A 144,179-nucleotide genomic window follows, 5' to 3' on the forward strand; every position below is an offset into this window, starting at 1 on the left:
CAGTCGTTGCATGGTCAGTGCAGCGTCATAAGCGCTGTGGTCCTTAAAATGATCTACGTGCACCTTTTCTAGTAAAATATGCACATGCAGAATATATACGTGTTGTTGAGGGGCCCCAGACCGGCACAATAATTGCTTTTCAATTGGCAATTACACAAGTATAAAGGCTTAGTCTTGAGCAACATTGGTGCTCACTGCGGATTGGGTCGGTCGTTTCAAGTACCCGATGCCGTTAAGAGTGGAAAAACACACAAACTTACTGACAGACAGACAGACAGACAGACAGACAGACAGACAGACAGACCAAATTTTTGTGTCGAAGGTCCCCAAGAAATTACTAGCGTGTCCTATTTACAGAGATCGGACGTGAACTTCATCCGCCGTGTTAAATAAACAGCTTCGTCGAACTCGTCTTCAATCTGTTACAACCATTGTAAAACTTTATTTCTTTACATTTAAACTATTTATTGTACATTGTTGCATGGTGGCATTCATGTCTTGAAACAGCAGTACTTTCTGCATGGCCTCTTTACTCCCAAAAGCTCACTGTAAGCACCGATCATCGTCCGCCTTCCCAAGTTTCTACTTTCTTTTTAGCTGTAACTGCCCGCTTCTCCTTCGTTTTCAAGCGAGCAGAACTTAAAGCACTTTTTTGTGTTAAACAAGAGCCGAAGCAGCTTTTGTATAATTCCAAAAAGCAGTAACAAACCTAGCAGATAATAATGTTGACCCGAAAAACACCTCTAGGCATCCCGCCCCACGGTGTTTAGACCCCCATGGCCCATGTGCGCTCCCTCCTATCCTACTCTCTCCCTAAGAAATGCCGCGTAACGCCGACGCTGCAGCGTCCCCTTGCAAGTTTCTTGATTTAAAAATTACAGCGTGTCCATGAAGTGAATGATGACAAGTTGGTGAAGCTCCGTGTAATCAATAACCCCCGTGCATCAGCCACTCGACCATGGAAAGACGGGACAAGGCGTGGGTTCAGTATATACGAAGCTGTTTACGAATCACAATGCGGACCTAGTTTTGACATGCGGGTGGCGTTTTGCTTTCAGTATGACCTCGTTTTGATCAGTGAAATGCAAACCTAAGGTTTATATGGAATGCAACCAGAAATTTTAGAAGACGATGTTCCTGTGACACTGCAGCTTCGCGAGCCCTCAGCTCTGGGACGGCTTGCCGGCGCAGCTGTTTCGCTACAGCTTCGCAAGCCCGCTTGTCTGCACTGCCGAGCTGCAGCCGCTCTGCGAGCCCGAAAGTCTGGACTGCATTGCCGCGCAGCCACACTGTCAGCCATTGTGTCTTCCTTCATAACGAAGCTCATTCCATGACTATAAGGAAGAGAGAAAGAGCCGGGAGCGAGTGCGTTTCATAGCTCTTGCGGAGCCGCAGCGGAAGAAACGGCGTGCCACGAGTGCACCGGCGATCATCGTTCTTCTCTACCACTTATGATCGGTGTGCTCGCGGCCAGCGCTCCCAGTGAGTGCAAGCCAGGACAAGAGACATCGGAGGGACAAGGCTTGAACCTTAGGGAATCCGCCCCTAAAGCACCGATTGCTCGCGCTGCACAACTGTTCGCGGGTGAAACTGTATATATTGGCTTTGAATCTTGTCCCTCAAGGTAGTGCTTGTTGTGAGATTTTTTCTGTGCATTGTTAAACAATAAAAATTCTATCGTTTGCATTAACTAAACCTTGACTGTGGGTCTCTGTGCCCAATCGGAGTCCTCTTTCACTCAGTATCTATCGGCAATGATTGGCATGTTCCAGTTTAACATGCCAATCATGATTGGCCAGTTCCAGTTGTGCCTCCCTAGTTTTCTCTCCTCTGTAACGCTGCAGTGAGGGCCAGGGTCAACGCCGCCGCCAGTGTAAGCGTTAGCACCGCCTTCTTCGGATCTACCCTTTTGGTGGGAGATAGTGTAATTTCTTTCTGGAGAATATATTTTTGACGTTTGTGCCGAAATTTATACCTCAGCCTATAAATGTCTATTTTCAAGATTAGTGCCGATAATAATGCTACTTAACCTCAAACTTTGCTTTCGACTGCAGTTTGAGACAACCATGTAACCGGTGAAAGTGACTTCCACTACTCTATGTAGTGCAACCTTCACTCCATATCAGAATTTTTTTTCAGCCCTCTAAAGGAACAAGGCCCGGTAGCCAATAGAGAGGCCTATTAGCCTTTGCACATGTATTCATACGCGTAGCTGCATCTGCTTGCTATCTCCTCGGCGTCTCTTCGCACGTGTAGAAAACAAAAAGTTCTTTTGTACAGCGGCAGGGCAATGGGGAATGATTGCGAAACCGTAGAGTCTCACCAGGTGAGGAAACAGTATACCGTAGGTAAACGAAATCTGATGTCCACGTCGTTTCTGTTTCCTTTGTCGTTTACTTATTAAAGGGCGCTTCACCTAGTCACATATAAAATTTTCGTTAGACACTGGAAGTAGGTGCGTGCCCAATGACACTCACCATGCTGGACAATAAAAAGACACCGTGTTCTGAAAACTCCATGTGAAAAAAACTGCATCGCTATGTTAGACCATTGGTGCATGTGTACCAGTATAAGCTAAAACATTTCTTTCTGCTTTAGTTTTGTAGACACAGGTTCTGCACGTTTTCATTCAAAATTTTATTTTCTTGCTAAATTTACGGTACAACTTTGAGGGCATAAAATTGTGTTTACATTCTATTTTCGGCACCTAATACAAAAGTTTTTAGTACTTATAAATCCGGCCTGTAATCATCCCTCATCACTATCAGCACGATAAGAGAAATATGAAAACACAAGGAGAGTGCACGACACTAGCACTGACACTTTAGGTTTGAATGACTGGAATAGATCATTCGCATGAATGCAGTTCCCTTGGCTCTGTGAACTTGTGGCATATGGGTGTTTCATTACACTCGTTATGTGTAAAGTACCGAAATATTTGGGTTGTTCTGTACAAGAAAAATTCTAGACATATGAACGTGCCCAAGCATTGAGGGTGTTGAGTGCATAGTGTCAAATACAATAAACTAGCTCACCCACCAATATAGCCAGTAGAAAGAATGCAAGCATTGCGCCAATTAGAAATCTTGTTCTTTATGAAATATTTACGTCAAAGGGTTTGTGACAGCGTGCAGACTTTGTCAAGACCGTACACTCATAATTTTGAACGTTTTTCTATATGTGCGTACGCCTGCGCGTGCGTCTTCGTGTGGGGCTAGGAGAGAAGGTTCGTAAGTCGGAGGTAGTCAAGGCGAGCTGAAACACAACCGCCGTCATTATTCCTGGTCAATATGTCACCCACTGAGACGACGCATACAATCGCGTCGCTCTCATGGAGGAACGTAGTAAGTTACGGCTGTCTGCGTCACACGATCGGGTTTAGATGGCAGTAGGTAGCATATACAACATTTGTGAACCTGTTTGAAGCCGTATATTAAGAAGTGTGCGCCCGCAGAAATGCCAATGCTGAACTTTTGTGAAATGAAGTTGCAGTGCGACTGCACTCTGAACCTTTATCTAGCTGAGTGCTTGCGGTTATTGCATTGTCGTGGAAGGAAGTACGGCGGGAAAACACGAACTGCACAGGAGGGACTCTGTAATTTCAGAGCCCTACTATCAACTGAGGGTTTGTACTTAGCCGATGAAGAAAAAATTGTCAATTGTATTAGACACAAAATCAGGCTCATATGTTTAATGGGCTAATTTAAAAAAACGTTTAAAACATACCATTATATTTTGTAGAAGGTAATTGGGGCCTGAATGCTGTGTGTCTTTTTGCTTGTCGTGTTATATCAAAAGGTGAAGCCCAAATGCACTTCATCATTCCTGCGTCATTAACACATTAGAGATAATAAGAATAATGCCTATAGTATTGCGCGCGAAATGCACGATACCATTTCGAAGCTCGTGGTATAGTGACTGGTATAGCTCGTGGTATATTGCATTACTGAGTAACTAAGGAGACGAATTGAAACTCATGATTACGGAGGTAAACAAGGTGAGCAGAAAAGTAGGTCTTAGAATTAATCTGCAGAAAACGAAAGTAATGTACAACAACCTCGGAAGATGGAGAGAACAGCGCTTCGAGATAGGTAATATTACACTTGAAGTTGTAAAACACTATGTCTACTTAGGACACGTAATAACCGCGGAACCAAACCACGAGACTGAAAACCTAGAAGAACAAGAATGGGGCACTTTTGACAAGCACTCTCAAATCATTGCAGGTAGATTGCCACTTTCCCTCAAGAGGAAGGTATATAACAGCTGCATCTTGCTGGTACTCAGCTACGGAGCAGATACCTGTACACTTACAAAAAGGGTTCAGCCTAAATTGAGGAGGACGCAGCGAGAAATGAAAAGAAAAATGGTAGCTGTAACTGGTGACGCGAAGATAGGGGGTTCCGAACCTTACCGAGGCAGCCGATTTGCAAAGAAGGTGAAAAAATGGTTGAAGTCTGGGTAGTTAGATTTCCGTGCGCATAAAAGAACACCAGAAGATCGAAATTTCCGTATCCCTTCTTTACGACAACCTTTGCAATATTATTGGGGCATAATTTTCAGAGACGTTACATCTCATAGTGAGAATGTGAGATATACCATAAAGTGTATTGGAAGAATTCAAATTTTAAACACATGGTAGTGTAGAATTGTTGAAGACTACAATCAAGATGCTCATTGCTCACCATACTACCCATGCTGTCGGGCGCTCAACAAGCACTGACTCTATCGACTGTGTATTTTCTCTTTCCCAGCTACTTGACTTCAGCGACGAGCATCATTTGAATTCGCACATAAGTGAAATAATGCAGTGGATACAACGTTGTCCACACGACGGCTCCATAACCATTTTCGCTATAAAAAAAGAGCACCTTATATCAGTGTAATTCGTTACCCGCTGGCTCTGATGCGGTGCTTGTTGTATCAACACACCTGCGCTCCACAGTCCTTCGCAAACTTCATGACACCCTACTGGTCACGTTGACGTATGTTTCTCTCACGTATACTACCACGTCCGCCTCTGGTTTTGCTGGCGTGGCCTCGGATGCTCTGCGCGACGTCCTGTTATTGCCTGCAAAGTTTGTCAGCGCTGCAAGAAGACAACGGGATATCTTGATGAAGCCATTCTTCCAAGTCGGTCCCTCTCCAGTCTTTCGAACAGCCATGTCAGGCAACAAGAGGGTTGCCGTAGCTACCAAATACGTCAGCCACTACACAATCACACAAGTCCTGTCAACCTCTAGCTCTAGACACATCGCTCATTTCTGAAGACGATAGTCTTTTTTGGGGACCTTCGGCGCAAAAATTTAGGACTGTCTGTCTGTCAGTCTGTCTGTCTGTACAGCTATCTGTTTATCCACTCTTAAAGGCATTGGGTACTTGAAACGGCCGACCTCGTCCGCATCGCCCACCTATGTCGCTCAAGATCGAGCGTTCTTCCTTGCGCGATTGTCAATTAAAAAGCAATTATTTAGCATGTCTGGGACACCATAAAAGCACGTATATAATCTGTATGTGAGCCTTTTACTAGAAAAAGCATACACAAGTAATTTTCAGGACCTTAGCGCTTATCATGGTGCGCTGACCACGCAACGCTTGCACGGAACAGGGAGTGTTTCCAATGTTTTGCTAAGACGAGATGGTGGTGGCCCCTACCCGTCGTCTTGCGTTCTACACCTTATCACCTCTGAGATGGGCCCACACACCCGTCTCAAATCCACGTGCTTTGATTTCTAAAAAAAACTGTCAGATGGCGCTTATGTCTCACGTGTGACGTGACTCGATGCTCTCATTCGCCTCCGCTGCCCGCTTGAGGCACTCTAGCGCAGCGCCTCCAGAATACCATTCACTGGTTTTCTTGCACAGAACATCTTATAAATCTCTTGTTCACTCTCTTCACACACAAGACTATTGTCTTTCGACGACGTTTGCACGTTACATGCAGATACAGGGCCAATTTTTTGCTTGAACATATTACTTTACTGCACAGTGCCCCACGACAACTGCTGAAAGACCTTGCCTCTTTTGCTAAAGTGACTGACGATATTCTGCATTTATGGTCCACCGAGCATAAGCGGACAAACACGTTTCATCCTCTTGCAAACGGGTTTACAGAGCGTTTATCTAGTCACTGTCAGTTTTTCAGAATACGCGTTGGCTGGGAGTTAACCATCGTGACTGTGAGTTAGCACTGTTATAACGTGACGTTCGCGTACAACTTCCCCTAGCACGACAGTGTTGAATACTAACTATTTCTCCTTTTGTTTGTATGTGAACCAGTTGGTCACTGTCACAGGTCCCGTTAATTGCAAGAGCTGAAAAATCGCCCCCCCCCCCCCTGAAATGCACCACGAAAGCGCGGACAATTTAGAAGTGGCCCTATTTGGCGCTCCAGCGGATGCCGGCTGACGTCCGAAGAACGAGTCAGAGCAGTGACTTGATAAACGAAACAAAATTATATTCTCAATTATGGCAGATCAAACGATACAAAAATATGCACACTCGACTGTAGTTGAATACGATATGTTACCAACCAACGTACTACACAGTACAATACACCACACTCGAAACAACAGAGGCAACAAAAGGCGCTACAATGCACTCACATGCATTGAACAATCAAGACCCTTAAAGACTAAAGAGTTCGAAAACTTATTCAGTCCAAAGCACTTAGAACAAAAGTCTGAGTGATACTCTTCCGAGAATCGCGCACTCAAAGTACAGCGCGGTTGTCGTTTCGCTGCCCCCGAAGTTTCTCTTCCAAGAAACCTCACGTCTTCAATAGGCCGCTTTCGAAGCACCAAACTTTGCCGGTAACACGTCGGCTTCCCACGCGTTGCGATTGCAGGACACCTCAGGAGGAAATCCTCTTAATCTCCTTTTTGTCACTGTGGACAAAAGGCTTTGACGACACAGCGGAAAGACGCTACGCACACTGGCGCGAAATTCCTTCTCCTGATCTGCCTTCTCCTCTGCTCACTTAAATACCTTCCGCGCTAGATTCTAGAAAATTCTAATCGTTTCTCCGGCGCGATGCACAGCCATAGCTGGGGAAAGAGCGAGACGTTTCGAGGGCCGTCCGCGACGCCTGACGCGACTCTGCATCACCCCACCCCTTTCCTTCGAGAACCTTCCAGGGCTTGCTCGGCCGTCGATTTGAGGAGGTTGGTCGCTGAAACTCAACGCCGACTAAATTTCAAGGCCGAAAGGCTGCCGCAGTGAAGTCAGAGAGTGGGGGCCCAGTTACGCCGCGAACGCGGCGGAGAGCCTGTGTTTCGTTCACGTTTTAGGAGAACCAACGCTCCCGCTGTCGCAGCTGCTGCGGCTTGATTGGGCCGAATAAAAGATCTGGAAAAAAAGTCTTACTGAGCATGCTCAGTTGGGTAACTGGGCCCCCAACCTCTGACGTCACTGCGGCAGCCTTTCGGTCTTGAAATTTAGTTATCGTTGCGAAACTACGCTTCCCAGGGGGCAGAGACGGCGCACTCGGGAAGTGTTTAGATGCTTGTTTTTACCTTTATTGTTGACCTTGAGGTGCCTCTCGGGGGCTTGGTCGAAAAAATTCGGCGGCGCGCCCTTTTTTCGAGCACTCATTTGTGACAGACACGTTGCTTCCAGCTACACCAGAGTCGACCACCGAATATTTTCCCTATGCTATTTATTGCCCGAAGACGAAGAAAGTGCTTAACACCGCAAACGACAGGAGGGGATATAAGAGACGACAACAGAGCGCTGAACTAGAAACCAAAGTTTATTGTAAACCAACTGCAATATATAGGAAAACAGTATCTGCGCATAACCAAGCAACATCCACAATATCGCACATACATGCGCCAAGCGGCCTACCTTATCAAGAGCAAGTTATATCAGTGGGCTCCAGATAAATATTTTCAGCGCCGTGAAGAAAACTCGAGGGTACGCCAACACGGAAAGCACCAAGTTCTTTTATGTGCAAGGCTTCGCTAATCTCATGCTCACGCTGATTTTTATATTGCCCCATGATGACACACTTGTCAAGAATTGGCTGACAACAATGGTACACCAAGTGACCATGGGAACGGAGCCTTTTAGAGAGTAAGCGTGCTCCCTCAACCGATCAATTATGCATCGGCCTGTTTGGCCAATGTAACAGAGCCCACAAGTAAACAATACCTTGTTTACAATCGCTAAAACACATTCAACAAAGCGCTTAGCATGTTTCTCAGTGCATGCTTCTTTCTTAGGTCCTTCGCTGTTGACCCTGCGACATAGTCCAGCGAGCTTGTCGCGTGCGCAAAACACAACTCTTACACCTATTTTGCCAGCGACCATCTTCAACCTATGGGAGACCTCGTCTGCGTAGGCAATAACAGCCGTGCTGGAATAAGGCATGTTGAGTTCGCTGTTGCTTTGTCCTTTAGCAGGCACTCTTAGTGATGTAAGGAGAATTTCGGCCACGTAAGTTAGTTGAGATTAAGAAAACCTGATTTTTGAAGGCGGTGAACTTGGTGCAAAAGACTGCATTCTATCTTGTGGTGACAAGAGCGAGTTAGAGCTGCCTTTAGGCAGAAAAAAGCGATGCTTCGCTTGACTAGCTTAGAGTGGGCGGACCTAGAAGGAAGACAAATTTTCTTTGGGCATGGCTCGTATCAACAACAGACATGGTCCACCAAAAAAAACTTTTCTAAGCCTAGAAATTGTAGCTTGTCATCAAAAATAAGCTCCAACTTTAATTCTAGTTGCTTCATTTCTTCTCTATCGCCTCCGGTCGTTTGCGTTGTTAAGCACTTTCTTCGTCTGCCGTGCAGTACCGAACAGCCCAATCAAGCACTTTATTAAAGCTATTGCCCGCGCTTACCATGCAGGCTCGCCAGCTTGCTGGCAACAGATTGGCGGCTTCTTAGCAAACACAGAAGCACTATTACGACGAGTAACATTGCAGCGAATGAATTGCAGTGGGTTTCTTTTTTTTCCTGGTTTCTGACGTGGCGTGCCTGCAGTCTGAGAAACTACTTGCTCGTTTCACGGATCAGTACTGCGTGTTTAGGCGAGAGACAGAGGTTAGGTACGGCATTGTCCCTGATAATTCCACAACCTCGCCGGCTGTGCTATGCTGTGACGCCATCATCGCATCAAGGATAAAGTGTTACCACGTTCGTTCTGCCGTATCCCCAGAGACTTGCCGCATCGACTCTTTTGCCAGCGGGATTTGTACTGCTAGCTTTTCACCAACCTTAACAGCGCTTAGTGACATAGGCTCCAAAACCCATTGAAAAGGAAGGTGTACGAGTCGACGTTCATTTTTGAGGTGTGTTGTTGCTTGCTATTGGCTTAGTATTATTTCTACGTAAAAATATTTTTACGGGTCAGGAAGCGTTTAATGTTGGCGATACCATTTTTTTGGGAATGTTCAATGCCCGCACTTATCAATTGCAATGCGCCGTTAGACGGTAGTGTTTTGTCTATAAACAAGTAATGACGTACGAATTGTTCGAATTAGTTGGAGTTTGTGGAATTATCGCCTATAAAAGAACAAAGAATAGATAGTATTCGCCTGGTTTTATTTTCTTTTCGCAATGATGGCTATGTGAGTGGCAAAAAATTGCAAACATGCCAAATGTTTAGACACCCGGTCTGAAATTTACCAGATGTACGCTTGATTTCCGTCGAAGTACTATAAGATTATAACAAAAACATGACATATTCCATGACATATTTTCATTTCGATTCCAAGGTGTATACTGAGTAGCATGCCAGTGGTTGTTATATACGAGCAGGCAAAAATGTAGGCCTTTCCAATGAAGAGTATCTTTGCCACCAATATCGATCAAGTGCGAATGCCACCACTACCACCACATTATTTTACTCCATTATTTTGATAAGTGCCACAAGTTAGTATCATGAAAAACCTACCAACAATGAATGTTGTTCGTTCTTCAGAAAAAATATACTGGCAAATTATTTTAGACAAAAACACTGGCGAAATCATGGCACAAGCGACCGCTATTTCAAGCTGCGCATGTATTGTTTTAAAGCCCTTCAGAAATTTAGCCAAACGCTTACGAGTTTATTATTAGTACAGCCTTACCGGAACAAGCAATCACTTCTCGAATTGCCTCAAAAATGTTTCTTTTCAACAAACTTTACACATCAACTTACTTGATCGCTGTTAAAAATGGCGGTATTGATTTAGCCCAGCAGTCGTTTTCACGCGCAGTGCCCTGAAATAGCACTGCCATTTCATTCCCCTGGAACAAGCGTTGCTCTCGAATCGGCTTTCGTAATCAGCGAATGTACGGCCGCAACATTTCAAATTCGATTCGCAGACGCCGACACAACGACGAGAGTTGCTGACGCCTACTGATTTTCTGACTCGATGCGTGTGCCTAGAACGCCTCTAAACAGTTTTAACAGAAGACGGCTGCACTGTTGAAGAAAAGTGCCCTCACAGTAATTAAGAGCGTGCGACTCTAGCTTGACCATATATAATAATAAAACGGTGTTTTTGAATAAAGCTTGTTAAGCACTATCAATGGTGATGTGATGTATTTGCACTGAAGTCAGACAAATAGTAAATGAATTGTCAATTTCAAATTGTTCTTGGAAACGATACCCTCAATGATAATCTTTTTTCTGCAAAACAATCTCCATGGCTTTCCATGTGCAAACCTCGCAGCTTTTAATTTCTTTCACATCTGGAGCATTCAAAGAAATTTAAATTGTTCTGCAATTTATTTTTCAGGCAATACACTGAGATCTTAGAGCACGTGTGCTTGAAAACAAAGAAACGCAGCAATGGGAAAGTGACCATTGTGGCTCGTGTATAAAAATATTTCCATTACTCTAAAACCAGCACAGAGTTGTGCGTATTCCTGTTCGTAAAGAAGTGTATTTTGATTGCTGCTTGAATAATTTTCACAGATAAATAACAAAAATAGAAATAAATGAGACTTCTCTGCTGTATCAAAGGACCACAGGAAAGATCTAGCACGAAAATTTGGTATTTATCGGATAGAAACGTTACCAACACTGCAATTACGACAAGTTAAGCGATTGAGAGGCTAATGTACGCGGATGAAGACTGTGGGCTCTGACATTGAACCACCGTTCTTGCAAAAGCGTGGTTCAGGTACAACAGGTGGTCAAAACTTCCGGAGCCCTCCACTACGGCGTCTCTCATAATCAAATGGTGGTTTCGGGACGTTAAACCCCAGAAATCAATCAATCAATCAATCAGTGGTTCAGGTACACAGCTTTACAACAGAAAGTACAGCCCTGCATACTATTCCAATCATAGAAACTACGGAACGCGTAGAAATGGAGACTACCCGTTCAGCGGTTAATCTGGTAATGTCGTCACTTTCATTGAAAAGTATACTAAAAATACATCTACCTAAAAGAAACTACAGAAAAATATGCAATCGTGCCAAAGCACCAGTTCACGGCCCTCATTGCTTCCAATTTTCATGGTGAGAACAAGGTCACTACTGCGACATGACGTGCACAAAACACTTCAATCTACCGAACGAATTAGAAGAAAGTATGAGGTGTTCCGGTTAACTTCACAATGTATATTCAAAGACGTGCATAGTCTGTGTGCCTGTTTAGCAACATATTTTTTACTCCCCGGTGTCCCTTGTGCGACCAGTCACGTCACATTTCTTCACTGAAGACAGTTTCGAAGAAAACAGTGCCCTGGGCAACGACCGTGGTGTGTGTCCGCAAACAACCGATAAAACATAAAGCACAAGGACGATTAGCCTAATGTGACCATTACTTTTCGTTGACAGATCATTATGTGCTTTGCGGAAGTTGACCTGCATTCGCCGTTAGCAAGCACCGTTTGCGCAGTGTAATCGCGACGCCTTTTATACTACGTCGTTTCATTATTATCTAAACAATGCGAGTTCTAGCTATGCACAAAACATGCAGCTCCCTATGAAACGTAAGGGCTTGAACACACTCGGGATGTGACATGGTTCTTATTTTATTTTTTTCAGCCAACACTAAAGCACCGCAATAAGCTTAAAGAATGTGCGAAACGTGCCTCAAATGTAAGGAGTAAGTTTTCTCTACGTGACCTTCCTCCACGGAAGGCTGACAAGAAAGCTTTAGTAAAAGGCGACTCCTGGATATGTCCTAAACTGTTTGGTGGCGCCAAATGCAGATCATAAATCACCGCCTAGAAAAGGTTTTACAAATTTATTATGGCGTTCAGCCGAATTTCGTTCTACCAAATCTTCTCCAGCGAGGACTAAACGGACAACATGATGTTAAAATAAAGTGTTCCATATGTACTTCTTCATCATGTCTCCACGAGCCATTTGATGAGGAAGTACATATGGAACACTTTATGTCCAAGCACCCATAGCAAAGTTAAGAAACGTGTCTGGAATATTATCGCTTGTGTTTATAATTGTAAAGCATAATGTATGACGAGCAAATACCTCGCCATAACTTCAAACTTCCACCTTCAGATTCCCCTGTACAGCAAGCGTAGCTTACAATTACACTTTGTGGATTCAAGGACGCCTCTCAGACACTCAGACATCGTATTTCTGAGGTAAATAGAAATTTTTGGAAATCTGAATTTCCGTAGGTGGGCTATATATAATCAAATCATGACTTTGTACTTGAGTGCCTACAAACGTCAACATTTTAATGCTAGATTCTGTACAGTGCTTAAATGCTGTGAAGGTAACTGGCGTAACATCTATTTGCCATATTACGAGTGCAGAGAAGTTCCTTACTTCAGTAATGTGAGTCATACGCAGTTTCAGGCGCTAAGTTCCATATGGCGTCACGCAATCGTCCCGTTATCCTAACCACCACTTGTATGCGGGTATTTGCCACAGGAGATATGCCACAGAGCTTGTATATGCTCCAGAGGATAGACTTTTAGGAGCGAAGCTCCTTAAGCCATGGGTCCTCGATGTATGTAGTAGGTAGCCACCTCTCGTTTAGTTCTTCGAATGTCCGCTAGAGAGCGGTACTTCTATATAATCAATATTTGATGAAAAGATGTGAGATGGTAGTACTTGGAGTGTTCTCTAGCGAGACAGGCGTACAGACAAACGAACACTTCGATGCACGGTAGGACAAATGCATAAATGAACGCTTCACCCCCCTCACCATCATTCAGTTCGTGGAAAAGCCGCAATTTTTTATTGTGATAGCAATTATATGGACATTCTAGGCTGGATTTAGCCTTTAGAGTCGACGTCGCCGCCACTCCTCGTATATATATATATATATATATATATATATATATATATATATATATATATATATATATATATATATATGAGATCTTACAGACAGTAATGCCAAGGAATGTACACGTTATTAGAACCAATGGAATGTAAATAAGAAGAAAGAAAAGTGGATGAAAAAATAACCCGCCGTGAGCAGGAATCGAACCTACGACCTTCGAATAACGCGTTTCATGCTCGAACGTGTTATTCGAAGGTCGTAGGTTCGATTCCTGCTCACGGCTGGTTATTTTTTTATCCACTTTTCTTTCTTCTTATTTACATTCCATTGGTTCTAATAACTTCCCCTGTACATTCCTTGGCATTACTGTTTGTTAGATCTCATTAATATTGTGTCAAAACACGGAGAAACGAGCCATTAGGTATACACTTCTTTCCCTTATATATATATATATATGTGTGTGTGTGTGTATGTATATATATGTATATATATACATATATAGTGGGAGTAATAATTCATTGGGCCAGTTAGTCAGTCTTCATGAAGGTATGGGATATGACACAACGGGAGCGTTGTAACAAGGATAAATATTTTTATTTCTCAACAGTTTCGGGAGGGGTCCTGACTTCATCAGGGGATGAGTTATACTAACATGAACTTCCAAACTTCGTTGCTGCCGCGTCCCTCTCCCCTTGAAAGAAGTTTGCGAGAGTGAGAGAAAACTAAAGAAAGAAAGAAAAACATGAAAGAAAGAGAAGAAAAAAAAAGAAAATAAAGAAGAAAAAGAAAAAAATAAGAAAAGCCGCTGTAAACACTGTAAATATATATATATATATATATATATATATATATATATATATATATATATATATATATATATATATATATATATATATATATTTACAGTGTTTACAGCGGCTTTTCTTATTTTTTTCTTTTTCTTCTTTATTTTCTTTTTTTTCTTCTCTTTCTTTCTTTTTTTCTTTCTTTCTTTAGTTTTCTCTCACTCTCGCAAACTTCTCTCAAGGGGAGAGGGACATATATATATATATATATATATATATATATATATATATATATATATATATATATATATATATATATATATATTTATATATATATATATATAAATATATATATATATATATATATATATATATATATATTGATAAGAAGTATCACTACCAGGAAGAAATACAAGGGAAGCGCGGGTAGAGAATGAAGACAACGTTGCCTCCACTGCGATCCCTCGGAGTGGGTACGAGCCATGGCGGTGGAGATGATCATCATTATACGGTGATCGCGGACTCAGGGTCCATTAAAACCCCCCATTAATTTACCTTGCCTTGTGTAACAATATATATGATTACGTTGTTGCCTTACGGGCAAATTACTTACGTTCCGCACGGGAAGGCTGGCGTCGAAAGTAACCCACGGTGTAGGATCAGAGTTAAGAATTGTATTTGTTTTCTGTCATATGTGCGTTATATATATATATATATATATATATATATATATATATATATATATATATATATATATATATATATATATATATATATATATATATATATATATATATATATATATATGAATACGGAAGAAAGAAAAACACTCCGGCGCACGGAACTGAATGTGGGACTTCTGCGTCGTGAAAACAGGGCGTTAATCACTCACCCACCCTGGAGCACCCTTTTCACCGTTCAAACGGCAAGGTATTTATATCTACCACTTAACGCTGCTGACGGACTTCTCGGGGAATTGTGTTTGCAGCATTACCAGCAGGATGGCGCAGTGAGCACGCGTCACCACATCACGTGGTGGCGCCCGCTCTAAGCTCCTACGCGTACTTTGCCCAGATTAGCGAAGGGGAGCGACGCTCTCTCGAGCGTCCTTATCTCGCGGTAGCGAGGAGGGGAGAATCGTAGGTCTTTGCTGCCCTCATATTTTACCTGGAACGATTCTGCTGTAGTTGCCGGGCGCTCGAAGATTACTGCAATCATCGCAGTCTTCGTTTGGGAAAAGCGTGTGCTTTTAAGACACAGCGAAGGAACAAATGAGGCACTTATTCGCGTGTTTCCGCACCTGTGAGTACGTTTTGTGCGTCATTTGTACGTGAGAGAGACAGACAGAAAACTTTTATTGGCAAGTGTGCTTGAACCCACCGGGGTCCCTGACCACCGCGTGGGCCCACACTACGTCTACATGGTTATGCCTCTCGCCGCGATGACATCGGTGGCCCTAGTCACCGCAGCAGGCTGCAACGCCGGATCCCCAGACAAGAGCAAGACCCTCGCAGTCCTCCCAGCTTGAGATGTCATGCGGTCCCTGCGGGGGAAAATCAGCAGGGCAGCCAAATAGAATGTGGGAAAGGGTGGCGTGAGGACCGCCACACAGAGATAATTCCGGGAAAGTGCCCCAGTAGTGGGAAAGCAGCTGAGGGGATTAAAGACAGCGAGTCTGGACACAACCCCATAGAATTTGTAGGGAGTGTATAAGAGAAGGATTTGGAGGAGGGTAGATCCGATGATGGCGGGGCGCGTTTCGATCTGTTTTTTATTCTGCACGTGACCTTTCAATATGTTGCTATCGCGTTCATTGCTTCGCCTTTGCTGCAAAGCTGTGGCTTTTAGGGGCGAAGCTCCTTATAGCGGCACCCGTTTGTCCCTAGTAGCTGTTGTAGTATGTAACAAGTATACTATTTTGACTTTCTATGTGGTGCCAGTGAGAGATTTCTTCTGTGCATTGTTGAACAATAAAAAATGTGCTCTATGTACATGCCAATGGCTGCTATTGGGGAATGAGAGACAGGAGCATTCGGCTTTCAGTTAACGCGCACCCTGCAATCCCCATTAGCAGCCATTGGCATGTACATTGAGCACTATCTGACAAGAAAGGGTTGCTACGTTTTACTAGCTGGGTGTAACCTCCTTAGCTTTAGAAAGGTTTAGCGAGCGTTGAGCCGCAGTGCCATGAATACAATGAACTAGTATATACAATGAATGAACGTGAGGTGCTTAAAGGTGGGAAGTAGATACGAAGCGCAAGCCGTAAGAAAGTAAAAGCCGAATTCTCCTGTCTCTCGTTTCCCATTAGCAGCCATTGGCATGTACATTGAGCACTATCTGACAGGAAAAGGTTGCTACGTTATACTCGCTGGGCGTAACCTCCTTGATTTTAGAAAGGTTTAGCGAGCGTTGGGCCGCAGTGCCATGAATACAGTGAACTAGTATATACCATGAACTTGAGGTGGTTAATAGTGGGAAGTAGACCCGAAGCGCAAGCCGTAAGAAAGTGTGCGTGTGCCACTTCTCGTTTAGTCTTTAAAATGTCCGCTGGATGGCGGTGCTTCTATATGGGGAATATATGATGAAAAGGTGCGAGATAGTGGTACTTGGAGTGTTGAATAGATGGACGAACGCACACACAGACAGATGCATGGATGGACGCAGGAACGGACGCAGGGGCGGATGCATGGACGAACGCAGGGACGGACGCACGAACACACGCACGCACGGACGGGCGGATGGACGCATGGACGGTCACACAGACCGACGCATGGACGGACGGAAGCAAGAACGAATGGACGGTCGTATGCTTCACCCCACTCTCCATCATTCAGTCCGTGGACATGGTCCCAATCTTTTTCATTTACGTTTAAACAAGACAGGTTGCCAAAGAAGCATTTTATTTTTCTGTGACGACACCAGCGTGATAGCGGTTAGACAGTATCTCTTTTTATAGCTGTAAAAATGAAACTAAGAATGTGCAATGGGGGTGTGGATGTCCCTGCCAACGCCGCAGTGTGACATCGTGCGACGAAGAAATGCCCCGCATATAAAAAACGGTCCATGAAAGGCACCAGGAAAATCTCGCACTTAAAATGCGTACAAATACCATCTTTCAAGTGAGGCCCGGGTATGTCACACACTGCCTCTTGTGTTTGGAAAAAATGACACCAACTCCCACCGAAAAAACCATGAGTAGCATGCGAAGCGGCAAATGGGTCGACTTAAATTTACGTGCATTAGGGGCACATTGACCGATGGTAACGCGTCCTTGTAAGTGCAGCACGCCATGAATTTCAAGTAGTTGCTGTTACTCGTCCCGAAATCTTCTTGGAGCACACCACGCGGATTCATCGCCATGCCACACGGAAGCACATGGCTTCAGCGAGCATCAGCAGTATTTCATTATTCGATGCCATCACAAGATTGCTGAAAGAGCGTAAGAGGGAAAGGCCACAGCGTATTACCTAGCCTTTCACTCAGAATGGAACGCGCTTGAGCGCCAGCGTGTTCTGGCAGTGGGTGAACGAGCTGTTGCACATGCTCAGCAAGGGTGGTAATGCAGCATACTGGATTGGACTCCGCTACAAGCTGCTTTGCTTTAAAAAAGTAAAGGAATCTTAGCAAATTCCATAGTGTATTCTGTGAATACGTGTACCCATTGGTGACGTCTTAGTCAGCCGCATGCTCATTCTTGTTCTGGGGTTAGGTGCCAGGGGAATCTACATTCTTTGGGCGCTTCTGTGAACATCTTTTCGTGGAATCACTTGCCGGAGCACCTGCCCTCCCATGTGAAAGATAGCCGCACTAGTCTTTTTCACTCCAACCACATGTGCTGTTTCTGTGCACTTCGCATACTACTTAAATATTCCTCGCAATTGTTTATAATACTACGTTTGGCCAAGGAATCGTGTTAGAATACGAAAAAAACTTTACTAGGAAGTTCAAGTTTCTGAAATAAAACCAGTGACATATTTGTGGCTCTGTATTGAATCTAGCCAGATGAGTGCAAGGAAGCGCGTTTCATGTCATTAAGAGGTTAACTTCGACAGTAATGACGCTATCGAAAACTAACTTTCAAAGTAGTACCGCATTGCGGCCCACGGGACGGCTTTAAGCTCTCCCATAGTAGAGTACCGTGTACTCTAAATCGTTACCCACTTTTTTCTAACACATGACCGTTTACTATGTTACTCTATGGTATGACATGCTCATGCATGATCGGTAGGAATGGCCTTCTGCCTTCCATTAGTAGAGTGCGAAGTACTCTAAATTGTGAAATACGCTTTTTAAACACTTTTGTTCTGATTAGTTTTCGGGGCTATACATTGCTCTCCCATAGTCAAGTACAAAGTACTCGAAAATGTTAAATGCATTTTCTAAATACACATTTACCTGCGTTGAACACTTTTGACTGGGAGAGCTTTCTGCTCTCCCGTAATAGAGCACCAAGTACTTTAAATTGATGAACACCTTTTCTAAACAGAGTAGGGCTTGTGGTGAGTCATGCATGACCGGAAGAGGTTATTGTTCTCCCATAGTACAGTGCGTACAGCGTTCTAAAGCGTTCACCACTTATACTAAACACATCGCCCTTACCTGTCTTTTGAAAAGATATCACTAACCGTCATTCCGCTCTCTAATGGGCAGCCACACTTCCAATGCAGTGCGAATAACCTTTTGTAAAAAGAACCTAATGTAGTGTATTTTTCCAAATAGTACGCGCATTCAATGAGTACACCACTATCCAGCGAAATTTTACAGTTAATTAGTACAGCACGCCTAATCTAATACACGTTCTTCTCAAGCAAAACACAAATACTTTTACCAAAATGACTCTTTCAATGGCTGAATTGTTTCAGTGTAAACTACTCAGAGCGTTCACACTGCAGTCTTATGGTCCTAGCAAAAAAGCCTTTGTTTTCACAACGATTACTGGAAGAGAATCATCAGCACTTCACAGTGATAGTATCAGTATTGTTGCATTGGCATCATTTATTGCATCAGCAGCATCACATGCGGGGTAAAGTAGTGTGGTGTAATATGCGCATATGATGAAATATTGTGAGCTACTCATTTCGACAATGTCAGTTATGTACAAACTGCAAAACAGGGCCATTATTTATTTTATTTATTTATTTAGGAATACTGCAGGCCTTAATAGGCCCAGGCAGGAGGGGAAAAGTACGAACAAAAGTACAAAGTCTGCAAATATCAAGAATATATAGAAGTAGGATCTATACAAAGCAACAACAAAGTGAATCTACTAACAAGTAAATGAGCACTAAAAGAAATGTGATACAAAGAAAAATAATATACAATATGAGAAGATAAACAATACAGAACTATCTAATCAATGTACAAAGGAGTTAGTAAAATACTGGATCACTGTATTGAAAGAGGAAGGGCTAGATCTAAGATGAAATGGATGCGATAGAGTCGGTGTTGCTGAGTGTACTAAGAGGTAGGCTGTTCCAGTCGGCTACTGTTCGAGGAAAAAAGGAATACTTAAAGATGTTGGTTCTGGTATTGTAAGGCGTTAATGTGGCAGAGTGGCGATGTCTTGTTCGGCGAGCAGTGAGAGGCTTTATGTAAGGTTCAGGAGAAAGAGACAATTTATTTTTATACAGTAAGAATAGAAATTTAAGCCTGTGAATTTTTCTTTTTAGTTGCAAGGACTGAATGTTGTGTTGGGCCATTAGGTCACTTGGAGAGTCACTGGTGCGATATTTGGAGAAGATTAATCTTACTGCTTTACGTTGGATCCTTTCTAGCGCATCGATGTTAGTTTTAGTGTAAGGATCCCATACGATAGCTGCATATTCAAGTTTAGGACGGACAAGAGAGGTATAAGCGGTTAGACGGGTCTCGGGAGGAGCATGTTTTAATTTGTGTCTGAGGTAGCAGAGTTTTTTGAAGGCTGAGTCGCAAAGGTGAGAGATGTGGGAGTTCCAACTGAGATTATTAGTTATGATGACACCCAGGTACTTATATTCATCAACCTCTGTAAGAGGCATGGATGCAAGATTATACGTAAACGAAAGTTTATTAATTTTTTTGGTGATTTTCATAAATACTGTTTTATCAATATTAAGCTGCATGTCCCAGCGTTCGCACCATGTTAAAATTTTTTGAAGGTTAGAGTTTAGGGTGATTTGGTCTTGCTGGCAGGTAATTTCATTAAAGAGTAAGCAGTCATCAGCGAATAATTTTATCTGTACAGGTTCAGTAATAGAGTCAACTATGTCATTAATGTATATATTAAACAATAAAGGTCCAAGAACACTTCCTTGGGGAACTCCAGAAGTAACAGCAAGGTCACTCGAACAGCAATTATCAATTGCAACAAATTGCCTACGGTTAGTGAGGTAAGCAGAAATCCAATTTACTAGGTATGAGGGAACGTCCAGATGAACAAGTTTTTCGATTAGTTTCGCGTGTGACACGAGATCAAACGCCTTCCTAAAATCCAGAAATATGATGTCAGTTTGTCCTGATTTGTCGACAACGCTAGCGAGACTGTGAATTACAGTAGTTAATTGGGTTACAGTGGAGAGGCCCTTCCTAAATCCATGCTGCATAGGAGTTAAAATAGCTCGATCATCAAGAAACCTAGTGATTTCGTTAGCAATAATGTGTTCTAAAAGTTTACAACAAGAGGAGGTTAGTGATATGGGGCGGTAGTTTTGAACTAATGATGGATCGCCTTTCTTTAGGATAGGAATGACACGAGCAGATAGCCAGTCGTTCGGAAGCACTGCTGAAGATAGTGATGCACGAAAGATGATAACAAGAAAACGCGATAGCATTTCGGCGTATCTGTGAAGAAACACGTTTGGTAAGTTGTCAGGCCCAGGTGAAGATTTTGTTTTTATATTCAACAGCATAGAAAAGACGCCAGGCAAAGAAACAAAACTAAAGTCATCCTTCACCAATGTGTGATTCAGGCAACGGGGAACAGGCGAGTTTGAAAATATACTATTAAAGTAAGCAATGAAGTGAACAGCGATCTCTTGTTTAGCGACGACAGGATTGCCCTCGTGCATAATATGGTCAACTGGTTTACTTTTTTTGCTGAGAAAACTCCAAAACTTGCTGGGAGCAGTTCGGATGAAGTTAGGCAGGGTAAATTGAAAATAACGAAGTTTAGCTGCCCTAACGGCCTCGTTTAATTTAGCTTGGCATGGTACGATTTCGTCACGAGAAATACCCCGTCGTCTCAGACGTTTGACTTTTCTCTTCGCATGCACTATCTCACGCGTCATCCAGGGAGTAGGTTTGGATGTTTTTTTAGTTCTGCTTGGAATAAAGTTGTCGATACAGTGCATACAAATATTCTTAAATTCGTCCCAAAGTTTAGCAGCGTCATGTCCCCCAAAAGCACTCAGACTATCATCAAGGTAATCTAGTACGCTCTCATCATTGGAACGTGAATAATCCTTTACAGAAACAGTTTTACAACTAGTAGACTTGGGAAGATCGATGGTACAGGAAAAAGCCACAAGTTCGTGATCAGAAATGCCCTGTTCAACAGAAACAGAAAACTCTTGAAAAGTCTGGCTAATAAATATGAGGTCAAGTATTGAAGCAGAAGCAGCGCTAATTCGTGTAGGCTCAGTAACCACTTGCTGTAAGTTGTGCATCAAAATAATGTCACGCAAATGTTCATTGTTTACGCTCACATCAGCGCTATATGTACCGCGAATCCAGTCAATGCCCGGTAGATTGAAATCACCTATTAAAAAAATTTTATTGTGTACAAAAGATGCCATGTGTTCATGCAGATCTTGAAGAAATAGCGGAGGGGAATCAGGGGCTCGATAAACAGCAAATAATAGAAAAGATGTATTACGGCATAAAATTTTTAAAGAAAGCGTTTCAAGATTAGCTGTCTGACGTAGGAGAACTGCGGTGATATCTTGCCTCACCAGGACAGCAACACCACCACTCCTTGTATGCCTATCGCGACGGAAAGCACGGTAATCAGAGGGAAAAACGTCCGTATCATCTATTTCGTCATGCAACCAAGTTTCCGTGATGACGACCACGTGTGGGTTATGCCCAAGAATAACCGCTTCAAGCTTATCAGTTTTATTAAGAACACTTCGTGCATTAATGTTCAAAATTAGGAAATCACGAGGTGGAGGAAGTCAGTCCTTTTTTGAAGTGCTACGATAGTTATGAATTTTAACCCTGCTGTTGGTGGGATCGCTCCATATAAAGTAATCGTTATCGACTCGCAGTTTCTCGTCTATCAAAGCGACTTTCTTGCCATCTTTTTTTTCTGCTTTCGCACTGTCCCATAGCAATTTACGTTTTCTGAGTGTTTCACGCGAGTAATCGTTTTGTACGGAAAAGCTTGTCCCTTTTAGCTTGTAGGCGTTTTTTAGAACATCACGTTTTTCATTAAAGTTTTGAAAAAAAATGATAACTGGTCTTTGTTTACCCGGCTTCCCTAGACGATGGATTCTTCCAATCGAACTACAATTTACATTTAATTTCTCGGAAAATATATCGGTAACAACTTTTTGCTTAAGCTCAGTTTCCGTTTCACCGGCTTCCTCTTGAAGACCGAAGATCAACAGATTAGAACGCCTACTCCTGTCTTCTAAGTCCACAATTTTGGATTCTAGAGATTTTACGGTCCGTTCAAGATCATCTACACGAGCAGCACGTTTTTCTAATTCAGTGAACCGACGGCCCCAATCAGCGAAAATCTTTTCCATGTTATTTTGCTGTGTTCTAAGAGCCGCCACATCTTTAACCAATTTGGTTTGTCCTACCAGTAGTTCTTGCAGCATTTTTTCTATGTCGGGACCTGGATTTGTCTCAACATCACCGCACAATAGAAGCAAGCATGCACAGTACATTTCGTAAGCGATACTAGCACAGCGCCGTGGGCACGGCAAGACCAAAAGGCAGCGGTAATCGCTCTTGAACGAAGCAGAGTAATAACTAACCTGCATTAAGCAGAGAATTGGCTTGTGAGGCCACATGCCCGCAGCTGGTCCGCCGTGCCCACTGAAGGTGTGCAGTTTCAGTCGTCCTTTTATAGAGTTGTCGACCGATGTCACATGACGTGCAGGTGGCGCTGGGGTTGACGTGGGTGTGACCAAGGCTGGCATGAGAAGAAAGGTTCCTTGATAAGCCTCCGTCGGTGATCCCGTGTTAAGAAACCACGTGGGAGGAACAGGCACGTTTTCTGCCACGCGGCAAATCGGCAGGCACTGCCTTGAAATCTCGGAATCCATGATTAACTTATACCTGTTGGCGATATCAAAACACTAGGAGCACCCTACAAAAACCATACTGGCTTAACTTTTAAGCAAAACAGAATCTTGTCGAATACCCCGCAACGGTAGTCTAGGGGCTAATGTACTCGGCTGCTCAACCGCAGGTCGCGAGATGAACTCTCGGCGGCGGTGGGTGAATTTCTGTTGGAGGCGAAATTTCTGTAGGTTCGTGTGCTCAAATTGTGGTGCACGTTATTGAAGAAACTAAGGAGGTCGAAATTTCCGAAGCCCTCCACTATGGTATCTCTCATAATCATATGGTAGTTTTGGGACGTTAAACTCCACACATAAATCAATCAGAGATTTGTGTCCGCTCGATAAATGTCATTTCTGTAGCGTTCATCATGACGGTTTGACTTGCAGCCAAAAAATTCTAAGTCTCAATTTTTAGTAGCCCAAATATAGCCAAATTGCCAACTAGCCTGAGGCAACGCCAAACTTTTTGGCGATTTTTTTATATCTTTTGGCGACTACTTATCACTCTTTCATGGTAGAGAGCATAAAAACTTATCAACAATTTTTCTGAGCAAACAAGAACTGGTGATTATCAACGTACCGGTTTTAAAAGGCGACACACTATTATATCGTACTTGAGTACTCCTATTGTTAGTAATTTGGTTGACCTTCTGGGTAAGCCATGGTACGGTTCAGTTAAAAGCAGTACGTATTGAGATCTTAGCGTCGAACCTTTCTTTTGGCTTTGTGTAACACACCTGTGCTCGCTAACACCGACGCGAAAAGGCCAAAAGTTGGCCCCTAGGTCAAGGAATATGTAGGCTCACCTTCAGAGTTATCTTTTAGCGGGCACATAAATGAGAAGCGGCATGACACAAGATATCTTCTCGTCTTAATTACCATCATTCTGAATGCATGTTTATCATTCCACATATTCCTTTCGTAATTTGCCATTGAAGTGATTCGACATTGAACTGCTTCTACAATACAAGAGTCTCCGATAGGACACCAAGAGGAGGAGGAGTATTGAAAGAGGGACAGGGAGGTTAGCCAGTTCTCAGACCGGCTGGCTACCCTGTACTGGGGAAGGGGGTAAGGGGGATAAAAGATGAGGGGGAAGAGACGTTGGAAAAAAAGGGGGAGAAGGTCATCAGACGATCCACGACGCTGCTTACAGTCTGTTTTTAAGGTCAGTTGACCGCAGAAAGTGCAACAACGCTCTTAATGCCTTGCGTGCAGAGGACGGTCTCGGCCAGTGTCCTAATACCCTTTCTTTTGACAACTCGCCGATTGTCTAGTCTATCTAAAACTTTCCATAGTTCTTCTCTTGGCGCACTGAAGCGAGGACACTCGCATAGAAGTTGGGAGAAAGTCTCTGCGCAACCACAGTTGTCACATGTCGGGCTGCTGGCCATTCCGATTCGAAACGAATAAGCATTCGTAAAGGCCACCCCAATCCACAGACGGCACAAAAGTGTCTCCTCAGTTTAGGTTATTCCTGATGGAAGATGGAGCTGTATGTTTGGGTCCAAATTATGAAGGTGGACGTTGGTAAATGCCGGTGAATTCCACTGAGCGAGTGTCAGTTCTTGTGCAAGTGATCGAAGCCTTCCAGCGGAGTCCGTTCTGGATAATGGTATAGCTGCGACAGGGGCATCATCATGAGCGATCGGGCTGCTTGATCTGCACGGTCGTTTCCATCAATGCTGCAGTGGCCTGGTATCCATTGATACGCTATGTAATGTTGTTTCTCATAGCCCAGTGATGAAGCAGTCATATTTCAGCAATTAGCTGTTCGTTTGGTCCATGACGATATGGCGAGGCAATGCCCTGGAGGGCTGCTTTGGAGTCGGAAAAGATTGACCATGTTTGCTGCGGTTCTTCAACTAGGAACTCGAAAGCGGCACGAATGGCGGCGAGGTTCTGCCGCCGTGGATGAAGTCGGATGCGAGGTCCTGAACTTTATCGTGATTGATTTCTCCGGAATTACCACTGCGCCTGTTGAACTTGTTGAAGTGACCGACCCATCCGTGTGAATGTGAATGCGTCCACTGTGTTTCTATGCAGATACAGTAATGTTGTTTGTTTTAGGGCCAAATTTGACAATTTTTTTTCTTTCGCATTAAGAGACAGTTATCAGGGCTTCCAGTGTAAGTAGACACGACAATGGTGACGACGGTCTTGCTGCGTGCGTGAAGTTCGTGGGAATCACCGTGCGATGTGGGGCAATAATAGAGCAGAACGCAGAGCGTGGTCTGGAAGTTGGAAGGGAGGCGACGTGATGCAATTAAATCCATGTGGCATGTCTTATGTGCGTTCTTAAAGCATCGACACGAATGTAGGTTGTGATATAGTGTTCGTGAGCGATTGCGACAGTCGCTGCTGAGGATGCGCATCTCGGAAGCCCGAAGCATATTCTCAGTGCTTGGGCTTGTAATGACTGAAGGACGCGTACGTTTGTTATGCGGGCCTTGCCAAGCACAAGTAGGCTGTAGTGCATGAAGCCAAAAGAAAGTGCAGCATAGAGTTGAAGCATGGCTCGTACCGATGCACCCCATGATTTTCCCGCAAGAAACCTTAGGACGTGGGTGATCATGGTCAGTTTCTTCTTCATGTGAGCGATATGAGGGCTCCAAGACAAGTCACGATCTATTATAACTCCCGAGAAACGGTGGGTCTTTTGATAGTTGATCGTGTGTTCATTAATTCTGCTGTAGTTTGGCTTCATTGTCTTGCGTGCAAACGCAACCAGGGAGCATTTCTCAGATGACAGTTCCAGTCCTCATCCTTGAAGGTAGTTTGACGTCAGTGTAGCCGCTGTCTGAAGCCTGGCTCGTACATGTAGACGCGTGAACCCTAATGACGAGATGCAGATGTTGTCCGCGTATATCGACAGATGTACGGAGTGTGGCAGGACGTCAACGAGGCCGATGAACGCAAGGTTGAAAAGTATGGGGCTTAGGACCCCACCTTGAGGTACGCCGCGATAAGTATGATGATGCCTTGTTGCACCATCTTCTGTCTGAACAAAAAAGGCTCTGTCCTTCAAATAGCTGTAGATCTATTAGTAAACGCGGCCTTCCAATCCTATGCTGCCCAAGGCGTTCAGGATGGTTTCATGTAGTATATTGTCATATGCAGCCTTAATATCCAAGTAAAGTGCCGCTGATAGTCTCTTCAGGCTTTTCTGCTGTTGTACAGACGTGACAAGATCAACATTGTTTATGGAAAACCGTCCACGTCGAAAGCCAGTCAAAGCATCGGGGTATATATGGTTATGTTCCAGGCACCACTCCAGGCGAGTCAGCACCATTCTCTCCATCACCTTTCCAAAACTGCTGGCAAGCGCGATGGGGCGATAGGAGGCATGTCCAGAAGCAATTTGCCTGGTTTGAGCAGGGGCACAAGGCAGCTGCACTTCTACGAAGGAGGAACCAAACAGTTGCTCCACGAGTCATTGTATACAGCTAGAAGGGCACGCCGAGCTGTTTGTCCTAGGTTAGCAAGGGCCATGTAAGTGATTCCATCGGGTCCAAGAGAAGACGAGCGCTTGCATGCTGCTAATGCTACCTGAAGCTCCTCTAGAGAAAACATATTGTCCATCCGAGAGTCTCTGGACGCCGGCGCGTTTCGTAGGTTGCTCATGTTGATCCCGGACACCTTGTTTGCAACCCTGGCACAGAAGTCTTCTGCTAAATCGATTTCACGTCGGCTTTGGTGGAGAGCAAGGCATTGGAACGGGTGGTGCTGTTGTGGCAATGTTCGTAGGCCGCGGATTATTCTCCATATTTGCGAAAGAGGTTTGTGTGGATCAAGTGACTCGCATGGTGACTTCCATCGTAGCGGCTGTAGTGCATTGATTCGATGTTGAATATTCTTTTGTAGACGTCTCACTTCCCTCAAGTCGTAGATGAATTTCTTGTGCCTATAACGTCGTTAGGTGCGACGACGGATTGCTCGAAGTCGCTCCAACTCATATTGGACACCAACTCGCTATTACAATGCTAGATCCTGGCTATAACCTAATGTCTTTTGCTATATATTTATCACTACCACTGTTATTTGGCAAGGTAGCTCAATGCGCAACGCGCCACACTGCCACGCTCTAAAATCCCAGAACAATTCCCGCATATGACGATCGCATTAGGATGCCGCCGAAATTTTCACACGTGTAGCTAAGTTAAATTTTACATTGAATAACTTAGCTCCCTTCATCCTAACACACATCGGGGCCAGTCACTTATTTTTGCATATCACTTACTCCAGGTGCACAAGTTTTTCATTTGGAAGAAAGTTCGGAGGAGTTTGAACAAGCTGAAACACAGTCGCTATGTGTACATATACAGTTATGGAGACAGACCAACGGGTGCTCTTCGATGCAGTACGGGGAAACAAAAGCACTGTAAATAGTAAAAGAAAAGAAAAATAGATAAAACTAAATATGACATTCTTAGGTTTTCTAATCAAGTTTCTAACGTGACCACAATCAAACAGCCCTGGTCATTTTATATATTTTAGGGAGCTTCCCAACATAGAAGATGAACAACTATTAAAGAAAGTATCTATCGTTGCTTGCAAGAATAACCAACGCCATTTAGAACAGCCTTCGACTGTGGAGGACCTCTGCCTCCAATTTCTATTGAATCGCTTATTACGAGAGTGAGGTTCATATGCATCTCCAGAGAGAATCCACCAAGGTGAAGCACAATGCGCGGTAACAAAATGCACTGTGCTACAGAGCGCACCACTTCACCCACTTATGGTCTCCCGTTCCCTGAACGCATAAACAAGAACCCTCATATAAAGCACCGCCCACTGCGTGACTTAACCTCATTAGCACGGCGGCTATTTACAGCTGGAATTCCGCGCTGCGCTTGGCGACGGCCGCGCCCCTCTGCCTGCAGCATACGTAAGCAGAAAGTCACAAAGCACGTTTACTTATATGTGTGAATGGAAGGCTAGTGAAAAGACACAAAATATCGAGAAAACCTTGTCGTGCGGAACTTCATTTAGCCATGCCTTTTTTGCCATTTATTTATATGGCAAGGAGCACTAAATGCAGTCTTCATTCTCTTTTTTTTCCTTTTCCGATACATTAGCGATGCTAACTGGAATTCGGGCAGTGGCGATGCTGCCTCGGCAACCGTGAATAAGAAGTCCCTAAATGTAATGTACACTGAATCGCTTGAAACTAAGCGTCTTATGCTTCACGTTCCCGAAGCTATGGATGAGCAGGAATGCCTTGCTTACAAGCAAAAAAGCCGCCTTTGGACGCAACGGCGAAGAAATAAAGGCTACAGTTACAAACTGCAATGGAACGTGAAGAACATCCGGCAGTTTGGGACATACAGTGATTTGCTCAATACAAAGCACGCATGAAAAGAACAGTCAAAAGACGATCGCGACCTATGAACTTCCTAAAGCTCACCAATTAAAGCGTGTTAGCGTTTCCAGCGTCCTTCTTTCTTGGTATATATGAAGCTATAGCGAAACGGCCGAGATCCCACCATAATAGTAGCATGTAGTCATGTTTTACATGACACGCATGTCATGATTACCATCTTTGGACGCGTCATTTATCTTCGTTGTCCGTTTTTTTTTTCACGTAACATCAAATTCAGTATATGTGAAACTTTCGAAACGGCCACGAGCCCATCACAAGCGTGGTGTGTTGTCGTGTTTTCACATGACCTGCAAGTCGTGATTATCGTGTTTGCATTAGTAATATACTTTCGTCATTCATGACGTCACGTAACACCAAATGTATTATATTTTAAGCTAGCGAAACGACTGTGAACGCACTATAAGCGTAGTTTGTACTCATGTTTTACATGACACGCATGGCATGATTATCATGTTTGGGCGTGTCATTTACCTTTGTCTATCATTCGCGGCACATTATACCAAATTTGGTATATGTGAAGATAGCGAAACGGCCACGAGCGCATCATTAGCATGACATATAGTCATGTTTTTACATAACAAGCATCTCATGATTGTGATGTTTAGTCTCGTCGCGGTGGTCTAGTGGCTAAGGTACTCGGCTGCTGACCGGCAGGTCGCAGGATCTAATCCCGCCTGGAGTGGCTGCAGTTTCGATGGAGGTGAAATTCTGTGCGCCCACGTTCTCCGATTTTGGCGCACGTTAAAGAACCCCAGGTGGTCGAAATTTCCGAAGTGTTCCACTTTGGAATCGCGCATATTCATATGGTGGTTCTGGGACGTTAAGCCCCATAAATCAATGAAAAGATTATCAATTTTTAAATGATTATCCTTCTTCAAATAATTATTATGTTTTATCTTGTTTCTTTGTCCATATATCACCCATATTTTTATTTGTCGTTGGCGAGCGCTATCTTCCCTAGAAGGATGCCGATTGCAATAGGTTCCGCCAATCATAAGAAAGGTGACGTAAATGATACCAAAAAAAAGAGACATATTTCAATATTCTCTTCATTATCCGAAGGTCTGGAGAGGCCTATACTTGTTAAAATGTCTAAGTTTGGTAAGCCTAATCCTATTTGTACAGCCAAATCGGGATTTAGAAAACGCTTGCCCACTGCATTACCTCTACTTGAGCAAAATAAACTCATTTTATCACAATTCGAAAGCAAAAGTTTTGTGCTCAGCCTTTACATTGATTTCACTAATGCACTTTATTGCAACAATCATTCGATATTACTTAAAAAGCTTCAAACTTACGGCATCTGTGGGCACAGTCTAGACCTTGTGAAGTGTTACCTTGGTCATAGTTATTAATACGTAGAAATTGAAAAACGTCGCAAGAATCGAAAACTTATCATGAGGGACCTTCCTCAAGGCAGTATTCGCGGCCGATTTTTCTTTATCGCTTACATCAATTTTGCTTCACCGTTCATATATACGGTGATGCAAAATACGTTATGTACGCTGACGACACTCGCCTATTCTTATCTTCCGCTGAACCCGATAGCCTGCGAAACAAAGTCAACGCTGCTCTAAAAACCCTTTAAGAATGGTCAGCAGCAAACTTTCTTCAAATTTATACAAAGAAGACAAACGCTGTGATTTTCAGGCCAAAATCTAAGCAGAACGGAGAGGTGAGTCAGTTGGAACTGATCTATAACACCGTAAATGTAGCGCGAAAAAACACGGACAAGAAAGGGTACACCACAAACGCTTACTCACAACTGAAAGCTTTAATGCTTGAACCGAAAATATAAAACACGCTAGGTGCCAAGCAAAATCCCATGCACGCACATCGCGGGCGAAACAAAAGGCACTATTACAAATCAAGAACAGACCTCCTGCAACCGCCTCCCCACCGGGCTACCCCACCGGTCGTGGTACTCATGGAAAAGGGGTAGGCCAGTGGGGAGGGGGTTATGGTGGTCTGTTCTTGGTTTGTATTAGTGCCTTTTGTTTCGGCCACGATGTGCATGTGTGGGATTTTGTTGGGCACCTAGTGTAAGTTTTACGACGTACAGTAGCGATGTTAGGTTCTGTTACTGTTGGGACGGCTTTCTGCTCTCCCATAGTGGAGTACCAAGTACTCCGAATCAATGAAACACTTTTTCCGCACGCACACAAGTTTGATATATTTTTGGAACTTTTAGAGAGAAAAAGAGGGAACTTTTAGAGAAGAACTACACACAGCGCTGTGTGTGTGTTTCTTCGTTAAAAGTTCTGTCGTTTAAGATGCGGAGCATCTAATACTCGAGGCTTGTAGTGCGGCGCCGTCCGCAAGCTTTCTCCTCCTTCTTCCACCATCTGTGCATCCCTTCCTCCTCTACACACCACGCGCGCTTCACTCCTCCACCATCTGTGCACCCTTCCTCCTATACACACCGCGTGCGCTTCTCCTCTTCACGAACATTCGCTAGCTGTATAATGTAGCGCGCATGCGCCGTCACGCTTCGAGAACATCGGCAGCTGACGCGCGCGCATGCGCCGTCGCGCTTCGAGAACATCGGCAGCTGACGCGCGCGCATGCGCCGTTGCGCTTCTCCCCCTTCTCGAACATTCGACAGCTGACAGTGCATGCGCCGTCGCGCTGTATATATACTCAAGGTCGGCGCTCGCTCGCTCAGTTGCCGCTCGTCGGTTGGTTTGTACGGCGCGTCGACGTCCAAGGTCGCGGTGAAATGAATTCCAACGAATCCACAAACACAATGATCGACGTCCCTTCGACCAGCGCCGCCCTTTCGCATACGTGTGTACGTGTTCACTCATTTAACACCCCCTCCGACAACCACGTTAACCAATTTAGCCATCGACCCAAGTAAGTCGCAATTTAACACCCCATTTCACAACCACGTTAACCAATTTAGCCATCGACCCAAGTAAGTCGCACTTTAACACCCCGTTAACCAATTATATGCTCCGCATCCTCCTCAGTGTTCCCCCGAGGGAAGCTGCGGGCAATTTTTTTTTCGCTAATGAATCTGCCTAAGTATTCATGAACCAAGTCGACCATGCAGCAGATTTAGCAAACATGATAATCATGAGATGCGTGTCATGTAAAAAACATGACTACATGCTGCCTGATACCGTGCTCGTGGTCGTTTTGCTATCTCCTCATATACCAAACTTGGTATTACGTGCGTGAATGGCCGGCGAAAGTAAAGGACACATCAAAACATGATAATCTTGACATGCATGCCATGCAAAGCATCACTACATGCTATGCACTAGCCTGCTCACGACCGTTTAGCTAGCTGCACTTATACCCAACTTGGTATTACATGGCGTGAATAGACGATGAAGGTGAACTACTTATCAAAACATGACAATCATGATATTGAAGTCATGTAGGTCATAATTGACGTTTGCCTCGATACCTTGTGCTGAATTTAAAGGGACATATCAAGCTCCATCATTCGTGCTTCGCATTTGAACGATTCCCATTGTACATGGGATTTGCTGATTTTTATTTTCACAGATTTCTTTGCCTGCAGCAGAAGTTATCGCCGATGTGCATTTCGAGAACCAAAACTTACCGCGTAGCTTTCTCCTTGGTAGATCAATTGATTGTTTTCTCTTCACTTATCTGACTGCGGTCTAGATTGAATATTTCCCAAATTTATTTTTTATGTTTTTGTTAATGTGATCACCAGGTCAGACAATTTATTTTTTTTATTGCCGCTGAGCACGCAACCTTGTCCGGAACGCAGGCTTCTACGCATTTCTTACAGTGTTTCAATTTCACGCTTAGCTTCTCCTTCATTCGCCTAAGTGTTTCTTTGCTGGAAAGAAGTCTGCTGCTTCCTGCATATGAGTTTGGGAATCGATTAGAATCTGGGTCAATGACTACACTTTCGTTCGCAGAATCGAGCCGTTTTCTTTGGATAAACAAAACATAGCCAGCCTAGAATTTCTTTTCTCGTTCAATCGCACTATGCACTTCAAGGTTGGCTTATTTCTGCATGCAACTGTTTAAATCGCAGTGCCACTTCAACCAAAAAGGAACAATTTTTTCTTTATCCAGCAATACATGATGCCTGTTTTGGTGCTTTTAAAATAGACATTGTATCACGTACTCGCAACGACGGTGACATTAATTTCAAAAAAAGAAGATGTTCACTTCAGATGTGTACAGCATAACGAACAGTGACGCTGGTTAATCCTCGATGCCTAAAACGGCTGTCTTGTCTGTTTCTCGGTGTTTCCATGGTCCAGACAGACTGTTGTGGTGCAGACAGCCTGTCAAAAGCAATGCGCAAATGTCAAAACTCCAGCACCAAGAAGTAACGCGCAAATATTGCTGTCGCAATTACGACAGGAGCGGGGACCTTTCTTCGCTCGTACTCGTCTTGTGCCAAGTCGGGCAAACTCGTCGTGGTGACCGGGCGGATCACCTCGGTCTCTGGGCGTGGTGCTGGCTACTCCTCGGCACACGCTCGGCTAGGTGAGGCCAAGTCGAGGTGGCGAGCGGCTTTGGCTTGGTTTTCGATAAGCAGTTGCATGGAGTTTTTTGCAGACACTAGAGCTCGAGCTTTAGGAGGCTCATCCTTAAACTGAAATCTTAGTTGTTTCTTTTTCAGGAACAATATTGTTACAAATGGAAAATATTTTTTTTACAATTAAATCAGCATATAATATTACGATCATTCTAGCGAAGCAGCGGAGCTTAGCATCAAAACTATTTGTTATAAATCATTGGGCGTTCTCTTTTAACATCGTCTTTCACCTTAAAACAAAAAGATCAAGTAAAATATGCGTTTTCAATACGCTCTTATCGTACGCTCAATACAAAAAACGGAAGCTACGCACCAAGGTTACCGCATTGCGCGCCTTGGCGAATCTAGCCCTAACCCACTTTATACTGTCAATTTAATATGTTTAGTGAAGCTTTTACGCCCTCACTCGGTTTCTGGAAGTTGTTATATTACATGCATTGATGCCATACGTTTTCCGTGACCATCACCATGAAGTCCATAAGGGGCACATTCCGGTATCATCCTTCAAAAAAGTATGTCTGCTTCAAGTTTTTGATCCAAATTCAATTTCGCTTATAAGTGACTCACACTTTCCCGTTCTTTTTGCGACATTATTTTGTTGTGCACTTTAAGGCCCTACAGAAATTTCCAACGAGCGCCGTTACCATGATAGAGTTCCATTACCTTTAGATATATTGTAACAGAATAGAAAGTTGGGCGAGTTGGTGTATATTCATATTCAAAGAAAAGCGGCGCACAAAAAAGACGGAGACAAAGAAGAGAACCGCACACAGCGCTGCACTCACAACTGAAAGTTCAATCCGAGCAACAAGAATTTAAAAAGTAATAGCCGCACATGACAAGTAAAGAAAAGCAGTGCACAAAAAAGACTTTAGATATATATCTACACTTTTTATAAACTAACAACGCCTGCCTATTGAAGTCACCTGCCAGCTTACATCTTTTCAAGCACCCTGCCTAAATGTACGACACAGACAGCAGCTCCAGAATGTGTTGTTATTTTACAGTATCCTCCTATATCTGAGCGCATGTCTGCTTCTCCTATTTTATTTAATGATGCAACTAGCATGTTCTCCTAGCTTTAGAGCTCTTCGTTTGCCTAATCCCTTCAACCTTGAAGCCCTGATAAAGTTTACTTCTTTTGTTTTTCTGATGTCTACCACTCTTGTTTATGCATTCTTTTACGTTGTTGCTTTCTTTATTTACCCGCATTAACATTTTATAGTTTTGACAGACGTTGTCAATTTAAGCCTTGCTTCCCTTCCTTGTCTGTAGTTAATGTTCATGCAAGTGGTTATATTGTTTTTTACAGTACCATGTGATAGCTGTATGCCTAAATATTAAGAAGCTAGCCTTCTTGTCAAAGGCCGTTATGAATAAAGAAAGTTTTAAACTTAACAATCTCGAACCTTCGTGCCCAACATTGATGAAGGGCTTCCGGGTTTGGAAAGATGACTTACGCTGTTGCTGCAACATAGCATGGGAGAAGGCGAAGTTTAGGAAAGCAGGTAAAATTTCTTGTTGCCGTCACTGCCACATCGAATGCAAGTCACTTTGCGCTTTGCCAAAGCTTATCTGTTCAGTTTTTAGTATATAAGCCAAGCTGTTACGACAAGCTCCTGCTTTCTTGAAGTCGCAAGATGTTACGCACTACTCCGTACCCAAATACTCCTTGTTTCTATCATCCGCAATTTTTGCGCACCAAGGCATGTGACTATCGTATTCTGAGCCTATAGGGTTTCAAAAAAGAGTTATTAAGAAAAAGTGTCCGAAATTGTGAACGTCGAATTTTTCATTGTCAGCCTTGAAAAAGACTAGTCATAAATAGACCTAGGGACGGCGTTACTAAGCAGTAAAATAAGACAGCTGTGCATGACATATATTACGAATCGTATGAGTGGACTATCGAAAACGGAAAGCCACCATGACATGCAACAGTAAGTAAAGACAGCGCAGTATCTCCACCGGCAACGGTAAGATCGTTATGTCGTTCGGCTTAAAATGTTAGTTTGTGGTTGTAGAGTAGTGAGTAAGTAATAGTAACACAATCTAGTCATCTGCATTTGCGGGCCTGTCAGTATTTTTTCATCCACGCCAGTGTATCGAAAGCTTCTCGCTTACTCGTGACTTGGTTCATGTTTCGTGGACTGGGCTCCGTGCACTGTGCCATAAGAAAGTGCCCCGACATATTCCGACTGACAGGTGCCGGAAAGAGCTCTCTGCGAGACCCTCTGTTGAAGTGATCAGGGTCTCCTTGTGTACATTGCTTTTCAATTCGTGCTGATGGTTCACTTAAGCCATATTTGGTGCATACACTGACGACCAATCATCCAGCCGACACCCTTTTTTGTGCTGCTCAGTACATCAGTCTAGGTAGTGTTATTTTCAACACCTTTCAATTCCCCATCTTCGTCTTTTTTGTTGTTGTTGTAAGATCCATCGACTCATCATGCTCTTATATTGCTGTGTCTGGGAGTCGTAAAACATTAAATCAAGGAGGAGGAGGATTAAACTTTATTATAAAAACTAGCAGGTTTAGGTGGCCGGGCCTACGCCTCTCACGAGGGGACGCCAAGGGCTTGCCTCAATGCCACCTCACGGGTGGGCTGATCCCAGCTTTTTTTTTTTGTCTATACACTTCAAGGGCTTACGTAGCTTTACTCAATTTTTTCGAGGCACCTTAGGTGACTTCTATTCTGTCTCGATCCAAGTGCATATAGTATAGAGTTTTATATACTGCCAAAACTCAATGCCACAGTTCACGCTGACAAAGCAAGACAACCTTGTCACATGTCGGATGTGTTTCGAGAACCCACCACCAGGGGAGAAGTACTGCGGGTGTGTGTGCGCTTGTGAGTGCGGGCGTGCGCGTGTCCATGTATATGTATGCGCACACGCGTGTGTGTCTGGCTGTGATGTTTTATGGGCCGATGTGCTCTGGAGCTACGAAAAGGCAGCTCAACGCTTACACAACGATGACCAGAAGAAGGCATGTTTAATATGTTGCAGCTTCGTAGACTAGTGTCAATGTGAACGTGTTTATTTCTCTGCGTCGAATGCACAGATGACTCTTATTTCCATTTACCGTCTTTCTCTGCGCCTGCACTCAACTTCATACAAAAAAACAAATCTCTCAGGACGGTATTAATGGAGGCCGTAGGTCGAACGGTTGCAAGCAGGTTTCATTAATCACGAAACCCCACGAAGAAAACTTTTCCTGTGGACTATTGAATGAGCGCTGGGTGCTCGATGGGGGTATTTGTTTGCTCTAGGTATATAACAAAAATAGCTTCAAATCTTGCTCACGTCTGGACTAGCCATCCTAATCTCAGGCTTGTTCAGAGAGGAACAGAATTTCTCCAAGAAGACATAATTTTTATACCCTCTCAGGCCTTTGCCGTTAGGATAAGTTTTCGCTTTTGTCTAACGCGAAAAGAGAAGATTGACTGGGAGCAAGCTTACGTACCTGTCAATGATGGATTGCCTGATTCTAGTGGTAACGCCCACCATACGTTTATATATTTTGTGCCAGTGTAATGAGACTCTGTTCCAGTCGAAAGCGTCGTAATGTTTTCTACCAGAAAATAAGAGTAGTTGAAACCTGACATAACTACTGATTGGTCAGAGAGTGATTGAAATAATAATATTAGCATGGGGTTTTTACGTCCCTAAACTACGGTATGATAGTCAGGGGTACCGTATGTGAAGGACCCCGGAAATTTTCACCATCGAATGTTCTTTCACGTGCACTGACATCGTACAGTACACGGGTCACTACCATGTCGTATCCATTGAAAGACGACCGCCACCGTCGGGATTGAACGAGCAACGTTGGGGTCAGCAGCCGAGCACATTAACTAATGACCCACCGAGAAGGAGACGTCGTTAAACTGCACACGAAACCAGTGGAAGTATGGGAATATGTGTAAAAAAAGTATTATGCTTTGGAAAAAATAGAACGCAAAGGGATCACTTGCATGACCCAATTGAATTGTACTGGCTTTATGCTTGCATTTGTATTTTGATTGCAGTGTTCGTCTTTCTTAGATGCAAAACATAGCTGCATTGAAGGACCTACGTAATAGCTGATCATGTATTTTTCCACTGCAGGCTACGACTACTGTTACATGCTACTCTACAATAGAGTATATTCATACTATCAAACAGGTAATAAAGGAATGCGGGGATTGCAGCCAACCGCTATACATAAACTTCATAGATTACGAGAAGGCACTTGAGTCAGTCAATAAATGAGCATTATTGTTGGCACTTCTGAATGAGGGCATCAAAGGGCCAAACATAAATATGCTGGAATAAATTTATGGTAGACCCAGAGCCACCCAATTTCTCTATAAAGAAAGTGGCAGAAAGGAAGGTGTAAGGCAGGGAGACACGATCTCTCTAATGGCATTTACCGCGGGCTAACAGAACAATTGCAGGAGTGTAAATTGGAAGAGTTAGGCTTAAGAGTTAATGGAGAGTATACCTTAGTAACCTGTGATTCGCTCATGACATTTCCTTGATAAGTAACTCAGGGGATGACTTGCAGCTCATGATTACTGAACTAGACTCAGAAAGCAAGATAGTAGCTTTGAAATTATTATGTACAAAAATGAAGTATTGGGTAACAGTCCCGGCAGAAAACAGCACCTTTCAATAGATAGAGACACTCGAAGTTGTAAAGAAATAAGCATGATGTGGATCCCACACTGCAAGCATTTTCAAATAATGACTGGCAGATAGCCACTAACCCTGAAAAGGAAGCTGCATCTCTCCAGTACTTTACTACGGAGCAGAAACCTGGAGGCTTACAAAGAGCGTTCAGCATAAATTGAAGGTAACTCAACCAGCGATGACAATGAAAATGATAGGGGTAGCCTTAATAGACAAGAAGAGAGCAGGGTGGGTCAGAAAAGAAAGCGGGGTTAAGGATGTCTTAGTTGAAATCAAGAAGAGAAAATGCACATGGGCCGGGAATGTAGCGCGTAGGCAAAAAAACCGCTGGTCATTAACGGTAACTGACTGGATTCCCAGAGAAGGCAAACACGCGAAAGCCAGACAGAAAGTTAGGTTATCCGAAGAGATCCAAAATTTCGGAGATGTAAAGTGGCAACGGAAAGTACAAGAGCGGACTGATTGGCGAATCAAGCGATTCAGGGTATTTGCCCTGCAGTGGGCGTAGTTAGGCTGAAGATGAGGAGGAGTTTTTCACTGCAAATTTCGAAGGTGAGGGTTCAATTCTCTGCCATGGCAGCCGCATTTGGATGCCCGCGAACACAAAACATACCCATGTGCTTAACTTTAGGTCTATATTAGGGAACTCCAGATGGTCTAAATTGTTCTACAGCCTCAAACAACGGCGTTCCTTGTCATGATATGATGGTTTTCGTATGTGCAATCCAAGCAATTATTATGTTATTTACATATATTAGTTTTGAGTTTGTCTGATTCATTCCTGAATTGAGTGGTTTTGAATGGAACACATTTCAATTGGCTTCCGCAGAATAAGATCGTTTTATGATGTCAAACTTTTACTGGGCGTCCAGTGTGACACAATTGACAGCCACCCTTGGCGTTTGTCTGCTTCCTGTCTATTGAAAGGAATAACAAATGGTAGGTTTCCGTAAAACGTACAATAATACGCAGCTCTTCACTCTATCAAGGTTGAATCTTTGACATGCTTTTAACCGCCTGTCTTGAAATTTCCTACAAGACACACATATTAAGCCATGAAAGTAACCCATGCTCACGATCATTCATTTGAAAAGCGCGTAGAAATCAGGGTAAGCCGCTCACAAAATTTATAACGTTGGGACCTCCGCCTCATTAAAATTGCATCACGCAACTTTCATTAGTATAATAAACTTCACCTACCTTCTTTGTCCTCTGTGTCCTGCTTACTAAAAGTAGGTGGTCAAAGGTATTGTCTATGGTGCACTGTCATTATCGTGTTCTCCGGAATATGTATATGAATACATTTGCGTTTTATTATGCTTGCGAACTCTTTTCGCTTATATACTGATAGCTACCTTCAGTGCGCCTTGAATCGCTCAGTAAATAAGCTGCAACAAAGGCTACCGACCACATCAGTGCTGAAGATATCAAAAGTATTCTAAATATAGCAATCGGTTCTTCAGGCTCAAGTTAAGAGTTATGTTGGTATAGTACTATATCATACCACAATTTTACTTACTGTAAATGTCAGTTAACTGTCAGGATAATGAAATAACTGAGTTTATTGAGAATGCACACGCTGGTTTTGTGAACGGCTGCGATTATTGGACACATTGTGGAGCACAACTGAACCACGCGCTTCTTCGTACCTGGCCTAAGGATCTACTTAGGCGGTGCGACCGAGTAGAAAGTGAACCCAGGGATACCTCAGAACACGCAAAAAGCGAGGTCCAAGTGTGACTACCAGACAACTAATTAAAAACCTAAAGTCTTTGCCTTTTTTTTTCACTCATTACAGCCTACAAGCTTTTTTTCAGTGCTGATGCCAAGTTGCTTTCTGACATAATGTAACTGTAGGAGTAATTCTCAGTTCAAACGTTTCAGGAAAACCGTTAATTGCACCGATCTTATGCCTAGGCACTTATTAGGTTCATCCTGTTACACCTGTGTGCTTAACGAACAATAGATGCAAGGCGCAGTATCAGTTGAATGCAAGGCACAGTATCGGATGTCGGTTGGTCAACTACCACACTGTCGTAGAGGTAGAGATTTTGGCCGACGCGCGAGCTGGCGGAGTAGGGGTCTAGTGTACGGGGTCTGGTGAAGAAGCTCCATGTGGTAGAGGGCATAGAGGTCAGCTTTTACCGAAATATGTCATGAGCGAGCATCCACAAATACTTCAACCACACGATAACAGCGCTGAAATCCAGGGAACATGCGGATCACTCCCAAGTATTCGCGTTTCGGTGAGCACCACTGTATCTCACGAGCACTGCACATTGGGAGGGCCTTGTCCACCAACGCAAGTGCCATTGCCTCGTAAACAATGCACGCGAATGAAGGAGGGCAGCTGTCACCATAGGCGAGGAGTCGTTACACAGGTTTGGAGACGATGGGTGGCCTGTCGAATGCGCTTGGCAGCAGGCAGCCACCGCAGCCGGTTTTCGACCGTGAGCCCGAGGTAGCGCACGCAGCTTGGCCAGGCAGTCAGCGCACTGCGAAGCTGAGGGTACGGGAGATCGTGGCGCTGAGCAGCCCTGAAATGTACCACGAGCTCCTTAGTCTTTGTAAGAGAAAGCACAAAACCGATGCCATCCAGGATGGCAGCAACGCACTCGAGAGTTGTCTATATTGCGTTCGCTCCCAGCACTGCACTTTCGAGTACACATTCTCAGCGTTTCGAGGGTTCCTTTTCTATACGGCCTCAAGTTGTCAACTTCTTCGCCGCAAGTTCTAGGTGCTGTCCTTAGTAAACAATCTCACAGCTACTCTGGTTACGTGCAAGGTTTACACGTCGCTCGGGCGTGGTGTGCTTGCATCGGCTGCAGAACTTCTCTTCAAAACAAGAAGTCCACCAGAGCCCATTTCAGCCCTGAATACGGAGCCGCGCGAAGCCTTTCAGGGCTGCGCGCGATAATGTTTTAAATCCGAATAAATTCTCAGCGAACATCAGCGACTTTAAGCGTATCTATCTATCTATCTATCTATCTATCTATCTATCTATCTATCTATCTATCTATCTATCTATCTATCTATCTATCTATCTATCTATCTATCTATCTATCTATGACTTTGAGCTCTCCTGCACGCCTCGATAATGACATGTGTACCAAAATAATGGGATCTGTACCAATGCCCAACATATCAATCAATCTATCAATCAATCAATCAATCAATCAATCAATCAATCAATCAATCAATGAATCAATGATCTCTCGTATGGTGACCTGTTTTTATCATTTATTTGGAAGCCCCCTACATATGTAATGCAAACGATACACCTTAATGGTGTAATGCTTGATCATGATGGGCAGGTCATTGGAAACCGGTACTTTGCACATAGCAACCTACAGCACACTCTGACGTTTCGCGTTGGTCGTATGCAAAAGATGGGCGATGGGTAACGGCTGCTGGTCAAGGCGAGAGTTCCAATAGTTTACATGGCAATGCCGGCCCTTCGACTTCTTTTTTCAAGGGATGACGCTGCGGTTCTTGTACTGAGTTACTCTGCGTGACAGCGACTGGGAGGCTCGGTCGCTCGATGTATCGCAGGATCGCTAAATTGGAGGGACAGAACACCACTAGTGTAGGGGCACTGAGAGCGGGAAAGGAGCCTCCCAAAGTTAATTTTCGCTGCAAAGAGCGGCGTTATGTGAGGAACGAAAACGAGTCAACAACAGCGCTGAACAAATGGCCACATGGGCAATTTGTTCACTACTGTGCTAGTGTTTTGCTCGTTAGGCGTCCGAGCCACACGGGTGCACAAGGCTTGGGAACTGCTGCAACGGTAGTGTTGGGCACAGACGCAAGGCGTTGCATCGAACAGAAATTACAACCAAGCTTGTGTACACGCATAGGCTACCTGAAGCCTTCCCACAGACAATTCTTTCCCTCCCTTGTTTCATCAGCCGATGCTGCAAGGTGAATAATGCTCGGCGCGATGTAATGAACCGCCGAAGCTGTGGCCCATGCAAGTAAAAACGGTATGTGCTGAGTAATCAGTGCAGAAATTAAACTAACAAAAAGTGTGCACACGAGTCACAAGAACTTCATTGCGGCTGTGGGGTTTCACAATTTCCTCTTTTGTAATATGTTGTAACTTATTATTTTTCATAAAGAGCCTGTGGCTGCGCCTGCAAGGCCTTTTCGTTCTACTTACTTTGTTAATGTATGAAACCGATTCGTAAACCTTAACTTCGCGGTGTTTGCTTGCAGTTATGCGCAAATGCCTTTCGACGTATATGGCGCTGACGAAGTAACCAAGTTGCGTGCATTTTAACCTCGTTTACCATGTCTGAGTAATATTTGTACAAGTCCAAAACATAAAATACCATATTGATTGATTCAATGTTTCAAAGTTTCTTTCTTTCTTTCGTTCTTTTTTTTTTGACCACGAAACTGCGGGGATCTATTACGCTAGGTCATGTCATAGTTATTTGATCACTTTTCTTTATGAGTAATGATCACAGAAAATAGCACAAGGAAAGCGTCAATATAGTAAACGTTAAAAAAAGGTTGAGCCAGCGCTTTAGCACAGGATTCAGCTAGATATCCCATGATGTACTGGTGCTAATGCGGATGTCTGAGCAAAGCTTTTTTCATTCAAAATAGCAAGCTCATTATAAAGTGAGTATTCAGAAAAAAAAACAGCAGTGTATTTGCGCGCGGCTGTACTTATGCTGCCCCTGAGCTTTTTTGAAGCACAGTAGCGTAACTGTACTCCAGCATGTTTATTATGTAGACCTAGTGAAGGGTGATTTTTTATGGTCTGTAAAGTGATGAAAGTGCATTAGCAGAGACTTCTCTCGCTTTCTGATCGGTGCAACAACCTAACTGGCCGGAAAAATGGTAGCCTATAGACTAAGTGAATGCTGATGATGAAGCAAAACTCTGAAAATAATTAATAAATGTTTCTAGAATGTTTATGAAATTATTACGATGGTACCAGGTGGCCGCCATGTGCACCAGCGGACCCTGGTCGCGCGGTGGCGTCTCGCATTGAACTCTACACAACGCTAGCGCTTTGCTTGTATAGCGTCGCTGTCGCAGCGTGTCCAAAACACAAAATGGGAGACGCGCGCATCGCATTTATTCTCATCGGTCCCGCCTCAATTGACACAGGCGCTCGCTGAACCTATTCGACAGATGAATGGACAGGGTATGGTCTATTTAAAATTCAAACCATTGCTGAGCGATCTTCGACGACTGTGACCGTATCTATCTATCTATCTATCTATCTATCTATCTATCTATCTATCTATCTATCTATCTATCTATCTATCTATCTATCTATCTATCTATCTATCTATCTATCTATCTATCTATCTATCTATCTACGATTTTTAGCTCTCCTGCCCGTCTCAATAATGGGATCTGTACCAAAATGAGTTTGGCATACCGTGACTGTATGACAAACATAAAAGACTAGTCATAACACGTAAATCATCCTATGTATGTAATGATTGGTATGATTTACGTGTCATGGTCTTGCGGCTCTTGCGGGGGTTTCATTCACATGGCATATATGCAAAACTGGTATGGTATGACAAGATGGCATGGCGAACTTATGTGACAGGCCCTAACGTGGAAATCATAACACGCATGTGATGCAAGAACATGACTACATGCCACGCTCACGATGCCCTCTCGGCCATTTTAGTAATTTCACATATATGAAATTTTGTATTAGGGGACGTTAATGAATGAGATAGGTATATGACTGGTGCAAACATGGTTACCAAGCAATGCATGTCATGTAAAAACATGACTACATACCACCCTTATGGTGCGCTCATGGCCGTTTCACTAACTACACATGTACGAATTTTGGTATTACGTGACGTGAACAGACGACGAAGAGTATGACTGGTGCAAACATGACAATCATTATATGCATGCCATGTAAGAACATGAATACATGCACACCTTATGATGCACTTGCGGCCGGTTCGCTAGCTTCACAAATACCAAATTTGGTGTTATGTCACGTAAATGTATGACGGAGGTAAATGACATGTGCAAACATGACAAATTTGATATGCATGCTTGTGAGATTATGATTACATGCCACGCTCATCATGCGTTTGTGGCCATTTAGTTAGGTCTACATATGCCAAATTTAGTATGACGTAACGTAAATAGACGACGAAAACAAAAAGGCATGTCCAAACATGATAATCATGATATGCGTGTCATGTAAAGCATGGCTATATAATACGCTGATAGTGCGCTCGTGGCTGTTTCACTATTTTCACATATACCGAATTCGGTTTACGTGATGTGAATTGACGACGAAGGTAAATGACACATCAAAAAAGGATAAACATGATATGCTTGTCATATAAAACACGACTACCTGCGATGCTTCTGCATGCTCGCGGTCTTTTCGCTATCTTTCCATATGCCAACTTTGGTACTACGTGACGTTAATGGAAGACAAGCAGAAATACCCGGCGCAAGCATTATAATGAAGACATCAAAGTCATTTACGGCAGAATTGAAATGCTTGCCACTGCTGGTGCCTGGTAGTGAAAACGTCAAAGGTGACGTCTTTACGCTACTATAAACAACATGCTTGCACATTATCTAGATACGCAAGTGTGCATAACAGTTATACTTTTGTTTTCTGCGCTCTACGTGTGTTCGCATCGTAACGCATCGTAACGTGTTTTCACATCGTAAAGTGACCTTCCTGATTCCTTCTCCGCAACTTAATGATTCCAGATGAACGTGGGATGTGCGAATTTTGAAATCATTTAGGCGCTATGAAAGCTATATCTATATCATGTGCCACACCTGTGTTACGGTCCAACAGGAAGCAAGAAAAACGACGACATAATCGGATATCAAGCGAGAGTAAAGAGTTTCGCTCTTAAAAATTGTGGGTGGAGGCTTTCAAAGTGGCGAAGATGTTTAATGTTAGGACACATGTTTCAGCCTATTTCGCAAAGCCAGTAAGAAGCAAACATTGAACAGCAAGAAGAGACGTTGAAAAAAAGAATGAAAATAACTCACATAGAGAACAACGCAGAAAATTTCACAAGCACCAATTTTGTCCTGCTCAGCACAGTGTATTTGGATGCATCACACATTTTCTTTATGTCAGTAAGAGTCCGCCTTTTCCTATGTGCAGGTGTGAAAACACATGAAAGCAAGCTGCGTCAAAGTCGTCTATCCCACTATCATAAACTTCATTTGGAATGAACAAAGAAGCAAGTAAAAAAGCCGAATCGCGAGACCGGAACACACACAATCACCAGCCTAAAAAGAATGTTTTTGTGGAGGGTATCTATGTTCTTACCAATGAAAGAAACCTTTGTGTTTGAGACCGCATTCACGTTATGCTTAGTACCTAATTCAAAATGTTTACACAGTCAAACATGCTAGTCACGGCCCTTCCATTATTTTCTTTCACTTCGCTCGTTCACTTAGAGAAATGTCGATTTCCGGTGGAGCAAAGAGCGTCAATACACCGTGAAAACAAACATGCGCAGAATTATATTGGGCTGAGACTTTCTCTGCACTCATGCCGTCATCGAATGTGCTCGTGCTTAAGTGGATCTTCGCGCCGTTATGCGACGCTGCTTCACTCGACTCGTCCCTTTCACCAGCAAAAGTTTTCGTTGCCGCCGACACTTCGATACCCCCGTTCTCGTCCGCCCTAGTTCCGCTTTCCTGTGACGTCTCTAGTAGCTCAACTGTTCTTTTTACGCCTTCTGAAACCGCTGTTCGCCGCAAGTGCTTCCTGATTCCTTTCGCCGTTCTGAATGTTCACGATGGATCAAGTGTAATTTATGTTTCAAATCCGTTTCCCTCGCCTTCCAAGTTACTGGGCGGAGAGTGCCTGGGCTTTGCCGATGACATTGATCCCTCGAGTGCACGTGTAGTTCCTGACCACTCGACTGCGCTACCTATTGACGCTGTTGATTGCTGCGCGTCATCCTCTTCCCCATCATTCACCGATGCAATTTCGCACTGCATCGACACCAACCTTTCGGCCCAGCAGCGCACCGACATCATCGTCCTCCGCGATCGCTTCCGCGCCAGCTTCGACCACCAGCAACTGACTTTGGGCCACATTCCACATTCATTGTAAAGTAGCGATGCAGCCATGCAATGCGTTTATACATCATGACTGTGTGATCTTTTTTCCTCCACAGTCTACACAACTCTCAAGATTGACGTACGCTTTAGAGAGCACTATTTTTGTTGAGAATATTTTATCTAGTTACCTGGTCATCTTTTAAACTCTCTCATCCTTGTCCCCAGTGTATACGGTAGCACAACAGTCGTTCTAGACTAACTGGCATCTCCGCCTTTCCTTTCCCTCATGTTCCTCCATCCTTCCTTCCTGTCTTTGTGATCAGTGGCTTATGTTTGGCCTTTTTCTCTGATAGGTTTATTTCTTTGCGAACATTTTCACGCGTGATCAAGTTATGGTCCTAGTATACAGCAGAATACGAGAAAAAAATTAATTTTGAGGCGTATACGTACATACGTATATATCCGTCACTACCAGCATTTGGTGTTAGGGTAAGTCGTTGGGCCTGTGAGACCTTTGGCAATGGACTAGTAATGAACACTCTTGCGCAAAATAAAGAATCCCCTTGAGCGAAAGCGGTATGGGTTAGAGCAGTGAGCATGGTAGGAGGAAGGGTGAGGAAGTACAGAGCGGAGAAGGCAGAAAGTGAAGCGTACTGCAAAAGTTTCGTAGTCGACAACCGACATGCCGCTCTGTATTACGCGGATGTCTCACGAGTGACTACTGCTTAAGTGTCTTTCTTTCTTTTGTTATGCGAGCGTGGCGCGTCAACAAGTGTCTTGCTTCTTGACGTGCGTCTAGCAAATTGGGTCGAGAAGCGTCGGCGAAGGGGGAAGCAGCGGAGCCATGTCAGTCGCAGGCGGTGGAAGATGTTATCGTCAGCGCCCTAGTTGACAGTGACATGGGTGCCGCATCATGTGAGGAATAGCCCAAGTCTCGAGGAAGGGTGATGGCGCAGCCAACGGACTCACTGTCACTTCACGCCTCGCGTTGGCGTCGACCTCTCAACTAAGCCTGGATCTTTGCTTCTCTTGAAGTCATAGATGCTCTGGTGCTTTCACATTCTTTTCGCATTACCATTCGTTTTTTTTTCTATGATATTTCTACAGTACGGATGACTAGCCATTCGTCTTCTGAATTTGTTTCTGATATTCTTTCCATCTGCTCATCGTTGTACTTTTTTATGTGGACCTTCATGCGCAAAGTTGACCCATAACTAAAATCTGTTCGCTGGTTGTGCACATCGATCAGGAACATCAATACAAGACAACCGTTTCAGATATGTCTTCAACGCACGTTGGTTGTCGACTCGTACTTGTCGCGTACCGAGGCGGATTTCATTTGCCGCTGATGCATGCATGCGTTTTTATCAGATGCAAAAAAGACGGAATTTTCATGAAGTTGTTTGGCACGTGTCTGCATGCCAAATGAGATAGCGTACCTCAGTAGCTTCCTTTCTAGCTGCTGAGAGCATCACGTTTTGAATATTTAAGTGCACAACAGAGTTGTTTTGCACACGTGACGGGTCGAAATTTTGAATCTTTGTGAGGAAAGACTGTTTCTTAGTTGACTTTCGTTGAACTACGAGGTCCCGTTTCTCTTTTTTTTTCATTGAACTGCGCATCATTTTGCTTGCATTTTCAACTTGTAAACACAGGTATAATGTTAGCTGAGGTTGCACAATGCGCAGTACAGTCACATTTACCAGGCTTACTGAGATAGATATTTGCTTTGGTGCCTCGCCGAAATATATGACAACTGTTTTATGAATATGCCCGACGGAGCATACATTATGCATCAAATATATAAACTATGATTTATTTCTACATTCAAGACTCAGGAATTTGCATTACCTGCGTTTGTATAGATTCAGCGATATTCAAATACGTAGAATTTTTTGAAAACCACACTAATATTCTGGTTTGACTTGTTTGTGTGTCTCTTTCCTAATTTAATAACACTCCCTTCGGTTCAATAGCGCTTTAGGAGAGTACTTTCAGAGCTCGAGTAAACGCTTGGGATAACACAATTATGGTTGTTTTAGCAGAACCACTGTACCATGAAAAGGTTGCATGTGTTAGAACAAGTAACCTAATTCACTTAGCATTGCATACCTTTCGAAAGATTACGTTCCTAAACAAAGCGTATAAATTATATAAAAATGGTAAGCCTTGGTGTCCGTACCAATACAAGAAATTTGAAATATAAAAGTCATAAACATATAGCATGTAGGTCATAGTCGCACAATAGTGTGAAAATATGCACTATTGTGAAGGTTATCGTACTTAGTCTAAGAGACCAATTAGTAAGCTGTTTCTTTGTGTAAAAATAACAAATAATTTTTTGAAAAAGATGCTCAAATAAAACAATTGAAAGACATACTGCCAATATCTGTCAAGTTTATTTCTGAGAGACTAAACTTGAAGCGCACAATTTCCATGGATGCTCATAGCTTGGATGCATACCTATGACTTCTGTGGCAGATGCAACTAACGCTGGCACCTTCGCATTTTGAGCTAAGAGGGTTACAATAAGCCAGATGGAAATACCTTACGACCTAGACATCTTGGGAACTTTGTTGGAGCGTATAACAAGCATTAAAGGATCACAGGCCAACCACTAAAACCACACGCGGGCCCCTACGTAATTAGTGTGTCTCCGTGTTGCAAGCTTAATCCACCATCTTCCGTCATACGAATACCCTTTTCCTGAAAAAAATGTATAGGTACTTTTAGTGAATAGAATATGTGCCCGTGTGAAAAGCTTAGTGCCCGAACTAACTGGGTTTTATTGAGCTTGTTGGCAGAGAGTACCATGTTACTGGAATGCATTAGGTGGCACTCAAACAATTGATAAATTGCGGCATGATAAAAAAGCAATTACTAGTTCTTCAGTTCGTTCAGCTTGTCTGTTGAAAGGAGCAATGACAACCTGGATGAGTCTCGCACTTTTTCATTTGCAAATTCTGAAGTAGATGTTGTTAACTATGTTGGAGTATACTAGAAATATAAAAAAAATTTGAACTGCTATGCCAGTAAAAGTATCATGCTTCTACTCACACGATAGAGAATATAAGATAAAAGTGCTCAACGAAATGAAACATGCTGCCAGTATTGCATGATCTTAAGCTGTTAGTCAAACCGCATGACCACTCCCAATCGGCTTCATGCGTTTAATTACGAATCTCTACAAAACCTAACACTCAATAGTGTGCACACAAACTGTGATTTATAAAGGTAAATTATAGAAAAAAAAACATTTAATTCTAGCTCTTTAAAATATATATTTCGTTCATTTTGTGCAAATAAGTTTAATTACTTGGTCATAGTCCAATTCATGAGAAGCTTACAGTAATGTTTAAAAATATTTACGAGTCAAAATGTCGCCATCGCTCAAGTCAGTGGTTAGCTGCGAAAAAAGAACTGAGCACCCAGAGAAATTGTGCTGCACACTGTTTTATTGTCTATTCAACAGTGGTTGTCGGTAGTTGAAAAAAAGGACTTGTGGTGCCAATTAACATAACTATCACCTAGTGCGTCACTGTATTTTGCCCTTAATAACACATTTTGCAAAAAATGACGAAAAGACAGCCTTAGATGGCTAAGTGTGAAATCAGATTTAGCAAAGCAAGTCATAAGAGAACATTGACGGCACACTTTCTGCAAGCTAGGAGACGACTGTCGCAGCTTTTGAACGTTCGAGTCATAAAGCTGTCAACTCGCGCAACAAGTTGAGATGTCGCAGATATATTTGTACAGTTCTGCCTCCATAGTGCTTAATATATTTTATAGATAATACCCTAGGTTCACTGTTGATATCAATAAAAACTATCCGCACAATCATTCAGAATGTAGACGCTAATGCCTCAGTGGCTCCAAAAGTTCTATTTCTTGCTTAGAACACCGTGTTGGCAAAATCAATGCTGCCATTCAGGACACTTAGAACACTAAGGCGACTTGCGAAACCCAGTGATGTGTCAAGTTCCCGCCTTGATGGGCGGCATTTTTGGTGGTCGTCACTAAGCATCACAATAAATTTGGTGTCTCCTGTTACAGGGCGGCATTGATTTACGCCAGACTTCAATTGTTAACCCAGATTGCTCAAGTTCTTCTGTACAACTCACTCTGTTGCGAAGACCCCTAACTCACAGATTCGACTCGCGTAATCAGACAAATAGACATGTTACGCCATCAATTCGCTTACGCAGAGGAGCCGATTGAAGTCGCTAACGCGCGCCTGTTTCCTAACTTGGTCGATGTCCATGTAAAGGACGTCTGTATCTTCTACGAAGAAAAGGCTGAGCTGTTACTAAGCACAAATGCGCAACTATCAGATGTCAACTGTAACAATGTACGCACTACTGGAGTTACATACGTAGCACATCTCTCACTCAAAATATAAACTGGCCAGAATTACGACTACGCTTATAAAATACTGGCAAAAAATAACTTTAACATAAGCAAATATGACGCAAAAAATATGTAAACTCGATCTGTATTCGAAATTGTGAATGCAGAGGGGGTTTTCATTTTTTGCGTCCAGTGATGAAGGTTTAACAGTTTTTATAATCGAAATTTTTTTTGGAAAAAATATAATGACCACTTGGAAGGGCTGTTGCTTCTAATATTCTCCCGAATAGTTCGTAGTATTGTAATAGCCTTAGACTCACTTCACAAAAATTTTGTGTTTGCATCACTTCTGGTGAGCGAAAGGCCATCATTGTGCGTGAGATATTGTAATAAAGCACACAGTACAAAATATTTTGTTCAAGTGAAAATCGAACCAGAAATAGTGTGTGTAAGCATGCGTTCTACAATCCAGCCACGATGAAGCTCAAAATTGGTTTAGGAAGGAACTGGGCAGATCCCTGTACCAGAGGAACCAACGTAATGCAAACCGTGCAGCGGGAAGGTGACTGCTGTTTATTTTTTTGTTCAGCGTAACGTTACACAATGCCACTAAAGATATGGATACATCTGGTGAACGCACCGATATGCATGTTGGGCAGTCACACATGTTTTAAAAACCAGTTGTTTACATTTGCAGAATCCAACCCCAACAGTTGCAGTTAAAATCCAACAGCAACACGAGCATTAGAAGCACTAGGAGCGCTAGGCTGATAAGTAGCGCAAGCACTCGCGAGGATGCTAGCCCTGCATAGTGCAACGTAGACCAACTGCAGAGGATGACGCTTAACAACAATTTACGCTGACCCGGCGTGAGACCTGTATCATTAGAGCACATATGCAATATCTTTATTATTATATGGACAGATCTGCAAACAGAAATCACGTTTCACTAGTATTACGCCCACACAGGGTCTTTTCCTAAAGAAGTTCCTAGACATGCGTGGCTCTGTGGTAGGCTTCTTGATTGCCACGCAGAATGTTTGAGTGCGATTCTGGTTAGAGCCTAACACATATTTTTTGTGGACTTTGTTGCGTGAACGCTGGCGTTGTAAGTTTTTCATAGCACTCTAGCATTTACACTACAAATGTTTGTTGCCAACGTTCCTCGGGCCACCTGTGGCGGAGATCCACATATCTCGCACCGTGGTATGCACATATGTGCCACATGGGCCTGGAGCAAAGTGTTTGGCGTTGTGCGTGACGAATATTCATGTGCCAAATAAAAGTTGATACCCTCACATAGCTCAAGTTATCACTCGACAGTAATAATTTGGAAAACTTCTTACCATTCCACACTAATTTGGTCTACCCAAAGTTGACCAGGTGTTTACAAGAACACTCAGACGTCGGCAGATAGATAGATAGATAGATAGATAGATAGATAGATAGATAGATAGATAGATAGATAGATAGATAGATAGATAGAAAGATAGATAGATAGATAGATAGATAGATAGATGAATAGATAGATAGATCGATCGATAGATAGATAGATAGATAGATAGATAGATAGACAGATAGACAGATAGATAGATAGATAGATAGATAGATAGATAGATAGATAGATAGATAGATAGATAGATAGATAGATAGATAGATAGATAGATAGATAGATAGATAGATAGATAGATAGATAGATAGATAGATAGAAAACGTATTGAGGTTAACTAGGCGCACGCCCGGTTGGCTACCATACGCTGGGCAAATTGAAAAACGCCAGACCTGCGCGGAAGGTGCTGCACAGTCACAGTGAAAGATAGAAGAGCTGCCTTTCAGAGCCGTTTCTAAACACTCATTGGGTAACTGCTGCAGGCACATTTATTGAGTACTCACTCAGGCAATAATAATAATCATTTGTGGGTAGTATGCGCGCATTACCTATGCTATCTTTCGTCATTTTTGTGGGAAGCGTGGTATCCGCTAAACACTTGCAAGGAATTTTGTTCCGATTCTTAATTTACTGGCTGACGGCGATGAGGAACTATGCCTGAAGTGCGTATGCGCCACAGTTATTATAGGTGCTAACTAACAAGCTTTTGTAATGGGTTGAAGCCTTTGACGACCCACTCGTTACGCTATTCTCAATTTTTGACACTTGGTTGTTTTGTTACTGTTCTAAAACGCTTTATATTACTCATATTATTGCAATTTGTTTCCAGACATCAAGACTGCCTAAGGCATGTTAGAGCACCGGCGTCACTCAGTGCTAAATTATTGGTACGCAGTGGAGCCGGGTTCAAGCTCCACTGCTGGCACGCAGGTGAGCCGGGTTCAAGCTCCACTGTGCCCTTAGCACTGGCTTTTTTTAAAGACGATAGGACCTTCGAGGCAAAAATTTTGGTCTGTCTGTCTGTACATTTTTTCTATTTGTCCACTCTTAACAGCATCGAGTGCTTGAAACGGCCGACGCCATCCTCGCATAAAAAGGCAGCGCAAAATCTCGGGAAAAAAGAAGGACAGTCCCGAGCTTTTGCGCTGCCCATTTTATGTGAGCACTATGAACCAACTAGCACAAACCAAAGTACTTATCGACCCCATCCGCAGCCCCCACCAATTTTGCTCAAGATTGAGCGTTCATGCTTGTGCAATTGTCAATTAAAAAGCAATTATTGCGCATGTCTGGAGCACCATAACAACACATATATAATCTGCATGTGCGTCTTTTCCTAGGAAAGGCATACACCAGTAATTTTAAGGACCGTAGCGCTTATTACGCTGCGCTGATCACGCAACGCTTGCACGGAACGGCGAGTGCTTCCAACGCTTTGCTAAGACGAGATGGTGGTGGCACCTACCCGTCGCCTTGCGTTATACACCTTATCACCTCTGAGATAGGCGCGCACACCCGTCTCAGAGCCACGAGCTTTGTTTTCCAAGAAAACTGCCAGTTGGCGCTCATGTCTCACGTATGACGTGACTTGATGCGCTCGTTCGCCTCCGCTGCACTCTCGAGGCACTCTAACGCAGCGCCTCCGGAATGTCTTTCGCACCACTCACTGATTTTCTTGCGCAGAACATCAAATAAATGTCTTGTTCACTCTCTCCACACGCAAGAGTACCGTCTCTCGACGACATTTGCGGAAACATGTAGATATGGGGCAAGTTTTTTTTTTTTTTTTTGCTGAACTCGTGCGACAGTAGTTACGGACACCGGTGGCGGCAACGGACAACTACGGCGGCGCGCGTGACCCGAGTTTGGATCTCATAACAGCTTTCGCTGTAAAAGGGGAGTGCACATATATGTGAAACATGGAGAGAAGAGAACAGGGATAGAAAGGGAAGGAAAGAGGGCAAGGGTCAGTAAATGTGCTGGCGCGCAATTACCGGTGAAACTATAGAAAAGTCAGAGGCGAAAAGTTGCCCAATGCGTCTCACTTTTGTTCGTGTCATATGTGGCTCTCGTACTAACGCAGTGCAATTTGTAACCTTAAAATGATTTTAATGCATTTATTTCATATACAATCAATGTTACATGCGGCTCACTCTATTCGCCTTGTATGCGTCCTCCTGTTTCGTAGGCTTGCACGTTAGAAATTGTAGCTGGTGTGTATATTTAGGGGTTATCTGAGTGAGGCTGAGTAGAAAACTATACCTGATATTCGCATAAGTTCTTTGCATACTGCAAGGACTTTTAGAGTCAATTGTGTGATGTAACATCAGGTTTGGACCCAGGACCATTTACCAAGGAAGTGAGTCAATCTACGAAGCACACACACAAACATATATTCATTAGAAGGATGATCTAATAATGATTAATGTGAGGGAAGCTCTCATATACGCAGCCCTAACTGCGCTAATTGTGATTTGAATTCAGAAGGGTGTTGCCGTGTTTGACGCCGTTTAAGGAGGTCGATGCCCGCAACTCGAAGATGATGTCCTGTATGGCTGGTTGACGTCCCTAACATGTGCCAGCCCTCACCAAGGCACAGATATGATGTGCTAGTCAAGACTTGAATATTGTTACAACCTGACGCGTACGTCGTCAACCACTTCACGTTAAACTGTGGCACATACCAACGGGCAAGTATGTGCCACTAGCATGCGGGTGTGCGCCACAGGTGTATTTACCCAGAAACGGCCAGAGCAGAGAAGGGTAATTTTAACCCGTAAGCGTTCGAAAAAAATGGCAGATACCACGTACAGTGGGAATCGACTATATGCGAAGCACGAATGAGAAATGTTGATATGTCACTTTGAAATCACCCCAATATTACGCGGTGGAGGTATTTGATGCCGTACATGACTTCCCTGACATGATTATCATGTTTCGATGTGTTGTTTACCTTCTTCATCTATTCATGTCACGTGATACCAAGTTTAGTATATGTGGAGTGAGCGAAACGACTATGAGAATCTATGAGCATGGTATGTTGTCATGTTCTTACATGACACGTGTCTCAGGATTATCATGTTTGCACCAGTCATAGACTTTCATCGTCCATTGACGTCACGAAACACCAAATTTGGTATATGTGAAGCTAGCCAAACGGCCGCGAGCACATCATGAAGGGCCTAATATATTACAATGTAGTGTTTACGTGCGCGCACGTAAACGCTACAGTGACGCAACGTTAGCAGAACGCGAGCACTCATAGTCTGACATAGTCTGCCAGGCGCAACCAGCGTCCGTCGGCTCGGCTCGACGGCATCAGGCGTGAAATGCGGCATCCTCCATTTCGCGCCAATGTTACTCAGACAACACTACGTCTTCCTCTTTTCGTGACGGAGGGACGCCGGATGCGCTGAAACACGCGTACGTCAAAGCAACGCCGCGTGGCGCGCGCTAGCGAGCATATGGCAGGACCACCACCTGGCGTGGCAACGCCGGTGTGACGCGACGAAATGAACGCCGGCGAGCACGCGCACTGCATTACGTCGAAATGTATTGGTGCTTTGGTTGCGGCATGTAGTCACGTACTCACATGACACGCGTTTCATGATTATAACGTTTGCACCAATCACATACCTTCGTCATCCATGTTCGTCACGTGTTACCAAATTTTGCACATGATGGATTGATTGATATGTGGGGTTTAACGTCCCGAAACCACCATATAATTTTGAGTCGCCGTAGTGGAAGGCTCCGGAAATTTCGACCACCTGGGGTTCTTTAACGTGCACCTAAATCTGAACACACGGGCCTACAACATAACCGCCTCCATCAAAAATGCAGCCACCGCAGCCGGGATTTGATCCCGCGACCTGCGGGTAGTACCTTAGCCACTTGACCACCGTGGTGGGGCCATTTTGCACATGTAAAGCTAGCGAAACGGCCACGAGCACATCATCAGTGTGGCATGTAGTCATATTCTTACACGACATGCATGTCGTGATTATTATGTTTGGATGTATCATTTATCTATGTCGTCCATTCGCGTCACGTAATACTGAGTTTGGTACTTGTGAAGCTAGCGAAACAGCCGTGGGCGCACAATGAGCGTAACATGTAGTCATGTTGTTACATGACACGCATCTCATGTTTATGATGTTTGCACCAGTATCATACCTTTGTAATTCATTTGCGTCCCGTAATACCGAATTTTGTATAAGTGAAGCTAGCGAAACGGCCGCCAGCACATCATGAGTGTGGCGTGTAGTCATGCTGTTACATGACACGCATCTCATCATTATCATGTTTGCACTAGTCAAATACCCGCGTAATCCATTCAGTTACTCTAATACCGAGTTTGCAATATGAGATGCTGGTGAAAATGCCGCGACCGCATCATGAGCGTGGCATGTGGCCATGTTGTTACATAACACGCATGTCATGACTCTTATGCTAGGGTCTGTCGCTTGTGTTCGCCATGCACTTATGTCATACCATACCAGTTTTTGCAACATATCATGTGAATGAAAGCACCGCAAGAGCAGCAAGACCATGAAATGTAAATCATGACATTTATGTCATGACATGTGATGATTTTCATCACATGTATATCAAGTAACTGACTTGTCAGTTATGACTAGTTATGCTCTTCCTACATTCATGTTTCATCATACAAAGTTTGGTATCGATACCATTATTGAAACAGCCAGGAGACCTAAAAGTCGTAGGCGGCAAGATAGATAGATAGATAGATAGATAGATAGATAGATAGATAGATAGATAGATAGATAGATAGATAGATAGATAGATAGATAGATAGATAGATAGATAGATAGATAGATATATAGATAGATAGACAGATAGTTAGATAGATAGATAGATAGATAGATAGATAGATAGATAGATAGATAGATAGATAGATAGATAGATAGATAGATAGATAGATAGATAGATAGAGCATCGATCAACCTAAAGCAGCTTACGCTGCTGCACATTTATACTATGTACGACGGCGTGGCGCACGTATATACTGATGGATCTACCACGTTGCGTACCTCCGCCGCAGCCTTTGTCATCCCGCAGATGAAGATAGTTCGATGTTTCAAGATAGATCACAAGACAACATCAACAGCCGTGGAACTTGTTGCTATTCGGGAGGCAATACGTTTCATGTCGACCGAACCCGCTCGTTAATGGAGCTCTTCAAACCATCAACTCTTCAAAAAATGGAGCTCTTCAAACCATCGAGCTCTTCAAACCAAAGCTGCTCTTCAAACCATCGATGGCTTCATAAGACAAAGTCCATATCATACTGTATCGATTGAAATTGCAGAGTTTCTTGGCATTACTACAAAAAATGGACATCGTGTAACATTTCAATGAATACCTGCTCATTGTGGCATAATGGACAATGAAAAGGCGGACGCTGAAGCCAAGAGTGCTTTAAATAGTGCCCCGGAAGTGTGCATCGCATATTCTCGACATGATACTAACATCCTACTTCGACGCGTAATGCGCAACTCTATCTTAGAGAATTGGCAGAAACCAGAACATCAGCACAAGCAGCTGCACAAATAGGACCCGGAAATGAAGTTCCGTATGCCTCACAAGTTGAAGCGAACCATCTCATGCATTATCCACCGCATTCGCCTCGGTGTGGCTTACACGAGACGTAACACCCACTTGATTGGCTGTGATGACACAGGTCCCAATTGTGGTCACTGTCGTTTGTCAGAAACGCTCGAACATATATTTTGCGACTGTCCAGCATATGCAAGCGAACGTCAGCAACTGATATCTTCGATTGGCCGATATATTAGTCTACCATTAACCGATGAGGTTGTGTTAGGTCCTTGGCCGGACGACAGCAGCACACATGTAGTTATACGTGCCGTCATCACTTTCTTAGAAGCCACTGGACTGGACGCACGTCTGTAGAGTTATCCAGCTTAATAGGAACATATCTATCTACCTTACCATCGTCATTCATCACTCTTTCACTCCCCAGTCACCCTTCCCCAGTGTAGAGTAGCAGGCCAGAGCAAACTATAGCACACGGCGACCTCTCTACTTTTCTCTAAATAAACTCTCTCTCTCTCTCTCTCTCTCTAGATAGATAGATAGATAGATAGATAGATAGATAGATAGATAGATAGATAGATAGATAGATAGATAGATAGATAGATAGATAGATAGATAGATAGATAGATAGATAGATAGATAGATAGATAGATAGATAGATAGATAGATAGATAGATAGATAGATAGATAGATAGATAGATAGATAGATACGCTCAACATCGCCGAAGTTCTCTAAGAAATGCTTCGCAGTTAAAAGCTGAAATGGAAAGCCTTGATTCAGAAAATGCATACAATAAATATTATGGTCTCAGAAGGATTTCAACTCAAGCATTCTATGTGGCAATCGAGTATTCTACCTCACAGCCACGCCATGTCTCGCAACTACTTTTCGCATAGACCATATTGTTTGTGAAATGTCAATTGTGGGGTCAGTGCTCGGAGGGAGGGGGCGGGGTATCCAATTTTAAAAACATGATGTATGCACCTCTGCCATGCAGCCGTCACGTCGGGCGAACTTCAATTGCATGTGCCCCGCCGCGGTGGTTTAGTGACCAAGGTACTCGGCTGCTGACCCGCAGGTCGCGGCATCAAATCCCGGCTACGGCGGCTGCATTTCCGATGGAGGAGAAAATATTGTAGGCCTCTGTGCTCTGATTTGGGTGCATGTTGAAGAATCCCAGGTGGTTTAAATTTCTGGAGCCCTCTACTACGGCGTCTCTCATAACCATGTGGTGGTTTTGGGACGTTAAACCCCACATATCATTCATATCAATGCAAGTAGGCGACATTTACTGAAGTTGATTCATGCAGCAGTGTCCACCATCATCGCGAGCATTAAATCAGCTTATTGCATCTTTCGTTACTAATACTCATGTTCCTGTTAGCATCGTTGCGCAAGTGCAAAAAACAGGTTATATTACCATCTGCAACTTTTCAACATATGTTTATGCGTACAACTCGTGTACAAATTTTGAGCTTAACTTCATGACGTGTCGCTCAATATCAATTACACCACGGTCACCTTCCCTCCTCACGCTTCACATAACGTCAATTCTCGAGGTACGTGGGATATGCCGAATTATTTTTCATCTCACCGCAGTCTCTGAAAAAAAAATTGGCAGATCCCGCATACTTGGGATTAAACTTAATGCGAAGTACGCGGAGGCAAGGTGACCGTGTTGCATTTTTTTATTGAGCGACACGTCATAAAATGACGCTAAATATATGTTGTACGCAGAGACTTATGTCGAAGATAACAAGTTTGTTGAAGAGTTGCGGATGTTTGTGTAACCAGTTTTCCACTTGCACAACGATGTCAGCTGGAAATGTGCTTTAGCAACACCAGAAGCTGATATGAAGCGCTGATGCTCGCGAAGATGGTGACCCTTGACAATGCTATACAAAAATCGATTTCAGTGTATGGCATTTCACCACAATTGACGTTAACCTGACGTGGCAGCTAAATGAAAGGGGTACATATGTAATGTTTATAACATTGGGTAGGCAGCACTGCAACCACTATTGACGTTTCACGAAGATGAGCGTTTGTTTGAAATGTAGTTCCGAGACCTGGCGTAGCTCTGTGGTAGAATGCTTGACTGCCACGCAGAGTGCTTGGGTTCGATTCCTGCTGGGACCCCGTAATTTATTATTTGCATTCGTCGGGTGGCCAACGCTGCCTACGTCAGGTTTCTCTTAACACTGACATTTATTTAATGCCTTCGTTGCATCGACGCTACCGATGTCGGGTATTGCTTAACGCTCACGCGTTAAAATTGCCCCTGTGTGGTCTCGTCATTCCTGGGTACATACTAAATGTCGATCACCTGCGGCACATACCCGCTTACCAGCGGCACAAGCCCACCGGTGAGTATGTGTCACTGTCTCGCGGAAAGTGTCGGACGACGTACGCGCCGGGTTTGGGACATTATTCATGTCTTGACCAGTGCATCATAATCGTCAAACCATCTTACCCTCCCATGCTAATTTTGATTCACGCCAAGTTAAGCGGATGACCACGAGAGCAGCTAAACGTAAGCGGCTAGATAGATAGGTAGATAGATACGCTCAAAGTCACCAAAGTTCGCTAAGAAATTCTTCGCATTAAAAAAAAAAACGCCAGGCCGGCGCTTGGCGAACCACAGTCACAGCGATAGCTAGAAGAGCGGCCTTTCAGAGCCCTTTCAAAACACTCAATAGGTAACTACTGCAAGCAAAATTTTTTGGTACCCACTAGGGCATTAATAATAAAATGTTGGGTAGTAGGCCGGCATTCGCTATGCTATTTTTTGTCATTCTTCTGAGAAGCGTGGTATCCGCTAACCACTTGCAAGAAAATTTGTGCCGATTGTCCATGCAGTGGCTGACGACGATGAGGAATTATGGCTGAAGTGGGTATGTGCCACAGTTAATAAGGAAACAAGAACAAGCTTATGTGATGGGTTGGAGCATTGAACGGTCTACTCGTTACGCCATTCGCATTGTACGACGACTGGTTATTCCTTCGCTGTTGTAAAACGCTTTATAAGTTGTATAACTTGATTGCTTTCCCGACGTCAAGCCTGCCTAAGTTATGTTTGACATAAATTCACAAGCCCCGGTGTAGCTCAGTAGTAGAATACTGGGCTGGCACCCAGCGGACCCGAGTTTGAGCCTCACTGTGCCATTGGTGCAAGGTCAAGCCTTTCTAAGACAAGTTTGACAACAAGTTATAAGCACCGGCGTAACTCAGTGGTAGTATATTGTCCTGGCTCGCAGCGGATCCGGGTTCAAGCCCTATTGTGTCATTGGTGCAAAGTTTTTTTCCTAATTTTGCGCGACGTGGTTACGGACACCGGCAGCGGCGGCAGCGGCGGACAACAAATGCGCGTGACCCAAAAAGTGATCTCATAACAACTTTCGCTGCAAAAATGCACATATAATTAGGGATACTCAGAAAACACCACAAACTATATTTCATATCATCCTGAATAGGACTTCTTCATAGGAACGTGTTGTACACATTATCCGTATGACAAAAACCATCTTCGTGCAGGACTTTTCGCTCCTTTGCTTAAATGCGAAATCATCTAGTAATAATGATAGAGACTTGTCTGCAGTACGATTACAAAGTGTATTGGGTTCGTTCGGTACCATCCGTAACACTCCTCTGCTCAATTTACACCTTGATATAACCCAATTCTTATAAATTCTTGTTGATTATATATTGACCCGAAATTTAATACTCAGATTGACATGACATTTTTGACATGACAACATTTTCGATTTGCTTGTACATTCAACGAATATACATGCACTTTCATGAGGGAGCTTTGCTAGCTAACAGCTGTATAAAATGTATAAGGGGTACAGTGGCTGACATCGTGAGCCAGCACGCACAGCCGGGTTGGAGCCACAGCTCTATAAAGGCAGAATGAATCATATAAAGTGTTACATTAATGATTCATAACGTATGAAGAAATACCATGAGACCCCCTCCGTAACGACCTTCTCTATGGTGCCTGCCTGATGAGTGGCGTATTAATGATTCATATCGAAGGTTTGGAAGCGGAGGCAGCAGCGAGGTACTTTGTAAGCAGCAGGGAGGTACTTAATGACTGTGGGCAAAACGGCGCACATTGCGTGTTCCTGCTTGTTTCTTTAATGATGCTTCGCGGCCGCTCATCAACTAGTGGGAAGCAAGACTCGAACACGGCTTGGTGAGCACCATGACCAGCAGGCGTGATACTTCAGAGGCTCTATCATTACGAATCATTCTATTTCCGAGGGTTTGTCTTCCGCTCAATGAAGTTTCCTCATGCGTAATCGTCATCAAGCTTCCTCAACATAAGCCGGCGTGGCTCAATGGTAGAATACCAGGCTGGCAAACAGCGGACCCTGGATCAAATTCTATTGTGTCATTAATGTTTTATACGTCTAAGTTTTTTTTTCATATTTCTTGTGATATTGGTGATGGACACCAGTGGCGGCGGCGGAGAACTACGGTGCCACGCGTGACCTGTGTTCTGATCTCATAAGAGCTTTCGCTGTAAAACTTCCCTACTTGTGTTTCTTTGTGACAGGTACATGAAACGAGACAAGCGCATTCCATTCATATGACACCAGTCAATGTCTTCGGCGTTAAGTAATAAGTTCGACTAGCTGTGAAGGCACTTAACGTGATTTTGGTGAAGGCGCTAGAATATCTGTGCTGTAGGACTTGATGCATTTGTATGCGGCTCTAAGTGCTTTTTTATGCCACTGTGCTGCAAGAGGGAAATTTACCGCTCACATTTGAACTTATACAAGTTGGTTGGATATTCAGCCTGATACGTTTTTTTTTTTTTTCACACGGTAAAAAGAAAGCTTATGATTTTCTCTGTGTGGGTCTGAAAAATCGTCCATGAAAATAGCCGCATCTGAAGCGCCGAGGGGTTGCCTCTGAACTAACAAATCTTACCCTAGGTACCTGTCTTCGAACAGAGGAGATTATAGACCTAAACAGGTTTGAAGCCTATGCACCCACTTTCTGCCATGAAAAAGCAATATTGCTTTTGCAAGCTAGAACTTTTTTTCTGGGTGAAGCATCAATGTGCAGAAATGACAAATACTTATCACTTCAATTTAAAAACTGTAGTGCGCCAAACATATTATAACACTGATTTATAGACTCTCACATCAATATGGTATCAGTGCCACAACCTGGCAGGCAGATTATGAATGAATATTTGCTGGATGAATACTTTTTAAAATACTACCAGAAACATGCTTCCTTCTCTTATTTGCAACCCATTGTTCAGTAATAATCTCCTTCAAAAAGTTACAGCTGTGAAGCGTTCCTCCAGGATGTAGAATAATAAGTATAGGTATCCTGCCCATACAGAAAAAAAATTAGCCTAGCTCACAATCGAAGCGCAAAGCTAAAAGGACAGTGGAGCTCACACCTCCCTATTTACTCCTGGCTTTTGCCGTTTTGCTTAGTTTTGTAAAACTTTCTTTTTTTTCTTCATTTCTTTCGTCTCTTAGTTTGACTGTACGCACTTTTATGTGTTTTTTTTCTTTAATTCTCTAGATAGTTGTTTTTGTTTCATGCTTTTTCTATTATCATTCCACTTTTCATGCTTTATTTCTAATTTTTTCTGGTCTACTATGATCTACTCTCCCTCTCTCCTCCTTTTTACCCTACTCCTCAGCATCACATGTCTCCTCATACTTCCTTCTCTTTCACACCCCCTTGCGACTATATACTATACAGTGCTATACTATGCTCTGGATAGCCGAGTGCTCAGGACGCTTGCCTTGGGATCTAAAGTACGTGGTTCACATCTGAAGTCGTTCAGCATTTTTCTCAGCAAAAATTTCATGTTTAATTTCTTCTACTTTGTCTTCTACTTTGTCTTTGTTTAATTCCTTCTACTTTGTTATTGATGGGTGCACCACGGTTCTCTTGATGTATTTACTTCATTGATATGACGTTTTAAATAATATACTGACCGATAGCGAAAGAACAACATTTAAAAATTCGGTAGATCCCGCGTACCTGGGAAACCACGTTATGCGCAGCATGCGGAAGAAAGGTGACCATGTTGCAAATTTTTTATTGAGTGACACGTCATTAAATTTTGTGTCGCACACAAGGACATATGTTGGACATGAGTCACACACAGGGACATATGTTGAAGTGTTGCAGATGTTTATATAATCACTTGTTTGCACTTGCGCAAGGAGGCCTACTCGAACGTGCGTATTAGCAACACGAGAAGCTGAGATGAAGCGCTGATGCTCGCGGACATGCTTGCCCTGGACACTGCTACATAAATCAACTTCAGCGCATGACAACTAACCACATGTGACGTTAACCCGACGTGACAGCTGTATCGAAATAGTACAGAAGTAATGTTTATAAGATTGGGCAGGGAGCGCTGAAACGCCCCGCCGCGGTGGTCTAGTGGCTACGGTACTCGGCTGCTGACCCGCAGGTCGCGGGTTCAAATCCCGGCTGCAGCGGCTGCATTTCCGATGGAGGCGGAAATGTCGTGGGCCCGTGTGCTCAGATTTGGGTGCACGTTAAAGAACCCCAGGTGGTCGAATTTTTCGGAGCCCTCCACTACGGCGTCTCTCATAATCACATGATGGCTTTGGGACGTTAAACCCCACAAATCAATCAAGGGAGCACTGAAACCATTATCAACATTTCACAAAGATTAGCATCTATTTGAAAAGTAGTTCCGAGACCTGGCCTAGCTCTGCGGTAAAAGGTCTCATTGGCATCCAGAATGCTTGGGCTCAATTCCATCTGGGTCTCGTCGAGTATTTCTTGACACACGGGCGTTAAAATTGCCCATGTGTGTTCTCGTCGTTCCTGAGCAGATACCAAATGTCAATCACCTGTGGCATATACCCGCATACCAGTGGCATATAACCTCCCGTGGGTATGTGCTACTGTTTGGCGGGAAGTGTTTGACGACAAACGCGATGGGATTGTGACACTATTCACGCCTTGACAAGCGCGTCGCATTCTTCAAACCATCTTACCCTCTCATGCTAATTTTTGTTCACGCCAAGTAATTGGGGTGACTTCGAGAGCACCCAAACGTAAGCGGCTACATAGATAGAAAGATACGCTCAAAGTCGCCGCCGATTTTCGCTAAGAAATGCTTCGTATTTAAGAGTAACCAAGCTCAGTGTCAAAGATACGACTTTTTGTTCTGCAGCACGCGGCGCGAAAAAGTTTAAGCCACAAAGCGTAGGTTTTCGAGCATGCTAACGCAAATCCATTCATATACACTATATACTACGGGCTGCCCTCTAAGCTCAGCACCCTGGGCGCGTTTTCATCCTCAGTAACGAGATCTCGCGAAGGGCGTGCTCTAAATGTCGTCACCCCGCACATTCTAATGAGCGCTCGCCTCCACGGGGCGTTGCTCGTTCGTGCGCTCTTATCTCCTGGTTCGGCCACTTGGTACTTCTTCGAGACAGACTCATTCCCCTCTCGGAGATTTTTAAGTCGAATTTCACAAGAGCTTGATTCAAGTTGTGCGGACAGCAACAAAACTTACTGTTCTTCAGCGCACATGTTTCGGCAATGCCCAGCGTTACCAAATGGCCCTCTTTCCAGTGCTCAGAAGAAGCTCTCCGAATCTCATGGCTCTACACGCAACTTCAGGCTATTCAGAGGGCCCAAGGAACGGCGGAACATTACCGTGTTTCAGCCCCCACTTGGACACGGCCAGCGGTTTGCACGTGTCGCCATAAGGTTTTACGCAAAAGCTCCTCAGAGTCTAATAACTTTCTCTGTCGGTATGTCTGTTGTGCTTCGACCGCAAGTTCTGTTCTGATTAACAACGGGGACAAAGAGCACCAAGGTCACTTCACTCGCTGCCTGGTGAATTTGTTCACGAAGAAACCACGCTGCTCACTCACGAAGAAGTAAGAATTGAGACAGTTCGCACTCGTACTACATGTGTGTGTTGGTGCGTTCGTTTCGTGCGCCTTTATTTCAGTGTGAGCAGTGCGCTTTAAATATCGAGCTGTTACAGGTCTTAGTCCGCGCTTGTGCATGCTCATTTCCTGCGTACTGTCTGCTTGAGGAACATGCGGCAAGTTTTTAGCTGCCTGCCGTTCTTCCCGAGCCTTATAATTTGCTGCCGTAGCATTAATTTGTTCGCCCTTGTAACAAAACATTTCGTCATATGCACTCAACTTTCTTTGTAAAGACACGTCTCACTTTCGTGTTATACCGATTCTTAGACAGAGAGATTTGTCACATTTTTTTCTTCTCTCTCTGTACTCATTCTGTCATCCATAAGGTAATTACAGGTCATGCAGAAATTGGTGGTTGTGTTGTGACAGTGAAGCTGAAAAGGGAGATGGCGGCGTAGACAATGCAGATAGCAAGCCAGTTTATGATGTTGTACAATTATGTTTCCGTCAGGTAAATTACGGTAAGCTTTGATAGATTCGCTAAGAACAAAAAGTGTGGAATGTTTTGACATCGTATGCACTCCGAACAGTCCCGGCATCACATAAATGTCTTATGGTGCAACCTGGGTTCGCAAACATGGCAAATACATCTCTGTGTGATAAAGATCTTCGCATCGTGGTTGTATCACGGTGTCATCTATTGGTGAATTCGGAGTGGTGAATGAATGCCTCGCCGGATAACTCCACTCTAGCGGAGAGCTACAGAAGAGAACCTACCAATAGACTACACGCTCTTCCTCCGGAGCGATTGGCAGGATCAAAACGAAAAGCGATGCGCAAGTCTCTCTTTTTGCATGAGCGACCACTCTGGGCACAGCAACGCAATGCTTGCAGAACGCCGACTCCCACGTGAGGCACAACCGACCCGACCGGTGTCCGTTCGTTTCCTGGCACGGGGCACTTGCGACTTCCGGCAGAGTTTTCCGCTTTTCATGGAGAAGAAAAACTTGCTACGTGAGGTAGATGTCGTGACGAAGCTGCGCTGTGTTTGACAATGGAACATACTAGGAGCACTATCAAGCTGGCAATGGAACAGACATGCTCCGCATAGAGAAAAAAAAAGGGCGATCAGAAGTGCACCGAATCTGCCCGTGGATAACATAATGAAAGAAAGGTATGGGTTATTTCAGTGGATGACCATAACGCACAGTAAACAATATATATTTCAATGATTAGCAGAGTAGTTGAATCCTTTTCAGGTGGCCGAGAAAAAAGAAAAGTTGGATCGTTTTCAGTCACCGACTCCCGACAAATCTTGTAAAACTTGTAAAAGAAAGAACGGCGACATCACCTTCATGGATGTCACATTTTCTGCGTCCAGGTGTAGCTTCTGAGATCTTATTAACCTTTAACGACTGATAAGGCCACAGGGGGACGACTAATTATATCTAATATTGCTTAGTATGACCAGTATTGCACCCCAATCCAAACGAAGGCAAAATGTGCAATGTACCCTCTCGGCAGCACCGTAACCGAAGCCGTGTGGTCAGCTCCCTGCGTAACGACCCGAGAAACCCCCTTCCTATCACGTGGCCGCTACCATGCACCACTGTCACCAATGTCTACAAGGAATGAAGGATGCACCAAAAATAGGTAATTGTTCCGAAGTTCATTCGATTCTCTGCAAGCAGCAATTTTCAAATTGGCGCACGTGCGAGCAGCTATAGGAGTTGCAAAAAATGTAGATAACACCCACGGAATTTTCACTTGGTAATTGCAACTCGAACTGCAACTACCACGCGGTGTGTCTAGGTACATTCAGCCTTCGCGCAATAGGAATCTTAAGCCGATGCAAATTTATGGTAAAAATGCCCACACACTACCCCATAGTGACTACGAAAAGAATGCACCAGGAAAGCCGTCCACTAGAAAAGCAATATACGACCGGCGAAGGGCATCAAGTCCTTATAAAAAATTGGTGTTAATTGCTAACGCAGAAAACTTTGGCTTTATATGAACTCGTCTGCTTCATTATTACACCTTACGTAGTATAACATGATAAGGATGATAGCCACAGAGCAAAATTAAACAATGCAATGAAAAAGTAAAAAATACAAAGAAATAAAAAAACATTGCAATCGACTGTTTGCTTGCATGAGTTCACTTTACAATAAAACGCTCGCACGTATAAAGTTACGTTCATACTATAGGCTCACAGTGTACTAGACAACACCACGCTGCATGGGCTTTGGAAGTTCTTTACAAGTACATCTTTTTATAAATAACTCCACACAGTTACTCCTAGCAATTGCTTATCTAATTGCAATCTGCATGAATAATCTGCAAATGGCGTATAGAAAACTAATTTATGCTGCATATATATGCTGAGATGAATCCTGAAAGCAGTGCTATACGTAGCTGGAAGCGAGAAATGTGGCGTGAAATAGCAACTTAGAGAGAGATATAAAGCTCTATGTGAAAGACTGCGCTTCTTCTCACGCATACGGATGCGCAATCCCCAAGTAGTACGATGTGAGTCTTCCTTTCGCGTCAGTTAGCAGAGCATCGGGACGGGAAGAATCAGTGCAGGCTGTCGCACGCAGTGCATGAGTGCGCCCACGAAAGTGTCACTCATCGTGCGAGAGAGCTCTCCGGACGCGTCCGGTACGCTTGGCTTGGTAATTCGTTTCCCGAGAGGAATGAACACTGCCACTGACTTTTTTTTCGCAAGAATAAACGTATGGACTTGCGTGAATTTTGAACATTCAAAAAAAAAATGAGAGATAGAACTGAAACAGTGCGTAATAAACGCACACAAGGAAAGGCAATCTAAACGCAGTGACTGAAGATTTCTGGAAGAACTCGTGGACACTGATGATAGAGCAAGGCAAGAAAATGAGCCATTGTGCTTCAGAATGATATATATGAACCATCAGCAGAAACAAGATATTAAGTCGTGGTGTGTGAAGGAGAGATGAAAAAAAAAACAGGCATGATATAGCCTGTTGTTGCAATGGGGTGTTGATAACGCAAATTAAACCAAATTAACGTAGTTGCGCAAAAAAATGGTGTTTTTTAATGGTTGTCATACTTGTTTGATGTACGCTCTAAAAAATTAAAAGCCTCCCCTTGATTTTTGGTGCGGGCGCTCTGAAGTTGTAAAAATTGCTGTCGCGAAGACTTGTTTAAAGGCGGCGCTCAAGAAGTCTTGCCGGCGCAGGATGGGGAAAAACCTTGGGAAGCTAATTGAGAGGCTCGAGCGTCTGTGTCTCCTGAGGACCAGTTGTCTAGGCCGGCCGAAAGAGTTCTGTAGGATGTTAGAGCACAGGCAAGAGGCTCCGTGCATAGTAGGCGCTCGAAGGAACTGCCGGTTGCCAGCATCCCATACCTGCATGTTGTCTCATGCCGTTTAGAGAAAATTGGAAGGTACTGTCGCAATGTTTTTTTTGTGTGTGTTTGACCGGCAAGTGTTTAGGTAGCGTTCGTGCGGCTGTTGCGAGGAGGATCAAGGGTGAGTGGCACGGCAAGGGTACTTGCCAGGTGAAGCACTAGGCCAAAGAGGTCGATTGCGCCGTCGCTGTGGTGTATGGCACTCTGCTGACGTGTGGAAAGTATTATACGGCACGTTGTTTTATTTATTTATTGATTTTTTTATTACCTATTTATTTAGTTATTCAAAAAACCTTACATTGTGTAAGGGGAGCATAAAAGGAATACATACACGAATTCGTACGATTTCCAATAATAAAATTATGATCACAAGTCCTCTCTACAGAAACAACCATGATCTAACATATCGTCGCATGGTAGAAAGTGCGGCTGCACGCTCTTGTTTGGTAATTAGGTCGTTAAAACTAGATTCAAAAACAAGGTAGCGCGGGAAATTGAAAAGGCGTATCTCATCAACAAAGCTGATGATTCATGTGTCGCGCAACCCTCGATTATGTTACTAGCCGTGGATGTAGCCTTTCTGGAAGCACAACATTAATACAATCTGTCTGCTCATCTTATCATTTTCTTTCACCGCACGTGTTTTCGTAACCGCATATATATGCCTGTTTTCTCCAATAAATTTTTAGTTGTTAGTGCGCGCTGCATCCAGGTGTGTTCCTAATGTACTTCATTTTTTTTCGCGCAACTCGTTTAAAATGAATTATGAACTAGCCCAGCAGAGGTTCTTATCGAGGTCACATAGTTGTTCTCCGGTAATGTTTTGTAGAGAGTCATCACCCAACAATGATTCCTTGTACGAATAGCATGATATCTGCCGGCAGCAGTTGGAGCAATTAGCGATTGCATTTCGTTTTACTCAGCAACCAAAAAAACATGAGAATTCCAGCCTTTGTCATTTAGGTCACAAATAGGAATACAGTTGATAGCGTGAAAGCGCAGAGACGCGCATCTGGAAGTGTGCACCAGAACATAAAAGTCATGGCGGTATTTAATTTATAATAGATGTGACAGTCATATGCGGCAGTATACAGTGTGGCGAATTCGTTTTTGGTTGGCATAATAATGTGATGCCTCGATTGGCACCGTAGACTTCCACGGCTTGGACATGGCTTTTGCAGTCTGTAATATATGCGGAGCATATCTATCAAACGTACACAGAGAGCAAATGGACATATAAATTAAGTGCGAGTTAGCTAAAGCAAGAGAAGTATAAATAAATACAAAGAGCGAAGAAGTCAGCGAAATAGGCTAAGAAATATATGAAGTAATAATGAAAGAAACAGGTCAAAACAGATACACAACAGAAAAAGTTCAACTTGGTACTCTGGCACATTGGTAGTCCGTTTTTATAAACGGTGAAGGCGCACTGGACCCGATCCCACAACAAAGATGCGTGTGTGTTGCAACGTTGTGTTATCGCCTTGAGTGCGCGTTAAGCGTTCATAAATATAAAAAAAACAGACAGTACGAGAACGGTATTGAAGATGAAAGTCAGAGAAAAGTAAAAACAACAAATGCTGGCCTGCTCCACCCCTGCTTTAGGCTTGGCACGATTAGTTCAAAGGAGCCTCCAAGCTTTACCGCAAAGTATGTTGTGAGATCTCATTGAGAACCAGTTTCGGGGCAGTAGTTGTCCACCACAATTGTCACCGGCAGTGTACGTAACCACTGTCATTCGAAATAACAAAAAACTAAATTAAAAAGAGCAACCAGCATTGAACACAAGGGGTTCCAACCATGGTCCTCACTGTAGCAGTCTAGTATTTTGCCTCGCACTCATGCTATTTTTTTATTTCATACCGTAACTCAACATGTAACAAACATGGGCAAAGGCTGTCGCTCAAAACTTCGCAAAAAGACTCTACGCAGGCGTAATATGAAGTGGGAACGACGTTATCATCTGTAATAGAGGGCTGTACAACAGTAACAACCAGATATCTTAAAATATGAAATATGAGTATACGATATCCTAAATATGAAATACGATATCCTAAATTGTGAAAATATCTTAAATAGGCACGTCTGACGCCTATATAAAATATACACGTCAGGCGTGCGAATTGTTGAATGAATTCAACATATTACAAAAGGCTCAGCCATAATTCATCCCAGCCACCGTATCAATAAAGTGAATATATTGCTTTGTAAGCCCACAGAAGGTGCCTCGCTTCCCCACAGAATCACGAATCCTGACGCAGTGCGCATAGGTCGGCAAAACATTTAGAGCTCACCCAGACTCACTCAAGATACATACCTCGTTCTCGGGACTAAAAGTCATGGATGTATTCCTGAACCGTACTCGTTCGCCTTAAGGCTTACTTATATTTTACTGAGTTGAACGCGCTCGAACACAAAATCACCAAATCAAGACTTACTTGGTCTCGCTCAGAATGCAAGTCTTTGTTTTTTTCTGATTGTGAGTGAGTCGACCAATGAGCCCGTTAGTGTAGTGTTGTCTGTTTCATTCAAGACATCAATGCTTTTTTAGCAACAATGTCTCGCATAATCAGTGCTCTATTTGGCGCTTTCAATCTCGCATCTCTAAATACACTTTTCCAGTGGTTGCAATAAACTGAGGACGTTTTTATTGAAAGTGTTGACTCACACGAGATGTTTTAAACAAGACCTTCTTTTACGAAGGGTGAAGCTACCTCCCCCCTCCTGTAACTTACGCACCTCTTCAATCGCCATTGAACTGGTGAATAACCCTGTTGATGCGTGAGTAGATAAAATTTGCCTAAACTTGACCTGTCATAAGGCTGATAGAAAGTAACAGTGAAGCTAAGTAGATAGAACGAGAGGTCGGCAAAACAATGTGGTGCTCAATCAGACTCACTCATGAAATAAACCTCGTCCCTGAGGCTCACTCTAATTCACAAGAAGTGTTTCTCAACTGAATGAACTCGTACTCAGACTCACTAAAAATGTTTTTCAGTCGGTCTCTCTCAGATTCAAACTCACTAATACAGTACTCATCTGAACTGACTCACTATGACTGACAGCTCTATCCGATTTGGAGTAAGTCTGAGTGAGTCTACCTACGAGTGTGTTTGCCAACCTATTCTATTAGGTAGTTCCCAACTTGACAAAACTTCGATATATGTCAGCTTGTGTACCTTGCAAGCGTACATGTGTTAGCAGCGCAAGGGCAGTTGAAGCTTGTCCTATAAATGCCACTCTCGCACCTTTCACTGCGGCAGTGCTACGCTTTCCAAGCACGCCTGGTGTCTTTGTCAAGTGTGGTACACTTAGGCGGATCTGCTGTCGTATTTTAGTCGTATGATGTCCTTCTCGCTTGGCACTACGCAGGTAAAGCCGCGTATATCATATAGCCAGCTCTAGAATATGGAGCGTGCGCAATCGCGTAAGGGGGTGGGGGGGTTGGGGGGGGTCTTCTTGTACTTTTGTACTTCAAGCACCTTGATGATGATATAGCAGCGGTTATTCCTATTTATTTTTGCGAGCACATTAATGCCGGGTATAGAAGCTCGCAAAACCACATAAAGCATGGCCAAACGTAGCATAATGAGCACGCAATTGCACCAAAGTGAAGTATCCTTTCCGTTGTTTATTGAGGTCCTCATGATGATATTAAGTGCGGGCATTACATGTAAGACTAATGAGAGATTATAGCACAAATCAACTACAGAAATCTAAAGGGTAAGCAAGCAAGAAATAGAACAAGAGAGATAGAAACATACGAAAAAACTTCCAACTAAATAATAAACTGAAAAAAATTATCAGGAAAATAAAACAACAAAAAGTAAGAAAATATAATTAGTAAACCAAAAGGAAACAAAGAAGGCTGTCCCGCTTAGCACATCCTCCACTTTCGCACCAGCAGGGTCAATCTGTCTTTACTTTTTTTGTCATAGGAATGAACAATTCGACGGAGTAGAAATTCTGCTCATCGGACGCTGTACACTGATCTCACAAGTTATTCTGCCCTTACTGTATGTTTATCATGAGAGACGAAGAATTGTAAAGAGTGCAGGCCTCTGTGGATGTGCTGCATCCTCGAAATTTTCTTAGGATACTGCGCAATGCTCAATGGAATTTTTAAGGAGTTATTCATACTGCTCAACAGCGAATTGACTGCTATAGTACAATCACACTGGGCACTCAGCTCAAGAATCAAGGTGGCTGATCGTCCATAAAGCCTCGCTTAGGAAATGAAACAATGCACCGCAGGAACCCAGTACGTGTACGTCACCTCACGGTACTTGACCGCGACATCTGAGTGCATGAAGCGGGACAGCACTGGCCTTCACTCGACGTTGTTTCCACACAGAAGCTTATTTGTACAGTTGGCGTTCCGTTGTGGCTCGGTAAGAAGAAAAAAGTATTGTAGCGCTTGTTATAGCATCTCTTCTTGAAACTGGCCGCATATTAACTTTTCGTATCTTCAGTTGAAATCTGATGATGGGAAGTTTTCCGCCTATAAAGACACCGATGACATATAGAACGTGACCAGCTATTGGGTTATTTACACAATTATAAGTGTTACATGAAAAAAGCGTGACAAAAAAGCGCACTGTCTTCCGAGTGCTCCTTAAACTTTCTAAACATCATTCCAGAGAAAACTGTAAACAACCTTCTCTAGTGCAAGCCTATACTTCAGAGTGAAGTCGTAACACGCTAGGTCTATCTATCTTAGGATGTCGGAAAGAAAACACACGTAAAAAAAGACACCCGTTGCTACCTCCTAATTCAGAGAAAGACATGGCTGCATAGGAAGAAAGATATTGCACATACGAATAATACCTACTCGTGGTATTGTCGGTCGTCTGTGGCGATGGTGCTTATACGTTTCTTTGATGTACGATGGAGCCTAAACTACTGCGGTACGCAAACAAAAGGAAGAACGGAAAGGAATAGTGGAATCCGGAAAGAAAAGGAAAAGATAGTATACAAGCAGATGCAGCTGACGTCAATCTCCTGTAAATAGCACCGCAATAAAAGAGAATAGTGGTATACATCGGGAGAACAGCGGTAATAGCAAAAAAAAAAAGAGAAAACCTTTATGCTGAAAGGCGTTCCGGAAAGCTCTCTGACGAAGCAGTGAAGCGATTCTGCTGTGAAAAAAAAAGAAACAAATATAAGAAATGCCTATTCTAGCACATCAAACCAATATTTGAAGCGACCTACAAACAATCCGGCTCGTAATAGCCAAGGCAGATCAAAAGGCTCTCTTCAAGAAAAAAAAAAAAGCTCGACGCTATGTGTAGCGAAAGTTCTTGGTACTGAGACGCTGGAAAATAATTTGCAATACTAGAGGCAGAATAGCGGGGAGTCGACTTCTTTTTTTCACGGCGGTTGAGTTTCTTGGTTTTTTGATGTGAGAACCCTGTTGTCAAGCTCAGATCAAGCTCTTTTTCCACGTTTTTGAGACATCTATGGCATTTGTTTCGCACAGTAATAACCGCCTTTTTATACGTACTCTTAAAAAGACTGAGTTTTGCTGGTTTTCAGTACGTTTTTACAAGTTTCGCCTTCCCAATATATGTTGTCGATAGCTGTCAACTACACAATAGGTAGTTCGCTTTCACTATTCATTCGTTCTCTGATACCTTTGATGCACTACATCCGAGAGCAGAAGTTCGGGTTGTTTAGTTTCCAAGCACATTTCACACTCTGTCCCATCTTCATCTGTTTCATGCCAAGTAATAAGCCGTCACACATTGCCTAAACGTTCTGTTTAATTTTAATGCATTTCGTAGTCTTTATTTTCTGCTCCAGTGCAACCGAAACACAATATCTGTCATCGTGGCGTCTTTTCATTCAAAGTTTCTTTCAGTTTTACTGCGTCCTAAATAAATGTAAAGGAATATGCTCAATGACGTACCACAGTTGATCGGCACATTATTTCCTTGTAAATTTGTGTACAGTATACACAATGATTACATGATTTTCTTTAGTTGCACCGAAAACCTTCATATTAGGAACAACATAAAAAAACTAGTACTTGAAGAAGCATAGAGATTTTCAAATAACATTTATTGTCACGTTGACCACTGGTTAGGGACCCTCAAAACAACAGATAAAGAAGGAGTCTCTGCCCAAGCTTTTCCTAGAAATGGTTAACCAGCGAATGTAGAAACGTGCAGCCCCTCTGTTGAATATTGGATTCAACGAGATGCTCCACTAAAGGTTTTCACAATTATTGGTGACATGATCGGATTCTTCTGATCATGGTCATGGAGGAGCGAAGTGAGTAGTTAAAAGCGTTTCACAATGCGTTAATCCCAGTGGTTCTTCTCGAACCACACGCAGTCACACGTTGCTGCCGGAGCCAAAGTGCCCTGGAGAAAGTCCCACCCTAAGCGGGTGTTCACTCAGGCGAACACGCTTCCACAATAGTCAAAAGCGCAATGTCATGCTCACAACCTTACTTGTTGCAAGTGTTTAAATTCACGAGTTATTTGATAGCGTTGTTTGCAGGATCCACCAGCTACCGGAGCTTTACTGCTGAATTATCGGTACGCAGTTCCTGCCGGCACTCGGGCTCCCGTTGTGGTGTTCGTGTCCGTACTGTACCATTGGTTCGGCAAATGCGAGCTGTCCCGCGTTTAAATTGCGAAGCATTTTTAGCGAGTTTCGGTGACTTTCAGCGTATCTATCTATCTATCTATCTATCTATCTATCTATCTATCTATCTATCTATCTATCTATCTATCTATCTATCTATCTATCTATCTATCTATCTATCTATTTATCTATCTATCTATCTATCTATTTATCTATCTATCTATCTATCTATCTATCTATCTATCTATCTATCTATCTATATATCTATCCGCCTATGACTTTTAGCTCTCCTAGCCGTTTCCATAATCGTATCGATGCGAAAATTCGTATGGAATAACATGGCTCTAAGGCGAGTATAAGTCACTAGTCATCATAAGTGACTAGTAAACGCACACGCTGCGAATTTTAGGGGTGATACAGGGAAGTTTATCGCAAACCGTCTGGTGTAACAAAATCACTTCAGTGGCGTGTACAAACAAGAAAACATAGACAGGATATAACACACAGCACTTACAATATTCTCACAGATCACGAATAACTCAAAAAACAAAGAAAAAAAACTCAAAAAAGCAGTAAATGGGAACGGATTCACATAATACGTGCGACGAGAAGCAAATTTCTCCCCCGAGTTAAAATGGCAGTAAAGAAAGTTCAATATTCCCGTTCCGAAGTCCAAAAAAAAAACGTGTATGCCACCTTCTGATAAATGCTTCTTCACCATAAGTTTCCATCTGTTCGGTAAGGTACCGAACCATCATAATTCTAATTTTCTGTAACGATGCGTTAAAGAACCCCAGGTGGTCAAAATTTCCGGAGCCCTCCACTACGGCGTCTCTCATAATCAAATGGTGGTTTTGGGACGTTAAACCCCACAAATCGATCAATCTGTAACGATGCGTATGCAGCTCGTTGGGGTCGTCGCCGTGCTTCGGCCATACAGCGGTGACGCCACAAGACGAAAATTGTGACGCACAGTACGAGTTGTTCAAATAAGCCCCTTCTGCGCATTTGGCTCGAAGGAATTGACACCCCGAATTGATTTGATGACGCACGACGTGCCACACGCCTTTGGCCACTACGCATTCAAACATCGTGTGGTGGATCGTTTCTCTTTTCCCGCAGTTGGGGCAGGCATCATTGGGAACGACGCCCCACTTTAACAGTCTCTGACGAGTGGGCGACGCGTCCCATCACCGTAGCCAATCAAATTCTCCAACTATTTCCGGTACGTAGTTGTTCCGCCATTTCCTTCATTTGCTGAGCCTCCATCTCTGTTTTTCCTCGTCAGTAATCAAGCGACTGATTAACATTTTGCTAATGCGTGCGAGTACAAGCTTTGCAAAGTATTCTTCGGTGGCGTCGCCATCAACGGGAGGCTTGAGGCCCTCTGCTGCCTCATAAAAGGCATTTGGGTGTTCTGCTTGATGTCCCCGGTACCTTTCCGACGTGAATGCGGCTCCAATAGTTCCGGTTCAATATAGAAATAAGCTACAGCCAGGATAGTCATTGTCCTGAAACAATTTGTGAACTGTTTTAGTTGCAAGTGCCTTTGTGAATGTCGCAACATCTCGCAGACTGAGTCCTGCACAGCTTTTTGGGAGCTTCAGGAACTTTTGTTGAACTTTTGGTGTCTTCCCGTCCCATAAGAAGGCTCCGACCAATGACGCAAGGTGGCTCGCAACATGATTGGGTATGAGTGCAATGTGCCCGATCTAAAAAGCATATGTGCATGCCTTCGTTTTCACCACCGTCACTTTGGCATCAAGTGACAAATCGAAGGCAGTAGCATACGCGAAGACCTGCGTGACTCGATGTACGGCGTCCTCCCCATTTCTTTGGCCACCTTTCCATCTTGAAAGTATACCCGGAGGACTTTTACGGCATCCACGTATTGAATACCACCCGGCAAAGAGCCGTGGAAGCCACCGAAACGAAGGGCTTTGCGTTTTTCCGCATTCAGGAAAGCACCCGATAAACTGGCATATTCTTCGAACAGCTCCAAGAAAGCGCGGTAAGTGACTTGGTTTCGCACGAACACAGAGATGTCATCCGCATAAGCGGTGATGCTAACTGATTCCAGACCTGTCATTGGAAAGCCCTGAATATTAGGGCAATTTGCCACTTTCCTAAGGAGAGGATCTATGGAAAGAACAAAGAGCACCGGTGCGATTGGGCATCCCTGGCGAAAACCTGTTTTTACTGGAAAGCTTGATGTCTCCACGCCGTTGATGAGAAGTCGGCTGGCCATGTTGGTGTATAGAAGCTTTATACAGCGAACGTACTGCTCAGGCAAATCAAACATTCTAAGTACGCAGTATAGGTAGTCATGTTCGACCCTGTCAAAGGCCTTAGCTTGATCCGATGACACGAAAGCACCGGTAACGTTTTTGGCGTTGGCATAGTAGAACCAATCTCTTATCACAGTAAGAGTTTGAAAAATTGACTTACCCGGCACTGCACACGTTTGCGTGGGTGACACTATATCGGGCAGAAAAGGTTTTAGCCGCAAGCCAAGGATCATAGCTACAAGTTTGTAGTCCGTGTTAAAGAGAGTAATCGGCCTCCATGACCGTGGATCGTCAGGATTCATGCCCTCCTTTGGCAGCAAGACTACACGGCCCTCACTGAAAAACCTCGGCTTTTGCCCATCAACAATGAATCCGTTAACCATGTCAGAAAGTGCGTCGCCTAGGACGTCGAAGAAAGTTATATCAAACCCCGTCAGTATTCCGTCTCGACCTGGAGCCGTGGTAGTGTTCATTTTCCTCAAGGCTTGCAAAACTTCATCTTTCGTCGCCTCAGCGCAGAGCATATCAGACGCCTCAGGACACAGCGTAGGCAAGCCTACGCAAAATTCTGCGATTCTGTGATGCTAGTTGCTGTCTTTGGAGCGATAATCTGCAGAACAGAGCCTTTCGAAGTGTGCCCGGAAGACCTCCTTGATTGATTTGATATCTGTGACGATGCACCCACACTCTGCCCGTGCTGCACCGATAATACTGGGCTGGTGGTTCCTTACCCCTACTCGCTGTGCACTCGCTGGTGGTTCCTTACCCTTACTCGCTGTGTATGGCAAGTTACCTAGTTCATCTGTAGGCAGGTGCAGTTCCTCTGCGCGTTTAAGAGCCCCAGACCTTGCCCTCGACAAGAGGTCGTATTTAACCTTTTTGGCCCTAATGTACACTTGAACTGCGCCGGTCAGATTACCTGTGTGCTCAACGATTTGAATACGTCTCAATGTTTCAATATATTGAGATGTTAGACGTACATGGCGCATTTTCCCGGCCTCCTGCGCAATCACACGCCATCTTGCCTTCAAGAGATCCCATGCTGTCGGCGTAATTTCCAGCGTGTCTTCCAAAGACGCATAGATATTCATGCGCATTTCAGATACCGAAACTTTATCATTAAAATTGATAAATCCATCGCCACAACTTGGAGCAATGCTTTGTCAGCTGGGCCTTCAAGGTGAACAGCACTGGCATGTGGTCGCTGAGATTGCGTTGCCCAGGCGCTAAAGAAATGACATCGCATGTCTCTAAATTTTCAACGAGCTTGTTAGGGATATAGACACTGTCAATTCTGCTCTGAGATGTACCCTGAACGCGCGTGCCTCCAAAGGTGTTCCCGTGAAGCGTTGTCCATGCATCGACCAGCTTCAACGCTCTTTCATGTTTTCTGCAACTCTTTCGAATGGTATGTGCTTTGTCCTTGACTAGGGCCTCGGACATCTCGAATTGAATCAAAAACACAGTTGAAATCACCTAACAACACGCAGGGTGCTGAATTTAGCAAGAATGACATGGCACTTCTAAAAATGTCATTGGCAAGAGACCTATCAACGGGCGCGTAAAAGTTGGTGAATCGGATTTTCTGGTCGTTTATCCACATGTCCACCGCAATAACACGGCCTTCTGCATCGAAGAGGCAATGCGCACCCCGCCTGAACCTCGGATTGAGAAACACGACACCGTTGCCACGCGACTGCGTCTGCGTTAAAGAGAAGAAGGCTACAACCGAAAATCTAGTACGGAAGGTCATGATGTCATGCCGCGTTCGAAAGTGGGTCTCTTGCAGAAAAAGCACGTCGACCCCGAGCGAGCGCACAAGGTTCATTATCTCCTGTTGTTTTACAAGATCTTTGAAACCACGAACATTGAAAGTCATGAAAGATAGCCTATTCATTTAAAATAAATTTAGGGGAAACGAAACAATCGTTTTTTTTTCCTTTTTTTAACAGCAATGCATACGGGGACGGCACGGCCTCTACTGTGTCAAGCGGCAGTGAATGAAGTAAACGTGATTATACTCGAAGGACTGGCGCTGAGATTTACTCGCGTACACAGATAGAACCGACCCTGTAAGCAACACCAATGATAACAGAAATAGTACACGCAGCATGCAACGTAACTCACATGATGCAATTACTATAACAGGGCATAGCCACCACAGCATAGAGCTCACAAATTGGCACATGAAGGTGGCATCGTGAATGACAGTAACATATGGAATGCTAAACAGTTTGCATGCTTCGGAGACAACAAATGCATAGTGGTTGTACGGCTCGGAAGCAAGCATTGCAACAAGTACAGGCAACAGGAAGCGGAAAGAATGAATGTGGGCAGCACAAATTAAAAAAAAAACATTGACTCCTCACCCGCATCAGGAGATGGATCTCGGTTTGGCGAATTAATTCGGGGCTTTTTGGATGTTCCGGAGGTGGTGACATCACTTCCACTGCTCGAACTACCAGGCTTGGTGCGGCGCTGAGAGTTTGTGGCTCTACACAACTTGTCGGGAGAACACGTATTTTCAGCAGACAAAGATACCGATCGTGAGGCTTGCGAAAATTTGTCAATCCTTATTTTCGATTGCGACCGCCTCCTACGATGTCTGGATGTCTTGTCGGACACTTCTTCTTAGGCCTGTACAGTGTGTGTGCGAGGCGTGTTAGGTTTCCTTGAAGACGTGGTCTTTACTTCTTTCGTGGGCGTCGTCTTCACGCTACCTTCCAGGCCCACAGGTGGCCTTTCATGACGCTCGTCCCTTACACTTGTTGCCTCAGAGGTCGGAGTGATTTTTCCGGTTGGCCAGCGCTCCGAGATGCTTGGGACGCTTCCTCCAGCGGTGATGCGTTCGAGGATTGTTCGTTTTCTGTGGCCTTGAGTTGCTCTGATGAAGACGTAGCAGACGCACTCGGCGTCTCCACAGCGTTGCTGGGATCCTGTGACGACGTTGTGGGAGATGACAACGCTGCGGTGTCCCCAGTCAGCGCAGAAAGGCCGCTGTCACTCGTTGTGCATGGCGACGCGGCATTAACGCCGGTGGCATCTTCTATCCTGGCGTCATGAAATTATGTGTCAGTTGCGCTGTCTTCATCCCAATAATCTGGAATCTTCTGTTGCCTTGGCTTGGTTTTGCGTTGCAAAACTTCCATGTGCCTGATGGTTCCAATTTGGGTTGTTCTCTTCGAAGCACTCTCTCCAAGTTCTGGGACTTCTTTCAGTGACTGTGAGGTGCTCTGCGCTGAGTCTGCGTATGACTTGGGATGGAAGCAATCTTTCGTCGCGTGGTCCCCGCTACAGCGCTTACACTTGGACACACAATCCTCAGATGTATGGCTGAAAGTGCCACATCGTTCACAAAAGGGTGTTGTGCAAGTAGCCGCAACATGACCTTCTCTGCTGCAGCGTGCGCACACTCTGCACATACCACGATACTCGAGCATCACGCGGTGACCTTGTATTGATAGGAAATTAGGGGCGGAATCGGCCATCTCGATTAGGACGATGCGGGTGCCAGTGCACATTGATTGATGTCTTTTCAAGGTAACAAATGTGATACCCTTCACTTTTCTGTATGGCTGAAGAGCTGAAATAAATGCGTCATCTGACACGTACGGCGGGAGGCGGGACACACTGACTTGTACGCTTGGCGCCCCGACTGCTTCAACTTGTAGCTTGTGACCTTGTAACACGAATCTCTGGTTTACCATCAACTTGGTTGCTTGTGCAGCCGACCGAGCCGAGACTAGGAACTTCGAAGCTCCGAGGTGTTGCCGGAGCAGCACCCTTTCACTTCCCATGACGTCTTCGAGGCCATCGATGATCTCGTCGACGGACGCCGTCTCCTCCGGGACGGTGAAGTTGAAGCAGTGCTCCTTGAGGGGGAGCAACGCAGGCCTTGACGCGATCCTCGCTGGTCCCGGCAAGGCCAGCGAGGATTGGATCAGGCCTAAAAAAAAGCTGGCTGGCAAAGTCGCGAGTGTACACCCGGCAGCAACGCCGCTGGAACGCTGACCGCGTTGAAGACTGGAACGCCAAAACTCCTTATAGCGGCACACGTTCGTCCCTCGTAGTCGTAGTAGCAGTGTGTAAACAGCCTTACTTTTTGACCTGCAAGGTGGTGCCGGTGGGAGATTTCTGCTGTGCTTTGTTGAACAATAAAAAGTTCTCGGCGTGCGCGTTAACTACAAGCCGACTGCTCCCGTCTCTCATTCCCCATTAGCAGCCATTGGCATGTACATTGAGCACTATCTGACAAGAAAGGGTTGCTACGTTATACTCACTGGGTGTAACCTCCTTAGTTTTAGAAAGGTTTAGCGAGCTTTGAGCCGCAGTGCCATGAATACAATGAACTAGTATATACCATGAACTCGAGGTGGTTAAAGGTGGGAAGTAGATACGAAGCGCAAGACGCAAGAAAGTGAAAGCCGAATTCGCCTTTCTCTCATTTCCCATTTGCAGCCATTGGCATGTACATTGAACACTATCTGGCAGGAAAAGGTTGCTATTTTATACTCGCTGGGCGTAACCACCTTGGTTTTAGAAAGGTTTAGCGAGCGTTGGGCCACAGTGCCATGAATACAGTGAACTAGTATATACCATGAACTCGAGGTGGTTAAAGGTTGAAAGTAGACCCGAAGCGCAAGCCGTAAGAAAGTGTGCATGTGTCACCTCTCGTATAGTCCTTGGAATGTCCGCTGGATGGCGGTGCTTCTATATGGGGAATATACGATGAAAAAATGCGCGATGGTGGTACTTGGAGTGTTGAATAGATGGACGAATGGACACACAGACAGACGCATGGATGGACGCATGAACGGATGCAGGGGCGCATGCATGGACAAACGCAGGGACGAACGCACGAACAGACACGCACGGACGGGCGGATGGACGCATGGACGGTCACACAGACGGACGCATGGACGGACGGAAGCAAGAACGAATGGACGGACGATAGCTTGGGCTCACTCGCCATCATTCACTCCGTGTATATGGTGCCATTTTTTCGTGATGGAGGGACGACGGAGGCGCCGAAACGCGCATGCGTCAATGCAACGCAGCGCGGTGCGGACCTGCGAGTATATGTCAGAACCGGCGTCTGGCGTGGAAATGCCGGCGTGATGCGATGAAATGAACGCAGGCGAGCACGCGCACCACTTCACGCCGAAATGTATTGGCGCCTTGACTTTGGCATGTAGTCATGTTCTTACAAGACCCGCAATTCATGACAATCTTGTTTGCACCAGTCACATACCTTCGGCATCTATTCACGTCCCGTAATACCAAATTTGGTATAAGCGAAGCTAGCGAAACGGCCGCGAGCGCATGATAAGCGTAGCATGTAGTGGTGTCGTTACATGACAAGCATCTCATAATTATCATGTTTGCACCAGTCACATATCTTTGTCATCAATTTACGTACTGTAATACCAAATTTGGCATTAGTGACGCTAGCGAAACTGCCGTGAGCGCATTTTGAGTGGGACGTGTAGTCATCTTGCTATATGACACGCGTGTCATGATTTTAATGTTAGGGTATGTCGCTTGTGTTCGCCATGCAGTCATGCTATACCATACCAGTTTCGCGACATGTCAACGAAACCACCGCAAGTGCGGCAGGACCACGAAATGTAAATCATGACATTCATTACATACATGACATGATTTTCATGTTATGAATAGTCAAATATGTTCTTAATACATTTATGTTATGCAATACCAAGTTTGGTATTGATACCATTACTGAAACGGTCAGGAGCGCTAAACGTCGTAGGCGGCTAGCTAGCTAGCTAGATAGATAGATAGATAGATAGATAGATAGATAAATAAATAGATAGATAGATAGATAGATAGATAGATAGATAGATAGATAGATAGATAGATAGATAGATAGATAGATAGATAGATAGATAGATAGATAGATAGATAGATAGATAGATAGATAGACTCAAAGTTGCCGAAGTTCGCTAAGAAATGCTTCGCGTTTAAAAATGAAACAGCTTCTGTCTTCGAGTAATCTTAGGCGATACGCGTGCATATATTTATTTCCTTCTTTATTCGTGAACGTATATTCACCCTAGTTAACATCGAAGACTTGCTTGCTTGGTGCTAGTAACTTCGGAGAAGATCATGCACTGCAGCCTTCTATTTGAAGCCTGCCCTGATGCATACGGCTCGTTTAGGTTACACAGCTCTCTAGCCCTTCATGGTGGATCAGGGGTTTAGGTGGTAGGCTGCCAACGCAAAGGTCTCAGGATCGATCCAGGTCATGGAAGTCACGTTTCGAGGGGCGCCAACTAGCAGAGGCCCTGCACAATTTCAATGCAGGTCGAAAAACGTGAGATGATCAAAATTTGCGCAGCCCTTCACATTGACGTCGCTCGCGATCATATACTGGTCTCTGTGAAGTTGCTATAGTTACTATGAAGAGACCACTTAACTTTTAGGTTGGGCAGCTGGCGACTGATCCAAATGACTTGAGCAGTTTGCCTGTTGTCTTTTCTCATTTATGCGCCTTGATCCTCTCGTTCGACTGGGAACTTTTTCAGAAGTAGTTCCGCGCTTCATGTGCATAAGTTGTGCTTGGTTTACGTCGTAATCAATTCTTTATCTGTCTTGTCTCTTTCAATATCAAAATGCTTCCTTTATAAATCCCGTCAGGGTGGCTGTTTTTGCCGCGTGTGTTTATTGTGTGTGTGCGTGTCCGCGCATGCCCGCATGTGTTGTAAAAAAGTATGCATACGAAATTACTATCTATGATTTCCACCTCTGTTTAAAGAACTATACTAGTTCAATGCTAGTTAACTTCTTTCAGCCACAGGAGAAATGTATGGGAAGGAAATCCACCATGGTAAAGACAGCCGTTCATGACAAGCAATGATTAGTACATCCAGTTTGTGTGAAATAACATGTGCTTGATTTCATGCCAGATATTTAGTGCTATGTTCCGGACCTTTAAAGCATGTTGTCTACGGGCGCATAGCTTTCGTTTTTGTTTTATTTTCACGATGAACCACTAGTAAAGTATCATTAACTTTTCTGTATAAAAGTGTTTTAAAAAATGTGTACAGACCTTGGCACGTCGCAATTTAATTTTCAGCAGTGTTGCCCTATGTATTGTGTGTTGCCGTTATTCTTCCTATATAACTATACTGCTTCGTTTGCTCGGTCAAATTTCATCTTTATTACAGGCGGTAAAGAGCGCAAAGGGAACACGGACAAAGATATAAATCCGAAAAACCCTGCGCAATCATTTCTCATTTTACACACGTACGTATTGCTTTTCTTTCGGTGAATACATTTTAAAAAGTAGTACTTAGGGATGGTCTACTACGTATCACACTGACTATTTCTGCCCTATGTTAAAGGGGATGCTAGCTAGAATTCAAAAAGAAGGATTCATTATGCAGTCAGTCATCCAAGACTTACGTGTTTACATACGCTTGTATTCAATCATGCGCATTTCGGCCTAACAAAGGCTTCGCCGATGAAAAATTGAACATTTGCACAACAAATGCTTTATTCTGTGCCGCTTGTTTAGACAGAGGACATGTGGTTGCCCTATTACTCATGCCTTGCCGTCCCGATTAAATGCGCGTGTTCGGAGAAGACTTATTGATTCATTGATCGATACAGAGCTCTCTTAGATTGCTGGGTTTTTTTACAATACTGCGAGCTGGGCGCCCTGCGAACATTCATTCGAGTAGGTTCTGACTGCCTGAGTTCTCATGGGCTTTTTGTGTATATTCATTTTCCTTCACAGGCGCATATAAAAGCAGTGGCGCTGGTATTGTACATGTCCAAATGATGTCACATAGACGCTAACCCGGCCATGATTAGTTTCGCCTCATTACAGTCGTTCCAAGGATTTTCATTTAGGGCCTGTCATTCTTGTTTTTGTCAATAACTCATACTTGGTTCACTAGGAAAGAAAAAAATGAGTAGGCTAGTTTGTATATGAGTGTATATGTGGTTTTTGACGTGGTGGCTTACTAGACATTGCAGCCTTTGGAAAATTCATTATATACGGAAAGAACTGTATTTTTCATTTGCACCAGACGTGCACTGTACCTTGAAAAGTTAATACTGATTGGTAACATTTTGGTTGCAAGACTATTACTTCCAGGCAGAGCTCAATCAGGTAATATGACATAGCGAAAGGTCTACTATATATACTTCCGTTTATTTCTCCTCCTCCTATGATGTACCGCTTATTTTCGAGTAACGAGCTATTTGGCGTCAAATACGGTAAATAGCCCTTTAGCTTTTGCGTGTATGTTTAAGTTTATTCAGTGCTCTGTTCTACCATGCTCTAAGTTACCCGGGATATCTGTGATGAAGATTTCCATTACAGCAACTTAAAGTAACTAATCACAACTTTCCAAAGAATAGACCACTAAGGGCTATATATCCGCCGCTCCTATCAATAAAACCTCTAAAAACCTTTCGATAAAAACATTAGTTGAGGAGGGGGCTGAACCTGCCCCCTCTCTCCCCTCTCAAGGGTCTGTAATTGTTTTTTACAGAAAACAACACATAAAAGTAAATGTTTTGCTATGGAAAACCATGGCCTAAAGCAACTTGGCTGCCCCGACAGAAAAATATTCTCGCTTCTAGCCTGCTCACTACCAATCATAACAAGACCTCCAGCTGTCAACGTACTGCTTACAGGTATTGCTATGTTTTTACTTCTCTCTCGAGTCTCTGCTGTCTCTTGTTTCGCCGTTTCCGTTTATTTCACTTTATGGTGATTCAACTAACTTATTCATGATAACATTTTCTAGAATACACATCGTACCTTTATTCCTTTATATTCTTTGTTTTTCTACCTCTATGGCAAATCAGCCCCAGTCCCTGTGATATTTTTTTTCTTAAGCAAGCATAAATAGAACCCTATGTAATCAAGATGTAAGCATGTGGCAGTTCTTTGTTGTTGTTCGTTGCTGTAAGGATGCGTTACAGATGACACGGAAAAAGGCGTTACAAAAAAATTGGCACCATAACTGCATGTTTCTCTGCAAATATAGTCGAAAGACAATAGTATTTCGTGTGGAAAAAGTGAGCAACAAGTTTTATTTAATCTGAGAAAACTGGTGAATTGTATTCTGGAAGCACTGCATTAGAGAGTACCGATATGTTCTTCGAAGGCGAACGAGCGCATCGAGGCACGTTAGACACGAGTGCTATCTGGCAGTTATCTTCGAAAACGAAGGAAGGCATGCGCGACCATGGAGAGAGATGTGCGCCTGCCTCGGAGGCCATAAGGTGTATAGCGCAAAGCGACGGGCCACCACCATGTCGTCTTAGCAAGGCGTTGGAAACACTTGCCTTTTTAAGCATCACGTTGCACTCTCAGCGCAGCGTGATAAACGCTGTGGTCCTTAGAATTACTTATGTGTGCCTTCTTTGGTATAATAACACGCATACCAAATATCGACGTGTTTTTATGGCGCCTCAGGTATGCGCACTTATTTCTTTTTAATTGACAATGGCACAAGTATGAACGCTGAAACTTGAGCAATATTGCTAAGTGCTGCGGATGGGGTTGGCCGTTTGGGGTATTTTTGGTGCCGTTTGGGGTAGTGTTACAGTGGATAAACAGACTGATGTACAGACAAACAGACAGATTGAAATTTCGGCGTTTAAGGTCCCTAAGAAAGACTATCGTCTTTGAAAATGACAGCATATTCACGGGATGAATCATGAAGAGTAGGGGGAAGTTGGGTCCACACGCCGCTTCGGCCTCCCCTTGTACTGCAGGGTGCCCGCGGCACGCTTCTGCCTCGCGCACCCGCACGTCGGGGTTCCTTCTTCGACTGTGAGCTACCACCGCCCTGCGCGCACGTCGCTCAGCAGTATCCTTCATCCTTCTCCGCCGCCGAGCCTCTGAATGCGTGCGTGCGCCAAAACGGTGCTCTTATTGTGTTATAGAGCGTTTCCTGGTGTACGGCGCCGCTGAAAAACACGCGAGTGCAGTTGCGCGATCATCTCTCTCTCCTTCCGTACGTGTGACGTCAATCCTTATTTTCTACAAGTAATGCCCTCTTGTGTCATACCATTTGCATTTTACAGCGCATATTAGACCTACTACCTTCTATAGCCGGTTCAAGAACTAACGAGGGGCGGTTACCCACAACGGGGCGCTCAAGCCACGCATAAGGAGATTCACTTCTGAAACGCGCGTTGTGCTAACGTGTAGCTTTACTCACGCTTTGTTCTTTCAGGAATATACAATCACAGCATTTAGGAAGCGCCACCATGAACCATACACTTGTGATGGTAACACGTGATATCGTACCAACAATTTATCTGAAATCGTAGACTGCGTCTGCACCCCATTCCTGGAGCCTTCTTTTTCATTCCGTTGCGCGAACTACTACGGCGCGATTTAGACGCACTCTCACGAAACACCGAATACGTGTGTTATGGCAGTGTAACCTTCGAAACTCTAACTACCACCATATTCACCCTATTGATATCATGTCTGACACATCACGCAAGCATAAGTCATTAGTCTCTTTATATGGAGAAGCCATAACATTCAGTAAATCCCAGCAATTTTGACCAAAACAGTGTTTTTATTCTCTAAAGAAAACTGATGAGGAGGTTCGCAGTTCGTGCGGCTGAGGAACTCTATTCATTTGTGATCCCACCGGGTTCTCTCAATGTACGAGGATTCTCTAGAGCTGAGGTCCAACGCGTATATTCCTCGGGGAACTGGCGTTCAAGCCTGTCTGGATTATGTATATAATAAAGTTTTGTACTACTACTACTACTAATACTACTAGAGCTGAGGTCGCAACCTGCGGCCCGTGTATACCGCATGCAGCACACGTGGCAGTGTTATTCGGCCCCGCGGACGACTTCACCGGCCGTCTCCACCCATTGTCACTCTCTATCTGAAGTTCAACGTTGCGTTTTTGACCTGAAACTGGGTTTTGCTATTATACCTATGTCGGTAAATTGTAAACTTCTACATGCTTGCTGAAAAGAGACGTGAGTTATACTCCCGATTGTATACGTTATTTTCAGTTATAAAGCGCGAAATGCTTCCTCTGCTCACGCACAGACCCCCCTCCCTTAATTGGTCGTGTGGCCCTATACGCAGTGTTGGTTTCATGCATAACGCCCTTATGCCTCAAAAGGCTCTCGACACCCTCACAAGAACATTCACTGTCTGGATGGAACATACTCAGTGCTGTCTTGTTGGCTTGCGAAGCAATAGACACACCTAAAGGGGTACTAAATACGAACAGTGCCTTGATTTAAATTGACAAGCTGCACTCTGGCAACATTGATGTCGTATGTTTCACTATCAAAAATTCTTAATTCGCGCAGCAATTCAAGGTTGAAGTTTCATTTTTAAAATTTACGCCAAAATCCATGGGTGTATTCTAGACAAGGCCAAAACATACTTTCAAAATTTTCGTGGCATTAGCTCTATGAAACTTTATGGAACTTCGCATACGAAGACTAACCCCCGTATTCACAAACGCTCATCGACTCGACTTTCACTTTACACTTGACAGAGTTGAGCACTGCACTGCCCCTCGGCTGAAAATGGCGCTTCGCTACTCAAGAATCGCACCAGATTATCGCTGGTGTGCAGTGACTTGTCGTGAGGAGAGACGGCGCTCCCATCGGCTTTCTCGAGTGAAGGTGCAGCGTTGAGTGAAGGGACATTCTAGAATACGGGGGTAAGGCACCGACTAATGACAACGTACTAGTTTTTTATCAATTGAACACTACAAGATCCTGTACATGCACTTGAAATTCGTTACGTCATGGTGTTTGGTGCGGGAAGCCCAAGGGGCGTTAACATTCGCATTCTCCTTTTGCACTTTTTTTTCTTTAGTAAGCCTTGTGCCATGGTGGTAGTAGTGTTTTGGGGATTGCGAAACTGCACTTGAAAGATACACGAAAAGTTGTTTTTCGTGTCCTTTGTATGTTCCCGCAACCGTTGCTGTAGGTTCGTATTGATCGAAATCTTGTCATGCTTACGTTTTCGGATCAATAAAAATTGACGTAAACCGTGTACATTTCTGTGTTTCCTGTAGTTCAATTTTTCAGGCTTGCGTACCGAGTCCTGGTAGTTGCTACAGCCTTTCGTTGCAGACATGCTTTTTTTTGTTCTCAGTTTGTTGTCTCCACATGAACGTGCGATATGCACGCCAGCCGCACTTCGCTTTGGCAAGGCAACTCTTCAACATAGAGCCGTATATACAAGTCTGCTTCAACATACAACTTAGTCTTATTTTTTATGAAAAACGAAGTTCCTTAAGTCAGTACGTCTTGTTCGCTGTTTGCACTGCGTTTTACAGAACGAGTCGGACTACTTCGGAAATGGCAAATCGTGTGCCAAGGCAATGCACACGCAATTTCCAGTGGTGTTCATATGAGAATTCATAAACTAAACATGCTATAGCAGGGATTTCTATTTACGCAAAGCTTCTAATGTTATCTCATTTGATAAGGAGTATGGGTAAATATCCGAGTGCTTTGTACGGGAGGCGAAAGACGAATCTAAAAGAACGCAATAGTGTTTGAAAAGCCAGCCCGAAAAGTTCCTGCAGCTGAAAGCTTCCAATTGTATAGGTAATCTCCTAAGCTGGCCGTTCATCGAGGATTTATTTAGGGAGGCATTTACGCATCTAGTACGCTTACACAATTCAGATCGGAGTTCTGTGAAACGCGTTGTTTCTAAGAAGACCGATTAAATTGCACAAACAGCGAAGGTACAGTTGTGTTGTTGGACAGCTTTAGGGAACTTACTGAGGCCTTTTGAAAGAGATACAAAGTGGCATAGCACCTCTAATTACAACAGGGAAGTACTTCTAATTAACAGCAAACGTACAGGTACATTAATATTTTTGGCTGCGTGATACGTAACATATTTCTAATTCACGCAGGATAGATGTTCATACCACGAGAACACATATAATTTCTCAAATATAACAGCATTAGCCGCACATTCATTACTGTGATAAAAATATTATTGGCATTAAAGGCTAATTTTTTTCTTTGGTGTCTGCGTCACCATGAAGCTCTCTATGTAGTCTGAGGTACGATAGAATCGCCCAAGGCTTGCTTTTGTGCTACGTGGAAGGTTTTATCGGTGAGTTCTGGCGTACCATTTGTCGAAATGCTATCTAGTTTTAAGTACGTGTTTATATGCTGCTTGTTTTGGCGGGCTACAACTGATATTTAATAAAAAATATGTGGTGAAAGAAAAGTTTAAGCTTCATATAAAGTAGAGTATTGTTTCACAGCCTTCGTCTTGCAGTCCTTTATTACCTATTTTTTCTTTATCTGGAAGCTCGTCGGACGTGTTTTCTAGTAGCTTCTCATATTCTATCTCTACCGGCGTAAGAATTTCTCGCCTTGAGCCGTTAGCGATGATAGAAAAGACGTTCCTCAAGTTACCTGCAAATATGAGCAGCGGGAAAGTAAACAGATTTGTTTGCCAGGAAAAGGAGATGAGTAAAATACGAGGGTACAACAGGAAATGTATAGGTTCAGGCTTCTTTTTCTGCAGATTTTTAGAGTGAAGTCATTTTCTGCAGAGTATTATACCCTGACGAAACAAAAAGCTTTTAAATTAATACGCTACAGACTCAAGGAATGATACCCAGCAAAAAAATTCCACCATCGCGTAGGTCGGTGTATACGTGCATTGCATACATCAACACGTAGTACGCATTTGCAACACTGCATGCACATCGATCAATCTGGCTGCATCATGTCTGTTTTCTGCGCATTTCTTTTCACTGGTTTTATCAAGGCTGAGTGCGCCCTGAAGCAGGTCTAGTATGGTGCGTCGAAATGCCAGCAGCTTGCCCACAGACGATTGACAACATGTTTGAACTTCTATATGACGGAGAGTTTTTTTTAACGCGACAGAGTTAAATAGCTCGTGTCGATGGAATTCCCGCGTCAGTGTCGGTGCTGTTGGTTCTGAGCGAAACATTATGTGGTGGCTAATCAAAAAAAAGATAGAAATAAAATTAACAATGAAGATGCCGGGTCCGAGTGAGGATGTGAAGATCGAACCAAGGCCGCTTGCGTGGAAGCTGATGCTCTACCACACAGCCAGGCGCCTACTTAGAAGTACAGTCAAAAGAACGTTCATGGTTTACAAACACACACGTTCTGCATACAGACCTAACAACACGTGTATTATCACAGTAATCATGCGTGGCACAAGCTACGTTGCCAGCGGGCGTCAGAACATGTGATTAACATACCTACTTCGTGGGTTAAGGTTGTCCACCTATTCCAAAAGGCATGCGTGTTACGGCACCCTTAATGCCACGTACTAGGTAAATAGCCAGTTTGAAAATGTATTCACGTGCATAATTGCTCACGGTTTAAAGCTTGCTACCCATTACACAGACTGCAGGCATAGGCGAAAGCTTTACTAACACAAGCTGCTTTCAATTTTAATGAATACAATCTAGTAACACACCATTTAAACTTCTTGATAAACATCGTGCAATAAAACTATGATTCCAGTATGCACTAGAAACAGATTCTTGCTATCACGTTCAATTCTGAAAGGTCTCCCGAATTTACGGGGCGAAGCTTCTGAGGGTGTAGGCTAGTCCCTCCAGAGTCTAGGGTGCAGGCTAGCTTGTCTGTCTGTTTATTTAATAATTCCGGATGGACAAATAGGCGGACAAATAGATGGACGGACTGATGGGCTGAGTGACTTACTCATAGACTAAAAGACGGACCAACAAAGCAAGCTATTTGATCATCATTCACTTCGTCGATATGGCGCACTTTTGTTTGCTCATTCACCTTTTTATTTGTATCATTCTGATATTTTGACAAAGTGTGCATGACTGTAAATTTTGTTGGGCTTATTTTAGTTTTATTGAATATAAAAAATATATTGATACGTGTGGGGTTGAAGTTGCCGTTGCAGACGCTGTAGTTAAGTGCGACACAATCGGTTCTGAGGCCAAGACACTTCAGCCTCTTTTATATCTAGAAGCGTCCTCTAGTTTACACTGGCACCAACACGTACGTAACAATATTAGGCTAAGATCCTGGGTTTGTATAGATTACAATAAATTTTTAAAAATCACAAGGTGGCCTATTTGAATAAATGTGCATACGTGAACTAATAACAACAACAACAATGATAATAATGTTAATAAAACCAATAATGCTTCCGAGCATCACTGAAATGAGCTCTAAACATGGATTAATTTCGAGCACTAGGGATTGTAACATGCAAATATCTATGCACATGAGTGGATTTCTGCGTTCTTCAGTATTGATACTTCTCTGTAAAAAAAGCGGTGTGCCTTAAAGATTACTTTTCTGAGGAAGCGTAGGAAGACCTCAATCTAGTTGTTGACACGAGTGCATTCAAGGACCGATGCGCCTATCACTAACGGCAAAATGACAATAGTGTCTCATCAAAGGCAACAATATTACTCCTTTGCCCCTCTGCAAACCCGGTTCTTTTTATCTAATCCGAGCTGCTCAAAGGCCTAATTTTCTGCTGTTACAAGTGAGCCCTGCGCAAAGCACGTTTCAGAGGTGTAACCATGGAGGAAGAAAAAAAAAGGAGGAAGTGTGAAGTCACGTGGGCAGCCTTGGAAAGCCGTGCCGTTTTGAAACCAGCATTGTCGGCCCAACACATGCTTTGTTCGCAAAATCACGCCAGCAATGACACTCGCCGATACTACAGACTACAGTGCATGACACCTTTTAAAAGGAATTCACTGGTGGAGCGCGGACCGGTCAACTTTAGCAGATGGTTCAAAGACGGACAGCACCGAGACTACTGAAGCCTACCGCAAGCTGTGACGTTTTGATCACATGTTGCACTGACAGTGTTGGCATCAATCGTGTGACGTAACGCTCCCTCCTTTATTTTTATGCCTCCATGGATGTAACATTGTGATGTCACAAGAGTGCGAAGCTTAAGAATAGAAATATGGAAGCACTTTCAAGATACGTCACGATGAATTTTGGAAGACAATATGAGCGCTGTGCGCAAGAACTTGCCCATCTTCTAACCACAACTCCCACGGAAACACGCGGCCCGGCAACATAATAGCCCTGGAAGCAATTTCGTACATAACGTTCAACGCTCGCAGGAAACTTCCCACCACTTTGTGACAATTTCGTTCTCCTCTCAAGTGCATATATATATACCCTGACACCGCAATTTCGTGGTTGCTTTCTTGTACGTTTACCTTCGCACTTTTTTAATACAGATTACCATTGCCAGTGTTCTGTGAGCCAGCGGGATAATTTTTGCTTCGCGTATGGGTCTTTGTCGCAGTTTTTCTAGGTGAAAGTGGCGCGCACACTTCAACCGTACTAGGTGTAAATCGTTTTCGCAAAATCAAACTGTGCTTTCAAGACAAACACGACTGCATGTTGGTGTAGCTACTCGTAGCATGTTGATAGTGAGCAGGTCTCGCTAAAGTTGCGCAAAAATTTCAAAGAACGTCACGAAACGCTACAGCCGCACGTTTACGAAAACGAGGTTGCATTTGTGGAACAAATGTCTGGAATTATAGACGACGAGTGTCCGCTGCGTAACCCAATACCTGCAGCTAGACTTGAGAGCTAACGTAGTCGAGCTTGCAATCCTTATGTAAATAAGCCCTGTTTCTCAAAGCTGAGTACACGAGTACAAAAAGCACATGTACTTTGATTGCATTGTTTAGGAAGTCAGGCCATTACAAGTATTTATTGTCGCTTTTGTTCAGATCATATATGCGCTCTCTTTCTACAGACTTTCTGAAGGAGGCGTTTCGGAAGAGGGATTCTGTTTGGTAACCCCTCAGCTTCGTTTGCTTGACATTAGCAGTATTGATGCATTTCGGCCGCCTAAAAGATATCATACATTCGATGTACATATCATTATTGTGACATTTTACAGAAGGTGTTCTAGTCAGTGCACTGCTCGTCAAGAGATAATAAAATTTGGTTATGTGAAGACACATGCTATCGTTTATTAGGAAACCGCGATGCGCATGTGTTAGTGCATTGCAACGACTGCCGTTTGATGCCCTTGTTTTTTGATTGAGCATTTATGTATGAGAACTGTGCTAAGAATGCGAAAGACATTGTCGACGCCAGTTTGAGTGCTAAACAAAATTCTAATTGTGTCAGCGCGCCCTTTCTTACTCTAAGCGCTGAATAAATAACATGCTTGAATGATGCAAGATAATTTGATGAGATGAAGTGGAATGAACGGGACAACAAAAAAACACACAAGACAAAGCACAGGCATGTGCTTTTCTTAGTTTCGATTACCTTATAATCTTCCTTGGTCGCCGTCCTTCTTGCGTCATGGTTTTAATATATATACGTACCAAACCAATCAACCCAAAAGTTTGTTCTTATAAGCTTCTGATAAGGTTGCTGCCACGTTTCACCATTCCAAATGTGCCAGCATGTTTGACAAATATGAAAAGTGTTTGAAAACTTTGCTTACTCATTGCGTTAACTGCCACCATATTTTTGGGTGTGTAAACGCCTTCTGAATTTCGCGCGGACGTCACATACGGGCAAAATTTATGCGGCTTAACACCCCAAAGTGGTGATATGTATATAAGGGATGCTTTAGGGGAGGGCTTCGCAAATTTAGACTACCTATAGTGTTCTCTAACGTAAAATTAGGTTTATACGAGGCTCGAGCATTTTAGCCTGCATCGAAACTGTGGCCGCCGCAGCCGGCATTCGATGCCGCAACCTGCGAGTCAGCAGTTTCAGAAAACGTGGTCTGGGTGTATGCACTCACATCGCACTACCAAAATAATCTTACACATTCAAAAATGGCTTGCTTTCAAAAGGCATTTGAAGTTGAATCATTTGCAGTTTTCTGCCGTATAGGCCTCCCTATCTTTGCCGTAAACTACTTTGCATTTTTTTATTTTTTTGCGCTTTCTATAAATATCGCCGTAATGACTAGGCACTCTCGGGCACACCTATTTTTGAAGCTCTCCATTGACGCGAAGGAGAACTTGAGTTATGTATCTGACGTACGAAAAAGGCTAAAATGGTCATCCATACACAACTTCAGAACAGTTTTTCGCCTAAAAGAAGGAAAACTCGTGCGTCAGAACGTTTCAGATGTTGAATGAAGCTCACTTTTACTTTGAGCTTCAGAACGTGCGTACTGGTTTTAAATTATAACCAACTGAAGCCTTTTTTTTTCTAGTAAGACTTCGAATTTTCCGTGATAGGAAAATGCAAGCGCGATAGCTCTAAACAGGCCATTTCGAAGAAATTATGGTGTTAAAAAACATCGGTTAATAGGAGCTGGAATTCTATGTACATAAATAATATACCACTATAGTCAGATGTTTATCAGACCCAATTTCTTCAGTGGTAACCATGCCCCGAAGCGATGGCCTCTAAGAATAAGTGAGCCTCGTACAACGTAACTTTAATTAAAAACCTAAAAAAAGCCTATCCGCGCGCACCTCAGGGTGATATACCACACCCGGCACACCTGTTTTATTCCTCTTTTATGCCTGCTGCTGAACTCAAAATTTTACCGTGATTGCCGAGTTCTCTTAAAAATTGCTTTGCTTTCTGTGCGTTTTATTTACTCGTTTGCGGCGTCTCATTTTATAACAATAAAAAAACATAAGCAGTAACCTGTTAGGATTCGGTGGAATAATTTTGCGTAAAATGCTCAACAAATTATTAGGGCGTAGCAACGAAGAAACTACAGATCACTCATACTGTGTATGCAGAATGCAGCTGAGCTTATATTTTCAGTCTTCTACTTACCAACTGTTTTATCTCGTTTTCATTTCCTATAATTAATTACTGTCTTCTTAAAAAGTTGCCTGTAAGAGATCACTTCATTATGACAGATAGGCGTATTGACAAGGATCTGTCATTTGTTCAAGTTCTTCGCTGGAAAGAAATGGGGAATGTCCACAGCTGCTATGCTGCGACTGTACAGAATTTTTTTCCTTGGATTCCTTCGGTACAGCCTACCTGCGTTAAACAACGCAAGTAAAACAAGCATACGAATGCTTCATAGTGTCCAGGCTCAAGCACTCCGGATTTGTTTAGGCTTGCCCCAAAGTGCATCAACAGCGGCAACTATCGCCATCATGAGGGACCACCTCATCAAGACCCACATTAATGTGGAAGTGCTGAGGACACATATACGACACCGTGCTCGAACTCCTCGACATCACCTAGCCTCTCCACCAGTGGACCGACCATGCACATCTTACTGCAAAACAGTGACCGTACATGGCGAGTCGCTCCCAAGTTCGTTCCCTCCTGCCGCTAGACCTGTGACTCTGCCATGGTGCCTCGCTCAACCAATGAATAATATTAACATACCTGGCGTACAGAAAAAGGCCAATTTGTCGTCACCGGCTCTTAAACAGCTCACACTACTTCTCTTACATGAGAAATACCAGGACTCCCCACATATATACACTGACAGATCGGTTCAGCCGGACAGCTCTACAAGAGCAGTAGTGATACCAAGGTTGGCCACGACAATTAAATTCAAGACATCTCACGCAACAACATCAACGGCAGCAGAATTGCGAGCACTTCGTGCCGCGTTGCAATTTGTCGTTGATCAACCTACACGCAAGTGGACTATTTTCTGTGACTCGAAGGCGGCACTGCAGTCTCTACTATAAGCTTTACGCCATGGACCACACGAGCAGCTGGTACTAGAGATAGCAAAGGTTATACTCCACCTAACTGAGAAAGGGCACCAAATTACATTTCACTGGTTACCCAGTCACTGCGGAATCATCGGCAATGAACGGGCCGATCAAGCTGCCCGCTCAGCCCACACAGAAGATCATAAACTACGACTACAACTTTCTAGAACAGATGCTGCACGAAAACTCCGCAGGCTTGCTTGCCAGCAAACCACATCACTATGGAATCAGCCACACTTCAAGCATGCCCGACTGTACTCGCTTGACCCTATACGCTAAGTCTTCAAGTCCCGTCGAGGTTTGCCGAGAAGACCAGACCCTGTTATGTAGGCTGTGGTTGGGCATTGCGTTTACCAACGCCTACGCTTTCCTTATCGGGATGGCCGACACCACAGCCTGTGGCCACTGAGGCAAAAAAGAAACGATCCAACATCTTCTTCGTGACTGCCTAAAATATAGCAAACAATGACTATGCCCTCGCAAGGAACTCAGCCAAGTAGATAATCAACCTCTGTCGGAGCAAGAAATTCTACAATATCGACAAGATGCAACTTCACAGAAGAAGGCCCTCAAAGCGCTACTGCACTTTTTGCGATCGACCGGCCTTACCGAACGTTTGTAGCTAGGACGCCTTTCCTGTGTGTTTTTTCGTTTTCTCAGGAGTGTGCGTGCGTTTTTTTATCTACCCCCTCTTTCTTGCCCCTATTTTCCGCCCCCAGGGCTGGGTAGCAAACCAGATGCCAATATCTGGTTAACCTACCAGCCTTTTCTTTCTCTCTCTCTCTCTTGCTTAGTAGTTACCGAAAGACTAAAAACGAATGAAACCCTCGGCTTTCGCGTTTCGCTGCAGCTAAAATAATCTTTTAGGATAAATTCATTTGCTGTATCCTGCCCCGCCGCGGTGAGCTAGTGGCTAAGGTACTCGGCTGCTGACCCGCAGGTTGCGGGTTCGATTCCCGGCTGCGGCGGCTGCATTTCCGATGGAGGCGGAAATGTTGTAGGCCCGTGTACTCAGATTTGGGTGCACGTTAAATAACCCCAGGTGGTCAAAATTTCCGGAGCCCTCCACTACGCCGTCTCTCATAATCAAATGGTGGTTTTGGGACGTTAAACCCCACAAATCAATGAATCATTTGCTGTATCCTACACGCAAACCATTACAGCGTCACAGCATATTAGAATTCCACAGCAAGCTGTGTTTTTCTCCATTATAAATGCAATGAATATCGAGGTCATCATACCCGCCATCTTGATGTTCTGGTCACTCGATTATTCATTCTATCTCTTGTTGTGTCACTGGTACAGCAGGCTTCGTGATGTGCACGCAAAAGCACACTATGCGAGCAGAGGGCGAGCGTCTATTGACTTGTCAAAGAGATCGCAAATTTGAGTCTGCCGCGTGAATGGTGTAGTTCGCGATAATTAGATGAGAGAGCCATGTTTCTCGGCGCCTAAAAGTGGGTGCTTCTTCGTCACTCGCGGAGCCGTGACAGCTCTGTGAGTAATCTGGCTTCATACCAGAGTGCTGTCGTTGCCTTGAGGCAATAAAGCCACGCCTCATTCACAAGTTCTCACTGTGGTTTGCGGAGAAGGAAGCACGCGCTCGCAAATTTTTCAGATTGCCTCTGTGGCTAAGGGAGAACGACCACAGTAAGGCCAACTGATGGCAGAATGTTCCGCTTGCATCAGATAATTTTGTTTCAGCGGATTCATGAGCCACTGCCATTCTATATACGTATACTTATTAAAATCACCTGGCTTAACTAACTCGCCGATTTTAACATTTTCCTGGAGCAACATACGTTCATGAGACTACTAGAGTACACCGCTGCTTTCCTACGGTTTTCCTCCAAGATTGCTTCATCACGCGGAGGCTCACTGGCGAATTGTCGCTGAGAAATTTACACACGGTTGCAGTCATGAGCGTGTATATATGGCGTAGCCCCCGAATTTCTCGAGTAACCGTATTAGTGGGACTTCTAGGTGTGTGCCACCAGGCAATGCTTGGTCGCACGTACTCCATCTCCAGGAACAAGAATTACATTTAGCGTCTATCGACTTCTACAGGGGCGGTGGCTACCTTTGTGTCTGCACGCAACTTTTTATACTTGGTTTGTCAGGTAGTAGTAAATAAATAAATAAATAAATAAATACACACTTTTATATATATATATATATATATATATATATATATATATATATATATATATATATATATATATATATATATATATATATGTATATAATCTAACAGGCAATAATGCCTAGGAATGTATAGGGGAAGTTGTTAGACGCAATTGTAATGTAAATGTGAAGAAAGCAATGTGGGTGAAAAGATAACTTGCCATGAGTAGGAACCTACTCGGTTCCTGCTCACGGCAAGTTACCTTTTCACCCACTTTTCTTCACTTACATTTACATTACGATTGGGTCTGATAACTTCACCTATACATTCCTAGGCATTATTGTCTGTTTGATCTCAATAATAAAAAAAAACACTGAAAAAACGAGCATTTATATATTAATATATATATATATATATATATATATATATATATATATATATATATATATATATATATATATATATATATATATATATATATATATATATATATATATATATATATATATATATATATATATATATATATATATATATATATATATTGTTCTATGACGCATTGAAACTTCTGCATAGTTATGTCCTTGATTAAAAAAACTTAGTGTGCTGCATGCAAATGTACACGATCACTTTTGCTAAGGCTGTGCTCTGTTTGAAGGGTCTTTTGAAGGTTCGTTCGACGTGGTACGCTTAAGAAATATAGTCGAAAGTACTTCTTCTCTTTTCTGAATGTTAAAGAAATTTTAAATAGTTAAACTAAGAGTTAGTTTCGCACGCAAATGAGGCCTGTAGTTTAACTCTGTTATGTCCGAACGAAATACTACTGAAAGCAAAATGGAGTATTAAACGACATGTTAATTACAATTAGTTATTGAAGTATATAATGTACCACATTACTTGACATTCTTTCTTGAAATGTAAAAATGACTGCCTTGGAAATATGATACGTGGATCGGACAGATACATAGGCTTCACACCAATATTCGCACCTATAATAGATTTATGCAATCATATGAAAAAAAAAAACCTTTAGGTGGACCAACTTTTACTATGTGGCGATAAAACTTGGCTGTTTTCTATGACAACTCTTTCTCTTACAATCAGCTTCGATGCTTAACATCCTCATGTTCATTTTTCTTATGAATGAGGCAGGAATGTTTTGCTGTTGTTAAATATGTTCATATTGACTGATGTGTCAAACAGCCATCAACTTAAGCAAATGTGTTCATTCTCTCAAATGGATTCATCCCGGCTGCGGCGGCTGCATTTCGGTTGAAGGCGGAATAGTTGTAGGCCCGTGTGCTCAGACTTTAGGGCACGTTAAAGAACCCCAGGTCGTCGAAATTTCCGGAGCCCTCCACTACGGCGTCTCATAATCATGTGGTTGTTTTTGGACGTTAAACCCCAAATATCAATCACCCAATCTCAAATGAATTGTCCGCATGTACGTTTGTTACACCGCGTTTTTTCATTTCTTCGTTCGGCACAGTGTGCCCGGTATCAAACACTTATATTTCTCTGGCAGAGATGAATCCTTGGAGGCATTAGGTTTACGAATACCGAACATGGTCTCACTACACATCTTTCCCTGTCAGTCTATAGCACAGCATCACTACACTTTGTAGTGAAAGAAATGAAGTCATTTTACACCAAACAACTGTGTACTCAGAAAGATTTTTACACTCCCGTTCAAATGCTGCTACAACATTAAACGTACACATTCGACAAGGATACGCCACATAAAAGTTGCTTTGGTCAGAACATGAAATTGTGTCTGGGCCAGTGAGTTCATATATCATGGCTCCTGCACACGGCCGCTATGAAAGTAGTTCACACCGCGCTTGTGTGAATGTCGAACTTCCATAAATGTCAGCTCAAAAAAATCCACAGCGAACATGTAGGCAGTATTCTAGAAAAGTGACAAGATTGCTCACAGCTGAAAGCTACCTTTGTGTGTGAACAAGGAGACACGAGAAACAGTGTAACAACTAAAAGAGAAATCATCTTATCACGTATTCGTAGCATGAAAAACAGCAGGGATGCTTGCAACGGGACGACAACTGTGGCCATCACAAGTGTGCAGGAATCATTTACGGACGTGACTGGAAACAAGAAGAGCGTGTTCTCTCTCCCCTGTCAGCGTTCAGTGGCTTCTTTTTCTTCTTTCGTTCATTTTTGTACACTTCAACTTGCTCTCTAATACAACGGTAAAAAGCAAAATAACGGAGCAGTTCTGCTGGATGCTGCCAAGCAAACAAGCGAATACTTAACACAAGAGGAGCCCAAAAGAAGTGATAAAATAATGAGTTTTTCATTATTCAAACAATTTAAAATACGATTGAAAGATCGAAGGGAAGTTCAAGGGGGAGTGCAAAAACCACCCAATTAGTTTTTTCAGAAAAGCTAAGCGCAACTACTACGAAATCACATAGCTATTTTGTATTACTGTCACTATTGAAGCGTCCATTTGACTGAATTAAGTTTGACAGCGCATAATTATTTGATTATTGATATTTAGGATTTAACGTCCTTAACCCACAATATGATTATGAGAGGTGCCGTAGGGAAGGACTCCGAAAATTTCGACCACCTGGGGTTCTTTAACATGCACCCATATCTGAGCACAAGAGTTTACAGAATTTACGCCTCCTTCGAAAATCCAGCCGTCGCAGCCGGGATTCGATCCCGTGACGTGCGGGTCAGCAGCCGTGTACTTTTGCCACTATACCACCGCGGCGGGTGACAGTGCATGATTACCGTAATTCGTTTATTTTTCCAACGTATGCTTGAATTCAACACTCAGTCATAGGCATGCACACGGGAGTGGGTTAGTGGGAACAACAGCCCCCCCCCCCTCGTCACCTAAAGGGGCACACAAAATTTGCCTCGTGCACTGTAGGGCGAGGGGGCGGGGTGACGATGGCTTTTCGTTTTCACTGATAAGAAACCCTGCACATGCCTGTGCACTCAACTGCTTAGTCATCGACAAACAAAAGTATTAGTGAACAATAAAAATGCATAGGTGAATGTGGCAATCAAACGATAACTACATTTGCTGGTAAAATGCGATTACAGCCCCTTAAAAATAATAGAACACTAGAAAACTGTACAAGCTGCTCGGCGTTGAAAAAAACAAAACAAAATCCGTTTACTATACCAAAAACTGGCCACTGTGATATTGAGTCACAGTAATATCAAAATAACTGCAACTACTCGAAAACAAGCTTTCCGGCTTCTGTACTTGCTCTGGAAGAAAGTGAACATCAAGACTGTGATTGCCACATATGCTTGGAGTTAACGAACGAGAGCTACAGCAACTTGAAGTTTTTCTGCCGTAAATCTAGTGGTAAGGACTATAAACGCTTACTAGTTTGGTCGGCGTGCTTTTTAACTGATACTTTACATCTCCAACACCGCGGCTTTCTGAATAGTTTCGTTTTGTATCAATTCTAACTTACTTGCTACATGTAATCAAGTAGGATTACATTGACGTTTTTCTCACTTCATTGTGGTGAGTCGTTTCTACTATGAAAAACAGTTGTACGATAGCGGTATACAAAATAACAGATAATTGGGCACAGTATACCTCATTTCCGTGTAACTTCACCAGTTGCCATGTATCAACGTTGGAACAATCGGCATAAGTGCATAAAAATTCCTGATATCTGTGGCCCATATATGTCAACAGAACTTACTTACCTCCATAACTATGGTATATAGGAACCAGCTCACTTTAATTAGGCATTACTCAATCTTTCGCCAAAATGTCTGCTTGAGAAAGTAAAACAAAAAAATACGTAGCTTGCACGAGAGGCGCAAAGCTAAAGAGGTATGCCTGATTGACCCCAACGTAGTGCTGGCTTTTGCTGTGTTGTAAGACTGCAATGACGTACTATCAGCATCAAATGAAACGCGAACAGCGGAGCGCATGGCACAAGCCTTATCAGCGGCATATTGTGCGCCGTCCACCAGTGATTGACACAGACAGGCCCGCATATCCTGTGTGGCAGCACTGCACGATCCCCCTATAGTGCAATATTTCTGCTTGTGTTCCAGGTATGGTATTTGAATGGAACAAAATAAAAAATACAGAGGTTAAACTACTGCAGACGAAGGCGAGTATTATAGCATGGTTTGTCATCATGGAGTCTATCACCACGGAATGCCTGGAATTTCATTTAGAGTAGACAAAGGTCGGTTCATTAATGCTCACAACTTCACGCTGTTTCATTTCGTGCCGGTATAGCCAAACAATTTGCGCTCTCTTTTCCGAAGAAACGCTCGGCATTTCCAGTTGAAGTTGTGTCGTTCTTTTTTCACGATACAAAAGTGAAGCCTTTTCGGGTCGGTTTCTGAAAAAGGCTGCAAGTGAAGCAGCGCTGGCTAACAAGATATGATGATCGTTTCAAATCAACCACAAACCAATTATATTTTTCTCTTTGTTTTATTGTGCCAAGACACCTATTGCACTGCGACGCTGAAGCAAAAGCAAGGAATTGCGAGAGATACAATAAAAAGCGCTTGGCATGCCCACTGTGGCCACTATTATCACCATACCAAAACTAGAGCTGAAACGGAAATAATGCCCTCTGGAGGATCGCGTAGTGCTTCCAAACCAAGTGTGCACGCCTGTCAATTGCGATGACTGGACGGCTAACACTATACTGTTTCTAATGCTTGAAACACGCGCTCCGCTGTGCGGGTTTAAATTGACGCCGATAGTATTTTTGTTACGAAAATTACGTCAAAAACTCACATGATACCATGGAAAAAAGGTTTTTAATGGAGGTTGAACACACACTCTCTTGGTATATCGAGTACTGCTCTAATTCAGAGTGGTCGTAAGAAGCTTGTGATTAGTCAAATTAAACAACTGGCGAGCTTTGGGTAAAGGTAGTTGTGCTTGACGGCAAGCTTCCTGAAAATTCGTGGCCAAGAGGGCTGTAGAGCTTTTCTTGGGGTTCATCTTTCTAAAGAAAAGAGGGTTTGCCATGCGCAGGTGACAAACATTTGGAGAAAACAAACAACAAACACATCCTCAGCGTTTTCATAACAAACGTGATACTCTCGGGTATAGGCGGAACGAGGAGCATCGCCTCAGTGAGCTTAAGTTGTATATCCTCGAAAGCCTTTGCGGTAGCGTTGGTCTGAGCTAAATAACCCCGTGGGCTCATTTGTACGCCCAACAAGTCACGAAGTGGCTGCAGGATTGTGATGCAACGTGACACGTACCTTAGGCCATAATATACGAGTCATAAAAAAATTCTTCTCTTCAGTGTAGGAAATTCGGAAATGGCAGTGACACGACTGAACAGTGGTCAGATACTACAACAGTTTACACAAGTCCAAGGAAACTTATTTTAAGACGCCGACTTCACCCTTCGTGGCTTCGGGAACAACACCACACTACCAAAGTCATAAGAATAATTGACGTAAGTCACCATTCTGTTCGACTGTACAGCAGTTGAAGAGAACAATTTCATGTAAATCAGACGGATCAACAACGCAGGCTCTAAATTAACTCGCCCACACAACTTTCAAATATATGGGTCGAGTTGCGTAGTCTGAAAAGCATACGAGGGTACTCCAACATGCTAGAAAGAGTGGTGATAGCAGTCTTCTGTATGTCTGATGGCTCAACCAAGATCTGCTGATGCACTTCTGCGAAGTCACTTTCACTGAAAGTTGTGCAGCCATAAAGGAGGCAAGTAACATTCTGCATATGTGTGATTACTTTAAACGTTGGCAGATTCGTTGAGGTTTCACTTTTTAAAACCTACTTATGACTAAAGAATTGTATAACTGACCAGAGATTTCATAAAATATAACCACAGAAGACGGCTGCTGTAGCTTGATTCTCGGCAAGCTTCGAATCTTGGCAAACTTGAAAACCTCCTAATTTCTCCTCATTGAGATCCTGTCGTCCAGCAGGTACTTCTTCTTTTGTTTCCGATATCGCAGCCTGCTCGATTTAATCCGGCCTGTCATTTGCGTTGAAGTGCATGGACAGACTGGAATGATAGTCACGGCAATAATCAGTGACCAAGCACCGACATGGCAACACTTACAAGTTTTGCTTGGTCACGTGGTACCGCATCGGCTAGGATCCGAGTCAGCACAACTGTGGCTTTCCTCAACCGTGAATCACGTGGCGGGACTTAGAGTGAGAGAGACCCCAAGAAGAATGAGGAGCCATTGAGGATGTATCCTCCAAGCTGGCCGAGGGCCAAGACCATTCTCTAATTTTCGTGGCTGGCCCTCAGAGGTAAACGGCTCTATTTGTGCGTGTATTTTTGGCTGGCTGGCTGGCTGGCTGGCTCGCTGGCTGAAGGCTATTTGAAGGCATAATCCTTTCACACTTGAATTCATTGTGTGCAAGTTGTATTTGTGACATGGTGGAGGGGAATGAATGCACAAAAACGGAAACAGTCATGTCATTTGTTTTTCTCACTGAAGCTACATCTTTCAAGAGCTAGTGTGGCGGAAATCTTGGGGGCAGGTTCGGCGTCCTTAGTTGTGTTGAAAAAAAGATCACCGTTTGTAAGTGAAAGGATGGAATAGATGCCTTTAAAAGAAATCATCAAATCATCGCCTCCTATGTCATCAAATAGAGTATTCCTGCGTGGCAAGCGGGTATTCTACTACAGACCCCTGTCAGAGATACAGGCTATTCGGAAAAAAGTTGGCAATACGAATTTTTCGTAAACCAAGTAGTCATCCCTGAGCATATAATAATTTGTGGCAGAAATTATGATCGCTACAGCCATTTATTCGTGCGTATTTCGCACAAGTATTAAGTTTTAGCCTCCCCTATCCACTTCAAAACACGCGTGTTGACTTGCGAAGAAGTAGTGATTACTTCGTCAATTCCCAAAAAGAATAGTTATGGTGTAGTTGGTCTTTCGCAGCTGTCATTACACCATAGCTTGCGCAGTAGTCATTATAAGAGACGTTTAAACAAGCGATGTTACAAATACTAGCACAAACAAGCTTTTACCCTGGGGCGTGTTGTGGAGAAGCAAAGTCAAGAAAACGACGCAGAAGGCTGCGCCATCTGTGGGACAATACGCGATCGAGTTTTATTCTCAAGCTCAACTGTCATCCATGTTTCCTGAGTGACCATTTTCTTTGACTTATAACGAACACCATAGCATTATCCAAACCATTTTTATGAAAATTTTTCCATAGCTGCGAAAGGATATTGTTTTAGTACATGTTTGAGAGCATATAGCTGGACCCTAAAACATATTCTTCGAATCCCGCTTGGGAGACAGACCATTGAGAAATCACTGTGAAAGCAGGGTTTCGTTAAAGGTAGGGAGGTCGCCCAGAAGAAAACTTCCGGTTCGCTAACCTGCATTGAGGAAGGAGATTGACACGTAAGGAGTGAAAAATAAAAGAGGAGTGGATAAAAAAAATAGAACGCCCACAGATACTCAGGCACGGAAGTGTCATTGTCCCTTTGCGAGTTCGGATGATTTTTTTAAAACGACAGCGTCTTCATCGCTTTCTGGTTGGAAGATCGAACGTACGGCACTCTAAAAAAGACTACTCTGAAAGCGGCCGGTCATCTAGCCGTATTAACGTTGCCAAAAGTTCTTGTCTTTCGGAGCTCTACTTAGTACAAGCACAAAGGATACCCATCCGGTCTATAGCCCGGATGGGAATTCGACTTGAAGTCACAGTTCTACGTGGTGAAGGCAGTTATGGAAAAAACCAGTCGTGTTCCACATCAAATGTGTTATACAACGTGCGAGTGGGCGAATCTTTGATGCTGCTTTCCTTCTTGATAAAGGAATGAATTCCTACACAATCCTGTTATGAGTGTTCCTGACACAAGAAAAAAGGTCACTCTTGTTGTGTGGGCTGCGGTGCACCTAAGGGTAACACATACCTCATAATGATTCGCAGGTCACACAAAGAACTGCTGGCAGGTATACTTTTTGCCTCGTTTCCCACCTTTACACAGGCCATGATTCACCATGTATGTTCAGAGTTGTGTATAAAATTTTTTAACAATTCTAGTTACGCTCTTTATCGATACAAAGAGTCACAGTGAAGAGAACGCGAAATAAATGTCGGAATGTACGCAGTAGCTACTCCTCTAAATCGTTAGAAAAGGTCCGTACGAAAAGCACACAACCCCAGGGAATAATTTTAGGAGTCAAACTAACAAATCTTTTACCGATGTTTTTACTTCAACGAGGCCGAGCGAACCAGACCGAGTGCCTTCACAAGCATATTTTAACGACATGTGGAAATAAAAAAATCGTTCACAAACAGCAGATATACATTCAAGCTTACATTGAAAGATTTGCTCGAAGCTGTTTGGTGAACTACGTTCAACCAGAAAAAAGTTTTCACTTTATACCATGGGTTTTCTTTTTGTAAGACGGTTACAGCGCTGCCGAAGACATGAGATCACAGATGAAGGACAGTGAGTTTGCCCTGAATAAATATTCCGGCAGAGAGATCCCATCACGCAAAGTATTCTGGGTGTCTAGTTGATTTGAAGTAACCTTGTTCGCTTTTGTCTATGCATGTAAGTAGTATGGGCAGCTGCTAACAAATTTATATAGTCAGAATAGCCAATCAAAAGCTGTGATGCATAGAAAGTTAAGATGACGTTTCAAGTCATTGTAACGCATATATTGGTTACAGCGGGGTATTTTTATATCTGCGTGAGTGGTTGTCATCAGAAGACCCAGCCTCTTTCACTGTTCATTCTCCTATCCAAGATGTGCAGGAGACCATAATGTAGGTAACTAGGATAAGGCCCATTCGGATCCCTTAGTCCTATTAAAAACGCCCCTCTCATATGCTGGATTTACCTTCAGCGAGATGTCGCTTGAAGCTGATTCGATGCTAATGCAGGACACAAGCAAAGATATATCTTTACCGAGGAGAACACGAGTCCAGCGACTGTTTCAACTGTTCGTATTTGTTACACTGCCCGGAGAGTGGAGTGATGCGATGTGTCGATACGCATCAGGTTACTTGGAATTACTGATGATTACGCCAAGTCTCGGTAATTTACAGCACTGGGATAGGTTTCATGGAGCTTTCACATTGTCACATTCAGTACATCTTCGAAAATGAAATAAAGGCTTGTTTTCTTCACTATGTGCAACCTAATGACACCAACAAGTAGTAATGAAGCAAAGGAATGTGCAAGTACATTTCTTGAAATTTCAAACTGAAGTTGGGTAACTAAAATACCCATAAAAATTCACTTTGAACAAAAAGACAACTTGTTGAGGGGACGAGAAGGGGTCATGGGACCAACTTGTCTACCTTGACTTATTTATATCAAGAGCCTAATTACCACATTACGATGAAATTATGCAAATATCAGCGCTATGCTTTCCCTGACAATATTATCGGTGGCCTCCTTTGGCTATTAACTGAATTCGGCAGCTGGTGTTTGCCAATGCTTGTTCAGTAATTATGGTGCACACCCTATTCATCGGTTCATATAGCGGTTAACTACAAAGAGCCGAAGAAGCAGCTACTTTACTAGGCAGGGAAGTCGCGTGATTTTAGTACTGTCACAATATTTTGTGTAAATGGTGGTGAGCTCGGCTTTTATTGTTTAAGACCAGCGCACGAATACAAACAGGAAAAGCACGAAATGACAGTACTAATTCCTAATGTTTATTCCTTTACAAAGAGCTTTACTAACAGCTTCATATGTGGACGGTCATCTCTTTTGTATCCCGTGGTGAACTCTCGGTGATTCTTAAGCATGAAGTACAGATTTTGCCATTCCTACGCTAAAGGAAGAATCACAAAGAGTGACGAACACAGAAAAGGGAAGCAGAAACGAGGGTACTTGCAACTTTCACGCTTATTCTCTTAGAGTTGATAAGCAGCCGAAAGCTGTTACGACTTGTACCTTCGCCGACACTATTGCGTAGTGCACCGAGGTTACGCACTGCCAAGATTAGCAGCCGCTTGACAGGGCGCGTTTCTTTTGTGCAGAACTGATAGACGAGCGGACAAGACGACGGTGAGTTAAATCAATGCTTATGTACATCATAGAAATAGAGGTGTTACATATTCGGCACTGGGCCTGACAGCTTAGGAAATCGAAGAGTCGAGATGTATTCTCTCCGACTCATACGTCGCCTGTTTGTCGATGCGCCACTTGACAATTTTTATAGGCCCTGGGTTTTCTCTTACGTCAACCACGTTCAATCGCAACCGACGCTAGTGAAGTCAGCTTCCTTAAATCGGGACCCACTGCTGGGTGGCGTCATGATCTTCCAATCCGGAGCCGCTGCTCTGAGTTGCACACAAAGATGAGAGATGTCACCATGGATTGTGTAAGACTCGCTAGGTTGTACGGCACCGATTGCTTCATCAGGCTGCTATCAGGCCCATGGGCTGAGGGAGCTCGCCGTTCATTGTGTAAGACAGACCGGCAGCGCCGCTTGACGTCGTTGAAATGATGGCGTCAGGCGGACTCGCTCACTGGCCTTGACAGAGATCGCCTTTGCTGAGGCAATGACGTTTGGTCTGGACTCTCAGGCGTAACAGCACCCCTGCCGCCAGACAATGCACCAGAAAGACGAGCTGCTTCCATGTGGCTCGGATGTCGAGCGCGCTCGTTCGCCAGGTCCTTCTAGGTTCCCCTTCAGGGCCGTGAGGGAGGATATAGCTTCAGGATGAGGTCCGTGAACACATCCCATTCTTGAGGATAGATACCAGCTCCACTGTTCTGTCGCAGAAACTTGTCAACTAGCTTCTCTCGTCTCCTCTGGCGATTTTGGTCTCAGCAGTTGTCGATGGTTCTGCAACTTGTCAAGAACAGTTCGGCAACAAACAACAAACGACACTGGCAAGTGCCCTCGGTTACCTGACAGAACACCAGACAAATTATAGTACGACATATACCTAGCTACGTGTCTATCGGAATTTAGATCAGCCTATATCAAGAGGCACATGTGGGACACAAAACTCTTGAAACGAGTACTCAATTTTACGTACAAAACCGTAATGAAATAGAATATAACATAAAGATAGGCCCTTGAGATCAATATGGACGAGAGCGTTCAGATAGAGCCGTAATAAGGAGAAAATTTTGCCCCAACTCACCAGCGAAAGACCAAAAGATGGAGAAAGTACTAACTAAAACGCAAGACTCACTGCATCTGCATTAGCATTTAGATTTCCTTTTTTGTAGCGAACGTCTACGTTGTGCTGTTGGAGTATCATGCTCCACCTCAGTAACCGGTTGCTTTTAGGCGACAATATTTAATCAAATTAGAGAACAGTGGTCCGTTTCGACCACAAACCTCGAACCGCAGACGTATCACGCTAGCTTTTGAACGGCCCACACCAGGCAAGCGCATTCCTTTTCAGAGGTCCTGCATGTCTCTTCCCTGCAGCTCAGTTATCAAGATAAATATGAAACCAGCCTTTCGATTACATCTCTAGAAGTCTAAATTTCTGCTCCTTCTTCCTCTGAAGCATTCTAAAGCAGATTTATGACCACTTAACGTCGAACCTATGGTTTCATAAGGTTACTGTGGTAAATTTCGTTCGACTGCATTCCCAATTTCATTAATTAATTGGTATCAGAAAGCTTCAACATTATTTTGGTGGGCCCTTTCCAATGGACCACAAGCTTGTTCTTTTTGGACGGCTGCAGCAGCATTACCTGACTACTCACTTCAAAGGTGCATTTCTTCGACGATTTGTCGTGGCACTCGTTCGACAACACTTGTGCAGCCTTAATGTGGCTTTCCAAAATGTCTTTCGTTTTTACAAGCCTCTAAAGGAGGTCGAGAACATACGCAACTACATTAGGGTCTTCACCTAATCCCTCCCAGGACTCGCGTAGCATTCGCAATGGTATTCTCAAACTTCTGACATTCACAAGCTCTGCAAGGCTAATGACAGTGCTCTCATGAGGAGCTGATCACAAAGCGAACATTTATCTAAAAAGCAAGAGATAAGGCAGCTGGTGAAGACACTACTGTTGTCGCATTGGATTTCAGAAATAAATCCGGCGCGTGCGAATTTAGAGAGAAGAGCATCCACGACATGAGGGGAATTCAGCTCCTTAAGTGGTGTCGCTTATGGAAATTTTTTGGCTACACGGAGGGCCATGAGGATGTACCGACAACCTCGCCTTGACTCTGGCAAAGGCCTACAATATCAATCACTAGGCGCCGAAAAGGTTCTGTGGTAATTGGCACAAGCTTTATGGGTGCCTTCCGCCTGTCCATGAATTTCCCTGCTCTTTGTCAAGTGCAGCATGAGCGTACAAAGTCTTCGATACCCTTTAAGCGTTTCGTTATATTAAATCCTAAGAGAAACTCTAGTGTTAGTCTTCTTTAAGCCGAGATGCCCTGCCCACGCGTTTTCATTCGCCAGTTCGAATAGTTGGCGACGATACTTTTGTAGCACCAAGAGCTGCTCATACTTGCGACCTTGAGCATTTGTGTAGCTCTGATACAGGAGCCCCGCCTTCTAAAGAAAACGTCGTTTTTTCTTTGTTCTCAATTTTACGCTTTCCATTAGTGCTTCATTCGAGAGGACCTCGAGCTGCTTTCGAATGAGCGTTTCGGCTCAACCCTCGACAGCTCACTCCAACATTCCGCTACAGGCGAGAGCTTTGCACCCCTATCGCTCTCACAAAATGGCGCTATGTCGTCTCCCCCGCTGAGTGAGCCAGCGCAGGTCACTTCAGCGACGGGCCGCGCGAGTGACTGCTCGAGTGACTCACCCGGATAATTTCCTGTCCGAGGCTCCGTCGACTACCAACCAAGGTCACGCAGATCAACAGCTCTTGCAGGTGGTGTTTCACTACATTGAACGAAGTGAAATTCTTGCGAAAGGTCCCGCGCTTGCGATCACGTGAGGGCCATTTACGCTAAGTTGGAGAAGAACGATTTACCCTGCTCTTTGAGAAGCTACTTAGAGTTATTAGAAAAAAAGATAAGGAAGATGATTGGGAAGCGCGGCAGACACAGCCGCTTCGGTGCGAAGCTTACCGAAGGGGCCTTCAATGACAACCGTAGCGATTGGTAAGCAAGCACTCTGTTCCTTGGCGACTTGCCTATCCCACGCAAATTCTTCTGTAAATTCGTCTGGAGACACCGACAGCTTGCAAAACGCATTCTCCTTTTCTTCGTCCCATACTACTTTAACCGGTTCGGACTTTCGAAGTGCGTCAGTTAAAGGGCTGGCAATGCTAGAGTAGTGTTGCACGTATTGCTGACAGTATCCAGCTAGGCCCGAAAATGCCCTTATCTCAGATTCTGTGGTTTGTCGTGGATAGTTCACGATGGCGGCTACCTTAATTTCTGAAGGTCTATGTCAGCGATGCCCCGCAATGTGTCGCAGGTAAGACACCTCGCCGCACCCTAGGTGACATTTAGTAGGTTTCATGATAAGATCACCTCATTTACACCTGTTCAGCACGACGCGGAAATACTAGACATGTTCATACAGATGTTTGAGAAGATGGCGACATCGTCAAGATACGGCAGAGCGACCTCAGAGAGGCCATTAAGAACGTGTTCTATTAAGCCTGAATAACAAAAGGGCGCATTTTGCAATCCATAACTGAGCTTAAGTGGACGATACGTTCCGAATGGAGAAACAAATGCGGCACTGCTGCTAGCACGTTTTGTAAGGGGTACATGCCAACACCCTCGCATGAAGTCTAACGTGGAAATGTAGCTAGACTGTGACACAGTTTCTACCCTGTCCTCCGGATTAGGTAACGGGTAAGTTTGGTCTTGAGTTATGGCGTTAAGACATCGATAATCGATGCATGGCCTCGGATCTTTCCCCGGCACTTGAAGCAATATTAGAGGGTATGTGTGGTGACTCTCGCCCGGTACTAAGACTCCTAGCTGCAGATTTAATAATCTCTTCTTTCATGATCTGCTTTTGCACAGGGAAAGATCGATGCGGTTGGCTACGGATTGGCTCCTCACAAGTTAGCTCAATATCGTAGTGTCCAAACACCGTCGTGTTTCGGGGACGGTCCGAAAACACGTCTTTAAACTCGGAAACAATCTTCCTCAGGCCCTCCATCTGTACTTCATATGACCTACGCTCTACGTTGAACTGCTTCAAGATTACTTTCGAACCCATTTTGATAACATCATTAAAGGTCAAAATTTCTGCTCCCTCCTCTTCGGAATCATTCAAAAGCAGATTTACGACTGCTTGACGTTGAACGTATGATTCCATCAAGTTACCGTGGTAAATTTTGTTTGGCCGCCTTCCTAATTTCACTTCATAATTGGTATCAGAAAGCTTCGATATTAGTTTGGCGGTCCCTTCCCAAAGAACATCAAGTTTGTTCCTTTTGGACAGCCGCAGCAGCATTACCTGACCACCCACTTTAAAGGTGCGTTTATTTGCCGATTAGTCGTAGTACTCCTTCGACAACACTTGTGCAGCGTTCAAGTGGCTTTCCATAAGATCTTTCGTTTTTTCAAGCCTCTGAAGGAGGTCTAGAACACACGCAACTACAATAGGGTCCTCATTGAATCCCTCCCAGGACTCGCATAGCATTCGCAATGGTGTTCTCTAACTCCTGCCATACACAAGCTCTGACGGGCTAAAACAAGTGCTCTTATGAGAAGCTGATCTGAAAACGAACATAGCGGGAGGAATACACGCTTCCCAGCCGCATTTGTGCTTGTAGCAAACAGCTCCCAGTATCGGTTTGAGAACGGAATGCATTCGCTCTACCAGATTAGATTTCGGGTGATAGATCGAGCTATGCACTACATTTATTCCGCATTTATTCAAAAAAGTAGAGGTTACGCAGCTGGTGAAGACACTACCGTTGTCGCATTGAATTTCAGAACGAAATACCACACGCGCAAATATGGATATCAGTGCATCCACGACATGAGGGGAATTTAGCTCCTTAAGTGGTATCGCTTCTGGGAATTTTGTGGCTACACAGAGAGCCCTCAAATCATGGGTGCCTTTCACTTGTCCGTGAATTTCCCTGCTCTCTGACTAGTAATGTAACCTAGAAGTGCAGCAGCTTGGGCTAGTTGGTATCGCATGACGGTAGTTATAGCGCGAGAACAAAACGACGACACAGAGACAAGAAGAACACGTCTGTAGTTATAGCACGAGAACAAAACGACGACACAGAGACAAGAAATACACGTGTCCTTCATGTCCTTCTTGTCTCTGTGTCGTCGTTTTGTTCTCGCACTCTAACTATCGTCTCTGACTAGTGTCAAATGAGCGCACAAAGTCTTTGATATCAATCTAGTATTTCGGCCAATGAAGCTTAAGGGAAACTCTAGCCTTTGTCTTTTTTTATGCCGGGATGCCCTGCCCGCGCGTTTTCGTGCGCCAATTCCAAATGTTGGCGCCGATACTTTTGTGGCACCAAGAGCTGCTCATACTTGCGACCTCGCGCATTTGTGTAGCTCCGATAAAGGAGCCTTGCTTTCTCAAAAAAGAAACATTTCTTTTCTTGCTTCCTCAGCTTACGCTTTCCATTAGCGCTTTAATCGAGAGGTCCTAACGCTGCTCTCGAATGAGCGTTTCTTGATGAACCCTCGACAGCTCACCGTAACTTTCCGCTACAGGTGAGAGCGTTGCATCCCTCTCATTCTGACTCAATGGTGCCATGTCATCTCCTCCACCGACAGAGACCGCGCCAGTCGCTTTGGTGATGGGCCCTTCGAGTGACTGCTCAAATGACGCACACGGAGAATTTCCTGTCGGAGGTTCCGTCGAGTTGCCGCGAAGGTCACACAGCTTTTGCAGGTAGTGCTTCACCACATTGAACAAGATCAAGTTGCTGCGAAATCTTCCGCGCTTCTGATCTCGTGTAGGCCATGTACGCTAAGTTGGAGATGAACTATTTACCCTGCTCTCTGAAAAGCTGCTTAGAGTTATTAGAAAAAAGATAAGGAAGATGATAGGGAAGCGCGGCAGACACAGCCGCTTCGGTGCGAAACTTACCGAAGGGGCCTTCAATGACAACCGTAGCGATTGGTAAGCAAGCACTCTGCTCCTTGGCGACTTGCCTAATCCGCGCGCATTCTCCTGTAAAGTCATCCGGAGACACCAATGAAGAATGGACAACGTTCATTGTTGCCGCTGAGTCTCTAAGGGCTCGGCACGTTTTCCCATTCACCCTAGTTTCTTAGAGATACGGCTCTAACAACCACATGTTCTTTTCCGATTCTCGGATTGTTGCGAAATAAAACTTTTGCTTACAGTTTATCGCTATGTTCCCTTCCATTTTGCGGTTTTAGCATATTAGCGGCTTCCGTGATTCAAACGCCCGTGTGGTATCGGTGCGTTGTTTAGTAACCTCCCTCGATTTTTCCGCTTACGTTTGCCCTTCCCCAACAGTGTCCTTCGTAAGGGACGAGTCCTTCTTTAAACTACGGTGCAGAGCGGGTTTCCGTTGATCAGGTTTCTTTGAAAAGCCATATTTTCTTCCATTCTTTTTTTAACGCGCACTGCCCTGCTATGCAACTTTCGGTGGGTGTACTACCCCTAAGCTAACTCTGCTGCCTTGTTTAGCTGTACTTCACCAAGTTAGTCTTGTAGCCAAAGCTTGACATACTCCTCGATACAGTGGTTGAATTGTGCCCCGCCACGGTGGTCTAGTGGCTAAGGTACTCGGCTGCTGACCCGCAGGGCGCGGGTTCGAATCCCGGCTGCGGCGGCTGCATTTCCGATGGAGGCGGAAATGTTGTAGGCCCGTGTGCTCAGATTTGGGTGCACGTTAAAGAACCCCAGGTGGTCTAAATTTCCGGAGCCCTCCACTACGGCGTCTCTCATAATCATATAGTGGTTTTGGGACGTTAAACCCCACATATCAATCAATCAAATCAGTGGTTGAATTGCTCCAATGCAATGCATTCTACCACTTTATCTCAATCATCATAAACACCTTCGCCCTTGAGCCATTCAATTAAATCGGCTTTAATATGAAACGCGAAGTCAACGTGTGACTCATTCCCATTTCTAGCTTACCGGAACCTTTGCCTAAAAGCCTCGGGTGACAACTTGAAACGTCTCAAGAGCACTTCCTTAACCTCGTCACAGCTCTCGAACGGTTTTTTCGACAACCACATTGTCACGTCGCACACTTCCCCGTGAAGAAGAGGTAACAGGTTTTACGCCCAAAGAGACCGCTTCCAGGCATTTCACTCACATGCGTGTTCGAACTTGCACTGTAAACAAAAGTTAGCCGAAATGGGAGTTTCTCCAGTACATGAGCCCACAAAACTCCGCTGCCCCAATTATTTACTCCCTGGTAGGGAGTGAACTCGGCACATGTCATCGTAAAACGCCCCCTCCTTAATCACAGAGTTTATGAACGACATGACCTTGTTAAACTCCCCAGGGAGTTTCAGATCACGTGGTTACAAACTCCCTATAGGAGCTTTAAAAACCCTCTTTGGGCGTGACGTGTGTGTGTGTGTGTGTGTGTGTGTGTGTGTGTGTATGTGTCTGTACGGGCATATGTTTGCACGTCGGTGTGAAACACATGTGATTTGTGTGGCCAACCGTGTAAGCATCTGTCAACAGGCAACGAAATTATAAGTGCAGCGAAGAATAGCAACGACCGGTTGGTATTTAGTGGCAACATTTCAATATATTTCGCACCTTAAACCACGCTGCACATCGGTCCGATTCCTCAACGAAACGTCCTGAATGCTACGCTTCAAAGGGCCGAGTAACAAAAAACTTCGAAGAATAAACTAATGGTAGCAAAAGTAAGCTGTTGCGATCGTCAGCGGCTGCTCCTGGAGTTTCACCATCAGAAACTTCGAAGTGGTCTGAAGTAGGCTTCGCTCGACTACGGCAGGCTGGCCGGCAACCAGTCTGAGAGTTGCGCCGGCGACGCGCTCGCCCCGTCTCTGCCAATAGTGGCTTCTCGGAGTGTCACCGGTATTTCACCGGCTGTAACATCTAAGTGGTAAGAAGGCCTCGCTATGCCGTCGGTATCAAGCCGGCATCGTATCGAACTCGCACTGTGCGCTGGCCACCGCGGCAAGCGCTACGAGCTAGCACCGACCACCGGCGATGCAAAGAATGTGTTTCACAAAAAATGAAGGCTGCTGGGATGTATAACAGTCTTCTGCGCCTTGCCACCATAGCTGTCAATGACTAACTACAAGGCGAGCGCCGAACGAGGCGGAGTACGATCGTCAGCGATTGCACCGTATAACTTCGAAGCGGTTCGAAGTAGGCTTCGCTCGACTACGGCAGGCTGGCCGGCAACCGGTCTGAGAGTTGCGCCGGCGACGCGCTCACCCCGTCTCCGCCGATAGTGGCTTCTCGGAGTGTCACCGGTATTTCACCGGCTGTAACATCTAAGTGGTAAGAAGGCCTCGCTATGCCGTCGGTATCAAGCCGGCAACGTATCGAACTCGCACTGTGCGCTAGCCACCGCGGCAAGCGCTACGAGCTAGCACCGACCACCGGCGATGCAAAGAATGTGTTTCACAAAAAATGAAGGCTGCTGGGATGTATAACAGTCTTCTGCGCCTTGCGACCGCAGCTGTCAATGACTAACTACAAGGCGAGCGCCGAACGAGGCGGAGTACGATCGTCAGCGATTGCACCGTAAAACTTCAAAGCGGTTCGAAGTAGGCTTCGCTCGACTACGGCAGGCTGGCCGGCAACCAGTCTGAGAGTTGCGCCGGCGACGCGCTCGCCCCGTCTCCTCCGATAGTGGCTTCTCGGAGTGTCACCGGTATTTCACCGGCTGCAAAATCTAAGCGGTAGGAAGGCCTCGCTATGGCGTCGGTATCAAGCCGGCATCGTATCGAGCTCGCACAGCGCACCGGCCGCCGTGGCGAGCTCTGCGAGCTATACATGCAAGGCATTCGAGCAACGGGAACAGCGACTACGAACCGTCTCATTCGTTTAAGTCTATCGCTCCGTAGCTTAAACTGCGTGGATAGCGGACACCTATTTCTGTGCATGGGAAAAACGAGACGTAAACTGCACATCAGCAAGCATTTTGTGATCGCCAGCTGTCATTCATCGAATCACCGTGCCGTACTCGTGAGTGAGGCCTAGTCGTCGAACGCGGTAGCGGCGGTCTACCTCGGTTCATCGCTGGAGCTGCTGAATGTGCCTCGTTAATGTGTTCATTCAAGGCCGCGCGCACTTTGTGTATGATTCAGTGCGTTTTACGGGTCCGCAAACAGCACTGCTGATGCGAATTCAGCCTGTACGACAGAGCGTCAACTGATAAAACTTTTTCGTTATAGTAATAAAATATTAAATATTAGGCAGGATTAGGATAAAAGGCATGTGTGTTGAAGTGCTTACATCAGACCACCGCAAGTTCATACTTACGCCGTGCGTATTTATTGCTTAATTATTAGAAACAAAAAGGCTTTAACCTGGGCTACAGGAGGTCAGAATGTGGTGCCTATATATACTCGGTGACTATATGGTAGGTGTGTACTGCGTGTGGCAAGCTGTGGTGAGTGCGAGTGTTGTGATATTACGTGAACGTTGTGATAATGTTTGTGTACTGTAATCATTGTTGTGCGTATTAAATGTTATGTAATTAAAGTTACGCTTGCGCATAGTACGGCTGCTGACGTAATTTTTGTTCTCAGTCGATGCAAAAAATTTACTCCCATACTGACCTGAAAAAGTTCCCCTATGGATGTAAATAAAAACCCCCCTGACACCATGCGAAAACCCCCTTCTGATCGGGAGTAAATTTTTTACTCCCAGAGACCGGTTTTTTAAAACTCCCATCTGGGGGTGCGCTAGAGGACAAGGTCATTTACTCCCATTTCAGCTTATTTCTGTTTACAGTGTGATGAGATGTTTCGCCATGTCCTCGCCGACTACGAGCGGTGGCAGTTGGTCCCGAAATCTATGACCGCTAACCTGAACCGTCGCAGAAGCTACCCGAGGCGCCTGCGAACACTGTAGGATTGCCAATTCTATTCGTTTCAACTCGAGGCGCTCCTCTCTCTCGGCCTCCTCACGCTCGCGACGTTCACACCTTTCAGCTTCTTCACGTTCGGAACTTCTACTTCTCGCCTTTCAGCCTCCTTGCGGTGTGCTTTGATATCCACCCAGGTGTCATCAACTTCCTCAGCGGACACTCCTTCATCCGTCATGATCTGAAGGATCGCTTGCTTTCGTTTCACACGGCCCAAAGTAATGCCAAGTTTCTCACCAATTTCGATGAGTTCCTTCACATTAAGGTTCTCCATCGTTGACACTAGCCTCTTGCTGTTTGCCCTTGTTTAGAATATTCTTGCCGTGCCCACTATAAGTATAATAGCAAGTCGTGCAAGCAATTTTTAACACTGCCGTGTTTACACCCTCCGCATTCACTTTGGTTTCAAAGCGCTCCGACTTGGCTTGCAACGATCAAAGCTCTGTCACTAATGCTTCACACAGACTTTCTCTCAACTACACTAACCTGTGCTAGAGTAGTCTGGTGAACTGAGGGGAAAACATCAGGAACTCCCCGCATCGATGACGGGGACGCTGGCCGATTCCGCAGCTGCCATCCACTGTTACGACTCGCACCGCTGCCGACACTGTTGCGTATTACGCTGAGGTCACAGGCCGTCAAGGTCACCAGCCATTTTGTAGCGCGTGTTTCTCAGCTAACGGCTGCTTTTGCGCAGATCTGATAGACGAGCGGACAAGACGACAGTGAGTTAAGTCAATGTTTATGTACAGCACAAAAATAGAGTTGTTACATGTTCGGCCCTTGGGTCGACAGCTTAGGGACGCAAAAAGTTGAGATGTCTTCTCTGACGCATACGTCAGCTGCTTGTCGACGCGTATCTTGGCTTTTTTTCTTTTATAGGCTCCAGATAATCTCTTAAGTCACCAACGTCTAATCAGAACCGCCGCTGGTGGCGTCAGCTTTCTCAAATCACGACCTGCTGCTGCGTGGTGTTATGATCCTCCAATCTGAAGCCGCTGCGCTGGGTTGTACTCAAGGACAAGCGATGTTGCCACGCATTGCATAAGACTCGCCCGACTGGATGGCACCGATTGCTTCATCTGGCTTGTATTAAGCCCTTGGGCCAAGGGAGCTCACCATGCGTTGCGTAAGACAGACTGGCGCCGCCGCTTGAGGACGTCTTTGAGTTGATGTCATAAGGCGGGCTCAGTCGCTGGCCTTGACAAAGATTTCCTTTGCGGAGGCAATGACGTTCGCGCAGGTTTTTCACGTGTAACAGTACAGAAGGTGTCAGTTCATCTAAAGCTTGTTTTTTTTCCTTTGCTACTGTAAATTGATGTTCATTATAAGGCCTATTCTGGTAAGCCTTCAATATATGCTTATTAAAATGTGCCAAGAGTGTTCTAGACAAGACCTTGTTGAAAACGCTCGAAGGTAGCCAAATACTTTTTCTTGGAAGACCTAACCACATAATAATGATGAGCAGCATAGGTCGAGCAAGATAACGCCCCACAGAAATAATTTCAACAGCGCATAAAACATCTAGCAGCTTGTTTTCTATACCAGGGATATAATTTCCACTCGAGAGACGCCAACAAATCGTAGAATAAAATATAGGGACATCAAAATCAAGACACGAAGGCTCGGCCGAATGAGGTATTTCAGGTGCAACTCCCACATTATGGTTAAGCGCTAGCACAAGAGCGAAATACGCAAGACGTCACCCAATAATACCACCAACTTTCAACAAAATTTAATTACCTGAACAATACAGCGGTATTGTTGCCTTCTGTCATTGATGTACGTAGCTTACGTTATTTGTTGGTAGCTGTAGACAGACGGAAGTCTTGCACAAAAAAATACACGTCCATTGAAAGGTGGGTTCTCGCGAGACCCATATACATACATTACGTAAAAAACCCGAAAAGTGGGATCGCAATGCGCAGGAAGTGTGCTAGATGACTCGCGTTCACTGTGTCTTTGAAAAATTTGTTTCTTCAAGTGTAAATACGCCTAATACCATTGCCTTTTTCAATTCTATGTGCGTTGCGATATCTAAAATTAGCATGAGAAAGAATGAAGAGGTTTCATTTTATTCAAAAAAGAGCCCTCCGATCAACCTGTCGGTTCTTCCCAAGACCATTCTTAACGGCGTGTGCGAATTGCGCGTCGCTGTTCTATAATCTATCGCAAAGCGCTGTTTTTTTTAGACTTTTGCAGCTTACTTTAGTTTTTTTTTCTGACATGATCTTCACATTCATTTTGAACCTACTCTTCTCATTTTTATTTTTATGTCGAATACAGTAATCACGAATTACGATTAATTCCCTGAGCCACTCATATCGGTTGCAATGTCATCAGCCACCATAGTCCTGCACAAACAAAGTGAAAAAATTGCAAAAAAGAAGTGTGTAAAAGAGAAAAACACTATTTCTTGACTGTTGTTGACCGCTTGCTTGAAGGAGGCTTCCTGTGTTCTAGATTTCAAAGAGTTAGGAGCACGATTCAATGAGAAGTAGCTTAGTAAGCCGTGAGTCTATGAGTGACTAAGTAGAGGAGTTGCAACTTATGACTATTGAAAGGGCCCAATAAAGCGGAACGATTAGTTTAAAAATAGTATAGAGAAAACTAAAGTAATGCCTAATACTATCAGTAGAGAACCATGCTTGCAATAGGGTACCAGTCATTGAAAGTGATAAAAGAATGCGTGGATTTAGGACTATATAAAGTATAGGAAGTTCACAATAAATGAAACTGAAGGCACTGGAAAACAAAAATTGGATGGATCACACGCGGCAGCCGTAGAACATGTAAAATAATGCTTAAAAAAACGCAGTGCCATTGAAAATGACAGGGGTAAGCTTAAGGGGCCAGAAGGGAGCATGAGTCAGGCTACGAATGTGTAAACGATATATTAGACTAAATGCAGAAGGCAGGATGCGGATTGGAAGGCCACATAGCGGGAAGACAGCATATCCAGGGGTCGTTGAGACCACCAGACGGCGTTTCAAGAGAAGGCATGGGCAAAAACAACAAGAGAGAAGGCAGGGAGGTTAACCAGGCACATGCCCGGTTTACTACCCTATGACTTGGGTAATGGAAAGGGGGGCATAAAGATAAGAGAGAGAGAGAGAGAAAGGAAAGAGAAGAGGGAGAGAAAATGGATTGTCAGTCATTGGGCTGACGCGTATGCAGCGGTGGCACTACACAAAAGTTAAAAGTGTTTACCTAGGCCTGTAGTGCTCGAAAAGCACAAGACAGCTTTGACTGCTTTTTGAGCCGACGAAAAGTGAGGATGGTGTTTCAGTAGCATCTGCATAGGGAGTGGCCGATCGTCTAATTGTCGCAATGTGGTTGCAGATATACAGAAAGATAGATAGGCTGATGAGATGGGCTGATGCGGTTATAACATGACCGCAACATGCCGAGGAGTGGGTTGATTGGTACAACAAGGGAGAAGCCTTTGGTGATGTTGCTGATGGCGATTATGAGATACATATATATCATGTAGCCTGAAGAGTTTTGATGGAACACGGATATTATTGAGTGGCAATACATAGAGCCAGTGAGTGGGAAGAGGAAATGGTGAAGTTAGCCCTTTATTGCTTAGTATCGCAAATCCACGACATACCGAAAAACTTCAAGCGAGTAAGTCACGCAATGCGTGCCGCCTTGAGTGCCGTTTGTCCTGTACTCACAGGGAACGTAGATTTGAAAGATCTAGCGCACCCTCGTTTAAGGTATTCTATGCTAGAACCAATTATTTGATTCTAGAGTTGAAGACAGACAGGTGCATGGACAGACAGATGCATGGAGGGATCGATGGACGTAAGCATGGACGCACGGATGCATGGACAGACACACGAATGAACGGACGGTTGGAGCACAGATGGACAGATGGACGGGTGAAAGGACGGCCAGGTGATTAGATGGAGGCACGGGTGGTTGGACACATGGACGAAAGTACCGACGCTTCAGCCCACTAATCCTCATTCACTCCTCCGTGGATATGCTGCGATTTTTAGTTGCATTCGAAGGCCCTCACTACTTGACGATAAAGATAATTTGCGACATAGCCAAAAGTGTGCAATAAACTTGTGTTTCAGTTCATTTTACTGAAGAATAAATAACTGTTTCTGCAAAAAGTCAGTTAAGAAATACAATTTTTACTTTGTTTGGCTTTCTCATAATTAAAGCCCTAAAGGGTTAGCTTAGGGTAAAAGGAATGTAATGAGGACTGAAGAGAAAAGATGAAGATGCATAGGAACTAAAGAACACATGTATAATGACATGAGGCGGGAAGGAGGACGTACAATAGTGGCTAAAAATTAATGTACAGAATAGGAGGAAAAGTAAGAAAATAGGGGAAGCAGGGAAGAAAGATTGGTTATGCGCATGTGTGAGACCATGACATTAAGACATGATGCCACTGAATATTGTCCAAGATATCGGAACTATTTTGCTGTTATGATGAGCGAAGGAGCACTGACGCAGTACTTGCCTTTGCACATCATCGCGTACATTTTAAAAAAGTTTTTTTTAAGAACATAAAGCAAAACTCGCCTTTCACATTATCGCGTACATTTCATTTATTTAACTTAAAGCACAGCATCGCAATGCGTAGCAAAGGGCGTGCAGAAGAGAATTAACTGGGAGGAAGACATGAAGGAGAAGGATGAAACCTCTGTTTTTCCTCGGCCTTTGCACAACTATTGGGTAGCTGAATCAAGTTTTCTTCTTGTGTGTCCGGTTGAAATAAATACGAACTTTGGCTGTCCGAGGTTTGGTACTCTCCCGCAGCAGGACTGGAGCATGACTTCATTGCGTCCCTGCAGTTTTGTTGTACTAGCAGCTATTGTTCATTGCTTATCAGACTTCGTACTTCTCTCAACGAAGATTTTGCAACGCCTGACCAGCGACTGCGGGTTTTCTTTCCCGGGTCAGGTCTTCTGCCCTGCAAGATGTCAAATATTGCTTTTTATCTTTGGCCCTTCTCCTGCTCTTCTGTTTCAGAAGTGCTTCGCTGCGGCCATCGAAGTGATTGCTCGGCAGGGTTTAAGCATGAAAGGGCGAGTGTGAAACTGCCCATTAGTTTTGCTTACGGCTCCGGAATTCTCATGAGTCCTTTAATTAGGCACCATTGATCCAATCAGAGGAATTGTGGACATCTGGACGTGGCGCCATCTCTCGGAGGCAGGGATTGCAGCCTGCTATAGTTGAAGGGACAATAGGCGATAAAAATGATATCTTTTGAAAAAAAAATGTAGTCATAAAAAGCGACTCAAGCTTATATGTTGCAGACACCCATTGGTACATTTCGTGAAATTGTGGTATAACACTACAAAGTATGCGGCTTCCCAAGACACTCCAACACCGCCCACAGCAACACGTATGACACCATACTTAAATATAAAACACTTCAGGACGCCACGCAGTTTGTAGTGTGGTGCTGTAGGTTTCCCTGACTGCTCTGATAAATGTCTGCTGTTCAGAGCCGAGAGTTATTTTTGATAACTAGCCTCATTTGTGAGACATCAACATTTTTGAAAAATTTCTCATTCAGTTACAACAGGCCACTGGCGTCGCCGACGACAGATGGCACCGCGTGCATGATGTCAACCAAATCCCGGCCATGATAAGCGCAAACTTGGCTGTTGGTTTTTATATACTTTGTTAATGAACTTTTGCTCAGCGCCTTTCATTTTCTACTCGCTTGCATCTCTGGCAGCTTGAAGATAAGACTTGAACATTTGCTTTTCAAATGTATACTTGTAGAAAGCTTTTATTAGTTCAGCAACCAATGATGCTAGAAGTGGTTGGCTACACTATATCACAGCGTAGTGAGTTGAAAACATATGCTTTTGTGTTTTAGGTAACCACTCCAAATAGTTAAGATTTGTCGAGATATTTAACTGGCGGGTACGGTGGAACGCTTTTTTTGTTTGTATACTCTCAAATTGTTTCGACATGAAATCAAAGAAACTTTCCGGTTTTGAAACGAGAAGCGGTGTCCAGCACAGTAAAACATAGTCAATGACACGCCTCGTTATCGTCGTTACTTTTTATTCTTCATGCCCAGATCGAGCACTGTGTGGCTCGATATCTTTCTTTTTCTAGTCGATAGACCAGTGAATCAAATTGATCCAAAATAGCATCCTACGGCTCGATAGATTATAGAAGCTATATTATGTTTTGTCGTTGTTCACTGCTTCGAGAACATCAGACACTCAATAATCGCACCGAAACGTGCTCTTGCAGGAAGAGCTAACACAGTTCTTGATGTCATTTATGTATTTCCAACGATCTCCTCTATGGCACTTCAATTTCGTCTGATATAAGCACAATCTTGTCAGGCTGTGCTTTAACATAGTTTGGGAGGATGGCTTCGACAGCTACTGCCATGTAAGAAGAGCAACTTGACTAAGGATACTCGAGAAAGTTTCTCTACGTAATTGTGGAGATGTATATATATATAAGTACAAGCCTTAGCAAGTTTGTCGATTTATACCAGCCTGTCTTCTCATTTCATGCGTTTTATCACAACATGCTTAATAATTTAAAAAACACTTATTTTAAAATTATTTTAAAAACAATTAAAGCCGAGGAAACTCGATCATTGAGACATTGTTTGTTCTAATTTTATTTCAAATAAAAAGGTAATACAAATTTGAATAAAAAGGAATTGTCAGTGTTTACAATTGATGCACCCTTAAAAAAGAGCCACCTTAACAATGCACTTCAGGTCAAAAAGTTAATTCTGGCTTTCTGAATATTGAGAAATAAGGCAATCAAAATTTTAAATACCAGGATATTGATAGTTTTCCTTCACTTTATTAGTGTTATTGTATACATAGCACATAGGAAGCTATGTTTTCCTTAAAGAACCTGTTCAAATAGCAATTAAAGAGAATTCAATGAGTGCACTAAAAGCAATGGGTTTTCTCGTCAGCGCCTGCGCTTGTTGCAGCACTATAAGGAGATGATCTTAACCTCACCCTTCTAGAAGAGAAAACAAATATCCCGGCTGCGACAGCTGCATTTTTGATGCAGACGAAAATGCTGTAGGTCCGTGTGCCTAGATTGGGGCGCACGTTTAAGAACTTCAGGTGGTTGAACTTTCGGAGGCAAAGTCTACCTGAAGAATTCGCTAAGGTACATGAACGTTGACGTTCAAGTTTGACTACGAGACAACTGAGTCAAGGATTAGGCTGTCCTTTTTCTTTGCGAAAGAAACTTCACACACTTTGATTCTTACATTGTTTAGTCTCTCTAAAGCAACAAATGCGTTTAGCTGTGAGAAAGAACTGATGCTCTAAATTGTTTTTACATCTAATTGATTTGAAGAAAAAGATAGCGTCGTAAAAAATTTGCTTCATTGCTTTGGGAACAGACAGAAATACTGTCACCTTTCTGTGGAAAGCAGTGCTACGCCCCATTTCTCCATATGCTTAAGCATTTCAAACATAGCAGCCGTAATGAACCGCGATTTGCCGCGAACACTGTCGGCGTGATATCATCACTTTTACACCAAATTGTGAAGGTGCGTCTTGATGGCTTCTTCTTCAAACATCTTGACGTGGACTCATTTGAAAAGACAATATAATACAACGCCGAAAGAAAACTAGAAATACTGTGCATCTGAGAACGCATTAAAGGCGCTACCATGATCGTGGACATCTTATGGACGTCAAACAAATGTGTTAGACAGCTTTGTCAAACACATGTGTGTAAAACATGTAAACACATGTGTAAAAGTGCTAATAGTGCGCCATTAGCGCTTTTAACGAAGCAGTCGGGAAACCGGAGCACAGAACGGCAAGGGTTGCAGTTTTATTGAAATTCCTGGTCAAATTACATCGAAGGTGGTTTCGCAGTTTTTTTTTGTCAAGTATCTATAAGATAATTTTTGTTGCATGCCCTTCTCAAGTATTCCTTTTGTTTTTGGTTTATTTGCGTGTTTGTCGCAATTGTTATTGACATATATTATTTAAAAAGTCGTTTATTCAGTATGCGAGCGTGTGCGCCATTATATTACATAACACTTTTTTTCCTCCCACGAACACCGTTTATTCTACGTTTGGCTTCGTTGCAGTTAAGCGAATCCTATGAGTTTATTACAGAACAGACAAGAACTTCCTGCCGTCATAACCGCAAATGAAGAAGATAAAATATCAGCCTTGTAACGTGCGCACTCGTTGAGTTATACAAATGTCGTCCGCTTGTGTTACAGAACCCCTCCTTGTGCATTTGTTTGTGCAGGGGTCTCGCGCGGGACCATATATAGTTGTCAGTCGCCGTCGGTGTCCGCAACCACTATTGCAAGAAGTAAGAAAAATATGCTCAGTAAATAAAAACACCAAGAATACGGCGGGGATTGAACCCGGGTACACTGCGTACCAGCCTAGTATACTACCAAGGAGCCACGCCGGCACTTGGCAGTTGTTCGCAAACTTGGCTTAGGCAGGCTTGATGTCGAGAAAAGAATCGCAAAATTAAGAGTAATAAAGCATTTTAGAGCAGCAAAAGAACAACCAGGCGTCACACAATGCGAATAGCGTTACGCGTAGTTCGTTCAATGTGCCAACCCAATACAAGAGCTCCTTCTGTATAACCTATTTACTGTTGCACATACCCACTTCAGGCATAATTCCTCATCGTCGTCAGCCACTCAATGAACAATTGGCACGAAATTCCTTGCAACTCTTTAGCGGACTATCATGCTTGTATGAAGAATGCAAAGAATAGCGTAGTGAACGCTGGCCTACTACCCAGAAATTATGACCAATGATGGCGTAAATGTAACCCAGCAAGTGTGCTTGTAGCAGTTACCAAAAGTGTTTAGAAAAGGCTCTGAAAAGCCGCTCTTCTAGCTTTCGCTGTGATTGTGCTGCGCTTTTCCCACAGACCTGGTGTTTTTTTTTTGCAATACTTATGCGTGTTTTTTCTGTACACTCTTTTACATACAGAGGTAAAGTATTTTAGCCCCACCTGTCTTATTGTTAGGGCATGTGCACTACGAGCAAATCAAGCAACAAAGTGCTGTTTGTTCTGAGTTCTTCTTGCAAGCAGTATTTGCTTAGAAAGTCCAAAGACACTCAAGCTGTCAAGAATGACGTGGTCGCTGTTACAAAATATCGCTGAGTATTTTACGTACATATTAGGCACTTAAATGTGACAGTGACGTGCCTACTTTCAGAATGGTTCACTCAAGATAAAAAGAACAAGTGGCGAATCACCCATTAAGCCCATATATAGGCCCTGTCATTCGGGCTATATGATGAGGCGAGAAAAATCAACCAAATTGATACCACGTGATTACAGGTTATGGTGAGTTTAGCCGACACTTTATGAATCTTCAGCATCTGCCGAAACTTTCAGGGTTCTAACTAATACTTCAGCTAGGCCTTCCCAGAACCATGAATAGCTGCAAAAGTTTTCTAAACAAACACCGATGAGATCAGAACATGAAGACGGTTTTTTTCTTACACTTGGTTGTTGTTGCTTATCAGTGCAGGGAGCTCTGGAGAGGAAACCACTCTTTCTCCGAGGCTGCAGCTTAATACTGCGACATTGTGGAGCATACACAAGTAGACGGCTTGCTTTAAAATTCAGCGGGGATACGCTCTCGCGTTAGCCCCTTTGTGGTCGTCTGGGCTTGATTAATTTAAAATATTCAGCAATAAAACATATAACCAATATTCTGTTAATTTCCTGCAAACAGCAATACACGGTACAATACGGCAGGAAACTTCATGATGTTTCGAAACTGTCTTCGACTCGCTAATAAATTAAACCAAATATGAGCTTTCGAAAGGTACAACACAAACTTTGATCCCTCATTTCTACACTGAAATAGTGGATTCCCGCAGTGGTAGGATTATTCGTTCAGTGAAAATAAAAAGGAGTCCTAGTGCCTCGTGGCACTGTTTATAGCTCCTACTTCATGAGCCGTGGTTCGTCTCACTTGCGTCTTCTTTCTCTTTGCTTCGACACGACTGCGAAGTCTTGTCAAACACTTTAATTAAACTTCCACAAAACTCAACCCGCCTCCCACGTGTTTGTGTTTGTAACAAACGTTTACTCGAGTAAACGCTACACCGAGTTTCGCTTTAAAGCATTCTTTCAGCACTCGTGTCGACGGCGCTTTCAACCGGGACAACGCCGTGCGCACGGCTTCTGCTTCGCATCCCAGCAGCGTTCCTTTCGGAGAGGCGGCCCGATATTTACAGTTACCTTCTGGGAAAGTTTGATGTAGATTATAATCTCTGCTCTCCGCACGTGTCTTTGGCAAGTTTCAATAGGTACTCAATTGAAAAACAGTGCTTTTGTCACCTTTATTTTTCTTCTCCGTGTTTCATCAAGAGCGTCAGCAGTTAAGATGAAAAATGATTCAAAATTATCACTCTTCTTATATCCGAAAGGATGTCTTGTTTTGTAGGTATACAAAAAATAAACGTACCACTCAGTTTCGTAGCGAAAAATGGTAACCACAAACACTCGACAGCGATGGATCGAGAACAGACTCAATGCAGTTGTACATTTCAGGATTGATTGATTGATTGATTGATTGATTGATTGATTGATTGATTGATTGAGAGACGCCGTAGTGGAGGGCTCCGGAAATTCCGACCACCTGGGGTTCTTTAACGTGCACCCAAATCTAAGCACACGGGCCTACAACATTTCCACCTCCACCCGAAATGCCGCCGCCACAGCCGGGATTCGATCCTGCAAGTACATTTCAGGATCAAAAGAAACTATTTTTTACGACTATATCACTTTTATTTCTACTTCAATAACATTCATGTGAGCTCTCTCTACTTTTTCTTCGCATCAAAACACGACCGTGTGACCAGGCACAAGTCACTCATTACGTCCATTCATTACAGAGACAAAATTGCAGCCTGTCTCCATTGGTGACATATCGACCCGAAATAATGACAGGGGTTATGTTACAGCTCGTCGTGATTGCCTCGAAATTGGCTACGTTGCCTCTGGATAGCGGTCTTATAACTCCACCTCTGTCTTGCTGACGCAAAACACAGCACCGCAAGGAAAACGATGAAATAAATTGGTGTCTCTTGTTGCAAGGCTTCTTTTATTCTTTAAACAACATTTGGCTGGTCTTTAGTGCACTCAGAATGAAAAAGTCAGTCAAAACTGAACTGGTGTCAACTATAATAATCAAAGAGTAGTGCGACACGCTACTGGTGGGGATAATATGAATTTTATATTCATTCTTTTTTTCTCATACATAGGGACAGGAATGAAAAAAAAAACACTTGATACTAACTGCAGTCCTTCGAAACCTGTCACGGCATGTGTGAGTATTCTCTTGAACTTCGGGTAGCAAGCTGTGCGAGAAGGCGGAGGAAGCACCGTCACAGCCATGAATACCTCTCAAGAGTGTCGGTACTCGCACTAATTCCAGGGACACTTTTAAGAAAACCCAGTTGGAACAATTCGTTTAAAGTGATGTTCATGTGCTGTTTTCTCCAGAACCGAAACAGTCAGTAATTTCTTTGCTATCACTGTTATTGGAAGTTTTCTAACTTTCATTAAAGCATATTTGTATTGAAACTTGTATTCTCACTTTTTCGTACTTTTTTCATGTACCTGAATATCACTGATTGGTAGGTATTAGATTCGTCTAACGAAAGCACTTCTCCGCACAACAATAAATACACCATAATGTCATCTTTTGTGCGAGGTCTAAACACTAGTCGAAAGCTGTGTTCCTATAAACAACAGTTTCTGAGATTCAGGAACATTTAGACAAAATTCTAGTTTTGAAAGATTTGCTCTCAAAGGCAAAATGTGATTTATTACAATACAATAATAAAATTATGGAAGAGTCAAGGGCCAACTCCCATAGTTTCCAGCAAGGTACTCTTCTCCACTGTTACATTTTCTTTTTTGCTATAAGATATTTTGCCTGGTGAGCTATCTTAGTACTCTAAGCGAAGTACTGTCAGTACATGGTCAGCGATGCCTTGGCTCCGCACTGTGTAGTGTCCAGGTGAAATTGCAAAGAAGTTGAGCATATTGGCCAGGATCATTAAATGTCGGCCATCATTAAAACAGAGCAGACTGTCAAGGGTGCATAGTTTGAATGTTTGATGTCCCAAGAAAATATTTTTCAGAACGTGCTCCTTCTCAAAATTGTTGAACTAGGCGTTTGGGTTATGAACATTCTCTTGATTATTATTACCAAATGTTTCTGGCTGATCCAACAACGCATAGCAGTTGTCAGTAAAAGAAACATTTTTACTGTGAATACATGCTGGGCAATCTTAACATCATTTAAGACCCCGCACTAGTCATGCGCGTGTCGTCGGGCTCCTCTAGGGCTTTCGGTTCAAGTCACCAGTAGGCGCCTACTGATCGACACAGAAGCAAAATTTTCTAAATACCTTCTTGTCATCACCTGACGTTGCAGACCAAAAACCAACCACCCTGTCTCACGACATGACACCGACTGAATTCACGTGCAAAGAACCTCCTACAAATGTGTTGGTGGCTATAGAGCTGAACTCGGCTGAAGAGGCCTTTTGTGCCAGAGAAATTGTTGTTCACAGTTAAAAAGAGATTGTCTCCACCGTCTTGCGGATTTTTTAGCCTCAAACATGTCTAAATATGTCAATTTTCTCTAAATAGAAGACGTACGAATAAAAAAATGAGTGATTTTGTCTGCGAAAAGGCCGTAGATTTTAAATAGCACAAAAATTATAACGTTTTCGATGGTTGTGAATACGTTGTTGCCTTACGGGCAAATTACTCTGGTTCGGCACGGAACGGTTGTATTTGTTATCTGTCATGCGTGCGTGCTGTTAATATATATATATATATATATATATATATATATATATATATATATATATATATATATATATATATATATATTGTGAAGAAGAAGATGTGCCTGCAGCGAGCAGGATCGCCAACGCCCGGCTCGCTCGGCTCGTGCTTCGGTCCGTTGCTGTGCCGATCGTTGGACGCTTCTTCACGCTGTCTCGTCGCTGTCTTTAACGGCTAATAAACCTCTTCACATTTGGTGGAAGGTGCTGTTAATCCCCGTTGCTACACCCTGGAGCTTCGAAGCCGCACGCTACCACCTGCCATGACTGCCAACGCCACTACATCGACGCCTTCGCTCCAGTTCAACTGCCCTGGCCATCCTACGCTACGGGAGCCGAAGGTCTTCAGCGGTGCGGATGGGACCGACGTGGAAGACTGGCTCGAGCACTACGAACTGGTGAGCGCCAACAATAAGTGGGATGAAGCCGACAAGCTGGGCCACGTGATATTTTATCTCACTGGCGTCGCCGAATTGTGGTTTAATAACCACAAACAGAACATCCCCACATGGAGCGTCTTCAAGACGTCGTGTGCTGAAGTGTTCGGTCGGCCGGCTGTCCGCAAGCAGAGGGCAGAACAGCGCTTGCGCGTCCGCTCTCAGCAGACTGGCGAGACCTTTACCAGCTATATTGAGGACGTCGTCGACCTTTGTCGACGTGTGAATGACACCATGCCCGAATCTGACAAGGTCAAAAACATCCTGAAGGGCATCGACGACGGCGCATTTCAAATGCTCTTGGCAAGGAATCCAAGCACAGTTTCTAAAGTCGTCAGCTTGTGTCAGAGCTACGACGAGTTGAAAAAGCAACGCACTCTGACTAGGCAGCCTCAGCCTGGTGGTGAGTCGCTGTCCAGTTTCGACTCCATGCCCGACAATTCACCGCTGCTTCAGCAAGTTCGAGCCTTCGTTCGTGAGGAAGTCGCCCGCCAACTTTCCCTAGTGCCCTTTACTCACGAGACCACCACCCGTCTACCTGCCCCGCTTCGCACTGCTATATCAGAAGAGGTTGCACAAGCTGTTCCTCTTGCGCACTACGAGCCACCCCTATCTAGCCGTGGTCACTGCCCGGGTGTCGCACAGCCGGTAGGCGCTCCTGTCACCTATCCGCCAGCCGTTCAGCCTGTGGCCGCGCCCCTAACCTATGCAACGCAGCCTGTGGCTCCTCCTGTCGCCTTTTCGCAAGAGATGCAGTCCGTAGCCGCGCCGCTCACATATGCAGACGCTGTACGTAGGCTCCCGCAACCACCCTACACCACGCGCTCACAGCCCGCACACCCGGCTGCTTATACTGCACCTTGGGCGGCAGCACCAGTCGCCAATCCCTGGAGGACGCCCGATAACCGACCGATTTGCTACGCTTGCTTCACTCCCGGACATGTTGCTCGCTACTGCCGCCGTCGACCTCAGACGTTCGGCAACTAGGCCCGGTCGTCGCATCCCGGCAGCCAACCCTTCGTCCAATACGGGCCGGTCTCGCCACCTCGCTATGCGCCTACTGACCACCTTGAATTCCAGCTGCAACGTGCACCCTCTCCTCGTCGGCGATCGCCCTCCCCATGCGTCGCCGGCCCGGACCCTCCGACCAGGAAAACTAAGCAACGCAGTTCAAGAGGCAAGAACTGCGCCGTTTTCGAACTGTCTAAGCCCTCGCTTCTCTCCTGCTAACGTGGTCGCAGTAACTGTTGAGGGTTATTGTACTTTCGCCCTTGTGGACACTGGCGCCGCTGTTTCTGTTATTGCCGCTAATCTCTGCCGTTTATTACGCAAAGTAACGACGCCGCTTTCGGGACTGTCGCTTCACACCGCGAGCGCACAGCAAGTAACGCCTCTCGCAGCCTGCACTGCAAGAGTCTCCATCGAAGGCATTCTTTACATCGTGCAGTTTATTGTTCTTCCTGTCTGTTCGCATGACGTCATCCTCGGGTGGGACTTCCTATCCTGCCATAATGCCGTCATAGACTGCGCACGCGCCGAAGTTGAGTTTTCACCCTTGTGTGATGTCCCATTACTGGACGCTCCTCATCAGCCGCCGAAGTTGCTCGTTCATGAAGATACCGATATTCCGCCTGGAAATTGCGCCCTTGTTCCCGTTTCATGCAACGTCTACACTTACGCTACAGTTCTTTTTATGCCTTCCGATATCTTCAAATGTCGTCGAGCTTTGCCGCTGCCTTTCGCAACAATTGACCTTGCTGCCGGAAGAAGCAACATGTTCGTAAGCAATCCGCTTTCCACACCTGTCACATTGCTTGCGGGGGAATGTCTCAGCCGCGTGCAGGATCTCGAACCTTCGTTCTTGTTTGATGTCCCGCACGACTACTGCGACCACCCAAAAGCACTGTCGGCACTCGGGGAATCGTCCAATGATACGTTTTCCAGCGCCATCGCCGACACTCTCACTCCCACCGAACATGCCGACCTGCTGGATCTTCTGCATGAGTTCAGGAGTTCGTTCGATGTGTCGCAACCTCAACTGGGCCGCACATCACAAGTAAAACATCATGTTGACACCGGACTACACCAGCCACTGCGTCAAAGACCATACCGTGTCTCCGCTGAAGAGCGCCGCGTCATCAACGATCAAGTCGAAGATATGCTTCGTAGAGACGTCATTCGACCATCTCACAGTCCCTGGGCGTCTCCCGTCGTCCTGGTGCGTAAGAAAGATGGATATATCCGATTTTTTGTGGACTATCGTCGTTTGAATAACATAACCCGCAAGGACGTCTATCCTTTGCCGCGCATTGATGACGCCATTCACACCCTTCACGGAGCGGAATTTTTCTCGTCGCTAGATTTGCGGTCTGGCTACTGGCAGGTCCCAATGGCAGAAGCCGATCGCCAAAAAACGGCATTTATTACACCAGACGCACTATATGAATTTAACGTCATGCCCTTTGGGCTTTGTAACGCGCCTGCCACGTTTGAACGTCTTATGGATAATACGCTACGTGGCCTCAAATAGAATATGTGCCTCTGTTACCTCGACGATGTCGTGGTTTTCTCCCATGACTTTCCTACGCACCTCCTTCGCCTCAGGCACGTTTTGAGTTGTCTGACCAACGCTGGTCTGCAGCTTAACCTGAAAAAATGCCGCTTCGCTGCACGCGAGCTCGTCGTTTTAGGCCACATCGTGTCCAAGCACGGCGTATTACCAGACCCAGCAAAACTTCGAGCAGTCGCAGAATTTCCCAAGCCGACGACCATGAAAGAGCTTCGCAGTTTTGTAGGCCTATGCTCCTATTTCCGGCGCTTTGTTCGCAATTTTGCATCTATCATGTCACCGTTAACTCAGCTTCTTCGCAGTGACGTGAACCTCACCTCCTGGTCCCCTGCGTGTGACGTTGCCTTCACTACTCTGCGCTGTCTGCTCACTTCCCCACCTATTCTTCGCCACTTCGACCCGACGGCTCCTACCGAAGAGCACACCGACGCCAGCGGCGTCGGGCTAGGCGCGGTCCTCGCTCAACGAAAGCCTGGCTATTCAGGATACGTTGTAGCCTACGCTAGCCGCACTCTGACGAAAGCCGAAACTAATTACAGCGTGACAGAAAAAGAGTGTTTGGCTCTGGTGTGGGCGCTTGGAAAGTTCCGGCCGTACTTATACGGCCGCCCGTTTGATCTAGTAACTGATCACCACGCGCTTTGCTGGCTCTTCACGTTGAAAGACCCTTCTGGCCGCCTTGCGCGATGGGCACTTCGCATCCAGGAGTACGACATTCGCGTCGTATACCGCTGCGGACGCAAACACTGACGCTGATGCCCTGTCCCGCTCACCTTTACCACCAGATCAGACGTGCGGAAACACTTGCCTCCAGACCTTGTCATCGCTAAATCTCGACTCGATCGCCACCGAACAACGTCGTGACCCGTGGATCGCCTCTCTTATCGAATGTTTATCTGGCACGCCCCACCTTCCAGTATCTCAATCTCTCCGACGTCAAGCTTTCCATTTCGCCATCCGCGATCAACTTCTTCATCGACGCAACTACGCTCCCGATGGCCGCCGGTGGTTGCTGGTCATTCCACGCACTTTACGATCGCAAGTATGCGCCTCCCTTCACGACGATCCGCAATGTGGCCACGCCGGAGTGTTCAAAACATATGAACGCATTCGCCATCGCTATTGCTGGCGCGGCATGTAGAATTTTGTACGTAAATTCATGCAGTGCTGTCCTGACTGCTAGCGACGTAAATCAACACTGCCACGTGCGACTGGCGCATTGCAACCACTTTCATGCCCTGCCAAGCCATTTGATCGCGTCGGCGTTGACCTCTACGGTCCCCTTCCATTGACACCAGATGGTAATCGGTGGATTATAGTGGTGGTTGACCACCTGACACGCTACGCTTAAACAGCCGCTTTGCCGAGCGCTACAGCTCAGGATGTCGCCTCTTTCATTTTGCAACGCTTTATCCTTCGACATGGTGCACCTTGAGAGCTCCTTAGTGACAGAGGCCGCGCTTTCCTTTCCGAGGTCGTCGAAACTCTGCTTTCGGAATGCCACGTCATTCATCGGAAAAGGACAGCATACCACCCGCAGACTAATGGACTAACGGAACGGTTCAACCGCACGCTAGGTGATATGCTCTCAATGTACGTGGCATCTGATCATAGCAACTGGGACCGTGTTCTCCCATACGTCACGTTCGCATATAACACCGCAATACAAACCACCACGGGATTCTCACCGTTCTTTCTTCTTTACGGACGTGAGCCTTCCCATACAATTGATACCCTACTTCCTTACCGTCCTGATGCTTCCGAGTGTCCACCTATCTCCGATGCTGCTAGACAAGCCGAAGAGTGCCACCAGCTCGCCCGTGCGTTCACCTCGGAAGAGCAACAACGCCAGAAAGAAACCCGTAGCACCTCTCTTCCGGATTCTAGCTATGCCCTAGGGTCTCTTGTGTGGCTTGCCATCCCATACCAAACACAGGGACTCTCTTTGAAACTTGTCCCCCGGTACGAGGGGCCTTACACCGTTTTAGAGAAAACCTCTCCGGTTAATTTCCTAATTGAACCAGTTTCCCAATCGGACGACATGCGCCAGCGTGCACGTGACATCGTCCATGTTTCCCGACTGAAACCGTACCATGAGCCTTTGCCTGAAACTTCTTAAGTCGCCAGGATGGCTCCTTTTTCAGCGGGAGCGATTGTGAAGAAGAAGATGTGCCTGCAGCGAGCAGGATCGCCAACGCCCGGCTCGCTCGGCTCGTGCTTCGGTCCGTTGCTGTGCCGATCGTTGGACGCTTCTTCACGCTGTCTCGTCGCTGTCTTTAGCGGCTAATAAACCTTTTCACTATATATATATATATATATATATATATATATATATATATATATATATATATATATTGTTACAAGACTACTTCACGCTGAAGAAGCAAGACAAACAGCGCGAAAGATGACGCGATTCTATGATGTGGGGCGCACTCTCACTTGCCATCTCGGCTTAGGCTTGGCGTCATGCAAATATATCTCAGCTGTCACCTCATTTCCCTGTGTGCCCTCTCGTAGCATTTCGGTGGAAGGTGCTGGGTAGTAAAGCAAGAAGGAGCTTCGCAGAAGAGGCCAAGTTGTCGCTTCTATTATGTCTACCGAAAGGGATGCTGTGCCAAGAGTCATGCCTCACGCATCAACGGCGCCCATCTTACTTGTGGTCATTGTGACCACTCCACCCCACGATCATGGCAACTTTTCGGGAACTGACGGCGAACAAGTCGATGTGTGGCTTCAACTCTACGAGCTTGTCAGTGAAAAGCACAGGTGGAACCCAACCATGATGCTGGGAAACCTTATCTTTTACTTGAAAGGTACGGCAAAGGCGTGGTTCAACGACATCGTGGAAGAGCTCACAAGCTGGGACGTCTGTAAGACGAAGTTGCGCGAGTTGTTCGGCCAATCTACCGGGTGCAAGCAGGCCGCTACGAAAGATCTTATTAATTGTACCCAGACATCCATGGAGCCTTACCTGGCCTATATTCAATATGCCTTCTCCTTCTGCAGTAATGCTAATACCACCATAACCGAAGCCAACAAAATTAAACACGTAATCAAGGGCATCAATTATGATGCCCTTAGCCTCCTTGTAATTAAAGGCTGTTCGACAGTTCAAGACGTCATTAAGGAGTGCCGACGCTTTCAATAAGCTTAAAGCCATCGCATTGCCCACCACTTCATCCGTCTTCCTAACACCACTGCAACGTCAACTTGTAAGAGCCCCCGTTTTGAGACCCAGCCCAAGCCACCCTCTGCTGGCATTACGAGGGTAGTTTGACGCGAAATCGAAGCAATGTCAGCAGCACCCTTAAGGGTCCTGATGCTGAATGATCCTCAGCCCACCATATCCCTCATTCAGACCTTAGTGCGCCAAGAAGTGGCAAACGCGGGCCTTTAGACGATCTGTTCTGTGCACCGAACCGATGTCCACCCACCTACCTTGAACACCCGTCAGAACTTCCAGCGTCCTGCTCCACCTAACCGAGATCCAATTACATGAAGGACGCGTGACGACCGGCCAATTTGCTTCCGGTGCGAACGAGTGGGGTATATTGTGCGTCATTGCCTAAGCATGTGGACCTCGCCCTCACACACAAGCCCAAGCTTCAGGAACCTTGACGCATCAGCCCGCTCTTCTGACCAAGAACCACCCCACCGTGATGACTCAGCTGATTACGGCATGAACGCCACGACCAATGCCCAGTACAGCCGCACGCCTTCATCGCAAATGATATTCTCACGGTCTCCTCTGCCACCCCGTTTCCTATTCCCGTCCTTCGCCCGACGGTTTTCTTCGAGAAACTAACTGGTGCAGCTCCAGGAGGTGACGCTGCTGCGACGACTTGCACTACAATTTCTGTTTTACCCTACCGACCAACCAGAACTTTATTGATGTAAAAGTTGATTGTTTTTCTGTTAAAGCTTCAGTCGACACTGGTGCCCAAACTTCTGTTATAAGCTTGCACATTCGTGACCGCTTAAAGAAAGTCTTGACTCTAGCCCCTTGACGCTGTGGTCGTGTTGCTGACGGCAGTGCAGCTGCCGTCGTTGGTGTCTGCACAGCACGCGTTACTATAGCCAGCCATCAAACCTCCGACCTCTTCACTGTTCTCACCAACTGTACCAATGATGTTATCTTCAATCTAGACTTTTTGTCCACCCATTCGGCCCTCCCTGACTGTTCAGCTAGCATGGTGCAACATGACCTGCCCTGTACGAATGATACGCCCAGTCTGCCCCAAGTTCATCTGTGCTCTGCTGAACAAGTGCGTTAGTCACCGCAAACAGTTACCTGCATTGCCGTAACAGCATTGCCACCTGTACCTGATGGAGACTACGAGCTCACGCCCATTACATCCGTACTTCTGACTAACAGTGTTACTTTTCCGCGCACTATTACTCCGTTACGGGAAAACCGTGCTTGCATCCCTTTGCTGAACTTTGCTCAGAGTGCGCAAGTGCTTCCTTGTAGAATAGCCCTCGCCCCACTAACTCCCTCTGAGGATCGCGTCATCTCAGCTTTGAACCCCAATGATGTGCGTCGCCCCAACTTCACGCAAGCCTGTTCTTTGACAGAGAGTACATCTTCTAATGTGGAAAAAATGATCGCCGTGGACCTTTTGCCGCATCACACTGACGCGCTGCATCACGTCCTGAAATCGCACTTGAACGTATTCGACTTCTGTGACTGTCCGCTGGGTCAAAACAGCATTGTGAAGTACCGCAATAACACCGACGCCCGTACCGCGTTTCTCCAGCGGAGCGTAAGATCATTCAAAAGGAAGTCGACAGGATGCTCTCCAAAAACATAGTTGAGCCATCTATTAGTCCATGGGCTTCCCCTGTTGTTCTTGTAAAGAAAAAGGACAACAGTTGGCGATTGTGTGTCGACTACTGACATGTGAACCAGACCACTAAAAAGACGTCTGCCAGCTACTGCACAATGACGACGCGGCTTGGCGTCATGCCTCTATGGTGCTAAGTATTTGTTCTCCATCGACCTTCGCTCGGGGTACTGTTAAATTGCTGTCGGCAACATGGACCGCGAGAAGACTGCTTTTGGGACCCCTGATGGTCTTTACCAGTTTAAGGTCATGCCGTTCAGATTATGTAATGCTCCAGCCACCTTCGAACGAATGATGGCAATCTCTTGCACGGGTTCAAGTGGTCAATTTTTCTATGTTACCTCGACGACGTCATTGTATTTTCCCCGATCTCTGAAACACACCTCGACCACCTTTTTTCCATTCTTTCTGTTTTTCGTAACGCAGGACACAATCTGAACTCATCGAAGTGCCATTTCGGACGCCAGCAAAAACCATGTTGGGCCTTCTCGTCGACTTTTCTAGCGTACGCTCTGATCCTGATAAATAAATTTCGAGCTGTGCAAAACTTTCCCGTCCCAGGGGGTCTAAATATCCGGAGCACTCCACTACGGCGTCTCTCATAATCATGTAGTGGTTTTGGGACGTTAAACTCCACATATCAATCAATCAATCAAAACTTCCCCCTCCCTACCAGCACTAAGGTTCTCACTTCCGACGTTTTGTAAACAATTTTGCAGACGTGGCCCCGACCTCTTACGGACTTGCTGAAGAAAGATGTTCCATTTTCTTGGGGCACTGCGCAGGATTCGGCATTGTCTATCTTCATCGAATTGGTCACAAGACCACCTATTCTGGCCTATTTTTACATGTATGCCCAATCAGAAGCCGGCACTGATGCCAGCGGCCAAGGAATCGGTGCTGTTTTGGTCCGGCATGAAAGCGGCTGCGCCCGTTTTATCGTACATGCCAGCCGTCTGTTTTCTGCGGCCGTGCGGAGCCACTCGATCACCGAACGGGAATGCCTTGCTCCAGTTTGGGTGGTTGGAAATTTCGGCCCTATTTACATGGTCACCTTTTCACCGACACAACTGATCACCATGCCCTCTGCTGGCTCTCGTCAAAGTATCCCACTGTGCGTCTTTGTCGCTAGACACTACGGCTCCAGCAATATGACAACTCAGTGTCTTACAAATCTAGCCTTTTACACCATGACGCTGACTGCTTATCCCACCCTCCAGTGGACCCGCTGAGACTATAGATGAAGCACTGCCATGTGTGCTCTCTCTCTGCTTTGAGCAACGTCCGCGATGAACAGCGCCGAGATCCCTTCTTGCGTGTCATTATTCAGAAGCTTAACTCTTCGAAGCCACATTCATCTACTCGACTGTTTGTGCTTAAAAAAGACACCTTGTACCACTACAATGTCAACACAAATGGGCGCGAACTGCTCCTTGTGGTGCCTTCCCACCTACGTTCGATTGTTATCGCCCAGCTTCATGACGCGCCCACTACAGGTCACCTTGGTCTCTCTCGAACTTACGACCGCGTTCAGCGCCGATTTTACTGGTCCAGGCTTTATCGCACCGTCCAGCGCTACGTCGTCGCATGCGACCAGTCCCACCGTCAAAAAAAAGCCCCCATGAGTCCTGCCGCAATATTCCAACCAGTTTATCTTCATAATGGCCCCTTCTTTCGAGTTGGTCTTGATCTCCTAGGCCTTTTCCCTCAGCCTACCTCCGGAAACAAATGGATAGTTGTCGCTACGGATCATACAACCTGGTACGCCATGATACGGGCTTTGCCAACCACCTGTGCCATAGATGTAGCCGATTTCCTTCTGTACGATGTCATCCTCCATCATGGTGCTCCGTGCCAACTCCTCCCATGTCATGGACGCTATTTTCTCTCCCGAGTTATTGACGACCTGCTTCGCTCTTGCGAAACCAAAGATAAGTTTACGACTGCCTACCATCCACAAACTAAAGAGCTTACCGAATGATTCAACCGAACTTAACTGCTATGCTCTCCATGTACGTCTCCTCTAACCACCTTGACGGGGACGTTGCATTGTCCTTTCTTACATTTGCATACAAATCCTCACGCCATCATGCCACTGCGTTTTCGCCATTTTATCTCTTATTTGGCCGCAACCGATCTCTACTTTTCGACACCATCTTTCCGACAACTGTCGATTCGCTGACTGAATACGCCAGTGACTTTATCACCAGAGCTCGCAAAGCCCGAGAAGTCGCCCGGAAGCGCCTCTTAGCATCGCAAGAGCAACAGATGCAACTTTACGGCGCACATAATAGAGACGTCTCCTTTTCCCGGGTTTCCTTGTGTTGTTGTTGACCCCAACTCAGCATGTTGGTCTCCCTGAGAAGATGCTTTCCCAGTACTCAGGACCCTACCGCGTCTTGCCCCAGGTGACCGATGTTACCCATGAGATAGCCTCGCTGAAGTCGCCATCTCTCTCCGCTCCACTGTATACAGATATTGTCCAAGACTCCCGCCTTAAGCTGTACCACTTCTCAACACGTAGAAAGCACAGAGACGGTGCTTCTACATCCGGGGGTCATGTTTCAAGACTACATGACGCTGAAGAAGCAAGACAGACAGCGAAGAAAAAGACGACGCGATTCTGGTATTTGGGGCATGCTCTCGCTTGCCATCTCGGCTAAGGCTTGGCGTCACCCAAATAAACCACATTGTGACTGCTCACGGAGGGTCTACTCGACAAAAAGTATATATATATATATATATATATATATATATATATATATATATATATATATATATATATATATACATATATATATATTGAAGCTTTTATAATGCGTCAAGTGTACTTAAAAGAGAAGAAACAAAGCTCAGCAGGTATATCCACTTATTTTCCAACGGCGTCGACCGGCGGAACGAACGGTCTTTGTCAGGGTTTTGCACACTTGTCCTCACAAGCCCTCTGCAAAAAAGCATTCGTCAACTTTCGCTGTGGTGGACGGTTTTAAAAGGCAACATTATACGGCAGGCAAACTCGAGTATTTTCTATTTTAAAGACGGTAGTCTTTCTTAGGGACCTTCGACGCAAAAATTTTGGTCTGTCTGTGTGTACATTTGTCGGTTTGTCCACTTTTAACAGCACCGGGTACTTCAAACGGCCGACCCCATCTGCCACGCCCATGTGTGGGACACTATATTAACACGTATGTATTCTACATGTGTACCTTTTACTATAAAAGGCATACATATGTAATTTTAAGGACCATAGCGCTTATCACGCTGCCTTGACCATGGGACGCTTGCACGAAAAGGCGAGTGTTTCCAACGCTTTGCTAAGAGGAGACGGTGGTGGCACCTACCCATGGTCTTTCGTTATACACCTTATCACATCTGAGATGGGCGCGCACACCCGTCTCAGGGCCACGTGCTTCGTTTTCCAAAAAAAAAACTGGCAGATGGGGGTCATGTCTCACGTGTGACGTGACTTGATGCGCTCGTTCGCCTCCGCTGCATGCTCTAGGCACTCTAACGCAACGCCTCCAGAATACCAGTAACCGATTTTCTTGCACAGAACATCAAATGAATGTTTTGTTCGCTCTCTCGACACACAATACTATCGTCTTTCGACGACATCTGCAGATTAACATGAAGATACGGTGCAAATATTTTCCTCGGCACTTCGCTTAGAACAACGAAAACCGGTCCACTGGTCGTAATCGTTGAAAATAAAGTGAGACTACTGCTAAGTTGTGCCTCTAACGCGTTATTCTAAAGTCGTAGGTCCGAATTCTGCTCACGGCAAGTTACTTTTTCACCCACTTTTTTCTTCCTAATTACATTACATTGTCATTGTCTGTTAGACCGCTATATATATATATATATATATATATATATATATATATATATATATATATATATATATATATATATATATATAAATTGATTGAACTTGCAGATAGCACATTTGAAAAGAAAATTGTATTTACTAACGTTTCGGCCGTGGCACAGCTTTCGTCAGAGTAAGTAGGTATGATACAATGCAGCCGCTTTTATAGGCTCACGTGATGAACTCTCGGTACAGCGGCAAGGACAATCAAAGTGAAAAAATGATAATCTGTCAGAACCTTTTGTTGAAATGACTGACATGCGACGGGTGCATGAATATACAAGTTTCAAGTTTCCTTGCGCATTGACACGCGGGGCACAGTATGTTTGGCAGGACATGTAAAAGAGCTCTGAAGTAAAGAAACCGCGGTTGACTAATATACATTTTAATATACACTAAAATATTTCACTAAGCTAAGAAGTCGTGTTGTTATAGTGCGAGGCAGGTGAGCTTTCCTACGTTTTCATTAATGCCTGAACGAATGGTGTTAAATTTGTGGATCAAGAAGGATTCCCTCACTT

Source organism: Rhipicephalus microplus, chromosome 2 (genome assembly GCF_043290135.1).
Source record: "Rhipicephalus microplus isolate Deutch F79 chromosome 2, USDA_Rmic, whole genome shotgun sequence".
Taxonomy (NCBI): Eukaryota; Metazoa; Arthropoda; class Arachnida; order Ixodida; family Ixodidae; genus Rhipicephalus; species Rhipicephalus microplus.